Genomic DNA, 144,179 nt, shown 5'->3' on the forward strand with positions numbered 1-144,179 from the left:
GCCCCATAGCAATATTTTAAAGGGGCCCTCACCTCAATGCTTCAAAAGAGACACCTTTTTCCACATTAGTTGTTCATTTTATGCTCCATAAAATGTCCTAGTTACTTTTATGTCCTAGTTACTTTTATGTCCCATAGTAGTGCCCTAGTTCTCTTTTTCAGTTGTTAACAATCCAGTCTAAGGGGCATATTCACAGGGCCGGATTAAGGTATGTGGGGGCCCCTGGGCAACAAACATGTGGGGGCCCCTATTAAATGTGACAAACTGGGGGTATGCGCAATGGGGACCTTATGCAGAGCCCCCAGTAGTGTCAGTGTCCACAGTGGTAGTGCCCCGTATGCAGTGCACCCAGTAGTAGTGCCCCTTATGCAGTGCCCCTATGCAATACTCCCATTAGTAGTGCTCCCTGTAGTAATGCCCTCAGTATAAATGCCCCCAGTAGGGCCCTGTAGTTGTGCCCCAAATAGTAATGCCCCCCAGTAGTAATTGGGCATGTGCCCAATAGTAATGCCCTAGTAGTAATGCCCCCTGTATAAATCCCCCAGTAGAAATACCCATGCAGTTGTGCCCCAAATAGTAATACCCCCAGTAGTCATTCCCCCTGTAGTAGAGCCCTATGTAGAATTGTCCCCAGTAGTAATGCCCCTCTATTAGTGCCCCCAATACTAATGCTCCCTCTCTAGTAGAGCCCCCAATAAAAATGCCCCCTGATTAATGCCCCCAGCAGTAATGCTTCCCCCCCCCAGAGTAATGTTCCCAGTAGTAAATTCCCCCCCAGTAATGCCCCCAGTAGTAATGCCTCCCCCCTCCCCGAGTAATGCCCCAGTAGTAATGCTCCCCCCTGAATAATGCCCCCAGTAGTAATGCCTCCCCCCTCCCCGAGTAATGCCCCTGTAGTAATGCGCCCCCCTGAATAATGCCCCCCACCAGTAATGCCCCCAGTAGTAATGCCTCCCCCCTCCCCGAGTAATGCCCCAGGTGTAATGTGTAATGCTCCCCCCCAAGTAATGTCCCCTTTAGTAGTGCCCCCCGCCAGTAATGCCCCCAGTAGGCCGCTTGCACTAAAAAAAATAAAATAAAGCTCATACTTACCTTAACCTTAGCCCCGCGTCCGCTGCAGTCCGCTCGGCTGCTCCTTCACACTATGGCCTCTGCCATAGTGCTCTGCGTGAGCCGGAAGCTGGAGCTCATGTGAGCTCAAGCCTCCGACTCCGGCTGCCGCTGCGGGGAGGGAGCCGGGCGCCCGCTGTTTACAGCGTGCGCCTGGTAATAGGAGCCTCCCTGCGGCGCCGGGGTTAGGTTGGCCGGAGGAGGCGGAACCAGTTTAACCCCGATGGGTGTGGGGGCCCTTAACGTGTGGGGGCCCAGGGACGATCGCCCCTGTCGCCCCCCCGTTAATCCAGCCCTGCATATTCAATTAGCCGCGATAAGCCATTTTCGGCTAAAAAATTTTGCCGGTGATGTCATTTCGCCAGGCGAAAACTTATCCCCATAGTCAATTCCAAGGACTTTTCGCCGGTGCGGAAAGGCAATGCATTGGAATAGGCGAAAAAGATTTGTCTATGAAACTAGGCGGAAAAAAGTGCAGAATTGGGGTTTTGGGGTGCAAACTTGCGGAAACCACCCTGCATCCTTGGGACAGCCCCCCAAAGGTAAACTGTATAAAAAAAAATGTAAAAAAAACTTTAGAACACCCCAAAAAAGTACTTTCATTTTGTGGGAGAAAAACACTAAAGTTGGGGGACAAACTTAAAAACTAGCTAAATAGACTCCAGGGGGTTCCCCAAGTATGCCTCAGGTGTTTTAAAGTTTGCAGGTGGTTGTGGCAGGTGGATTTTTAATGTTCCCTTTAGCAACTTTAAAATATGCTAGCACCCATTTTCATGTACCCCAAATTTGCTGGGACTACTTATTTTCTGTCAAAAAAACTGCTAAATGCTATTCTTCACCACTTCTGCAAAGATGCTAATTACCAGCTATTGAGAACATTTAAGTACCACAAATACCTTCAGCAAGCCTATTCCGGGGTATCTATTGTGATCCCCAATGTCAGTGCATCTTTTGGGGGGTGTCAGGCTGATTTCCCCAAATCTGACAGGACTTTTCGCTGGTTTAAAATTTGCCGGGTCCCGTTTTAGCTGATTTGGAATTGAATACGGGGATAAGCGGGGACGAGCGCGATACTTTTCCGCATGGAAAACCAGCGATGTCGGTGAAAAGTCCGACATGCGAAAAGTACGGGACTTATCGCGACTAATTGAATATGTCCTTTAATGTATTATGTTGCTAGATTTTAAGTTCCAAGGTCCTTATTATTTTAATCACTGTTGGCAAATGGTTTGTTCATTATCTTTTTGTAAAAAAACCATAAACTAAAGACTAAAATAAAATAAAATTATAAATATGTACGCTGTTCCCATTTTGTCAGCTATAAATTATACAATGCACTCTGAACTTAGGGCCTGATTCAGAGCCGGACGCTATTTGCGCTCGCTCGTTCCGAAAAAGGGGCCGGCTATTTAAATTGAGCGCTCGCTCTTTGCGGTCTGTTGACGCCTCTATGTCTGAGCGAGCGAGCGAACGAAACATGCGCTCGCTATATTGTAAAGACGCCCCCTGGCCGCTCGCATCATACGTCATCTCCGCTATTTATTAGATTAATCGAGTACATCGAAAGGCGTCTGAACTGCTCGCAGTGCTTGTGGTTGGATTTTCCTACCGCAATCATGCAAACAGTTCAGGCTAAGAGACAACCAAGTGACGTGGCCGATGACGCTGCTTTGTTAATTATGCACACCCTTAAAACGCCCGTTTTGACCGTTTGGCATGCCTGCGTTCGGATCTCCACTCCCCGTTTTCAAGCACCTTCCCCTGTTACCACCCACAAACGACTCATCCTGTCACTCAAATTAGCAGGCACTCGCTATTTTGCGAACACACGATTTCCGACCGCACTGACTGGTTGGCGCATGCGCATTACGACCCATACGCATGCGCAGATGTGCAAACATTGCTCGGAGCGAACGAGCGGCCGCTTACGAGCGGCTCTGAATCAGGCCCTTACAGCATAGCACAAAAGTAAATAATTAGAGATACAAAAACAAAAATTATAGAATCGTTGGGCAAAATTTACTAGGCAGCGGGTTCTAAACCCCCACGGTTTGGTGGAGGTTTGACGGCGGGTTCTAAACCCTGAGGGTTTGGTGGCGGTTTATAAATGACAGCCCTGTTCTATTCTATTCTAAAACGTGCTTTGACGGTGGATTTGCAGCAGTTTTAGCCTTAGTAAATCCGCGGATAGCAAAACCGCCGCCAAACCGCCGGGGTTTAGAACCCGCCGCTTAGTAAATTTTACCCATTTTGTTTAATAAAATTTTATCAAAAATTTTGACTAATTAAAGTAGCCACCTTCTGCAGATGTAACCTCCGAACACACTTGTAGCATTTTTTCTACAATGGAAATCAAATATTGTTTGGGAAATTCTTCCCAACACTATAGCAGAAGTTCCTACAAATGTGTTGTACTTGTAAGTTTGTTTTGCTTTCACCCTTCTATCCAAATTATCCCAAACCAGGTCGATGGGGGTTAAGGGGTCGATTCAGATCCGGACGCTAAGCTGCGCTCTCTCGCTGCCAAAAGGGGCCGTGTATGCAAATTCCGCGATCGCACTGTCTGGTGTAGGGACGACCTCTATGTCTTAGAAAGCGTTGGCAGACTGAGTGCACGCCGGTATAAAGACGCCCACTTTTCTTTCTTAGCACAAGTCATCTTCAGGAAGTGCATGATTAATCAGAAGCATCGAGAGCCATCGGAGCTGCACGCAGCGCTTGAGGTAGACCCTACCCCACCACAAGCACTGCGATCACTGCAGGCTGAAATACAACCAAGTGACGATTACAATGACGCTTCCATGCTAATTATGCACACCCATAAAACCTATACACGCCTGCGTTTGCAGCACCACTCCCTCGTTCACAAGCACCTTCCCGTTACCACCCACAAACGGCGCTGTCACTCAAAGTAGCATCCAGCCTGTGTACTACGAGCGCACGATTCCCGATCGCAATGACTGGTTCGTGCACGCGCATTGATATGCATATGCATGCGCAGACAGGTGACAATCGCCCATAGCATGCGTCCGCGGCTTAGCGTCTGGGTCTGAATCGGGCCCTAAGTCTGGAGGCTGTGCTGGCCATTCCATGATTTGAACCTACTTAGTAGGTAATACGCACCGAGGTACCATCCCTTCACCTACGCGATTGCGTACAAAAAATAAAGATTTAAACTTTTGATTCATTGGACCATAAGAGTTTCTTCCAGTCTTCAGTAGTCCACTGGCAGTGCTTTATGATCCAGACAAGCCTCTTTTTCTTATATTGCCATTTTAGCAATAGCTTTCGTACTACTACCACCTATCAAAATAGGTTTTAAGTAATGTGGGTTCTCTTGCTTGGCATGGTCGCATCAGATGCAACTACACCAGGCTGGGCTTTCCCTGACATGGTCGCATCTGATGTGACCAGTCAGAAATGCCCAGTGGGCGGCTGCTGGAATATAATCTTTCAGCATCCGCCCACCTTACAGGGTGCTCCCGGTCCCTCTGCACCTCCGGATGTGCTGATCACTGATTGGCAGCCAAGTGACACTCCCCCACCCGGCGGCTGCAGACAGAAGCAGTCGCCGGTAAATCCAGTCTGTCTTCTCACTGTAACCAGCAGCTGCAGAGACAAGCAGCCGCTGGGTAAAAGTACTGACAATGGCGCCTCTCCACATCTAGACGGCCCCCTAGTGTGTATGCCCGGCGGCTTCAATGAATCAGACTTCGGGTAAAATCAGCCATCCCTCTAGTGTGTATACCCGGGGGCTACAATAAAGTAGCTGCCTGGGGAAATGAACCAACCCCCAAATGTGTGTACACCCAACGGTTCCAGTGGAGCATTCGCAGGGGAAATCAAGCTGGCCCCTATTGTTTATACCCAGCTACAATGGAGCAGCCGCAGGGGAGAATCAGCCAGCCCCCTAGAGTGTATATTTGGCAGCTACACTAGAGCTGCCGTCGAGGAAATGTGCTGAAGTATGTCCTGTGTATGCCCGGCGGCTACTCTTCTCTGCAGCTGCAGGGATAAGGGCAATGTACTGTGACAGGGGGCAGCCACCGGACTAGGTGGCCATTGTAGCAGTGATCGGCACACACTGCCATGAGTTCACAGGGGCTGCCTCCCAGTCGCCGTAGGTATGGCCATCAGTGGGTTAACCATCGATGGTTACCATCAGTAGTTAACATCGATGTGTGTAAGCATCAACCTGAAATCATCAATTGTTTTACCCATCTATGGTCAGCCCTACTCTATTAGTCAGTGGGTAGTGCTGGTGAAAAAATTACTCCTTTGATTATGGTGAACCCGTATCAAGAATATCGATACAGGACCGCCGATTCGTAATGGTTAGATAGTTGAAAGTTCAAGTTCGTACAAAGTATACCATAAAAATGGCTATTTTTATGGTATATGGTGTTTGAAAAAAAAAAGGTTTGTTTTTCATTTTTTTTTATAAAATTGTGTTGGATAAGTGTTTAAATAGATGTTCTTGACCTAATTCAATCATTTTAAAATTACAACTTCTGAGCGTTTTTTGAAAAAAATATTAGCCAGTTAAGTGGTTAAAGACATATTGATTAATACCCCTTTTCCACCTAAATTCCGGGTCTGACCCGGAGTTGGAATAAAGTTCCTATCCGGATCAGACCCGGAATTTTGCCGGCGCCGACTCGGGATATTCCCGAGTCAGCGCCGCTCACACCGCAGTCGGGTCTGCATAGACCCGGCTTTTGCGGAGTGAAAGTGGTCGCTTGGAGATGACATCATCTCCAAGTGTCACTGAAGCTGGACCAATCGGCCGGCTAGCAACGCACTCCGGGTCATCGTGACCCGGACTGCGCTGTTCTCACAGCAGGGTTTCACGGGCTGTGCCCGTGTTAAACCCTGCTAGTTACCTGGGTTGGATTGCCGTGTCACTCGACCCGGCGATCCAACTCTCTGCCCTTTTACACCAGGGAGCTGCCTGGGTTAACCCTTCAAAAACCCGGGTTTTAGCTCCGGTGTAAAGGGGTATAAGAGGATCAGATTTTGTGGTTTTCATGGGAGAATAAGCACACCTGGCAGGTGTAGAAATAGCCCTATGATTGGTGGAATCTGCCCTAAGGTGTAACTACCACAGTGAAAATAAATGTAGGGGTGGAGCCGACGGGTGCCCAATATCTTTAAAAACACAGTATCACAAGTTAAAAATCAGGCATAAGAATAAAACATAAAAGGAAAATGCAATTCTCACTTAAAACCGCAAAGCATTTCACAGCACCTGCCGCTTCCTCAGCCACTGCTGAATGAATCTATCATTCAACACTGTTTTTAGAGCTATATTACAATGTACTAATTTAGAAACTGTGCTCTGCATGCTAATGCCACTTTCACCAATACTTGTTCACAGGTTTCATTATGTTAATGGTTGGTATAAAGCTGCAGCCAACTAGTTGATTGGTTGGAATGAAAATCTGGTAAGGTATGGGAGTAACTGATGATCAGCAATTTGCTCCTAAATGCCAGAAAACAGATGAAAATGGGCGTCAGACAAGTTTGTTAAATGTTTGATCTAAACAATTTGTTCAAACAACAGTTTTGGTCCATTTTCCAGTGTTTGGGAGCAAATTGCTGATTGTCATTTACGTTCATACCTTACCAGATTTTCATTCCAACCAATCAACTAGTTGGCTGGTTGGACAGATAATCTTTAGATGTGTGGCCAGCTTAAGGCAAATAGTGATAATGAATATTAATCCTACAGTAAAGTTGTTTCTCTACTGCTTACTGACCACTTTGTCTAATGTTACTCCACTGGTTTCATGTGTGTCTCTACTATGTAATTAACAGCGCGCGAGGCAGCAGTAAAAATTGTCCTATATACAATTACTGGATCTCTCCAAACAGATGCAGGCAACAAGGCAAGCACAGACTTTACATGTTTAAAGAAAGAGATATTATGCTAGCTCTTGTGGCATTAAAGTACACATTATAATCAGTGCTTAAAGTGGTCCCAGAGAAGTGTTGGAACTCAACTCCCCGCCCGCTCCACCCCCGAAGCGTTTTTCGATAAAGGGACAGCGCGTGCCGTAGACCACGTAGGGGGAGTGGTCTCAAAAGAAAGGGGCATGGTCACACTAGTATTGTCCCTTATTCATGTTATGACACACAGTAGTGCCCCTTATACAATGCCCACAGCAGTAGTGTCCCTTATGCAATGCCCACTATAGTGGTGCCCCTTATGCAGTGCCCCAGTAGTGGTGCCCCTTATGCAGTGCCCCCAGTAGTGGTAGTGCACTTATGCAGTGCCCCCAGTAGTGGTAGTGTCCCTTATGCAGTACCCCCAGTAGTAGTGCCCCCTAGAGTAATGCTCCCTGTAGTAGGGCTCCCAATAGTAATGCTCCCTGTAGTAGTGCCCCAATAAAAAATCCCCCTGTAGTAATGCCCCCAATAGTAGTGCCCTCAATAGTAATGCCCACTGTAGTAGTGCTTCTTACACAAAAAAAACCCTTATCCTTACCTTAAGCCTCACTCCTGCGTCCACGGGCGTCCGACAGGCTGCTCCTCGGAACTATGGGAAAGACGTCATGATGTCTCTCCCATAGTGCACACTGCAGGAAAGCTCCAGCCTCCGGCTGCGGGAAAGGAGCCAGATGCCCACTGGTAACAAAATTTCAACGGGCGCCCAGCAAATGGAGCCTCCTAGCAGCGCCGGGCTGAGGTGGGCCGGAGGAGGTGGAACTGGTTCCGTCTTCAAATAGAAGCGACGGAATGCAGTTCCGCCCCGTTCCGGCCCACTGTAACCCCTGATTATAATAATGCATGAACACAGGTGGATATTTGTCAAAGCTTGGAAAGAGATAAAGTGGAGAGAGATAAAGTACTAACCAATCATCTTCTGTCACATTACAGGCTGTGTTTGAAAAATGACAGTAACAGATTGGTTGGTACTTTGTCTCTCTCAATTTTATCTCACAGATATATGTCACATGGGTCTATATATCAAATGCCTAAATACACTGATGTTTTCCCAGGATTTAGGACTTTTGCCTATTTATCAAAGCCCCCTGCTGGTGACTGCTATTTCTGACCATCACAAGCATTCTGTGATATGTCCCCATGCAAAACCATTTTTTTCTCCTTTTTAAAATTTTTTTATTTAATTTTATAAAATTTTCTATCCTTTAAATATTTTATTATTTGGAAAACCTTCTTCTTTTAATAATTTTGTTAAATATGGAATGGAGTCTGGGCCTCCAGTGCGTGTGGGTACCGATGAGCCAACTCATGCCCAGTACAGATGAAACAAGCAGGGCCCCCCTCTGACCTGGATTACAAGCATGCCATGAAGCCCCCCCCCCACACCACAGCATTAACATGCGCCACATACATAATAGGCCTCTCTACTTGACAAAAAATTGTGCTTAAGGGTCATCTTTTAGTTCAGTTATGTGGCATTGAACACTGTCTTTCCTCCGTTATTCCATGCTACTTTGGATCTGCAGCCATCAGCCATTGGAGGTAGAGTCAGTGACAGTTAGGAATGTGGGTGAGGGAAGCGGTCAGAGAAATATATGGAGAGGTGGTCACAAGAACACATCAGAGTATGTGTCAGAGGCACATATGGAGAGGGAGAGTCAGAGGCCCACTTGGGAGGGATGGTGGCAGAGGCACTTGGAGAGGAATGGGGCAGAGGCATACTTGAGGAGGGCAGAGGCATACTTAGGCAGGGAAGGAGGTGAGGCGCATACTTAGAGAAGGGAGGTCAGAGGCACACTTGGGGACAGATGGGGCAAATGCACACATTTGGAGAAGGGGAGTCAGAGACATGAGAGGTGACACACGACTGTCGTGCCCTATCAAACATGGGTATCCAATTAGCGGCGAACGGCGAAAAATGGGGATTTTTCTACGATTATCCACGTTTTTTACTGATATTTTTTTTCACCCTATCCTATTATTTCACCCGAAATAATAGGATATTTCGGGCGAAAACACATAAAATCCATGATAAGTTCACGGATCTATGTGTTTTCACCTTTGCGGGGCAAAAAAAATGCATTTTTCGTGGATATTTTTTCGTGACACATCAGGTCCAGAAAAAAAAACCACGACAAGTGTCGGCATCGGGTGGCACTTCGGGGCTAATCGGATAGCCCCGGGGGCTGTGGTTAGGGCTACAGTAAATTTAGCTGAAAACACTGACTGTTGACAACAGTGTGCATTAATACCGTAGAGTAAGGGGACAGGGAGAGACAAATAAGGCACATTAATCTGTCCCTCCACACACAAAATGCCAGGTAGCATCTGTCCCCAACAGAGGTTTGTTAATGTCTGTAGAGGACCCACACCCCTTCTGTGTAGCACCCTACTTTCTGCCATAGGTGCCATCTTTCCAGCTATTTATTTAGTAAAATGGCGCATGCACAGAAGATAGCAAAGGCTCTGGCACAGTGGCAGAGTCTTTGCTATTATCTGCACTGATTCCATCTTTCCAAATATATCACGCAGGTGATAGCATTGCAGACATACTGTATTACATGGGGTGACCTGCTGCAATGCACACAGTGTGGTCTATTCTGGGTGCAGGGTGGTTGGTTCCCCTTGACCCTGGGGAATTATTTGCACTGATTGCTGCAGTCAGATTGCAACAAGGGCTACTGAAGGTTGCAGATTGGCGAGTTTGGTTCTTGTCCACTGCGCTCTCCTCCTCAAGTTAGTTGTAAAAGCAAGCAAAAATATAATATTAAGTTTACTAATCTTATTAAGTGCTAGTTTGTCCATTTACTTTTTTGCTAAACTCCACAAATTATTATTATTATTATTTATAATTATCAAAACTCACCAAAACTGCATCATTTATTTTAAACAAAATCAGACTTAGATAGTTACAATTATTTTGTATACTCTGCACCTAATGAAACCAGGCCAGGAAACACTCTAAATAGTCCTAAATACGCGTTGTATCTGTAAACTCTATCCAAATGACAGCAAATTAAATGACCACATTACACAACCCTCTTGGACACAAAAGGTTAAAATCTGGGGCCGGCTTCCTCCATGCAGCGAGCAGCGTCGCCTGGGAGACCGGATAACAACAAGCCGCAGCATGGAGGGTGCCGGGGAGAGCGGGGAGCCCAGTAAGTCACATTACCATCTTCAATAGACGCCAGCACTGCAGCATGTAACACACAGCCAGGGATAGTTAGGGACATCACCCGGGGACAACACCCGGGGACATCCTGGCTGGTCAGTGAGTGGCACATGTAGGAGTATTAACTGGTGGTATTTGGAAATGAGCTATCTTGTTCCAATACCTGTCTGAATTCCTAACAGCTTTTATTTTCGTTTCAGTTGACAGTAATGCACTAAAATCTTTCAGTTGGATGTAAATTATCCAGACAGCAGATTTGTTTTAAATGAGTGCTAGAATAATTATATATGTTGGTTATTCTGTAAAAAATATCCTGCCCCAATTCAATTTATTTTACATTCCCAGTGCACAGTTTCCAATGTTTAAAATCATTTCCTGGGACATCACAACGGAACCCACTGTATTTGGAAACTATGGGCGTGATTCAGAAATGTACGCTGATGCCACCCCAGCTACAAATTTGTACGCAGTGGGTGTGCAAAAATATGCAAAGTGTCGCAGATTTGTATTGAGACACTCATTGGCGACTTTGCAAATCCACGTGAATGCGTACAAAGACCCAGCTTCGGTCGCAGACTCGCAGATCAGTGGATAATTTGCCTTCTGAATAACCCTATGTTCACACAGAATGGCTGCAGGAACTGAGGCGCAGGGGTCAATTTTACTGCATATGGGATTGCAGTCACAGTCACTGAGACGCCCTGAAAACGGTCACGACATGCCTTTGTTTGAGTCACCACCCACGTTGTCGCCCACAAACGTTCCCTGTCTGTCATTCACTTTGCAAATAAATCCTCACTGCAAGCTACAACGATAATGAAACTTGACGCATGCGCAGTGCGACTCAGACGCTTGCGTAGATCACCGATAATCGCTCAACTGCATAAACAACAGCATTGCATCCATCTCTGAATCAGGCCCTATGTCCTGAGCTGGCGGAACGCAGTAAGCCCATTAAGCACCAAAGGTTTGGGCAGGTGCTGTTCCGGCTTTCGGAAGAGGCGTGGGATGGGGGTGTAGTCGGCATCCCGGCGCTGTCGGTCGTAGCAGGTCTCACGCATGTGCACGAAGGAGCCGGCTCCCTCGTGCGCATGCGCACTGGACAAACATCGAGGCGGCCGTGCGGTCGTAGACCGTACGGCCGCCTCTGAATAAAGCCCTGTGTCTTGTGTATCGATACATAGTGATTATCGCCAGAGCAACTTTTTTTGTGTGTCATATCGCTAATTCCCAAACGAGCACAGAAGACCCTTTTTATCCACACAAAACAGCAGAAAACTTTTCTGACAGTGCAAACAGTGAGAATACCTACCCAACCTATATATGTTATCGACTGGATCAATCAGAAATGAAAACGGGGGTTGAAGGCTTAATAATTATATTCTCGATGTATCAATATTCTGTTGCCTTCCCTACTGCGCAGTGCCTTACCGGCCAGATACGGACTAAGGAGCATTGTCCCTGACTGTGTCCACGTATAGAACACATTTCATGCATTTCCAAGCATCGCAGCTATTACATTTTCATCACTACTAATTGGGGTGAATGTGTGACTGTTAATCTTCACTAGATTAGCTGCATATCCGAGCAGTTGTGTCGGCATGGCTGCAATGATAGTTTAGATAACTTCTTCACAAATCACAGCAAGTTTTTTTGAAAAGTTGCATAGCCTTATCATATTTTATTATAAATAGTACCCACAATACCCTCTCCAAAGTAATTTGTTTTTAGACCCTTTTTGTTTTTAAACAAATGGATTAAAAACAAAATAAATTTTTGTTTACTAATGTAGAGGTTCAGTTAATGATAACATAGCGGCAAGTATCATGTTTGGATCTAATTGATAACCTGCTTCAGAGGTGAATGCTGTGTCAATGTCGGTCGCAAATGGCCGATGTTTTCAGTCTGAGTCGAACTACTCATGCGTCCCGATGGTTACCGTCGACGGTCGAGGAACGAATTTGGACACAAAAAGAGTAATAGTGGTAGGTGTTCCTGGGAGTTAACAGGGTTGTAGCTGGCCAGGCGCAGGCATGTCTGTGGACTGTGGAGCTCATTCAGACCCCCTCGCTAAGGTGCATACTCTCGCTGCTGCCGATGGTATGCATTGTGCATGCATTGTGCGCATACCTTAGCAAAAGTTCACAATGCATTAGCTCGCTGCACATAGACAGCCCAGCAAAGTGAGTGACAGGGGAAGCCATTTGTATGTGGTAACAGGGGCTGGCCATTAAAAATGGGGGAGTGGAGGTGCAAATGCAGGCGTGCCTGATAATCTCAGCAGCGTTATAGAGGTGTGCATAATTATAAGACAGCATCATAGTACACGTCACCTGGCTTGTGTTTACACTGAAGTGCTTGCGGCAGGGTATGGTTAACCTCAATCGCTGCGATAGCATCCGATGTACCGATGGTTGCATACACTTCTTGGACATGACGTGCACAAGTGGGTGTCTTAAAATAGGCTGGTGGGTGGCTGCATACACTTTGTGATCGCTCTCTAAGAAATGCTGGTCGTGCTAATGCTTTGCTGTGCGACAGCACTGCCTACACAATTTGCATACACATCGTGCGAGCAATCGCATCTAGCGAGCAGCTCTGAATCAGGCCCTGTGTCCAAAGACGTAGTTGCAATTGCACAGGCAGCCATATTCCAAAGGACATTCTGAGCAACCACAGGGCTGCTCTAATGTATGATGGTGAGACCGATGTGTGTTCGTTGGTGCGACTTTTTATGCACAGCAGCAGATTAGAGAGGCAGTTGGTGCTTCTCAGTAGGAAGCCCATCGACTGTGGCATTATTATAAATTTGTTGTGCAGTACAAAGAAATGCAGTTGCGGCTGCAATATAGTCCACCTCTGAATCAGGCCGAGTCTACATTCATTAGTATGTGTCAGTTTTGGGTATGGGCCCACTCCCCCAATGTGCACTCTACAAGATTCTATTTAATGGGCCTGATTTAGAGTTGGATGCATCTCCTAGCACAGATGCAAATGGCAAGTTTCTGCATATGTGCAGAAGTAAATTTCAACATTGTAGCGTATGTCCGTCCTATTCTGAGTTGGACAAAACTTGACCGTATCTTTCTTTCTGTGAAATAAGGTGTTTTGAGGTGGGAACTGGGCAGTGGCACTGCGCTTGTACGCAACCACCCTGACTTGTGGGAGTGTCACTGGAGTTTCATGGGAGTGTCGTAGGTGTGTATCAGAACCTCTGTGATTCTGAGTCGTGGGTAGGGAAGCCTGTTCCAGATGGAACTCTTGCACCTAGCATGGGGCTTATGCAAGTGCAGATACTAATAATGACAGTTGGCAGCCGATGTTCACGTAGTTGAGCGATTTTATGCAACTGTCCATGAATGAAAATTTCTAAAGACTTGTACAGCGCATGCGATACACAGAGTATGAGAAATGTTGTGGAGAAGTGATGGGTGTACCTGGGTTGTGACTGGGATGCCTCCAGATAGAGTGCACACAAAGGGGGTAATTCAGACCCACTCGCGAGCGGCAGTATGCTCGCAAGTGGGTCGATGTTCCCCACTGCGCATGCGCACGACGGAGGGAGCTCCGTCGTGCGCATGCGTGAGACCCGGGGAGCGACGGGCTTTTGTTGATTGACAGCACGCCCCCTTTGGTGGGCGTGCCGGGGGCGTGCCTGCCAGACGGAGGCGTTCCCATGGGAACGCCTACCGTCTGAAGCCGGCCCCACTGACATCACTAGTGATGTCAGTGGGAGTGATTTTGGCTCTGATAGAGCCAAAATCACTCCAGGACTTGTGGCAGGGAGACCCTACCGCAGGGTCTCCGTCGCAAATCCGATGGTCGCGATGGTCAAGACCATCGCGACCATCTTTTTGGCCACTTGCATATGCTGTGGGTGGTCACCCACAGCTATACGAGCGGCCAGGAGGCCGCTCCATTTTCATGGAGGAGGGCCCTGATTCCGAGCGAGCGCTCTGGTCAGAGCGTCCGGCTCTGAATCAGGCCCAAAGTCTGATTTCTGGTTGAGGCGCACCAGAAATGCATGGTTGCAGAAATGTCTTGGGTGGTGACAGTCGTGGCTTAGCGGGCGCACGGAGATGGGCCATCTTATGGGTGTGTCGAGGGCGTGTCACTAAAAATGGTTGCGTACAGAGACCCTCAACCGCTCACATAGGAGATTATACGTGGATGGAGAAACTCGACCGGTGCAAGTTTCCATACCTATAGACGCAGCAATCAGTATTTCTCTGTCTGCGGATGCTGACAGTGGGCTTCTCAGTGCTTACACATTCGGTCATACAGATATACACCAGGGAAGGGCTTGTAGCAGCATTTGCATAAAGTCGCAGATGGGCGACCTCAAATAGACGCAGACACAGACTCAGAATCAGCCCATTGTGTCTAATCAAGTGGCTGGTATACAGTGTAGACCCCAATTTGCAGTTTGCTTTAGAATGATCCCAATCTGGTTCCGAGTATATGACGGGGTTTATTTATAAAGTGTTCGTGTTTATGTCCAATATTTAAAAGGGCAGTGCTTTTACTAGCAAGACACGGTTAGTAATGGCTCTGACATTTTAAACATCAGAAATAAACACGAACAGAAGTGTCGGGTTTTACAACGCAACACTTCCTACATAAACCCTAACAAGTCTAACCTTATGACTAGTGCACAAAGTGTTTATCCCACCCTCCTCTGTGTGCTGCCCACCCTCCTCTGTGTGCGTCCCACCCTCCTCTTTGTGCGTCCCACCCTCCTCTTTGTGCGTCCCACCCTCCTCTTTGTGCGTCCCACCCTCCTCTGTGTGCTGCCCACCCTCTGTGTGCGTCCTACCCTCCTCTGTGTGCTGCCCACCCTCCTCTGTGTGCATCCTACCCTCCTCTGTGTGCCTCCTACCCTCCTCTGTGTGCGTCCTACCCTCCTCTGTGTGCGTCCTACCCTCCTCTGTGTGCTGCCCACCCTCCTCTGTGTGCATCCTACCCTCCTTTGTGTGCGTCCTACCCTCCTCTGTGTGCGTCCTACCCTCCTCTGTGTGCGTCCTACCCTCCTCTGTGTGCGTCCCACCCTCCCCTGTGTGCGTCCTACCCTCCCCTGTGTGCGTCCTACCCTCCTCTGTGTGCTGCCCACCCTCCTCTGTGTGCATCCTACCCTCCTCTGTGTGCTGCCCACCCTCCTCTGTGTGCATCCTACCCTCCTCTGTGTGCGTCCTTCCTTCCTCTGTGTGCGTCTCACCCTCCTCTGTGTGCATCCCACCCTCCTCTGTGTGCTGCCCACCCTCCTCTGTGTGCATCCCACCCTCCTCTGTGTGCGTCCTACCCTCCTCTGTGTGCGTCCTACCCTCCTCTGTGTGCGTCCTACCCTCCTCTGTGTGCTGCCCTCCCTCCTCTGTGTGCATCCTACCCTCCTCTGTGTGCTGCCCACCCTCCTCTGTGTGCTGCCCACCCTTCTCGGTGTGCTGCCCACCCTCCTCTGTGTGCTGCCCACCCTTCTCTGTATGCATCCTACCCTCCTCTGTGTGCATCCGATCCTCCACTGTGTGCTGCCCACCCTTCTCTGTGTGCGTCCCACCCTCCTCTGTGTGCGTCCCACCCTCCTCTGTGTGCTGCCCACCCTTCTCTGTCTGCATCCTACCCTCCTCTGTGTGCATCCTATCCTCCACTGTGTGCTGCCCACCCTTCTCTGTGTGCGTCCTACCCTCCTCTGTGTGCGTCCTACCCTCCTCTGTGTGCATCCTACCCTCCTCTGTGTGCATCCCACCCTCCTCTGAGTGCTGCCTACCCTTCTCTGTGTGCTGCCCACCCTCCTCTGTGTGCTGCCCACCCTCCTCTGTGTGCGTCCTACCCTCCTCTGTGTGCTGCCCACCCTCCTCTGTGTGTGTCCTACCCTCCTCTGTGTGCTGCCCACCCTTCTCTGTGTGCTGCCCACCCTCCTCTGTGTGCGTCCCACCCTCCTCTGTGTGCTGCCCACCCTCCTCTGTGTGCTGCCCACCCTCCTCTGTGTGCGTCCTACCCTCCTCTGTGTGCTGCCCACCCTCCTCTGTGTGCTGCCCACCCTCCTCTGTGTGCGTCCCACCCTCCTCTGTGTGCGTCCCACCCTCCTCTGTGTGCGTCCTACCCTCCTCTGTGTGCGTCCTACCCTCCTCTGTGTGCTACCCACCCTCCTCTGTGTGCGTCCCACCCTCCTCTGTGTACGTCCCACCCTCCTCTGTGTGCGTCCTACCCTCCTCTGTGTGCGTCCTACCCTCCCCTGTGTGCGTCCTACCCTCCTCTGTGTGCTGCCCACCCTCCTCTGTGTGCTGCCCACCCTCCTCTGTGTGCATCCTACCCTCCTCTGTGTGCGTCCCACCCTCCTCTGTGTGCGTCCTACCCTCCTCTGTGTGCGTCCTACCCTCCTCTGTGTGCTACCCACCCTTCTCTGTGTGCGTCCTACCCTTCTCTGTGTGCGTCCTACCCTCCTCTGTGTGCTTCCCACCCTCCTCTGTGTGCGTCCCACCCTCCTCTGTGTGCGTCCTACCCTCCTCTGTGTGCGTCCTACCCTCCTCTGTGTGCGTCCTACCCTCCTCTGTGTGCTGCCCACCCTCCTCTGTGTGCTGCCCACCCTCCTCTGTGTGCGTCCTACCCTCCTCTGTGTGCGTCCTACCCTCCCCTGTGTGCGTCCTACCCTCCTCTGTGTGCTGCCCACCCTCCTCTGTGTGCTGCCCACCCTCCTCTGTGTGCATCCTACCCTCCTCTGTGTGTGTCCTACCCTCCCCTGTGTGCGTCCTACCCTCCTCTGTGTGCGTCCCACCCTCCTCTGAGTATATCCCTTCCTCGTTTGACAGAACATGAAGAGATATGTTCCCCTAATGGGAAGACCCTCATGGTAAAGACCACATTGAGGTCGCCACCATTGTGACTGCGGTAATTCTAGCTTTGAACTGTGGTAACCTTTAAATGTGTCTCGGGAATCTGCGGGTAAGGCAGGCTGAGGAATCCTGAATTTGTAATTAAAATTAAAAATGAATTTGCAGAAGCACGATTCATTCAACCCATTTGTGTTCAGTTAAGGTATCTTGAAGATCTGTGGATAGAGTCACTATTTATCAGTTTGTTACAGCTGCCGCGGCTTTGACATGCTTCTGAATAGTAAATCTAGCCCCTGGCGTCCATTATTTAGAACAATTGTCATAGTTGGAATATACTGTAAATATAAGCAAATAGAAAAGATCAGATTAATGTATCCAAACATATAACAAAAATGTATTATCATCATTAACATCTATGTAAATTTTCAGCTATGTTCTTAGCATATTCATATACTGTATTCATGCATAAATGTACAACCCCCATAGGTGTATAAAACTATGTGGAAATTATATAGCCAGGAAACATAATCCTAAAATTTGCATTGTTGTCGGCTGTAATGTGTTTCCTCCTTTAGGAGCAGCACTGTTCCCTAGAGTACTCAGGTCTGTAAGAAGAGAGAAAAGGTCCTCAGCCGCAGAACAGAAGACAAGTCATACTGAGTAAGAATAGTGCATTATTTACTATTGTCCTGCAACACTACTCTTTTCTCTGTGTACAATCTGCTTTAGCATATGTAATAACTTACTTACAGCTAGGGTTACAATTTTAAACCAGGCACATATGAAAGACTATAAGCTATTGCCCCTGCAGCTGCGATTCTGTACACAGCTGCTCTGCAAAAATATGAATTTCTCGCAGCCGCTGGGGATTGCACTGAGACATCCACTGGTGGCATCACAAATCCATGCAACTGCCTACAAATACGCAGTTCAAACACAGATTTTTACATTTTTGGACTCCTAAGTAGCCCAATGGTTGCGTGGAATGGCCGCGGGAAGGAAGATGGCAGTGCCAAATTTCTTGTGTACGAGATCGCAGACGCAGGATGTGAAACGGTCGAGACACGCCTGTGTTTTTAGCCAACTTTCCCTGTTACCTCCAAAAAACACTCCCTGACTGTTAGTCACAATGTGAATAAAGACTTGCAGCGTGCGACTATGGTAATGTACCTTGACGCTCGTGCAATGTGACTTAGATACATGCGCAGTGGGAAAAAATGGTTCCATTTGCGTAAACATCGGCTTAGCGTACATCTCTGAAATAGGCCCTCACTCTTTTATTGTATACTTAATGGCAGCTGTTATTACTAATGAGAGGAACATAGTGGTTTGTGTACATAGGCGCAACACTGATTTAATATCTGCATTGACGCTTACTGCAACACTATATAATAGTGCACAATTCACAAATCCAGGGCTCCTTTCTGAGCCCTAACTCAAACCCTGAACCTCTGCAAGGGTTTTCTCTCCTTCACCTGCAGCCTAGTATAGAGTCAATGTCAAATTTCGCAGGTACCCTATAGGTAACGCTTCGCTTGTTAAATTAAGCTAACACTGTAGTCCCGATAGCAAGCTATAGGGACGTGGTAAACTACGGAAATACACGGACAGTAAGAGAAATCATTGATTTCTTTGCCGTATCCCTGCTGCTAATTAGGAGGAAGCGATTATAATTTTTTTAGCAAAAAAGCAAAAGAAAGGGGGTTTGACTGCTTCATAACCAGACCTCCTGGTATTTTGCCATCCAGACTGTCAAACTTCTCAGCCTCTAAACTTTTTACAATGCTGATACATCCACCACAGCAATGGGCCTTGCAATTGGCAGTACTCTGCATACGTATATATATATATATATATATATATATATATATATACACACACACACTCAGTGAAGGTACTGTAGTTTAGAGTGGTGTTATAGGACTATTAACCGCAAAAATATATAGGTATCTTTTATAAAAGAAATACAAAAATTGTCACCATTATATAGGTGACTCCAAATATCCATGAATGTTGTGTAATTAACACTATATAAATATCCGGTTATGGACGGAAGACATTACAATCAGATACGAATCTCCATTTGGAGTGCATCAGGTCTAAGCTGAAAGATAATGCATCAATAACTAGAAACATTAAGAGCATACTAACGATACTGGATCAGAACCTCTATATACCCCTGCCTATACCGTCTAATATCCTACCTATAAACCTCTAAGGATGACGCTAATTTGCGTACGCAGTCATACAGTAAATAAAGACTTAAGACCTGGAATCTGTGGTTCCAAAGCACAAGTATTATTCAGGTAAAAGTACAGTCAGTTACACGCTATTGAGCCAGACACAATTCGGCGCAAAGGAATTATACAGACCCAAGTACAGTATACATACGCAGCGCTTCCGGACCAGATGTTAGGCATCAGCAAGAAACCCTCGTCTATCAGCATTCAGCACGAAGACTAACAACCCAGCGTTTGAGCACACATATATACCCCCCAGGAATAGACAAAACAATAGAGACATTTGTTGCTGATGTCATTGGTTCCCAAGGGGGATACATCTGTTACAGAGCATTTAACAGGCTGATTCAAATAGACACAACCCAGCCTCCAACAACTGAGGGTCCCTAGATTCCCGCCACATGCAACATCCTAACAGTTGTTCATATTATATACATTTTGTTGCTTGAAGTCTCTGCGGTCCATAAGTCGAGAATGCATGATGCGATCTCCACACCGATAATACCGGAATTCTGTTGAAAGAGTACGCATCAGTACAAAACCAAACACGGCTTACTTAGCATGTATAAAACCTTAGTTACCAAATAATCTTTATTTTACAGCATTTATACTTACTGAGCAAACTTAAATCTTATACCTTAAAGCTTATGGAACCTTATATGTGAATGTGTAATGTGTGAGTATACGGGGTTTGATATAAAGACGCTAGTTAACTGGGGACAGATGCGTGCGCATTTAGCTACTAAACAGCGTTTTCATATAGGATCTTATGCATTCGCTAATATACGATTAGTTACCAGCGCAATTGTGCGTATTAATGTGTGTATGAGAAATGGTGCACTTATATCTCACTTACTAAGTGAACACCTAGCAGTGTGAAATGCTGAGCCTTTCTAAAATGGAGTCTAGCTGTCATTCGCAAGATGGCGTCGTGCACGCTTCAATTTTAAACTGATGTTGTCTCAGCCAATTATCCAGCTTCGACAGTCCACCCTTTGATAGTGAACAACATGCTATCACAATCTGCTATTAGAATTTAATTTAGGCTTACATTTACATATTATTTAGTGTTATTATGGGATGGCACAAGGTGGTTCTTACTCCATCAATAATGTGTCTGAGTTGGGACATAAAACTACTATTATACGCACACCGCAGATCTTGGAAGATCATGTGAAAGGTGTGGGGATGCACCAGTCTTATAAAAGCAGTCTTGAAGGGGAATTTAGACTTTACATTATCTGAGGTGTTTTAAAAATAATATTTCAATAATACATTCTATGAATGTCTAAATATGATACATTAAAATGATGGTATTTCCTAGTTCAGGGTTGTAATGCAGTTCTATATTTACCTCGGTATTCAAATTGTCATTTCTGACCACCATCATAGTTTCATTCTTTCGTTTTACTCTATTTTTAAATTTTCCACACTTCAACACAATAGGAACACACCGGACACATATGCCAATTATTATGATGACAATTAGTATAAGGATCAAGAATTTGCCTATGCTAGCGATCACTTCCTGGACCCATTCCCCTAGACCTGAGAACCATTTTACTGGGTTCAGCCATGAAACCCATCCCTCTGTCTTTTCCCCTATTTCAGCCACTGAAGCGTTATGGTTCTTACGAAACTCCCATTTTAGCTGCAGAATTTCATCCATCTTCCGGTCTATCCCTTCCTTAGGATTGCTGGTATCATTGGTGACATAGGTGCAACATTTTACTCCAAACTGGGTGGCTAACGTTACGCAATACCCTCCAGTAACAGCAGTTAAATAATTCAACCCTAGCCTGTGTTGCACCAGTTCTTTCTTGTACGCTTGCAATTCTCTCCCTGTATACCTGAATGTGTCATCGTACATCTCGGTGATATTATCTATCAATTTAGCAAGATCCTAAATATATCTAAAATTTAGTGTTCCCCGAGCGATCCTGGTGGGATCCAGTGCTACTAAAACTTGAAAGCCAGTTGTCTCACTAATTAACTGAGTGGCTTTATGCACGTCACCAGGAATCATATTTCTTTTGCCTCTGTGTTCATATTGCGTGTGAAGATATGGTGATGGTGTGTTTTTATGTATACTAAGCATTTCAACATGTGTGAGGGTCATAACTTCTGGAAGTATTCTTCCCAAATAACATAACAATTACAATACTAAGATTGGTCAGACACTCCCCTGGTTTGGTATAGCACTCCTCCTCCTGACTCCACTCCATCAGCTCTGCCATCAGCTCACATTTCCTTTATCGGTCCCCCATCACAGAAACTGGGTATCCCCAAACAGTTCATCATGACAGAAACTTCTGGAAGAAAGAATTAGGATGACCACAGCAGACCACTCCATTGCTGGAAGCACTGATCTACACATTTCTTTAGCTCAGATATCTCACCGTCACCTTTTTAATCCTTCCGGCACAAGCTCGCAATTGACAGGTCCACGCCATCGGCCCTGTCTCCACCTTGTATCTCCACCGGCCGGTTAACCTCCCTACAGTGAGCGGAATGGACCCACGTATCTTCCTCGGCCACCCTTTGAGGATGCGGTATCGTCAACAACGTCAGATACGGACCTTTCCACCGATCAGTCAAACAACCTGAGCTAAAAAAAATTCGGATCATAACAAATTCCCCAGGTTCGACATAATGACAGTTTGCATCAGACATGTTGGAAAATAACATTTTCAATTTCAGTTGTTCTTACTCATCTTCGTGAGACACTGCACAGTAACCTCATTATCATATTTTCACATGAGGCTGCCTGTTTGAACAGTATCTCAAAGGGGGGCAAATAAAGGAAAAGACGGAATGGGTATGAAATACCGCCGGCCGTCAGCGGCAGGCCGACATCAGCAGAGTTCCGAGCAGCGGAAGCCCGACAGCGCTGGAAATCCCGATCGTGGATAGGTGAGTATCTACTAACCTAACCCCCCTAACCCTAACCCTCCTTAGGGGTGCCTAACCCTAACTTCCCCCCCAAGTGCCTAAGCCTAATCCCCCCTCTAAGTGCCTAACCCTAACCACCCCCTTCCCCGCTGCCTAAAGCTAAGTACCCCGTGGGAGTTGCCTAGCCCTAAGTCTCCCCTGGGGGTGCCTTACCCTCCCTCCCCCTAGCCTAACCCTAACCCTCCCGGGGGGTGCCTAACCCTAAGTCCCCCCCGGGAGCCCTAAACCTAACCCCCCCCCCCCCCGCGGCTGTCCGCTCGCGGCGCCCGGCATCCCTACGATCGGGATGCCGGGCGCCGGTCTCCCGGCGTCGGGGAAATGCGGGCTTCTACATCTAGACGCCCGGCATTTCACCCTTGACAGTCGGGAAGCCGGCTGCCGGTATTTAGGCAGTCGGCTTCCCGAATGCTTCCCGAAAAGACAGTCTGGGATAATCTTAGTGTTGTTACCCATCACCTTACACATGTTCTTGGAAACGTCACCTGGAAAATAAGTCCCCCTATCATTTTTAATAATTCTAGGGATATAGTATCTGCATACAGGTTCCTGCAATTAAATCTTATTATTAATAGCTACTGCTCTAAATAATGCCTGGGCCACTGGGTTGGATAGTATTCTGAGTATTCGACCTTAGCCTGGCATGGCTGCCATTTTATCCTTATCAACCTTGTGTCCTGTGAGTGAGAGTTAAAGCACAACAGTTTAATATCATCTAAGCATGACCTAAAATACAACAATAAATCGTCCACATTTTACATTAGAACAGATCCATTGATAGGTTGAAAAGATTGTAAACAGTCATATAAGGCCTGGGAGAAGATACTGGGGTTGCCTATGAACCCATGGGAAACCCGTATTCATGTGTGGTGTTCTTTACTTTGCAGTACTTACTTATGTGTCCCACTTGGTGACAGTTAAAACATAATTTTGAATGGGGTGGATAAAAGGATTGTTGTGGGAGTTGAGCAAGAAGAAAAGATGGTGGGTATGGGTAAGGATGTGAAGGATAAGGGTATTGTGGGAGGTATGAAGTTTGTGGGTAGTATGAGGCCTGTGGTTGTGTATGATATGTGGGGTAAGGATGTGTTTGCTGTGGTGTGGGATTGGTGAGGACGTGTAATTGTTCAGGTGCAGGTGTGTGTGTGGGTGCAGGTGTGTCAGTTGGCTGTGATGTTATTGTCATTCCTTCCAGAGCTTGGATACTGACAGCCATTAGTTTTTCGCTCTGGGTCTCTCTCTTCTTTGTGATATTTTCATCATGTTCTATGGCAGATTCTATGAGTGTATCTATTGTGACTCCCCTCCAGCCAGGTTGTGAGTCTGAACCCGAGTCTTTAAGTCGTTTTTCAGACCGTCCATGAGTACCATGACTATAATTCCCGTGTGGTGAGTGCTATCTTTAATATCTTCTAACCCAGTGTACTGGGTGATAGCCTGCAGAGCCCGGTCACAATAAACTTCTGCACATTCACTCTCCTTTTGCTTAATGGTGAAAATTTTGTTCCAGTTAACTACTACTGGAAAATATATACCCAATTGAGTTACAATGCTGGAAATGTTACCTTGGTTTACTTGGTCTGTTAAGGGAACGTCGCCATCCAATACACAATCCGTGATAAATTTTGTCACATCGGTATTGCGTGGCAGACAGGCCCTTAACACCACACGCCAATCTTTATTAGTGGGCTCATGTGAACTACCCAGATTTGTCAAAAATCTTTGACATTTGGCTAGTTCCTTTTTGGGATCGGGGAAATCATTTATGTTGGAATTTAGGGGGTCATTCAGACCCGCTCACGAGCGCAGGACGCTCGCAAGCGGGTCGATGTTCCCCCACTGCACATGCGCACGACGGAGGGAGCTCCGTCGTGCGCATGCGCGAGACCCGGCGAGCGACGGGCTCTCCATCGCTCCATGGGAACGCGTACCGTCTGAAGCCGGCCCCACCGACGGGCTCTCCATCGCTCCGGGTCTCGCACCAAAGGGGGTGTGCTGTCGATGTTGATTGACAGCACGCCCCCTTTGGTGGGCGTGCCGGGGGCGTGGCTGCCAGACGGAGGCGTTCCCATGGGAACGCCTACCGTCTGAAGCCGGCCCCACTGACATCAGTAGTGATGTCAGTGGGAGTGATTTTGGCTCTGATAGAGCCAAAATCACTCCAGGGCTTGCGGCAGCAAGACCCTACCGCAGGGTCTCCGTCGCAAGCCCGATGGTCGCGATGGTCAAGACCATCGCGACCATCATCATGGACGCTCGCATATGCTGTGGGTGGTCACCCACAGCTATGCGAGCGCCCAGGAGGCCGCTCTATTTTCATGGAGGAGGGCACTGATTCAGAGCGAGCGCTCTGGTCAGAGCGTTCGTTCTGCTCTTGTCCAAGGACAATGCATTACCACTTACCGTTTGCATCTGCATTTCCATTCAGAACGGTTATTGTCCGAATGGGATGCAGACCGGTAGCGCTGCTACCTTTGACCTGATTACCTGGCTGGGGGTTTAATCTTCTGCTGCTACATATGGTATGAACAACTTCCTCTACGGGTGCAGAGGGTGTTAACATTTCCCTTGCTGTTTCCGATGGAGATGGCGGCACCACTCGTGATTGTGGTGATGCAGCATCTATCATTTGCACAGCATGGGAAATGGCAGACATTACAATAGGCTCATCATCCACATCATAAAAATTTTCTTTATGGTTGCTTAAGAGAGGGTACAAATTGCTTGTTACATTTTTCTGAGTATTTTTGGTAACTGTACTTGCACCTCCATCCACATAAGGTGGGGGAGGTGAGCGTGAACTGCTGGCAATACTCTCCACAATGCTACCTTGCCGCACGTGAGTGCCATTTTGTGGCTCGCCCGTATTGCAATTTAGCGTCGCGGATGTATTCTCTGGCAATGTGCTCGCGACGCTAGTTTGTGTCGCTTGCACATTTTTAAGCCACGCATCCCCTTCATGCTGCCACAGTTTTAAACATTAATAATATTTAACCTATTCCTCTCGGGAGCGCATGAATCTGATGTGATCCCGGACATTATCTAATACATCTTTATCAAAACTACCAATTCTTGGAAACGGTCTAACACTCTTCATCGTCATTTTAAACCATACATCACAATACCTTATTGCATAAGTACCGTACTTAGTATGCATAATACGACGGGCCGATCCAATCGGAGCTTTCAATAGCAGCACATCATTGTCTAACATCTCTACTGTTTGCATGGCTCCCATTCTGAGACAAAATCCTACGCTTTTCAATAAAGATTTAAACTGGTGAAAGACAATCAAGATACTTTCACTTACCTGTGGACGATTTAAACGGCAGCGCCCACACACCTGGATAAGATTTGAAAAATGCAACTTCCACACCCGGATAAGATATAGTAAGGCAACTTCCACACCTATGGAAGTTTGTATGTCGGCTACTTCCAGGCACCTCTCTACAACAAAGACAACATGTACACCTGCTACTGTGTATAGAACGGTAAAGCTACTTACCGAGCAGCTAGACTAACCCTTGCACCTAGCCCTTAAGGATCATACGATACTCTTAACCTTGTCCAACAAATACTCACTGTTACACACTTTTTTCCTGCGCAGAAAAATACACGTTAACCCAGATATTGATAACAATTGAAAAATGTAAACCTCAACGGCTTTATTTAAACACATGGCAGCACGACCGGAAGTACGTATTCGCTATTGTGCGACCAGTCACATACACAATAATGCGACTACCACACAACCGTATGACAACGGTTGTGTGGTTGTTTGTGGAACTAATTTCACGCTCCATATTTCCTGGGACATGTTTTTCCGTAACCCTCGATGACGTCACTTCCGGTTTGACGACTCGAACTTCCGGTTTGACGCTATAAACAAGCGTTCATAGAAAATAAATAAAGGGAATCTTCGGAATAAACAAGAACATGTCTACATGCTGCTTTCAAGCTGGGAGGATATACAGAATGTTTTAGAGGGACTGCAATTAGAAACGGACTACCACTTCCGGTCCGCGATAACCGGAACCGGAAGTCATCATCAAAAGGGGTATTTAAGAGAGCCCAATCATCTACACCTCCAGGCCTTGATAAAGGTACACGGAGTACCGAAACGCGTTGGCAGGAGGGAGTTAGAACCACTGCAGCACCAGGATTGTGGAGAATCAATGGACCTGTGGATTTGAGGGACCCGGACTACCTCTCCGCAATTTTTTACACCTATGCCCATGACCTGCATAATTCTGGAAAAGCAGCCACCTTATATTATAAACACCGGGATTGGACTTATATGTATTATATATGTCATGCATCTGTGATTTCTTGGTGACATAGTTATTTACATCAGAGTTACCAAGCTGAAGTTTTTATGTGTCATATGTATTGTGTTTTATACTTATATGTTCCATGTCAATAAATAGTGTACACCCTATGATTGTTTTCAATGTACCAGACATAGTTACATAAGTAATTCTACCATCTTTATCATCATCTATCATGAACTTTTTTGGTTAAAGAGGTAGCGCTTGTGTCAGTTTTTCAATAAATTTTTTAGTTCAAAGTTTATTAGTCCTTGGGGGGACTGAGATCTGACTGTTAGCTGCTCACTTTCAGGTGTAGCGCTGTATAAGAATTCCCGTTTTTTTTGCTACTCTATATACCTCTGCCTATACCTTCTAATATCCTACCTATAAACCTCTAAGGATGATGCTAATTTGCGTACGCAGTCATACAGTAAATAAAGACTTAAGACCTGGAATCTGTGGTTCCAAAGCACAAGTATTATTCAGGTAAAAGTACAGTCAGTTACACACTATTGATCCAGACACAATTCGGCGCAAAGGAATTATACAGACCCAAGTACAGTATACATATGCAGCGCTTCCGGACCAGATGTTAGGCATCAGCAAGAAACCGCTCGTCTATCAGCATTCAGCACGAAGACTAACAACCCAGCGTTTGAGCACACATATTTATACCCCCCAGGAATAGACAAAACAATAGAGACGTTTGTTGCTGATGTCATTGGTTCCCAAGGGGGATACAACTGTTACAGAGCATTTAACAGGCTGATTCAAATAGACACAACCCAGCCTCCAACAACTGAGGGTCCCTAGAAGCCCGCCACATGCAACATCCTAACAGTTGTTCATATTATATACATTTTGTTGCTTGAAGTCTCTGCGGTCCATAAGTCGAGAATGCATGATGCGATCTCCACACCGATAATACCGGAATTCTGTTGAAAGAGTATGCATCAGTGCAAAACCAAACACGGCTTACTTAGCATGTATAAAACCTTAGTTACCAAATAATCTTTATTTCACAGCATTTATACTAACTGAGCAAACTTAAATCTTATACCTTAAAGCTTATGGACCCTTATATGTGAATGTGTAATGTGTGAGTATACGGGGTTTGATATAAAGACGCTAGTTAACTGGGGACAGATGCGTGCGCATTTAGCTACTAAACAGCGTTTTCATATAGGATCTTATGCATTCGCTAATATGCGATTAGTTACCAGCGCAATTGTGCGTATTAATGTGTGTATGAGAAATGGTGCACTTAAATCTCACTTACTAAGTGAACACCTAGCAGTGTGAAATGCTGAGCCTTATAGTTCCACACGCACCCCCTCTCTCAGCAGCCCCCACCTTTCCCAGGCTCAAATGAAAAGTCCTTTGTTCTTCCAGACTCTTGTGTGAATGCAAATGTGTTACCCCCAGCTGTGAAGCTGGGGCCATTCTGTCTGGGTGTGGGACTAAAACCTGTTTAGGATTCACACAAATTCAATTGTGTAGATCAATACCTGGGTTATATTACAATTGCAACAACTATACTTGTCTGCATACAGGGATTCCCAATTTGTATGTAAAACACTCCTTGTCTATTCTATTTACTTTTTCTCAGGAGGCTGTTCTTCCAGTTGCCCTTGGTAGATTATCAAAAACATTGCCATCTGTACTTAGCTTGTGAGTTGTAACTTAAAATGGCGCTGGTCGCAAAATGGCGTCTTGTAGATTCTTGTTTCTAAAATGGAGTCTAGCTGCCATTCGCAAGATGGCATTGTGCACGCTTCAATTTTAAACTGATCTTGTGTCGGCCAATTATCCAGCTTCGACAATATGCAAGTGATAATGTGAGTGAATTAGTAGCATTGTAAGATTTTCACTAGTTGGATGAACCTCACAATTTACTGCAAATAATAAATATATATTTCTTTGATACTAAATTATGTGCCTAAAGTATATGAAGTGTACTCTTGTTAGCAAATTCTTACATAAAGGGGTGATAATGAATGAATGACTGTAAGTACCCATGCAGTAATACAAATGACTGTTCGAGACCTCTGAATCACTCAGAACGTCTCCCTCCTTGAGGGTTCGATAGAAGGGAATAAACTAGGATTTGCTACCCAAAGACTAAAAAAGTGCATCAAATGGGTGAACTTGGATTCCATTAGTAATTACATATGTGCCCATATGATTGAGAGGGAATCCAACCTAATACGAGTACTCCTCAATAGTGCACTAGTTGTAAACTAACTATCATTTGTCAGCAATCCGTCCATTGATTAATGGACCTGATTCAGACCCACTCGCTAAGATGCGTTCGCTCATAGCTGCCGATGGTCGCATTGTGCGCATGCGTACGCATCGCAGTGCGCAAACCACTGCGAGAGATCGGGAAGCGTTCGCTCGCTGAGCATAGACTGCCCACCAGCGTGAGTGACAGGAGAAGCCATTTGTCGGTGGTGACGGGCTGGCCGCTAAAATCGGGGGAGTGGAGGTGCGAACATGGGCGTGCCTGAGTGTCTCAATGCCGTTTCAGAGGCGTGCATAGTTAAGAGGCAAAATCATAGTATATAACACATGGCTAGATTTTACACTGAAGTGCTCACAGTGCTTGCTGCAGAGTATGGTCAACCACAAGCGCATCGATCGCATCCGATGTTACCCGATGTACCGATGGTTGCATACACTTCCTGCAGATGACGTGCGCAAGTGGGCGTCTTAAGACAGGCTGGTGGGCGGTCTGCATACACAAAGTGATCGTACGCCAAGACATATTGGGCGTGCTAATGCCTTGCTGTGCGATTACCTGTCTTCCCAAATTTGCATATGCACTGTGCGAGCGAACGCATCTAGTGAGTGGCTCTGAATGAGGTCCCATGTACGATGTCATCAAGATATGATACCAGTAGTACACATATATATGTTCTGATCTTTACCACATTTCAAGTGGATCCAATCAGTGGACATAATATACTTCAAAACCCGTTTGAATCTCACCCGAATATAGTGCTAAAGTATAGAGTGCGCCATCTAAGACAACTCCTATCCATTTTTTTTTTTGAACATCCTTACTAGTTATCCAAAGGCTGCACTCCCAATACAATATCAACAATAAGACTACATGGTGATATACGAAGTACAGTTCTATTTGGGGTCTATTCTTAGAGATATGAAGACAAATATATAGCCCCCACCTTTCCCAGGCTCAAATGAAAAGTCCTTTGTTCTTCCAGACTCTTGTGTGAATGCAAATGTGTTACCCCCAGCTGTGAAGCTGGGGCCATTCTGTCTGGGTGTGGGACTAAAACCTGTTTAGGATTCACACAAATTCAATTGTGTAGATCAATACCTGGGTTATATTACAATTGCAACAACTATACTTGTCTGCATACAGGGATTCCCAATTTGTATGTAAAACACTCCTTGTCTATTCTATTTACTTTTTCTCAGGAGGCTGTTCTTCCAGTTGCCCTTGGTAGATTATCAAAAACATTGCCATCTGTACTTAGCTTGTGAGTTGTAACTTAAAATGGCGCTGGTCGCAAAATGGCGTCTTGTAGATTCTTGTTTCTAAAATGGAGTCTAGCTGCCATTCGCAAGATGGCATTGTGCACGCTTCAATTTTAAACTGATCTTGTGTCGGCCAATTATCCAGCTTCGACAATATGCAAGTGATAATGTGAGTGAATTAGTAGCATTGTAAGATTTTCACTAGTTGGATGAACCTCACAATTTACTGCAAATAATAAATATATATTTCTTTGATACTAAATTATGTGCCTAAAGTATATGAAGTGAATATTTTTGTATATTAACTAACCGCATCACACCACTGGTGTACTCTTGTTAGCAAATTCTTACATAAAGGGGTGATAATGAATGAATGACTGTAAGTACCCATGCAGTAATACAAATGACTGTTCGAGACCTCTGAATCACTCAGAACGTCTCCCTCCTTGAGGGTTCGATAGAAGGGAATAAACTAGGATTTGCTACCCAAAGACTAAAAAAGTGCATCAAATGGGTGAACTTGGATTCCATTAGTAATTACATATGTGCCCATATGATTGAGAGGGAATCCAACCTAATACGAGTACTCCTCAATAGTGCACTAGTTGTAAACTAACTATCATTTGTCAGCAATCCGTCCATTGATTAATGGACCTGATTCAGACCCACTCGCTAAGATGCGTTCGCTCATAGCTGCCGATGGTCGCATTGTGCGCATGCGTACGCATCGCAGTGCGCAAACCACTGCGAGAGATCGGGAAGCGTTCGCTCGCTGAGCATAGACTGCCCACCAGCGTGAGTGACAGGAGAAGCCGTTTGTCGGTGGTGACGGGCTGGCCGCTAAAATCGGGGGAGTGGAGGTGCGAACATGGGCGTGCCTGAGTGTCTCAATGCCGTTTCAGAGGCGTGCATAGTTAAGAGGCAAAATCATAGTATATAACACATGGCTAGATTTTACACTGAAGTGCTCACAGTGCTTGCTGCAGAGTATGGTCAACCACAAGCGCATCGATCGCATCCGATGTTACCCGATGTACCGATGGTTGCATACACTTCCTGCAGATGACGTGCGCAAGTGGGCGTCTTAAGACAGGCTGGTGGGCGGTCTGCATACACAAAGTGATCGTACGCCAAGACATATTGGGCGTGCTAATGCCTTGCTGTGCGATTGCCTGTCTTCCCAAATTTGCATATGCACTGTGCGAGCGAACGCATCTAGTGAGTGGCTCTGAATGAGGTCCCATGTACGATGTCATCAAGATATGATACCAGTAGTACACATATATATGTTCTGATCTTTACCACATTTCAAGTGGATCCAATCAGTGGACATAATATACTTCAAAACCCGTTTGAATCTCACCCGAATATAGTGCTAAAGTATAGAGTGCGCCATCTAAGACAACTCCTATCCATTTTTTTTTTTGAACATCCTTACTAGTTATCCAAAGGCTGCACTCCCAATACAATATCAACAATAAGACTACATGGTGATATACGAAGTACAGTTCTATTTGGGGTCTATTCTTAGAGATATGAAGACAAATATATGACCGGTGCAGTAGTCGTTCTTTTTCTTTGAGTATGTCCTTCTGTACTGTCATGTTACCAAGCAATAAAAAGATACAAAATAATGTAGCCAGGGCCGGATTATAGGCGGGGCGGTCGTCCAGGGGCCCCCACACATTGCCCCTACCCGGCCCACTCTGCCACCGCCCTTGTGTGTCCAGCCTCCGGACACAGTAGAGTGTACAACTGCAAAGTGGGGCAATCCCCCTCCTCACCTTCCAGTCCAGTATAACCCGGGTTGAAGAAGATGTGCTCCGCGGCGCTCTGTTCTCTTGCCTGGCTCCCCGCTCTATTAAACCAGGCTGCTGCTACTGCTCCCCTGAGAAAGCGGGGCCAGTGACAGCACGGTAGTGTGTAGATTCCCTCTCAGCACCTCCACCCTCTGGCAAAAGGAAGATGTCAGCCGAGGGCATGATACTCACCAATCGCAGCCGGTCCTGACAGGTATCACACCAGTGCCCGATCCTGGCATTCTCCGTGTGTGTGCACACGCTCTGCCCTCCCCTGCTCATTGCAGTGACAGTGGCTGTGATGAGAGGCTGCAGCCAGCAACCTGACAATGCTAAATGGCACCTGGCTGCCCAGAGAGCACCCTCCCTGGCGGCTCTACTGCCCCCAATGTTTCTTACAAATGCCACCTTTATGTGTCGGATTATCATGCAGGGACATAGGAGTGGCAGCCGGAGGTCAGTGTCAATTTGATTGGTTGGGGCCCCCACAATTTAGTTGCCCCGGGGGCCCTCGCAAGTCTTAATCCGGCCCTGAATGTAGTCATTTTATTTCCATTCTTGGTACTTGGTGCCATTCCTTAATAATTTTGCACTACAATATGTATTACGAATTCACCTACCTATTGCAGAGTGGATTAGCTGTTGCAAGGTGTGATCTTGTATACAGTTAGGTCCATATATATTTGAACACCTACACAATTTTGGCTCTGTACACCACCACAATGGATTTATAATTAAACAAGGGAGATGCAACTGAAGACTTTCAACTTTAGGGCATATTTATCAATATTAATACTATTCACATTATTTTAGTATCACTGAAATGTATCAAAGGGCTATTGGAGCAGTTTTTGTAAAAAAAACGACTCCAAGCCCTTAAATTTGCATTCTTTTAGTAAGCAGATTGCATTTCCCATACTTGTAATGATCACAGTCAAAATAAATAGTTAAAATAGAAAATACCTGCAGCCGGGGATTGGTGTTCGGTGTCTCCTGCTGTGTTGTGACCCGGTCAGCTGAGATGTCTGTCGGGACTATCAAATGATCTCAGTCGGCTGCTGCACAGATCAGCTGACTGGATCACACAGAAGGAGACGCCGATCACCAATCCTGCTGCAGGTACGTTTTATTTGATTTATTTTCTAATGGGAGCGAAGAGGGAGATCCGGTAAGGGGGGGTTGGGGTATTGCGGAGGGATAGATAACGGCTCATGCGCAGCACAGTCGCTGTACTTTTGTGCAAAACATTCCCTGAGAAGTGCTTGGACAGGATTCACAGGGATAGAGCTTTCTCGCAAGTTCTGTCCCTGCATGTGATATTTGAGACATCCCTGCGATGTATTCAAATATCGCTATGCGTATTTGGGTGAATTTATCACATCCCATCCGCATCTGAAATGCGGATTGTGATAAATATGCTTGTCACTACAAGGGGTTTAACAAAAAATATTGCATGAAACGTTTAGGATTGCAACCATTTTTATACATTCCCCTATTATTAGGGGCTCAAATGTATTTGAACAAATTAAAATAATCGGAAATAAATGTTCATTTTTAATACTTTGTCGAGGATCCTCTGCAGTCAATGACTGCTCGAAGTCTGGAACCCATGGACATCACCCAATGCTGGGTCTCCTCCTTTGTTAGGCTTTGTCAGACTTTTACTGCAGCGGTCTTCAGTTGTTTGTTGTGGGTCTTTCTGCCTTTAGTTTTGCCTTCACCAAGTAACATGTATACTCGATCTGGTGATTGATGCATCCATTGTAGATTATTCTACTTCTATGCCTTAAAAACTCCTAGATTGCTTTTGCAGTATGTTTTGGGCCATTGTCCATCTGTACTGTGAAGCGCCGTCCAATCCACTTTGCTGAATTTAGCTGAATTTGAGCAGAGAGTATATCCCTATACACTTCAGACTTCATCCGACTGCTTCTGTCTCCCTTCACATCATCAGTACACACTAGTGACCCAGTGCCATTGGAAGCCATGCATGCCCATGCCATTACACGGCCTCCACCGTGTTTACAGATGATGTGAGATGCTTCAGATCATGAGCCATTCTAAACCTTCTCCATACTTCTCCATTCTGGTACAAGTTGATCTTTGTTTCATCTATCAAAAGAATGATGTGCCAGAACTGGACTGGTATTTTTTAGATGTTATCTGACAAAGTCTAATCTGACCTTTCTATTTATGAGGTTGACGAATGGTTTGCACCTTGTAAGAATACTCTGTATTTGCTTTCTTGAAGTCTTCTATTTATGATAGACTTGGATAATGATGTACCTACCTCCTGGAGAGTGTTCTTCGCTTGGCTGGATGTTGTGAAGGGGGTTTGCTTTACCATGTAGAGGATCCTTTGTTCATCCACCACTGTTGTCCTCCATGGACGTCCAGGCCTTTTTGTGTTGCCGAACTCACTCGTGCATTCTTTTTTTCTCAGACTGTATCAAACTGCTGATAGTGTTCTTTTTATCTCAGACTCTACCAAACTCTACTCCAAATGTACCAAACTGTTGGTAGCAGGAACTCTCTGATGCATTTTTGTGTCTTTGCACACTAAGGATGGCCTGTGTCACTTGCATTGAGAGCTCCTTTGACTGCATGTTGTGGGTTCACAGCAACAGCTTCTAAATGCAAATGCCACAGTTGGAATCAACTTCAGACATTTTGGCTACTTTAGTTATAAAAAACAATAACGAAGGAATAGCCCACACCTGTCCATGAAACAGTTTTTGAGTCATTTATCAATTACTTTTTGTTCCCTTAAAAAAGAGGGGCTGTAATTCGTAAATCTTTCCTCCAATTTGGATGTGAATAACCTCAAATTAAAGCTGATAGTCTGCACTTTAAAACCATAATCATTATATAACTGTAACTTATATGTTTTGGTAAATAGCTCAAATAAAAAAAGTGTGTTAGTGTCCAATTTTAAAGGGACCTAACTGCATATCTTTACGTGGCAGGATAGAAGAACATAGGACACTACATTAGGGTAATACATGGCTACTATAACATACATTTTATAGTACAGTACAGAGAAATATACAGTATAATACAAATGTTTTTACTGTCTGGGATAAAATGAATCATGCTAACCTTTAATTTTATTGTGTACTAGTCATGTCTATATGAACTCATATCAGCACTGCAATCTGTATATTTCATGTGTGCATGATCTACATGGTAACTGTAGCTACAGGAATCTCTGTTTACAGTATGTATAATATAACAGCTGAAATATGCAACATAAGGTCTGCAGCTTGAGGAGACTGAGAGCCTATTCACACGTGTATAAACACTTTTTTTTAACTATGCACAGGCAAACATTCCCACATTATGGCAGATGAAGATAGAGATAGCTTTGGATGTACACATTAACCCACATTTACCATAACCTATCTGCCTAGAAATACCAGTCGCCAATCGATGCTTTTTGTTTGGTGGCTTACACTATAATAGTTCTGACTTATATTATCTACACACACTTTCACCATAAGATGCTGTTATGTATCAGGTGTCCCCCAGACTTCTTCGATTGTAAGCTCATATTGGCCATCTTTACCTTCCTTTTTATGTAATTGCATGTCACTTATATTATGTTTCCTACAATGTACAGTGCTGCATAATACATCAGCACTTTATATGTAGCATAATTAGGTACACTAATACAAATATTATCTAGTTACAATAATCATAGCCTTACTATAATACTGACTGCATCAGTAACAGAGATTCTGGCCATCTAGTAACCACTAGATTTCCCAGGTGCAGGCACTCAAATAGATATTGCTGTTTGGCTAACCAGAAAACAAATCATACACAAACACCATTAGTATCAGTATAAGTGTTTACAGCTAAAGAACATGAACATCTCTTTTATCTTCTAGGAAACATGCTACAGGGAACTTCAAGGTTAACGTAATGAGAGCTTGATTATATTTATGTGTACAGTCTATATATATGCAGATATTTTTCCACCTCATTGCTGCCTTCACTAATTGAGTGTTTCAATAAAGTGGAAAATGGAGATCTGTGTGCTCACTGTGACTGTTTTAAGAAGGCAACAAATTCTGATACCGTTAATGCAATTTGGAAAAATGCTGAACAAAAACACACAAGAAAACATTTTGTTAGAAAATAGAAAAATCCCACCCAAAACTCTAATTCACCGTTGTACTGCATCCCCTAGTTTCTGGGGACCGGAGAGAAAGGGTGGGGTCAAAGTGAAAAACCTTCAGTGAACAACAAGGACTTTGGGCCTGATTCAGAGCCGCTAGCTAGATGCGATCGATCGCACGATGTGTATGCAAATTGTGTAGGCAGCACTATCGCACAGCAATGCATTAGCACGCCCAGTATTTCTTAGAGAGCGATCACATAGTGTATGCAGACACCCACCAGCCTATTTTAAGACACCCACTTGTGCACGTCATGTCCAGGAAGTGTATGCAACCATTGGTACATCGGGTGCTATCGCAGCGCTAGAGGTTGACCATACCCTGCCGCAAGCACTGCGAGCACTTCAGTGTAAAAACAAGCCAGGTGACGTGTACTATGATGCTGTCTTTTAATTATGCACACCTCTATAACACGGTTGAGATGCTCAGGCACGCTTGCGTTTGCACCTCCACTCCCCCGTTTTTAATGGCCAGCCCCTGTTACCACCTACAAACGGCTTCTCCTGTCACTCACTCTGCTGGGCTGTCTATGCACAGCGAGCGAATGCATTGTGAACTTTCGCTAAGGTATGCGCACGCACACTGTGATGCATACACAATGCATACCATCGGCAGCAGCGAGAGTATGCATCTTAGCGAGCGGGTCTGAATGAGCTCCTTTGTCTTTCCGCAGCAAATTAGAGTAGAATCGGGAGTGGAATATCACTTCTATTTATACAGTAGGGATTTCTCACAGTATGAGGTCAGACAATGGGAAATCCCAACTGTAATACATAGAACTGATATGCAGCTTGGTATCTTATGCTATTAGTGTATCTTATGAAGATGTGCATTTGACTTGCTATGAACAAAATGCACATTTTTGGGGGATGGAAATTTGTTTTGTTTTTTGCTGTCTATTGCTTGTATCTTGTGCCATGCAAGACCTTGCTGCTGTACCATAAATACCCAGTATATTTATACTCTAAAATCATACAGGAGATACTGTAACTGGCTATGCATGGCTACTCAATGCCGTTTTTACTCAGCTTTATATTGTAGTAAGCTTTAGTACCCTTACATGTTCATATGTTTACATATTTACAAGACTACTGTGTACTTTTGCCTTGTTAGAGATGATCGATCCTTAGGAATTTCAGTTGCTCCGCAGACTGACGCAGGTTGGCTTCATGAGCATAGTTTCCAGAAATCTGGTGAGTTTTTTTCTTTTTTTATTTGTAATAAAAAACCCCATTAGTTTTTATGTTATTTTCAACTTTGTCTACCTTGTATGCCCTATTTTATATATGCTTTCCCATTGTCTGTGGAGCACGGTGGTGCCCAACATATCAACAACAATGCTGATAATTTAATTTACTTATGGACAGTAGTATGGGAATTGGCTGGAGTTATCAGTATTTAATAACCTGTATGTGGTAGTAACAACAAACTTGGCTTAACATATATCAGGTATGTTCCAAGCTCATATGTGGGAGACATACCTGCCAAATTATGACATTGGCCACACGGACCACCCTCTTTTATACGGAAGTGGTCAGCACCAGACGGAGTAATCCTCTGGGAGACTTGAATGCTCTTCCGGGCGGCCGGGAGCAGTACCCGAGATTGAGCATCTCGGGGCTGTTCAGGGAGAATAGGCAAGTATGGTGGTAAAGCATAGGCTGATCGGGAATTGGTAGGTGCAAATGTATCACCAGGTTATCTGTCAGAGACCATACTCTGACCGGGAATTGGTAGGTACAGATGTGTGGCCAGTTTATTTGTGGGGGATCATACCGTGACTGACCTGGAATTGGTAGGTGCAGATGTGTGGCCAATTTGTCTGTGGGAGATCATACGCTGACTGGGAATTGGTAGGTACAGATGTGTGGCCAGTTTATTTGTGGGAGATCATACACTGACCTGGAATTGGTAGGTGCAGATGTGTGGCCAGTTTATTTGTGGGAGATCATACACTGACTGGGAATTGGTAGGTGCTGATGTGTGGCCAGTTTATTTGTGGGAGATCATACGCTGACCTGGAATTGGTAGGTGCAGATGTGTGGCCAGTTTATTTGTGAGAGATCATACGCTGACTGGGAATTGGTAGGTGCAGATGTGTGGCCAGTTTATTTGTGAGAGATCATAACGCTGACTGGGAATTGGTAGGTACAGATGTGTGGCCAGTTTATTTGTGGGAGATCATAACGCTGACCGGGAATTGGTAGGTGCAGATGTGTGGCCAGTTTATTTGTGGGAGATCATACGCTGACTGGGAATTGGTAGGTACAGATGTGTGGCCAGTTTATTTGTGGGAGATCATACGCTGACTGGGAATTGGTAGGTACAGATGTGTGGCCAGTTTATTTGTGAGAGATCATAACGCTGACTGGGAATTGGTAGGTACACATGTGTGGCCAGTTTATTTGTGGGAGATCATAACGCTGACTGGGAATTGGTAGGTACAGATATGTGGCCAGTTTATTTGTGAGAGATCATAACGCTGACCGGGAATTGGTAGGTGCAGATGTGTGGCCAGTTTATTTGTGGGGGATCATACACTGACTGACTGGGAATTGGTAGGTGCAGATGTTTGGCCAGTTTATTTGTGGGAGATCATATGCTGACCTGGAATTGGTAGGTGCAGATGTGTGGTCAATTTATCTGTGGGAGATCATATGCTGACTGGGAATTGGTAGGTACAGATGTGTGGCCAGTTTATTTGTGGGAGATCATAACGCTGATTGGGAATTGGTAGGTACAGATGTGTGTCCAGTTTATTTGTGAGAGGTCATACGCTAACCGGGAATTGGTAGGTGGAGATTTGTGGCCAATTTATTTGTGAGAGGTCATAACGCTGACTGGGAATTGGTAGGTGCAGATGTGTGGCCAATTTATTTGTGAGAGATCATAATGCTGACCGGGAATTGGTAGGTGCAGATGTGTGGCCAGTTTATTTGTGAGAGATCATACGCTGACTGTGAATTGGTAGGTGGAGATTTGTGGCCAATTTATTTGTGAGAGATCATAACGCTGACTGGGAATTGGTAGGTGGAGATGTGTGGCCAGTTTATTTGTGAGAGATCATAACGCTGACTGGGAATTGGTAGGTACAGATGTGTGGCCAGTTTATTTGTGAGAGATCATAATGCTGACTGGGAATTGGTAGGTACAGATGTGTGGCCAGTTTATTTGTGGGAGCTCATACGCTGACCTGGAATTGGTAGGTACAGATGTCTGGCCAGTTTATTTGTGGGAGATCATACACTGACTGGGAATTGGTAGGTACAGATGTGTGGCCAGTTTATTTGTGAGAGGTCATACGCTGATTGGGAATTGGTAGGTACAGATGTGTGGCCAGTTTATTTGTGAGAGGTCATACGCTGACTGGGAATTGGTAGGTGCAGATGTGTGGCCAGTTTATTTGTGGGAGATCATACGCTGACCTGGAATTTGTAGGTACAGATGTGTGGCCAATTTATTTGTGAGAGATCATAACGCTGACTGGAAATTGGTAGGTACAGATGTGTGGCCAGTTTATTTGTGAGAGGTCATACGCTGACTGGGAATTGGTAGGTACAGATGTGTGGCCAGTTTATTTGTGAGAGATCATAATGCTGACTGGGAATTGGTAGGTACAGATGTGTGGCCAGTTTATTTGTGAGAGGTCATAAGCTGACCTGGAATTGGTAGGTGCAGATGTGTTGCCAGTTTATTTGTGGGAGATCATACGCTGACCTGGAATTGGTAGGTGCAGATGTGTGGCCAGTTTAATTGTGAGAGATCATAACGCTGACTGGGAATTGGTAGGTACAGATGTGTGGCCAGTTTATTAGTGAGAGATCATAATGCTGACTGGGAATTGGTAGGTACAGATGTGTGGCCAGTGTATTTGTGGGAGCTCATACGCTGACCTGGAATTGGTAGGTACAGATGTCTGGCCAGTTTATTTGTGGGAGCTCATACGCTGACCTGGAATTGGTAGGTACAGATGTCTGGCCAGTTTATTTGTGGGAGATCATACACTGACTGGGAATTGGTAGGTACAGATGTGTGGCCAGTTTATTTGGGGGAGATCATACACTGACTGGGAATTGGTAGGTACAGATGTGTGGCCAGTTTATTTGTGAGAGATCATACGCTGACCTGGAATTGGTAGGTACAGATGTGTGGCCAGTTTATTTGTGGGAGATCATACACTGACTGGGAATTGGTAGGTACAGATGTTTGGCCAGTTTATTTGTGGGAGATCATACACTGACTGGGAATTGGTAGGTACAGATGTGTGGCCAATTTATTTGTGAGAGATCATACGCTGACCTGGAATTGGTAGGTACAGATGTGTGGCCAGTTTATTTGTGGGAGATCATAACGCTGACTGGGAATTGGTAGGTACAGATATGTGGCCAGTTTATTTGTGAGAGATCATACGCTGTCCGGGAATTGGTAGGTGCAGATGTGTGGCCAGTTTATTTGTGGGAGATCAAACACTGACTGGGAATTGGTAGGTACAGATGTGTGGCCAGTTTATTTGTGAGAGGTCATACGCTGATTGGGAATTGGTAGGTACAGATGTGTGGCCAGTTTATTTGTGAGAGGTCATACGCTGACTGCGAATTGGTAGGTGCAGATGTGTGGCCAGTTTATTTGTGGGAGATCATACGCTGACCTGGAATTGGTAGGTGCAGATGTGTGGCCAGTTTATTTGTGGGAGATCATACGCTGACCTGGAATTGGTAGGTACAGATGTGTTGCCAATTTATTTGTGAGAGATCATAATGCTGACTGGGAATTGGTAGGTACAGATGTGTGGCCAGTTTATTTGTGAGAGATCATAACGCTGACTGGGAATTGGTAGGTGCAGATGTGTGGCCAGTTTATTTGTGGGAGATCATACGCTGACCTGGAATTGGTAGGTGCAGATGTGTGGCCAATTTATTTGTGGGGGATCATACGCTGACCTGGAATTGGTAGGTGCAGATGTGTGGCCAATTTATTTGTGGGGGATCATACGCTGACCGGGAATTGGTAGGTGCAGATGTGTGGCCAGTTTATTTGTGGGGGATCATACACTGACCTGGAATTGGTAGGTGCAGATGTGTGGCCAGTTTATTTGTGGGGGATCATACGCTGACCTGGAATTGGTAGGTGCAGATGTGTGGCCAATTTATTTGTGGGGGATCATACACTGACCTGGAATTGGTAGGTGCAGATGTGTGGCCAATTTATTTGTGGGGGATCATACGCTGACCGGGAATTGGTAGGTGCAGATGTGTGGCCAGTTTATTTGTTGGAGATCATACGCTGACCTGGAATTGGCAGGTACAGATGTGTGGCCAGTTTATTTGTGAGAGATCATACACTGCCAGGGAATTGGTAGGTACAGATGTGTGGCCAGTTTATTTGTGAGAGATCATACGTTGACCTGGAATTGGTAGGTACAGATGTGTGGCCAGTTTATTTGTGGGAGATCATACACTGACTGGGAATTGGTAGGTACAGATGTGTGGCCAGTTTATTTGTGGGAGATCATACACTGACTGGGAATTGGTAGGTACAGATATGTGGCCAATTTATTTGTGAGAGATCATACGCTGACCTGGAATTGGTAGGTACAGATGTGTGGCCAGTTTATTTGTTGGAGATCATAACGCTGACTGGGAATTGGTAGGTACAGATATGTGGCCAGTTTATTTGTGAGAGATCATACGCTGTCCGGGAATTGGTAGGTGCAGATGTGTGGCCAGTTTATTTGTGGGAGATCATACACTGACTGGGAATTGGTAGGTACAGATGTGTGGCCAGTTTATTTGTGAGAGGTCATACGCTGATTGGGAATTGGTAGGTACAGATGTGTGGCCAGTTTATTTGTGAGAGGTCATACGCTGACTGGGAATTGGTAGGTGCAGATGTGTGGCCAGTTTATTTGTGGGAGATCATACGCTGACCTGGAATTGGTAGGTGCAGATGTGTGGCCAGTTTATTTGTGGGAGATCATACGCTGACCTGGAATTGGTAGGTACAGATGTGTGGCCATTATATTTGTGAGAGATCATAATGCTGACTGGGAATTGGTAGGTACAGATGTGTGGCCAGTTTATTTGTGAGAGGTCATACGTTGACTGGGAATTGGTAGGTACAGATGTGTGGCCAGTTTATTTGTGAGAGATCATAACGCTGACTTGGAATTGGTAGGTGCAGATGTGTGGCCAGTTTATTTGTGGGAGATCATACGCTGACCTGGAATTGGTAGGTGCAGATGTGTGGCCAATTTATTTGTGGGGGATCATACGCTGACCTGGAATTGGTAGGTGCAGATGTGTGGCCAATTTATTTGTGGGGGATCATACGCTGACCGGGAATTGGTAGGTGCAGATGTGTGGCCAGTTTATTTGTGGGGGATCTTACGCTGACCTGGAATTAGTAGGTGCAGATGTGTGGCCAGTTTATTTGTGGGGGATCATACGCTGACCGGGAATTGGTAGGTGCAGATGTGTGGCCAATTTATTTGTGGGGGATCATACGCTGACCGGGAATTGGTAGGTACAGATGTGTGGCCAATTTATTTGTGGGAGATCATACGCTGACCTGGAATTGGTAGGTGCAGATGTGTGGCCAATTTATTTGTGGGGGATCATACGCTGACCGGGAATTGGTAGGTGCAGATGTGTGGCCAGTTTATTTGTTGGAGATCATACGCTGACCTGGCATTGGCAGGTACAGATGTTTGGCCAGTTTATTTGTGAGAGATCATAACGCTGACTGAGAATTGGTAGGTACAGATGTGTGGCCAGTTTATTTGTGAGAGATCATAATGCTGACTGGGAATTGGTAGGTACAGATGTGTGGCCAGTTTATTTGTGGGAGCTCATACGCTTACCTGGAATTGGTAGGTACAGATGTCTGGCCAGTTTATTTGTGGGAGATCATACGCTGACTGAGAATTGGTAGGTACAGATGTGTGGCCAGTTTATTTGTGGGAGATCATACACTGACTGGGAATTGGTAGGTACAGATGTGTGGCCAGTTTATTTGTGAGAGATCATACGCTGACCTGGAATTGGTAGGTACAGATGTGTGGCCAGTTTATTTGTGGGAGATCATACACTGACTGGGAATTGGTAGGTACAGATGTGTGGCCAGTTTATTTGTGGGAGATCATACACTGACTGGGAATTGGTAGGTACAGATGTGTGGCCAATTTATTTGTGAGAGATCATACGCTGACCTGGAATTGGTAGGTACAGATGTGTGGCCAGTTTATTTGTGGGAGATCATAACGCTGACTGGGAATTGGTAGGTACAGATATGTGGCCAGTTTATTTGTGAGAGATCATACGCTGACCTGGAATTGGTAGGTACAGATGTGTGGCCAGTTTATTTGTGGGAGATCATACACTGACTGGGAATTGGTAGGTACAGATGTGTGGCCAGTTTATTTGTGGGAGATCATACACTGACTGGGAATTGGTAGGTACAGATGTGTGGCCAATTTATTTGTGAGAGATCATACGCTGACCTGGAATTGGTAGGTACAGATGTGTGGCCAGTTTATTTGTGGGAGATCATAACGCTGACTGGGAATTGGTAGGTACAGATATGTGGCCAGTTTATTTGTGAGAGATCATACGCTGTCCGGGAATTGGTAGGTGCAGATGTGTGGCCAGTTTATTTGTGGGAGATCATACACTGACTGGGAATTGGTAGGTACAGATGTGTGGCCAGTTTTTTTGTGAGAGGTCATACGCTGATTGGGAATTGGTAGGTACAGATGTGTGGCCAGTTTATTTGTGAGTGGTCATACGCTGACTGGGAATTGGTAGGTGCAGATGTGTGGCCAGTTTATTTGTGGGAGATCATACGCTGACCTGGAATTGGTAGGTGCAGATGTGTGGCCAGTTTATTTGTGGGGGATCATACGCTGACCTGGAATTGGTTGGTACAGATGTGTGGCCAGTTTATTTGTGAGAGATCATAATGCTGACTGGGAATTGGTAGGTACAGATGTGTGGCCAGTTTATTTGTTGGAGATCATAACGCTGACTGGGAATTGGTAGGTACAGATATGTGGCCAGTTTATTTGTGAGAGATCATACGCTGTCCGGGAATTGGTAGGTGCAGATGTGTGGCCAGTTTATTTGTGGGAGATCATACACTGACTGGGAATTGGTAGGTACAGATGTGTGGCCAGTTTATTTGTGAGAGGTCATACGCTGATTGGGAATTGGTAGGTACAGATGTGTGGCCAGTTTATTTGTGAGAGGTCATACGCTGACTGGGAATTGGTAGGTGCAGATGTGTGGCCAGTTTATTTGTGGGAGATCATACGCTGACCTGGAATTGGTAGGTGCAGATGTGTGGCCAGTTTATTTATGGGAGATCATACGCTGACCTGGAATTGGTAGGTACAGATGTGTGGCCATTATATTTGTGAGAGATCATAATGCTGACTGGGAATTGGTAGGTACAGATGTGTGGCCAGTTTATTTGTGAGAGGTCATACGTTGACTGGGAATTGGTAGGTACAGATGTGTGGCCAGTTTATTTGTGAGAGATCATAACGCTGACTTGGAATTGGTAGGTGCAGATGTGTGGCCAGTTTATTTGTGGGAGATCATACGCTGACCTGGAATTGGTAGGTGCAGATGTGTGGCCAATTTATTTGTGGGGGATCATACGCTGACCTGGAATTGGTAGGTGCAGATGTGTGGCCAATTTATTTGTGGGGGATCATACGCTGACCGGGAATTGGTAGGTGCAGATGTGTGGCCAGTTTGTTTGTGGGGGATCTTACGCTGACCTGGAATTAGTAGGTGCAGATGTGTGGCCAGTTTATTTCTGGGGGATCATACGCTGACCGGGAATTGGTAGGTGCAGATGTGTGGCCAATTTATTTGTGGGGGATCATACGCTGACCGGGAATTGGTAGGTATAGATGTGTGGCCAATTTATTTGTGGGAGATCATACGCTGACCTGGAATTGGTAGGTGCAGATGTGTGGCCAATTTATTTGTGGGGGATCATACGCTGACCGGGAATTGGTAGGTGCAGATGTGTGGCCAGTTTATTTGTTGGAGATCATACGCTGACCTGGCATTGGCAGGTACAGATGTTTGGTAAGTTTATTTGTGAGAGATCATAACGCTGACTGAGAATTGGTAGGTACAGATGTGTGGCCAGTTTATTTGTGAGAGATCATAATGCTGACTGGGAATTGGTAGGTACAGATGTGTGGCCAGTTTATTTGTGGGAGCTCATACGCTTACCTGGAATTGGTAGGTACAGATGTCTGGCCAGTTTATTTGTGGGAGATCATACGCTGACTGAGAATTGGTAGGTACAGATGTGTGGCCAGTTTATTTGTGGGAGATCATACACTGACTGGGAATTGGTAGGTACAGATGTGTGGCCAGTTTATTTGTGAGAGATCATACGCTGACCTGGAATTGGTAGGTACAGATGTGTGGCCAGTTTATTTGTGGGAGATCATACACTGACTGGGAATTGGTAGGTACAGATGTGTGGCCAGTTTATTTGTGGGAGATCATACACTGACTGGGAATTGGTAGGTACAAATGTGTGGCCAATTTATTTGTGAGAGATCATACGCTGACCTGGAATTGGTAGGTACAGATGTGTGGCCAGTTTATTTGTGGGAGATCATAACGCTGACTGGGAATTGGTAGGTACAGATATGTGGCCAGTTTATTTGTGAGAGATCATACGCTGTCCGGGAATTGGTAGGTGCAGATGTGTGGCCAGTTTATTTGTGGGAGATCATACACTGACTGGGAATTGGTAGGTACAGATGTGTGGCCAGTTTATTTGTGAGAGGTCATACGCTGATTGGGAATTGGTAGGTACAGATGTGTGGCCAGTTTATTTGTGAGTGGTCATACGCTGACTGGGAATTGGTAGGTGCAGATGTGTGGCCAGTTTATTTGTGGGAGATCATACGCTGACCTGGAATTGGTAGGTGCAGATGTGTGGCCAGTTTATTTGTGGGGGATCATACGCTGACCTGGAATTGGTTGGTACAGATGTGTGGCCAGTTTATTTGTGAGAGATCATAATGCTGACTGGGAATTGGTAGGTACAGATGTGTGGTCAGTTTATTTCTGAGAGGTCATACGCTGACTGGGAATTGGTAGGTGCAGATGTGTGACCAGTTTATTTGTGGGAGATCATACGCTGACCTGAAATTGGTAGGTGCAGATGTGTGGCCAATTTATTTGTGGGGGATCATACGCTGACCTGGAATTGGTAGGTACAGATGTGTGGCCAATTTATTTGTGGGGGATCATACGCTGACCGGGAATTGGTAGGTGCAGATGTGTGGCCAGTTTATTTGTGGGGGATCATACGCTGACCTGGAATTGGTAGGTGCAGATGTGTGGCCAGTTTATTTGTGAGGGATCATACGCTGACCTGGAATTGGTAGGTGCAGATGTGTGGCCAATTTATTTGTGGGGGATCATACGCTGACCGGGAATTGGTAGGTGCAGATGTGTGGCCAGTTTATTTGTGGGGGATCATACGCTGACCTGGAATTGGTAGGTGCAGATGTGTGGCCAGTTTATTTGTGGGGGATCATACGCTGACCTGGAATTGGTAGGTGAAGATGTGTGGCCAATTTATTTGTGGGGGATCATACGCTGACCGGGAATTGGTAGGTACAGATGTGTGGCCAGTTTATTTGTGAGAGGTCATACGCTGATTGGGAATTGGTAGGTACAGATGTGTGGCCAGTTTATTTGTGAGATGTCATACGCTGACTGGGAATTGGTAGGTGCAGATGTGTGGCCAGTTTATTTGTGAGAGATCATAATGCTGACTGGGAATTGGTAGGTACAGATGTGTGGCCAGTTTATTTGTGGGAGCTCATACGCTTACCTGGAATTGGTAGGTACAGATGTCTGGCCAGTTTATTTGTGGGAGATCATACGCTGACTGAGAATTGGTAGGTACAGATGTGTGGCCAGTTTATTTGTGGGAGATCATACACTGACTGGGAATTGGTAGGTACAGATGTGTGGCCAGTTTATTTGTGAGAGATCATACGCTGACCTGGAATTGGTAGGTACAGATGTGTGGCCAGTTTATTTGTGGGAGATCATACACTGACTGGGAATTGGTAGGTACAGATGTGTGGCCAGTTTATTTGTGGGAGATCATACACTGACTGGGAATTGGTAGGTACAAATGTGTGGCCAATTTATTTGTGAGAGATCATACGCTGACCTGGAATTGGTAGGTACAGATGTGTGGCCAGTTTATTTGTGGGAGATCATAACGCTGACTGGGAATTGGTAGGTACAGATATGTGGCCAGTTTATTTGTGAGAGATCATACGCTGTCCGGGAATTGGTAGGTGCAGATGTGTGGCCAGTTTATTTGTGGGAGATCATACACTGACTGGGAATTGGTAGGTACAGATGTGTGGCCAGTTTATTTGTGAGAGGTCATACGCTGATTGGGAATTGGTAGGTACAGATGTGTGGCCAGTTTATTTGTGAGTGGTCATACGCTGACTGGGAATTGGTAGGTGCAGATGTGTGGCCAGTTTATTTGTGGGAGATCATACGCTGACCTGGAATTGGTAGGTGCTGATGTGTGGCCAGTTTATTTGTGGGGGATCATACGCTGACCTGGAATTGGTTGGTACAGATGTGTGGCCAGTTTATTTGTGAGAGATCATAATGCTGACTGGGAATTGGTAGGTACAGATGTGTGGCCAGTTTATTTGTGAGAGGTCATACGCTGACTGGGAATTGGTAGGTGCAGATGTGTGACCAGTTTATTTGTGGGAGATCATACGCTGACCTGAAATTGGTAGGTGCAGATGTGTGGCCAATTTATTTGTGGGGGATCATACGCTGACCTGGAATTGGTAGGTACAGATGTGTGGCCAATTTATTTGTGGGGGATCATACGCTGACCGGGAATTGGTAGGTGCAGATGTGTGGCCAGTTTATTTGTGGGGGATCATACGCTGACCTGGAATTGGTAGGTGCAGATGTGTGGCCAGTTTATTTGTGAGGGATCATACGCTGACCTGGAATTGGTAGGTGCAGATGTGTGGCCAATTTATTTGTGGGGGATCATACGCTGACCGGGAATTGGTAGGTGCAGATGTGTGGCCAGTTTATTTGTGGGGGATCATACGCTGACCTGGAATTGGTAGGTGCAGATGTGTGGCCAGTTTATTTGTGGGGGATCATACGCTGACCTGGAATTGGTAGGTGCAGATGTGTGGCCAATTTATTTGTGGGGGATCATACGCTGACCGGGAATTGGTAGGTACAGATGTGTGGCCAGTTTATTTGTGAGAGGTCATACGCTGATTGGGAATTGGTAGGTACAGATGTGTGGCCAGTTTATTTGTGGGAGATCATACGCTGACCTGGAATTGGTAGGTGCAGATGTGTGGCCTGTTTATTTGTGAGAGATCATAACGCTGACTGGGAATTGGTAGGTACAGATGTGTGGCCAGTTTATTTGTGGGAGCTCATACGCTTACCTGGAATTGGTAGGTACAGATGTCTGGCCAGTTTATTCGTGGGAGATCATACGCTGACCGGGAATTGGTAGGTGCAGATGTGTGGCCAATTTATTTGTGGGGGATCATACGCTGACCGGGAATTGGTAGGTGCAGATGTGTGGCCAGTTTATTTGTGGGGGATCATACGCTGACCTGGAATTAGTAAGTGCAGATGTGTGGCCAGTTTATTTGTGGGGGATCATACGCTGACCTGGAATTGGTAGGTGCAGATGTGTGGCCAATTTATTAGTGGGGGATCATACGCTGACCGGGAATTGGTAGGTACAGATGTGTGGCCAGTTTATTTGTGAGAGGTCATACGCTGATAGGGAATTGGTAGGTACAGATGTGTGGCCAGTTTATTTGTGAGTGGTCATACGCTGACTGGGAATTGGTAGGTGCAGATGTGTGGCCAGTTTATTTGTGGGAGATCATACGCTGACCTGGAATTGGTAGGTGCAGATGTGTGGCCAGTTTATTTGTGGGAGATCTTACGCTGACCTGGAATTGGTAGGTACAGATGTGTAGCCAATTTATTTGTGAGAGATCATAATGCTGACTGGGAATTGGTAGGTACAGATGTGTGTCCAGTTTATTTGTGAGAGGTCATACGCTGATCGGGAATTGGTAGGTACAGATGTGTGGCCAGTTTATTTGTGAGAGATCATAACGCTGACTGGGAATTGGTAGGTGCAGATGTGTGGCCAGTTTATTTGTGGGAGATCATACGCTGACCTGGAATTGGTAGGTGCAGATGTGTGGCCAGTTTGTTTGTGGGAGATCATACGCTGACCTGGAATTGGTAGGTGCAGATGTGTGGCCAGTTTATTTGTGGGGGATCATACGCTGACCTGGAATTGGTAGGTGCAGATGTGTGGCCAATTTATTTGTGGGGGATCATACGCTGACCGGGAATTGGTAGGTGCAGATGTGTGGCCAGTTTATTTGTGGGGGATCATACGCTGACCTGGAATTGGTAGGTGCAGATGTGTGGCCAGTTTATTTGTGGGGGATCATACGCTGACCTGGAATTGGTAGGTGCAGATGTGTGGCCAATTTATTTGTGGGGGATCATACGCTGACCGGGAATTGGTAGGTACATATGTGTGGCCAGTTTATTTGTGAGAGGTCATACGCCGATTGGGAATTGGTAGGTACAGATGTGTGGCCAGTTTATTTGTGAGAGGTCATATGCTGACTGGGAATTGGTAGGTGCAGATGTGTGGCCAGTTTATTTGTGGGAGATCATACGCTGACCTGGAATTGGTAGGTGCAGATGTGTGGCCAGTTTATTTGTGAGAGATCATAACGCTGACTGGGAATTGGTAGGTACAGATGTGTGGCCAGTTTATTTGTGGGAGCTCATACGCTTACCTGGAATTGGTAGGTACAGATGTCTGGCCAGTTTATTTGTGGGAGATCATACGCTGACCGGGAATTGGTAGGTGCAGATGTGTGGCCAGTTTATTTGTGGGGGATCATACGCTGACCTGGAATTGGTTGGTACAGATGTGTGGCCAGTTTATTTGTGAGAGATCATAATGCTGACTGGGAATTGGTAGGTACAGATGTGTGGCCAGTTTATTTGTGAGAGGTCATACGCTGACTGGGAATTGGTAGGTGCAGATGTGTGACCAGTTTATTTGTGGGAGATCATACGCTGACCTGAAATTGGTAGGTGCAGATGTGTGGCCAATTTATTTGTGGGGGATCATACGCTGACCTGGAATTGGTAGGTACAGATGTGTGGCCAATTTATTTGTGGGGGATCATACGCTGACCGGGAATTGGTAGGTGCAGATGTGTGGCCAGTTTATTTGTGGGGGATCATACGCTGACCTGGAATTGGTAGGTGCAGATGTGTGGCCAGTTTATTTGTGAGGGATCATACGCTGACCTGGAATTGGTAGGTGCAGATGTGTGGCCAATTTATTTGTGGGGGATCATACGCTGACCGGGAATTGGTAGGTGCAGATGTGTGGCCAGTTTATTTGTGGGGGATCATACGCTGACCTGGAATTGGTAGGTGCAGATGTGTGGCCAGTTTATTTGTGGGGGATCATACGCTGACCTGGAATTGGTAGGTGCAGATGTGTGGCCAATTTATTTGTGGGGGATCATACGCTGACCGGGAATTGGTAGGTACAGATGTGTGGCCAGTTTATTTGTGAGAGGTCATACGCTGATTGGGAATTGGTAGGTACAGATGTGTGGCCAGTTTATTTGTGAGATGTCATACGCTGACTGGGAATTGGTAGGTGCAGATGTGTGGCCAGTTTATTTGTGGGAGATCATACGCTGACCTGGAATTGGTAGGTGCAGATGTGTGGCCTGTTTATTTGTGAGAGATCATAACGCTGACTGGGAATTGGTAGGTACAGATGTGTGGCCAGTTTATTTGTGGGAGCTCATACGCTTACCTGGAATTGGTAGGTACAGATGTGTGGCCAGTTTATTCGTGGGAGATCATACGCTGACCGGGAATTGGTAGGTGCAGATGTGTGGCCAATTTATTTGTGGGGGATCATACGCTGACCGGGAATTGGTAGGTGCAGATGTGTGGCCAGTTTATTTGTGGGGGATCATACGCTGACCTGGAATTAGTAAGTGCAGATGTGTGGCCAGTTTATTTGTGGGGGATCATACGCTGACCTGGAATTGGTAGGTGCAGATGTGTGGCCAATTTATTAGTGGGGGATCATACGCTGACCGGAAATTGGTAGGTACAGATGTGTGGCCAGTTTATTTGTGAGAGGTCATACGCTGATTGGGAATTGGTAGGTACAGATGTGTGGCCAGTTTATTTGTGAGTGGTCATACGCTGACTGGGAACTGGTAGGTGCAGATGTGTGGCCAGTTTATTTGTGGGAGATCATACGCTGACCTGGAATTTTTAGGTGCAGATGTGTGGCCAGTTTATTTGTGGGAGATCTTACGCTGACCTGGAATTGGTAGGTACAGATGTGTAGCCAATTTATTTGTGAGAGATCATAATGCTGACTGGGAATTGGTAGGTACAGATGTGTGTCCAGTTTATTTGTGAGAGGTCATACGCTGACCGGGAATTGGTAGGTACAGATGTGTGGCCAGTTTATTTGTGAGAGATCATAACGCTGACTGGGAATTGGTAGGTGCAGATGTGTGGCCAGTTTATTTGTGGGAGATCATACGCTGACCTGGAATTGGTAGGTGCAGATGTGTGGCCAGTTTATTTGTGGGGGATCATACGCTGACCTGGAATTGGTAGGTGCAGATGTGTGGCCAGTTTATTTGTGGGGGATCATACGCTGACCTGGAATTGGTAGGTGCAGATGTGTGGCCAATTTATTTGTGGGGGATCATACGCTGACCAGGAATTGGTAGGTGCAGATGTGTGGCCAGTTTATTTGTGGGGGATCATACGCTGACCTGGAATTGGTAGGTGCAGATGTGTGGCCAATTTATTTGTGGGGGATCATACGCTGACCGGGAATTGGTAGGTACAGATGTGTGGCCAGTTTATTTGTGAGAGGTCATACGCCGATTGGGAATTGGTAGGTACAGATGTGTGGCCAGTTTATTTGTGAGAGGTCATATGCTGACTGGGAATTGGTAGGTGCAGATGTGTGGCCAGTTTATTTGTGGGAGATCATACGCTGACCTGGAATTGGTAGGTGCAGATGTGTGGCCAGTTTATTTGTGAGAGATCATAACGCTGACTGGGAAGTGGTAGGTACAGATGTGTGGCCAGTTTATTTGTGGGAGCTCATACGCTTACCTGGAATTGGTAGGTACAGATGTCTGGCTAGTTTATTTGTGGGAGATCATACGCTGACCGGGAATTGGTAGGTGCAGATGTGTGGCCAATTTATTTGTGGGGGATCATACGCTGACCGGGAATTGGTAGGTGCAGATGTATGGCCAGTTTATTTGTGGGGGATCATACGCTGACCTGGAATTGGTAGGTGCAGATGTGTGGCAAGTTTATTTGTGGGGGATCATACGCTGACCTGGAATTGGTAGGTGCAGATGTGTGGCCAATTTATTAGTGGGGGATCATACGCTGACCGGGAATTGGTAGGTACAGATGTGTGGCCAGTTTATTTGTGAGAGGTCATACGCTGATTGGGAATTGGTAGGTACAGATGTGTGGCCAGTTTATTTGTGAGAGGTCATACGCTGACTGGGAATTGGTAGGTGCAGATGTGTGGCCAGTTTATTTGTGGGAGATCATACGCTGACCTGGAATTGGTAGGTGCAGATGTGTGGCCAGTTTATTTGTGGGGGATCATACGCTGACCTGGAATTGGTAGGTGCAGATGTGTGGCCAATTTATTTGTGGGGGATCATACGCTGACCGGGAATTGGTGGGTACAGATGTGTGGCCAGTTTATTTGTGAGAGGTCATACGCTGATTGGGAATTGGTAGGTACAGATGTGTGGCCAGTTTATTTGTGAGAGGTCATACGCTGACTGGGAATTGGTAGGTGCAGATGTGTGGTCAGATTATTTGTGGGAGATCATACGCTGACCTGGAATTGGTAAGTGCAGATGTGTGGCCAGTTTATTTGTGAGAGATCATAACGCTGACTGGGAATTGGTAGGTACAGATGTGTGGCCAGTTTATTTGTGGGAGCTCATATGCTTACCTGGAATTGGTAGGTACAGATGTCTGGCCAGTTTATTTGTGGGAGATCATACGCTGACCGGGAATTGGTAGGTACAGATGTGTGGCCAGTTTATTTGTGGGAGATCATACACTGACTGGGAATTGGTAGGTGCAGATGTGTGGCCAATTTATTTGTGGGGGATCATACGCTGACCGGGAATTGGTAGGTGCAGATGTATGGCCAGTTTATTTGTGGGGGATCATACGCTGACCTGGAATTGGTAGGTGCAGATGTGTGGCAAGTTTATTTGTGGGGGATCATACGCTGACCTGGAATTGGTAGGTGCAGATGTGTGGCCAATTTATTAGTGGGGGATCATACGCTGACCGGGAATTGGTAGGTACAGATGTGTGGCCAGTTTATTTGTGAGAGGTCATACGCTGATTGGGAATTGGTAGGTACAGATGTGTGGCCAGTTTATTTGTGAGAGGTCATACGCTGACTGGGAATTGGTAGGTGCAGATGTGTGGCCAGTTTATTTGTGGGAGATCATACGCTGACCTGGAATTGGTAGGTGCAGATGTGTGGCCAGTTTATTTGTGGGGGATCATACGCTGACCTGGAATTGGTAGGTGCAGATGTGTGGCCAATTTATTTGTGGGGGATCATACGCTGACCGGGAATTGGTGGGTACAGATGTGTGGCCAGTTTATTTGTGAGAGGTCATACGCTGATTGGGAATTGGTAGGTACAGATGTGTGGCCAGTTTATTTGTGAGAGGTCATACGCTGACTGGGAATTGGTAGGTGCAGATGTGTGGTCAGATTATTTGTGGGAGATCATACGCTGACCTGGAATTGGTAAGTGCAGATGTGTGGCCAGTTTATTTGTGAGAGATCATAACGCTGACTGGGAATTGGTAGGTACAGATGTGTGGCCAGTTTATTTGTGGGAGCTCATATGCTTACCTGGAATTGGTAGGTACAGATGTCTGGCCAGTTTATTTGTGGGAGATCATACGCTGACCGGGAATTGGTAGGTACAGATGTGTGGCCAGTTTATTTGTGGGAGATCATACACTGACTGGGAATTGGTAGGTACAGATGTGTGGCCAGTTTATTTGTGAGAGATCATACGCTGACCTGGAATTGGTAGGTACAGATGTGTGTCCAGTTTATTTGTGGGAGATCATACACTGACTGGGAATTGGTAGGTACAGATGTGTGGCCAGTTTATTTGTGGGAGATCATACACTGACTGGGAATTGGTAGGTGCAGATGTGTGGCCAATTTATTTGTGGGGGATCATACGCTGACCGGGAATTGGTAGTTGCAGATGTGTGGCCAATTTATTTGTGGGGGATCATACGCTGACCAGGAATTGGTAGGTGCAGATGTGTGGCCAGTTTATTTGTTGGAGATCATACGTTGACCTGGAATTGGCAGGTACAGATGTATGGCCAGTTTATTTGTGAGAGATCATAACGCTGACTGAGAATTGGTAGGTACAGATGTGTGGCCAATTTATTTGTGAGAGATCATACGCTGACCTGGAATTGGTAGGTACAGATGTGTGGCCAGTTTATTTGTGGGAGATCATAGCGCTGACTGGGAATTGGTAGGTACAGATATGTGGCCAGTTTATTTGTGAGAGATCATACGCTGTCCGGGAATTGGTAGGTGCAGATGTGTGGCCAGTTTATTTGTGGGAGATCATACACTGACTGGGAATTGGTAGGTACAGATGTGTGGCCAGTTTATTTGTGAGAGGTCATACGCTGATTGGGAATTGGTAGGTACAGATGTGTGGCCAGTTTATTTGTGAGAGGTCATACGCTGACTGGGAATTGGTAGGTGCAGATGTGTGGCCAGTTTATTTGTGGGAGATCATACGCTGACCTGGAATTGGTAGGTGCAGATGTGTGGCCAGTTTATTTGTGGGAGATCATACGCTGACCTGGAATTGGTAGGTACAGATGTGTGGCCAATATATTTGTGAGAGATCATAATGCTGACTGGGAATTGGTAGGTACAGATGTGTGGCCAGTTTATTTGTGAGAGGTCATACGCTGACTGGGAATTGGTAGGTACAGATGTGTGGCCAGTTTATTTGTGAGAGATCATAACGCTGACTGGGAATTGGTAGGTGCAGATGTGTGGCCAGTTTATTTGTGGGAGATCATACGCTGACCTGGAATTGGTAGGTGCAGATGTGTGGCCAATTTATTTGTGGGGGATCATACGCTGACCTGGAATTGGTAGGTGCAGATGTGTGGCCAATTTATTTGTGGGGGATCATACGCTGACCGGGAATTGGTAGGTGCAGATGTGTCGCCAGTTTATTTTTGGGGGATCATACGCTGACCTGGAATTGGTAGGTGCAGATGTGTGGCCAGTTTATTTGTGGGGGATCATACGCTGACCTGGAATTGGTAGGTGCAGATGTGTGGCCTATTTATTTGTGGGGGATCATACGCTGACCGGGAATTGGTAGGTGCAGATGTGTGGCCAATTTATTTGTGGGGGATCATACACTGACCGGGAATTGGTAGGTACAGATGTGTGGCCAATTTATTTGTGGGAGATCATACGCTGACCTGGAATTGGTAGGTGCAGATGTGTGGCCAATTTATTTGTGGGGGATCATACGCTGACCGGGAATTGGTAGATGCAGATGTGTGGCCAGTTTATTTGTTGGAGATCATACGTTGACCTGGAATTGGCAGGTACAGATGTATGGCCAGTTTATTTGTGAGAGATCATAACGCTGACTGAGAATTGGTAGGTACAGATGTGTGGCCAGTTTATTTGTGAGATATCTTAAAGCTGACTGGGAATTGGTAGGTACAGATGTGTGGCCAGTTTATTTGTGAGAGATCATAACGCTGACTGGGAATTGGTAGGTACAGATGTGTGGCCAATTTATTTGTGGGAGATTATACGCTGACCGGGAATTGATAGGTGCAGATGTGTGGCCAGTTTATTTGTGGGGGATCATACGCTGACCGGTAATTGGTTGGTATAGATGTGTGGCCAATTTATTTGTGGGAGATCATACGCTGACCTGGAATTGGTAGGTGCAGATGTGTGGCCAATTTATTTGTGGGGGATCATACGCTGACCGGGAATTGGTAGGTGCAGATGTGTGGCCAGTTTATTTGTTGGAGATCATACGCTGACCTGGAATTGGCAGGTACAGATGTGTGGCCAGTTTATTTGTGAGAGATCATACGCTGACCTGGAATTGTTAGGTACAGATTTGTGGCCAGTTTATTTGTGGGAGATCATACACTGACTGGGAATTGGTAGGTGCAGATGTGTGGCCAGTTTATTTGTGGGAGATCATACACTGACTGGGAATTGGTAGGTATAGATGTGTGGCCAATTTATTTGTGAGAGATCATACGCTGACCTGGAATTGGTAGGTACAGATGTGTGGCCAGTTTATTTGTGGGAGATCATAACGCTGACTGGGAATTGGTAGGTACAGATATGTGGCCAGTTTACTTGTGAGAGATCATACGCTGTCCGGGAATTGGTAGGTGCAGATGTGTGGCCAGTTTATTTGTGGGAGATCATACACTGACTGGGAATTGGTAGGTACAGATGTGTGGCCAGTTTATTTGTGAGAGGTCATACGCTGATTGGGAATTGGTAGGTACAGATGTGTGGCCAGTTTATTTGTGAGAGGTCATACGCTGACTGGGAATTGGTAGGTGCAGATGTGTGGCCAGTTTATTTGTGGGAGATCATACGCTGACCTGGAATTGGTAGGTGCAGATGTGTGGCCAGTTTATTTGTGGGAGATCATACGCTGACCTTGAATTGGTAGGTACAGATGTGTGGCCAATATATTTGTGAGAGATCATAATGCTGACTGGGAATTGGTAGGTACAGATGTGTGGCCAGTTTATTTGTGAGAGATCATACGCTGACTGGGAATTGGTAGGTACAGATGTGTGGCCAGTTTATTTGTGAGAGATCATAACGCTGACTGGGAATTGGTAGGTGCAGATGTGTGGCCAGTTTATTTGTGGGAGATCATACGCTGACCTGGAATTGGTAGGTGCAGATGTGTGGCCAGTTTATTTGTGGGAGATCATACGCTGACCTTGAATTGGTAGGTACAGATGTGTGGCCAATATATTTGTGAGAGATCATAATGCTGACTGGGAATTGGTAGGTACAGATGTGTGGCCAGTTTATTTGTGAGAGATCATACGCTGACTGGGAATTGGTAGGTACAGATGTGTGGCCAGTTTATTTGTGAGAGATCATAACGCTGACTGGGAATTGGTAGGTGCAGATGTGTGGCCAGTTTATTTGTGGGAGATCATACGCTGACCTGGAATTGGTAGGTGCAGATGTGTGGCCAATTTATTTGTGGGGGATCATACGCTGACCTGGAATTGGTAGGTGCAGATGTGTGGCCAATTTATTTGTGGGGGATCATACGCTGACCGGGAATTGGTAGGTGCAGATGTGTCGCCAGTTTATTTGTGGGGGATCATACGCTGACCTGGAATTGGTAGGTGCAGATGTGTGGCCAGTTTATTTGTGGGGGATCATACGCTGACCTGGAATTGGTAGATGCAGATGTGTGGCCAATTTATTTGTGGGGGATCATACGCTGACCGGGAATTGGTAGGTGCAGATGTGTGGCCAATTTATTTGGGGGGGATCATACGCTGACCGGGAATTGGTAGGTGCAGATGTGTGGCCAATTTATTTGTGGGGGATCATACGCTGACCGGGAATTGGTAGGTGCAGATGTGTGGCCAGTTTATTTGTTGGAGATCATATGTTGACCTGGAATTGGCAGGTACAGATGTATGGCCAGTTTATTTGTGAGAGATCATAACGCTGACTGAGAATTGGTAGGTACAGATGTGTGGCCAATTTATTTGTGGGAGATCATACGCTGACCTGGAATTGGTAGGTACAGATGTGTGGCCAGTTTATTTGTGGGAGATCATAACGCTGACTGGGAATTGGTAGGTACAGATATGTGGCCAGTTTATTTGTGAGAGATCATACTCTGTCCGGGAATTGGTAGGTGCAGATGTGTGGCCAGTTTATTTGTGGGAGATCATACACTGACTGGGAATTGGTAGGTACAGATGTGTGGCCAGTTTATTTGTGAGAGGTCATACGCTGATTGGGAATTGGTAGGTACAGATGTGTGGCCAGTTTATTTGTGAGAGGTCATACGCTGACTGGGAATTGGTAGGTGCAAATGTGTGGCCAGTTTATTTGTGGGAGATCATACGCTTACCTGGAATTGGTAGGTGCAGATGTGTGGCCAATTTATTTGTGGGGGATCATACGCTGACCTGGAATTGGTAGGTGCAGATGTGTGGCCAATTTATTTGTGGGGGATCATACGCTGACCGGGAATTGGTAGGTGCAGATGTGTCGCCAGTTTATTTGTGGGGGATCATACGCTGACCTGGAATTGGTAGGTGCAGATGTGTGGCCAATTTATTTGTGGGGGATCATACGCTGACCTGGAATTGGTAGGTGCAGATGTGTGGCCTATTTATTTGTGGGGGATCATACGCTGACCGGGAATTGGTAGGTGCAGATGTGTGGCCAATTTATTTGTGGGGGATCATACACTGACCGGGAATTGGTAGGTACAGATGTGTGGCCAATTTATTTGTGGGAGATCATACGCTGACCTGGAATTGGTAGGTGCAGATGTGTGGCCAATTTATTTGTGGGGGATCATACGCTGACCGGGAATTGGTAGGTGCAGATGTGTGGCCAGTTTATTTGTTGGAGATCATACGTTGACCTGGAATTGGCAGGTACAGATGTATGGCCAGTTTATTTGTGAGAGATCATAACGCTGACTGAGAATTGGTAGGTACAGATGTGTGGCCAGTTTATTTGTGAGAGATCTTAAAGCTGACTGGGAATTGGTAGGTACAGATGTGTGGCCAGTTTATTTGTGAGAGATCATAACGCTGACTGGGAATTGGTAGGTACAGATGTGTGGCCAATTTATTTGTGGGAGATTATACGCTGACCGGGAATTGATAGGTGCAGATGTGTGGCCAGTTTAGTTGTGAGAGATCATACACTGACTGGGAATTGGTAGGTGCAGATGTGTGGCCAGTTTATTTGTGGGGGATCATAGGCTGACAGGGAATTGGTAGGTACAGATGTTGGGGCCACTTTGATTTTATAATTTGGTTGTCAGACCTGATTCTGACACATGTATGCCACTGTAATGGTTATATAAATGGTGACATTTGTTTGTAGAACGGTAATCACTCATTTTGCTTTCAGTGGCCCAGACACCAGAAAGTGTCAGTCCTCCCACTACAGACCTTCCTGCCATGACTATACAAGAGGAAGGTAAGGAAGCGATTAAAATAAATAATTAGTTCTACTGAAAAAAAGTATTACATTGTATGCATTCCTTTCATGCTTTGCTTACAGATTTGTGCTCCTCTTTATCAGAAGACCTGAGTGAGCTAAGCGTACTATGTGACATGGAGGTAAAGTGATGGCTCCTCCCTCTTTCCTATGTCACATGACTAGCTAAAACAATGTTTACCATGTTCTTATGGCTTTTTATAGTTCTCCTCTGATTACAAGACATATTTTGAGCAACATATAAAAACTCTTACAAGTGTTGGGCCGCCCACTATCCTGGCATACAAGAGAGAATCCTCTGAGGACGACCGGCTGCTGGCAATAATGCAGGTGCTGTATGAGAGATATCAGTAATTACTGCTTACGTTTGAAAATAACATACATTTAATTAAGCAATATATATAATTTGTGACTTATTGGACCTGATTCAGAGACAGACGCTTTTGCACAATATCTGCGTCTTGGGACACAGCTGCTGTGCACAAATATGCTAATACCACCAGAGGCGTCTGAAGGAAAAAGCACAACCTGCCGGCATTTCAGATCCGATGCATGTGTACGAAGAGTCAGGATCACATCAACATCACGACCAAAGGTCACATTGTTAGCATCGGCCATCGAAGTAGGCCTAAGCTTATTCAGAATGGCCACCTCCTGCATGCTTGCGAGGCCAGTAAATCAGTGTTGGAAGATGCAAACACTGGCCTCTGCACTAGGAGCAAATGAGGCAGATACGCCCCACTTTCAGGCAGTGCCGCCCCCAAACAAAAGGATACGACTTAGGGGGCAGGCGCTGTCCCCACGCCATCGGAGATGCACGTAAACCATTGGGTTTGCATACATCTCTGAATCACTTCATCATCATCTGTACCACTGTAATATATATCCAAATCCACATATTCTAGCAATTATAGAACAGTGATTTCATATTTTAATAACAAGTATAATATTCAAAAGATGTAATTGTCTGTATAGTGTGGGATTTACTTCTCTTCTGCATTAGATTCTCAGGGACCAGTCTGTGAAGACACTGTGTGAATACTGTGGAAAACCTTTGAAGCCATTTCCTTTAGAATATACCACAGAAAAGTCATTTTCTGAAGAGGTAATTGTATATAAAAATATTATGGAGCAATAAAAATTAAATGCATGGGTGGCAAAGTGTTACTGCAGGGGGATAAACGTGTGGAGTTTGTATGTGTGCTCTGGATTCCTCCCATGACCCGAAAACATAATGGTAGGTTATAATATCATTGGTATTTCTAAATGTAAGTTGTACATTCTACTTCAATTTATCATGGAATAAGAGAAATAAAATAGGGAACAATGGGCCTGAAACAGATATGTACATAGTGCCGATATTTATGCAGTTGAGCGATTATCGGATGACTGCATTTGTCACGGTTACACTTCTCTTGCGCCAAGGTACCTTGGTGATGCTGCTCGCAGTGAGGATTTCTTCTCAAAGTGATTGATAACAAGGGGGCGGTTTCGTGGAGTGGCAGTAAAAAGGCGCATCTCACCCGACAACTGCGATCCAATATGCAGAAAACACAGTGCCAGTATCTTGGTTCCCTCAGCCATTCTGCACGATCATAGGATTACTCAGATGGTCGATTATCAAAGGTTCTGCGACCACCGCTGCGTGTTTGTACGAACCTGCTTGGATCTGAGAAGCCTCCAGTGGGATTCTCAGTACATTTCCAGCCGGCTACAGCAGTAGCATATTTTCGCACAGCAGCTGCGTACGGGATCACAGTTGTGAATACATTACCGTCCACATCTCTGAATCAGGCCCAATATTAGAAAATGTATATTCCCTACAAGGGTAACACTTACCTGCAAAGATACAGGAGGTGATTTTATTTCCCTTCTTAACTCACAAAAAAAGATAAATCAGACTGGCCAAAGACGCCTATTAGCTCACTTGTGTGAAATAAATATAGGTGTAACGCTGTTGGTCTGCACATGTAGAAGTTACATTAGGTATATACAGGCCTGATTCAGAGATGTACGCTATTGCCACCGCAGCTGTGATCCCGTACAGTGTACACAGCTGCTATGTGATAATATGCAAATGTATCAGATGCCGGGAGATGTAATGAGACACCCACCGGCAATTCTTTGCAAATCCAAGCATCTGCATACAAAGACCCAGCATCGGTCGCAGATCATTCGATGTTAGCAGTCCTGAGTAACTGTATGGTCGAGCAGATTGCCTGCGGGAAACGAGAAGCTGGAGCCATGTTTACTGTGTATGGGTTCAAAGATGCAGGCAGAAGACGCAGAATCGATCTAAATCGATGTTATGTTTCTTGGGCTAAATCACACATTAACTAACAGACAATTTTTTTGTTAGTAAATATCTGATTTAGCCCAGGAAACACAACATCAATTTAGATCAATTTGAAATTGATTAAAATCGAGCATTGGTAAATTTACCCCCAACACTGCGTCAGCCCCAATGTATAGAGCTCAGAGAAAAAATAAATAAAAATACTTGGTTTAGTGTTACAGGTGTGTGGGAATGGGAACGTGGGAAGAGCACAGCATATGTACATCCACACAAGGAAAAGGAAGCACAGAGCAATGCCTAAAGCACTCACCCTCAGCTTGTTTAATAAATGAGTGTTATCATGTCTGCAAAACAGTCACCAACAGCAACAGGGAAAACATCTCAGAGATGTAGCTGTCGCCTTACAGTTGATCTGTCACCTGTGTTTAAGGTACAGATCCAGAATTTAACTATTTAATAAATTTAGCTGTCTTAGTAAAGGTGCAAACGTTTTCACAGCATATATTTAATTATGCTGTTTTCAGGGTCATGTTAGCATATACAGGGGGTAGAGCTGCACAACATTTCTTTTGCACCTTTGTGCTCCAGCCAATCAGTTCCTGTCTTCTGTTTGAAAAATGACAGTTGGGAGCTGATTGGCTGGAGCACCATTTATCATACTTAACGAGTTTTAACACTCATTGCGTAGGATAAAACTCATTGATAAATGAGGCCCTATAAACTTAGGTTCACACCAGCAATATTTTATTCCATGTTTTGTATTTGATTCTTGGTACTCATCACCACTGCAGAACTATATCAAAAGCTGTTTCGGGACCAGCCTAAAGGCCTGGGGATATAAGGGTATATACAGTACTTGCAGGATGATTCCCTCTGAAAACGATAATAACTACAAAGGAACCAGAGTAGAGTCATCGTCTGCTATATAACTGGTCTGTGTGCTTGATTTATGTGGTCCTTTACCAGCAGGGCAGACGTATGTTCCTGCCTGCTCCTGTATGATCTAAACAGTGTCTAATAAAACTTTGGTGGAATAAGAGTGAATGAGTGATGCAGCATGAAAATTCCACAAGCACTGAGTAGTTATTGCTGTGAATCCAATTTCATCCATTTATTTTTTTTTCTAATTCCCAATGCGGTGCTCGTTTGAACCTCATGTAGCTCTTATATAAATCAGAAATGTAAAAACACATTGGCATTAAAGTTATGAATAAAAAGTTGTCACAGCCACCGGTAAAGTTTAAGTTTGGCCTTTTTGATGCAGTTGAAAAGCTTTTTGTACCTCGAACAATGTTTCTCCAGCCCGTATGTGTGTGGCCAATTGTGAAAGATGTGGTCCAAGAGTTGGATTTGACATGACAGTTGTGGATTTGACATGTGGCCATCATTTGACATTTACCATTCAACCCAACCGACATTCAAAAGGCCCCAATCACATGTTTATTAGGAGTCATGCTCCATATAGACCAGTACACATTGTGATTAGTGGTCAGTGATGCCTACAATGTTACAATCACAGTATTTGTGGAGATCTTTAGTCTTGAAAATATAGAAGAACATAATCCAGGTAAACAAGTAATAAAACTCTCTTCTCTTTTAGCTATTTTGCTGCAGGCAGTTTAAGAACAAGTTCCAGTATCTTTTCAAAGAACAAAAGCAACTGTTAAAAAGAGATAAAATGGAGATGATATCAGTGGCCCCGCACCAGCCTTATGGGAGTGATGTTGAGAGACAAAAAGCAAAAGAGAAAACTGCACAAAGGTAATAGGTAATATTCTGTCTCCAGAGCGCCTCTCACTTTCCCACGGGTTATTTTGGGTGCCTCTGAAGCCCGAGCGAGGCATTGTGTATGAGGAAATACTGTCTTGTTAACACTTACCTGAAGTATATAAACAAAGCGTGGCCTGGAACATTTCTTGGTGACACTGTATTTGCAAAATGTTCATTTCCCAGCAAAACACAATTTGCTTTAACATTTTCAGCACATCACTTCAGTGCATTATCAATCAGCCAGCAGGTACAGTATACATCTACCTACTACATTGCTCTAACCAGCTCTGATCTTCATCACAGTAGACCTTAGTGTTAATGTGGGGGCTGACGGCAAGCCACAGTAATAAGGACACTGGGCCTGATTCAGAGTTGTACACTATTGCATTCGCAGCTGTGATCGCGCTCGCAATTTATGTGTGAAAATTTGCTAATGCCTGCCAACAGACTCCCCGCCTGAAATAGCGTATGACGACGGACTGAGCAAATGTTGCTACACCCATTTCCCCTATTAGCGTTGTGTGCAGATCTGCCGGGGGTTATGAACACACCAACTTCTCGAGATAGTCCTGGGCTACGCAGATTTCGGGTCAACCTCCTCTCTAAAAATGGCCTCTGAGACTGTGGTTCTGTGATTGGGAACACAGCCGGGATCGCAGATACACCCTTGGAACTCCCATAACACATCCAAGGTCCGGCCTCCAACTACAGCTGGCACATGTGTGTTTAGAATTTCCTACTTTACGCATGTGCAATAGCAAAGAAATCACTCAATATCAACATAGCATACAACTCATCAGGCCCATAGTTCAGTCATTTGGCCTAGTACTGGTATGATATTCAACATTACCACAATCCATTTCTTATCGTTATATATTCTGTCTTTCATATAACTGTGTAGCACTTCTATCATCTGTATGCAGGGGTATATTAACACCTAAGGCAGCATGTGTGTAGCGGGCCCCCGTCTCTAACCAGTAGGGCCCCCCAAGCCCCACATGTTACCTTGCTCCGGTAAGCGGGTCCCTCCTCCTCCGCGATGCCATCTTCAAATGGCACATGGGCACAACAGAGCTAAGGCTCTGGCACAGTGCCAGGGTCTTTGGTTTCACTGGGCGGTGCCATCTTCCCAAAGATGTCACAGGGAAGATGGCACCATGGGGGAGGAGGGACCCGCTTGCCAGCACAAAGTAAGTATACTCTTGGTGCAGGGTGTGCGGTGCGAGTTTCTTTGGACCGAGGATCCCGTATGCACTGAAACACCCTACACTCATTATAATACACCTTCGCCTGTATGCATATCACTTGCAATTCCAGCCATGGGTAATCAGGAGGATAATCACCAGTTTCTCTCTGTAGGGGGTTCCCACCTTTGTCAGTTGCATCATGGTCCTCAGTGCTGCAACACTAGACATGACAACAGTAGCTTAGCTTACATTCATGCTATGTAGAACAGATCAGAGTTTAATGGCTAATTTATCATTGTACACAGTGCCGGATTAAACCCTGTGGAAGCCCCCAGGCAGACGATATCCCGGGCCCCCCTCACAAATTATCTCCTAATGCTTTTTTAATTTTACCAGCCAACAATTGTAATAAATTGTACGTAGGTTGCACCAAAATATTTTTTTACAAACTGACAGCTGACAGAAGATTGTAGTCTTTAGGAGACAAACTGTAATGTGAATCTAATGTCTCTGGTTTATGTATTTTAAGTTGTTAATGGGTACATTACATTAATACAGTATTTTTTCTATAGAGTCTTTAAAGTTTTCGTTTCTTTGAGTTGATTTGTTTTTTCCTGAATAGCGGGGAAAAGAATTAAGATAGAGAAAAAATAATGTGTCGATGTTGTACAAAAGTATTCGGGTTAGGATATAAATGATTACAGGTTGAGTCTCCTATATCCAAATATTCGGAAATACAGAATATTCTGAAATACGAAATATTTTTAGCATGACTGAGAAAGTGAAACCTTTGCTTTCTGATGGTTCAATGTACACAAACTTGTTTAAAGCACAAATTATTAAAAATATTGAATAAAATAACCTTCAGGCCTATAACACCTATAAGGTGTATATGAAACATAAATGAATTTCATGTATGTACACAAACTTTTTTTGATGCACAAAATTATTAAAAATATAGTATAAAATGACCTTCAGGCTGTGTGTATAAGGTGTATATAAAACAAAAATGCATTCTGTGTTTAGATTTGGGTCCCATTCCCAAGATATTTAATTATTTTATGCAAATATTCCAAAATTCGGAATATTCCGATATCCAAAATACCCCTTGTCCCGAGCATTTTGGATATGGGAGACTCAACCTGTATAACCAAATGTTAACATACCTAAAGAAAGTATTATTTTTATAAAGGCTAAGAGAAAGGCACATGGCGAACGTCTTTCAAACAATGATCACGGAGCCAGTGACTGTCACGGAATGTAAGTGTTTAAGAATTTTGTTTTTTATTTTGTCATATAAATCTCACTGATCAGGTTCCTAATATACCACATGATGGAATAGAAACTGTGAGAAGGCACTAAAATGAAATAATAAGATAATAATGTTCAGATACTCTTCTGCCAAAAGTGATGTTTATTAACAAGTCATTGTGAAAATTGGGCAGCACAGACGGTGTAATTGTTAGCGTTACTGCCTCACAGCAATAAGGTCATTGGTTCGATTCCCACCACGACCCTACTTGTGCAGAGTTTGTATATTTTCCCTGTGCTTGCGTGGGTTTCCTCTGGGTACTCCGGTTTCCTCCCACACTCCAAAAATATACTGGTAGGTTAATTGGCTCCCAACAAAAATTAACCCTAGTGTGTGTGAGTATGTGATAGGAATATAGAGTGTAAGCTCCACTGGGGCAGGGACTGATGTGAATGGGCAAAATATTCTCTCTGTAATAAGTGTGCGATATATAAATAACTGGTAATAAATAAAATTGTACATTTATTTCCAGTAAATGGCAATTATGGTATAGAAAACATGGCTCATTGTTGCATGTTCTTCTATGAGGTGTGAGCAAAAATGAGCCATAAACATCAAGCTGCAACAGATTGTTCGAGGCTTCTACAGAACCTTGTGGTATCGGTCTTGTATGTGAATGTGAATTTTAGGTGTAGTGTATACTACAATAGCTGTCTTTTAATATCAAGTTCCATAATTTTATTGTTACTTATTTTTGAACTGATATTCTGTTCGCTAGCATTGTACAATAAAAGCAAAACAAACACAAAAAAACGGGATGTAGATATGAGAGCGCTGGTCTCAATCCCGACGCTGGAATCCCGACAAGGGACTTAAGATAGGCGTCGAAATATCAACGCCTATCTTAATCCCGATGCTGGAATCCAGGAAGACGCATGCCAGGACGAAAGTAAGCCAGGGCGCGCGTGTCTTAGCTACGTGGGGGTAAAGTGTTAGGTTTAGGTAAAAATAGCAGGGTTAGCGTTAGGTTTTGGGGGGGAGGTTAGGGTTAGGAAACCCTAGGGGGGAGGGTTAGGGTCAGGCACCACTGGGGGGAGGGTTAGGGTTAGGCAACCCTAGGAGGGAGGGTTAGTGTCAGGCACCACTGGGGGGAGGTTAGGCACTAAGGGGGGAGGGTTAGGCACGAAGGGGGGAGACTTAGGTTGGTATGCAGTCGGGAAGCCAGCGGACCTAATCCTGACAGCCGGCTTCCCGACTGCTTAATCCCAGCGAGGGTTAAATGACAGGCGTCTAAATCTAGATTGAAGGAACGCCGAGCGCGGATAGCCACAGGGCTTTAGGTTTAGGGTTCCCGGGGGGGACTTAGGGTTAGGCACCCTCCCGGGAGGTTAGGTTTAGGCTAGGGAAGGGGGGTTAGCGTTAGGCACCCCCGGGGGACTTAGGTTTAGGCGGTGGGGTAGGGGGGGTTAGGTTTAGGCACTTAGAGGGAGGATTAGGGTTAGACACTGGGGGGGAAGGTTAGGGTTAGGCACCCCTAAGGGAGGGTTAGGGTTAGGGGTTAGAAATAGGTTAGTGAATACTTATCTTTGACGATCGGGATTTCCTCCTCTGCCAGGATGCCGCTGTTGGGATTCCAACCGCTGGGCATGGGTCCGGCGGTAAATCATTCCGATTCCCTTAGGTTTAGGCACTAACAGGAAGGGTTAGGGTGGGGAGGGTGAGGGTTAGCCTACGAGAAGGGAGGGTTAGGGGGAGAAAGGGAGAGGGTAAGTATACTTATCCGACCCCTGTTGGGATACCAGCCATCGGAATGCCGCTGTCGGTATTGTGACAGGAGGCATCCCGACAGCCGGCATTACATACCCATTCCAAAAAAAACAATAGGTCATTTTATGTCTACTTAAAAGAATTTGCAATCGCAATCTTAAGATATGATACACGCAGGGTCGTATTTATTTTGGGTGCAGGGTGTGGGGTGCAGACCAGCCTCTTGGTCCGGGGGGTGCCTGCACTGCACACCCTGCACCCATACTTTTTTTTCTATGCTTACCTCTCAAATGTCCTACGGAGACATGCAGAGTATGCCTGGAAAATGGCGCCGGGGGCATTCTCCCGGCATCATGCACAGAAGGAAATCACCGGGAAAATGGCTGTCGCAGCATTTTCCCGGTGATCTCCGCATGCACAGTTGACTCTGGGCACACTCTAGTGCCCGGAGTCTATCGGTGCTGTCAGTTTGCTGACTGCAACCAGGGAGAGAGGAGGGGGCTCAGGACGGTGAGTGAACACGGGCCCCCTCCTCTCTTAATACACCCCTGACGATACCTTTATACTGTAGAGGGTATATTTACTAAAGTGCAGGTTTTTAGAAATGGAATTGTTGCATAGCAGCCAGTCAAATTCTACTTATCATTTATCTAGCACCCTCTAGAAGATAATAGTTAAAATCTGATTGGTTGCTATGGGCAACAACTCCACTTCTAAAATCCCACACTTTAGTTTATATACCCCAAGAAGTGTTTGCAAGGTTTTATTAAGAAATTGAGCTGGAGGAAGTGTGAGCATGCACAGTATAAGGAAACAGTTATACGATGAAGAGTAGAGTGGCAGAATAACAATTATAACAGATTAAATATATAGCATGATATAAAGGCAGTGATGTATTTATAAATGTTGTAGGATGTGTAATGCACATGTCCCAGGGGTCAATTGGGGGTCACCCCTGCACCAATATCTGTCCGTTGCCCCTCTAGTGTATTATACTGTACTTGCTCCAGCCATGTATTCCCAAAGAGGGTGCTGACCCAGCAGTTAGCAAAGTCTCTGACACTGGGCATAGACACACTTAACACCCACCCTCAGCACATATTTGGAAGGTCACCCCTGCACGGTGAATGAGCCTTTGAACACAGACCCCCTCAACCCTCACAATGCCTTTGCCTCCTTTTTCGTTACGGTTGTGCGGTGATGCGGAGAGCAGAGGCGTACTATGATGTGTCAGTCTTCATTGCAGCACTGCTAGATCTGCCCCTGACACTCTCCTTCACCCACTCACCCACTCTCTCTTGCTCTCTGTCCCTCTCTCTGGCCCATATGCAATAACGCGTATGTTGCAGGAACAGGTGTAAATCTGGCGATTTAACAAAATGACATGTGTTTCTCTCTCTCTCACCCATTCGCACTCTCTCTCTTTATTTTATGTACCATTTATGCAGTGATCAAGCCCTTACACTAGATTCAGTCCCGGTTGTTGTAACAAGCTTCACTGTAAAGGTGTAAAATGAGCAGTGTTCCCATCCATTACATGACTACAAGCAGTGTGTGCCCAGCTGCAGCCTTATTTACCCGCTGTTTCCATTTCAGACTATAAAAAAGCTTTATCCGCAGGTCTACTTTACTATTACAAGAATGATCTGTTTACATTTACATTTATAAGGTCATTTATATGATTTAGTATTTACTAAATTGTCTGTGTCTCAGCCTGGCTTGTTCTAATGAGTAAAATGTACATATGTACCGTTGTTATTGTGGTCACTTCTCGAGGTATAATTGTATTGTAGTCAGAATATACTAATTCCTTTTTGTTGTATGAGCACTAGGAAAAATAAGTATCACAGTCCTCAAACACAGCTCATTTTTCTATAAATATACACTAATCAGCGTGTGCAGTATATGATTTTTGCTGTATACATTTATTCTAATGTATGGAGATTGTCAGTTGCTGGTCACAGGCTGAACCCACTACATGTATTTGTTTTGTTATTTTATTTCATACTAGAACATAATATACGGGTACTATTATGAAAACTTGCAATGTCAAATGTGTTAGAAAATATTTATCTCAATTGAATGATAAATTAAAAAACTTATTCTTAATTTGTACTTATACTAAGTAATATACAGATGATTTTTTTTACGTGAATGTTTATGCAATTTGGTTGGTTTTTATTTCCAACATATAGCCTTTATTTAACCTTCATATGCTAGTAACATTTTTCCACCTGTCTTGTCATGGCTCCAGCAACGTGCACTGGTAGATCTGTCTTACAATGTATCTATCAGTGATAGTAATATACAGTCAGGTGCATAAATATTGGGACATTGACAAAATTTTCATATTTTGGCCTCTATTCACCACCACAATGGCTTTGAAATGAAACAAACAAGATGTGCTTTAACTGCAGACTTTCAGATTTAATTTGAGGGTAATTACATCCAAATCAGGTGAACGGTGTAGGAATTACAACGGTTTCTATATGCGCCTCCCACTTTTTAAGGGGCCAAAAGTAATGGGACAAACTAAACAATCCTAAATCTAACTTTCACTTTTTAATACTTTGTTGCAAATCCTTTGCAGGCAATTACAGCCTGAAGTCTGGAACGCATAGACATCACCAGATGCTGGGTTTCATCCCTGGTGATGCTCTGCCAGGCCTCTACTGCAAATGTCTTCAGTTCCTGCTTGTTCTTGGGGCATTTTGCCTTCAGTTTTGTCTTCATCAAGTGAAATGCATGCTCAATCGGATTCAGGTCAGGGGATTGACTTGGCCATTGCATAACATTCCATTTTTCAGCCTTAAAAAACTCTTTGGTTGCTTTTGCAGTATGCTTCGGGTCATTGTCCATCTGCACTGTGAAGCGCCGTCCAATGAGTTCTGAAGCATTTGACTGAATATGAGCATATAATATTGCCTGAAACACTTCAGAATTAATTCTGCTGCTTTTGTCAGCAGTCACATCATCAATAAATACAAGGGAACCAGTTCCATTGGCATGCCCACGCCATGACACTACCACCACCATGCTTCACTGATGAGGTGGTATGTTTTGGATCATGAGCAGTTCCTTTCCTTCTCCATACTCTTCTCTTCCCATCACTCTGGTACAAGTTGATCTTTGTCTCATCTGTCCATAGGATATTGTTCCAGAACTGTAATGGCTTTTTTAGATGTTGTTTGGCAAACTCTAATCTGATCTTCCTGTGTTTGAGGCTCACCAATGGTTTACATCTTGTGGTGAACCCTCTATATTCACTCTTGTGAAGTCTTCTCTTGATTGTTGTCTTTGACACATATACACCTACCTCCTGGAGAGTGTTCTTGATTTGGCCAACTGTTGTGAAGGGGTTTTTCTTCACCAGGGAAATAATTCTTCTGTCATCCACCACAGTTGTCGTACGGGTCTTTTGGTGTTGCTGAGCTCTCCGGTGTGTTCTTTCTTTTTAAGACTGTTCCAAACAGTTGCTTTGGCCAGGCCAGACTGTTCCAATGTTTTTGCTATCTCTCTGATGGGTTTGTTTTGATTTTTAAGACTAATGATGGCTTGCTTCACTGATAGTGACAGCTCTTTGGATCTCATACTGAGAGTCGACAGCAACTGATTCCAAATGCAAATGTCACACCTAGAATCAACTCCAGACCTTTTACCTGCTTAATTGATAATGAAATAACGAGGGAATAGCCCACACCTGTCCATGAAATAGCTTTTGAGTTGATAGTCCCATTACTTTTGGCCCCTTAAAAAGTGGGAGGCACATATAGAAACCGTTGTAATTCCTACACCGTTCACCTGATTTGGATGTAATTACCCTCCAATTAAATGTGAAAGTATGCAGTTAAAGCACATCTTGTTTGTTTCATTTCAGAGCCATTGTGGTGATGAATAGAGGCGAAAATATGAAAATTCTGTCAATGTCCCAATATTTATGCACCTGACTGTAATTGCATCATTTCTTAACAATGGGTACGGTAGGCCTTATGGGCTCCATATCCCTGTGTCCTAGGGCAGTGGTTCCCAAACTTTTTTGAATCACGGCGCCCTAGAGTATCAGAATTGATTTCATGGCACCCCTAAACCAAAAGTTTCTCATTGAGAAATTCACAATAAATAAATAAATTAAGTAAATTGTGCTTACTTGTCATCCTTAGGGTCAGTTATGTGGTAGTAGACAGGTTTGTCCTTCTGTTTATCCACATATTTACATTACATTGACTATAAATAATTTGATTTGGTGCCAGACCACCAACCTGAGGCACCCCTGCAAGTGTCCTGAGGCACCCCAGGGTGCCACGGCACACAGTTTGGGAACCACTGTCCTAGGGGGTTTTTGGCCCTAAGTAGGGGAGCTAGCAGAAGATTCTAAATCCTGGGTAAGAGCTGCTCTGCTATTTGGTGTCACCGATAAGCCAGAACGCGGAGAGAGGAAGGGGAGAGACTGTGGGCTGCCCCAGCAGCTGCAAGAGCGATGCGTAAGCCCACTGTGTGCTGAGAACAAGGGGCGGTAATGCTCCCAATATCGGCACACATAAGGGACGTGGCTTTGCGGACTGGTGCCATGCCCCATTCCGCTGAGCCAAACCCCCATTTCGCGCACGCCAATGGCATGCGGATGACCTCCAACCAGCCGAGCTATGGCACAGAGTATCACCCAGGTAAATGACGCCTCTGCATCCCTGCACTGATTGATCCACTTGGATCCTAGCCAGGTTTTAGGGGGTTAGGGTCCTGGTCCTGGTCGGACCTCCCATTGGTGTATGCTGGACAGAAATTTGACCCAGGGAGTCTATTCTGTGACGCTGAATGGATTTGGACAAAAACTTCACAGAGTGGTAACATTGGATCCCAGAAGACTTACTAGGGGCTGGAGGTCCTAGTCGGAACTCCCGTTGGTGTGCAGAACTTTGAGCCTGTTCTGGGCCTTCCACTGGATGGATTTGAATGAAAACTACACAGAGGGGTGCCAATTGGTCTGGTATGCCTAATGGAGTAGTTGGCGTCCTGGTTGGACCTCACGGCAGAGTGCACCGGGCAGAATGTTGTCTCAGGGAGCCTGTTCTGGGCCTTCCACTGGATGGATTTGGACGACATCACATAATAAACGTAATAACTTGAAGATGCACCCCTGCACTGATTGGGATGAAACCAACGTGAGGTGGTCCAGTTGGATCCTGGCCAGGTTTTAGGGGAGTTGGAGTCGTGATCGGACCTTCCATTGTTGTACAATGGGCAGAACTTGGACCCGGGGAGCCTGTTCTGGAACTTCCACTGGATGGAGTTGGACGAAAACTTCATAGAGTGGTAACATTGGATCCCAGAAGACATACTAGGGGGTTGAGGTCCTGGTCGGACCTCCCTTTGGTGTACACTGGGCAGAACATTGACTTGGGGAGCCTGTTCTGGGCCTTCCACTGGATAGATTTGGATGAACACTTCATAGAGGGGTGGCAATTGGTCTGAGATGCCTAATGGAGTGGTTGGTGTCCGGGTCGGACCTCACTATGGAGTGCGGCTGGCAGGACTTTGACCCAGGGAGCCTGCTCTGGGCCTCCCACTGGATGGATTTGGACGACATCACATAATAAAACTGTATAACTTTGAAGATTTAAACCTGGGCAACGCCGGGTACTTCAGCTAGTTATTTTTATATTTTTTTCCTCTCTGGACATGCTGGCACATATTGTTCCACAAGTGCTGGCATTCCGGGGCATTACACCATTAATCCCATACCCATTGCCACCAGGAATGCGGAGAATAGCTCCGAGCTTTCAACCCAGGCCTGGGGACCCAGAGCTTCCAAGGAATTCCAGGGCTGAGATGGTTTTCTGTATGGCAAGGGTCCCATGCTTTGTGTCCTTGCTTTAGAGTAAGCCCCCCTGGCTTGTTCAGCCCGGTGCTAGCGATTAAAAAATCAGGTTGGAGCCAATGCCGAAATTCTCCCCAAATTTCAGTACCAGACCAGGCTGAGAGGTCCAGGGCTGATTATGGCTTTGGGAGGGGAGACTACATGGATTTTTTTTTTTTTTTTACATTAACAATTTATTTAACAATTTCTTTACTGCTTTACACACCAAAGCCTGCACAGATCTTCCCGAATTGAAAAATCGTTGGGATATTGCAGAAATAATAATGTACAGGAGAAACCAGTAAGTTCATTTTGTTTGATACAATAACATTAATTAGGCAGACTAATAAATCCAGGACCCCTCACTATTGGCTAAAGGGAAGACCAGTTTGAGAGAACTTGCTGATAGTCACCACCTGTTTTGTAGCAGTGTCACAAACGGTATGCAGTCGGGAAGCCGGCGGACTTAATCCCGACGGCCGGCTTCCCGACTGCCTTGTCCCGGCGAGGGTTAAATGACAGGCGTCTAAATCTAGATGCCTGTCATTTTACCGACGCCAGGAGACTGGCGCCCGGCATCCCGATCAAAGTGATGTCAGGCGCCACTGCGGACAGCTGCGGGGGGGAGGGTTAGGTTTAGGGCTCCCGGGGGGGACTTAGGGTTACACATCCCCCCCCCCCCCCCCCCGGGAGGCTAGGGTTAGGCTAGGGGGAGGGAGGGTTAGGGTTAGGCACCCCTGGGGGACTTAGGTTTAGGCAGCAGGGAAGGGGGGGTTAGGTTTAGGCACTTAGAGGGGGGGGTTAGGGTTAGGCACTGGGGGGGAAGGTTAGGGTTAGGCACCCTAAAGGAGGGTTAGGGTTAGGGGGTTAGAAATAGGTTAGTGAATACTTACCTTTGACGATCGGGATTTCCTCCTCTGCCGGCCTCCTGGTGTCGGGATTCCAACCGCTGGGCAGGGGTCCGGCGGTAAATCATACCGATTCCGTCGCAAACATAGAGTCAATTGCTGTATACCATTTCAACTTGTGGGTCCCATGCCATTACGTTTTAGCGAGGTCTCTTGCAATGGTATTTATACAAGTTTACATACAGCAGTGGTTCTCAAACTTTATTAAAACATGGCACCCTAGAGTATCAACATTTTAAAGTAAGTAAATTGTGCTTTCGAGCTTAGGATAATTGTGGGGACACACTGAACGTTATATTGTTCGATTATGAAAGGCAGGTGTGTACAACTGATATGTCTGTGAACAATGTTGTACAGCACAGCCGATGAGGATATATTTAGCTTATATATAAATTCATCTGGATGACTGTACAGCCGACCTGCCAAATGTGCGATAAGTTGGCCACAGCAGTGGGACAACCCAAGTGCCCCCCAGCTTCATACTAACCCTGCAGCTTGGCTCGTCCCAAAATTGTGTACTTTTTACAGCCTGGTTCTGCTTTCCAGTGTATAAGGGCAGGAAGGACAGATAAGCAGTAGAGGGCCCAGTTGAGGCAGCTCACTCTTTGTGTGAGTGGAATTTGGCCCTATGGGATTGACACTGCAGTGGGCTATCTTACAAATGCATAGAGGGTCCCGGGCCACAGTGTTCGGCACCACCGCAGTTACTGTAGGTTTGTCAGGGCCAGAAGATATTACTTGGTATTCCCGTCACAGTTCTGTTATAAAGAAGGGTGAGACATAAAAGAACTTTCATATGGACTTGGCTATAACACCCAATGGTCCGTTTTGCATATATATATATATATATATATATATATATATATATTTGTTATCATTGTAATGTGTTTAATGTGAATTTTTTTGATTGTAATAAAAAATTATTGGATTATCTCTTTTACCCATGATTTTTTCCCCCAAATATTACAGGGGTTAGTTTTTGGGACATGAGATATTATAGATACATGTAACATCTGCAATAAGATTAAGCGCCAATCACATGGTTTATCTTCTTTTGATTTGTTTTCCACTGTAAGGGGGTGGTGTTATACCCTTTTCCTTCCTTGTGAGGCAGCTGATTTTTTGTTCATTGTACAATATGGAGTATCTTTTGTTTTTTATTCGTAATAGTGTGGTCTTTGCTAGATCCACAGGGTGGGGGCGGGGAACAACAGACTAACTTACTGCTCTGTAGCCAGCCCCTGCATTCAAACCACCCAATACCAGGGCTCAAGGGTGTCAACTAATCGTAGGAAAATTAGAGGTTTTAAAATGCCAAACTCAGGGATTTTTAAGAGATCGGAGTTGAGTGGAGTTCCTAGCCTGAGTGGCGGGACATAGGAAGAGCTGGGCACAGGAGTCGGGAGATCCTGCCAGCCTGCCGTTCACGGACCTTGCTCTACGAAGGTCCAGCGAAAGATATGCTGCCAACGCATATAGGCTCCCTCAGGAGCTGTCCCAGGTGTGCGGCTGGTGTGCTGGCTGGAGCCAGGTGACTGGTCGGCACAACCTACTCGTTGCGAGCAGAGGACTATCAGACAGCGGCAGGGATCAGCAAGACACGGACGGAGAAGCCATTTCCCTGTGAAGCATGGCGTCACACACCAGCCTATCTCAAACGTAGCTTTCCCCAGCCAAGGCGTGTTAGTGTGATGGAGTAACTGTTACCATATCTAATACTAAAGGCCCCCCTGTTTTAGGAACATGGTGGGGTCCTCAAAGTTTAGATAATACTACTGGCAGTTCTGTATATACTGTATATAGTTTGTAGTTGTTGTTTTTACATGACTATATGTGTGCTGTGTAAAATAAAGGTGACATTGTACCTTTGCTATTGTGTCATTCCTGTGCTGTCCAAAGGAACTCGTAAAGGATCATGGGTACTGTGCAAGGTGGTGAAGGGCGATAGGCAAAAATAACGCACGCATAATCCTGATATCCTCACAAGCAGCCATTGACATCACAAGTGGGCGGGCATATTGAAATGGCTCTGCTGGTCACACACATCAGGCGGATGATTGGTAAGTGTGTAAGCACTTACCAATCGTTAGATAGGTCGACTTTAGTTCTGTGGTGGTGCACATAGTTGTGCTTCTTTTGTCCACATATTTTATGATTGGCAGCTACCTGCACTGGTTTTGCCTATCACATTATATAAATAATATATAAATAATTTAATTTGTTCCTGGTCTACCAATATGTGACACCCCTGCAAAGTGCCCGACGGCACCCAGTTTGGGATCCACTGACATACAGTACAGAAATGTGAGAAGATACACCTACTGGTGTACTCTTGTGAGTTTTAGTGGAAACCACATTTAAAAGCTCAAAAACTTTTTTAAGGATGATAATTGCCACTGTTTCAAAATATTGTACATTTGAGATGTATTAGGTGATTAAAGCCAGAACACTTTGTCATGCTGGTAATATGTGAATTAATATAGCACAATATATTGCTTTTTGATGATTTCTTTTGCTCTATATGACAGATGGGAAGCCAATGAAAACCATTTCTTACCAGCTTTCTAGTGCCCCGCCAGTAGGAGACAACTGGACGATTGCTCCAGAACATCCAGATTCCATAGATGGTGCGGATACGCTGGACAATGAGCTGTCGTTCTATGACTTTACAAATGAAATGGTAATCTTTACAACCTAAAACAAGGTTCTAAAATATAGCTCTTAGCATGGAGAGTAGGACAGGCAAGATGCAGTGCATGCTAAACACTCATATCCTATAGATTGTAAGCTTGCGAGCAGGGCCTTCCTACCTATATATCTGTCTGTTATTACCCAGTTTTGTTCTATTAATGCTTACAATTGTAAAGCGCAACAGAATATGCTGCGCTATATAAGAAACTGTTAATAAATAAATATCAAACATATATCTGCTTACCTCTGTGCTCCACATCCATACATTTATATAATCAGATTGAGTTGTTTATGTTTTTTGCTTGCAATTACGTGACATCTCTGCCGTTGTCTCTGCATGGGCTACATGTGCTGTCACACTGCAATTAATAGCGCAGTGGGGAAAGTAGACAGAAAGTGTTTAGTACATGTTGCAGGAGAGCATATGAAGATCAGTAACATAAAGTCATGTGATGGGGATAAAACTCTTTTTAGAGTAAATGACAATTTATCACAATAAATATATTGACAAAGTAATTCTGTTTCTTGTAGTTTATTTTTAAAATAAAGAAAGTAATGCTTTATTGGAGAGATAAAGTTTTTTTTCCTTTTGTACTCCCCACTAATGCCATAGTGATCAGAGGGCAGAGGTGGTACTTGCTGCCCTTCCTAAATAGGTATTGCCAGACATGACGACTTCTGGCTATACTTTTAGATATCCACTGAGGGCGGTAGCCTATGTTGAACAGACGAAAAACCCTTTCTCTGCTGAAAATAGCCATACATAGGTCTCTGAGGGGCATACTGTATGTATTATAATTTGCATTTTAAATGCGATTGTGATATGATAATATTTACTAATATTGCATTGTGATATTCCATCATATCACAGGGATGTATAATATTAAAGGTGTCGGGACAGAGCTTGCGAGAAATCTCTGTGCCAGTGTTGTGTCCACACCAGTTTTTCGCAATAGTGAAAGCCTGCACTTGCCAGGGCACACTGTGCACATGCCCACCAAGGCAATGGAAAAGGAGCTTGAAGCCTGGGTGTGATAGGACACAGGTTGCATACAGGAAGAAAATAAATGTTATCACAAAAATTAAATAGAAAAAACTTACCTGCACCCAGGAATCTCTAATCGGTGATTGGCTCCTGTAACCCGATTGGCTGATCTGTGTGGTCAGCTGAGGTGCGTGCCGGCACTTTTACTGCACCTCAGATGATCACACGGCTTCAGCTGGCCGGGCTAAACAGCAGCTCACTGATCAGGGATCTCTGTGTGCAGGTAAGTTTTACTTTATTTATTATTATAACCATTTATTTTCTTTCCACATGCAGCCTGTGTCCTATCAGACACAGGCTGATCACAGAAGCCAGCTACGGGTTCAGCTCTGCCCGTCAGATGTCAGGAAGGGCAGAGCAGGAGTACGGGGAAACAGAACAAAGCCTCTAATAACATTATCTGATGATACCATCATTTTAGAAGTGTTTGATCCAAATAGATTTAACAACTGAAGTTTGTTATATCTGGGCTGATCGCATTTCCCATCAGGGGTATGGGAAATGCGATCACCATGATGTGAAATTTAGGGCATGGAGCTGGAGGAGATTTTTACCAAATCTCCTCCAAAAGCCCTCTGTTAAATTTATGTGAAACTAAAATAATGTAAAAAGAGTGTGAAAACCCCAGTTTTCACATTAAGAAGAAAAAGTATTCATAAATATGCCCCTATGGGAGAAATATAATGAAAATTTGTATTACATCAGACACACAGGTGGTGCGTTCATTGAATTGTTGGCTATGCATAGATGCCCGTACAGTGCGCATAATTATGCCGAGATATTTTCCACCTAGGATAAACGTTGTACAAGTGCACACTAATAATGATGAGGGCATGAAGTCAAGCGCAGTTGTGTCCTGAGGGGGGTGCTGGCCGCACCCAAGTGTCACACTCGGAGGAGGTGACACCAAAATTCCGGCTCCTCTGCAGTGACAGAAGCCAGGTGCTGCAGTGTGACATTCTCCTGCAGACCCCGGCTCCTGTCATAGAAGCGTGCTGACAGCCTTCGGTGCGCAGGGATAGTAATAGAGAGCGCCCCGGTGTCACCAGCCCTGGTAACGCCTCTTGTCAACCATACAGATAGGGGCGTCCAATTGCAGAAATCAATACGACCCTGCATACAGGTAAATATTTGCATTAGGGCCTCATTTATCAACAAGTGATATTCTTCTTGTCACTCGTTACTAATCTTAAATGGTGCTCCAACCAATCAGCTCCTAACTGTCGTTTTTCAAACACATGACAACGATGACAGTTAGGAGCTGATTGGTTGGAGCACCATTTAAGATTAGTAACGAGTGATAACAAATATATCACTTGTTGATAATCACTTTGTTCCATACATGCAATGCACAAGCAGTTACGGCAAATTTGTGATCAACCTTATGTTTGTAGGTTTAGGTAGCTGTAGTAATAATAATATCAATGCACAATAAGTTATAGTAATAAATAATAATATATTAATAAATAATATTTCAATTATTATTAATAATTATAATAAGTTAATAAATAAATAATATAAATGCATAATTAATAAAGATGAAAACGTTTACATCTTGTATCCTGATTATTTTTGTTGTAGATGTCACTTTTCTTGGCTAGTTCTCCTTTAATAAAAAGGCAGTAATATTTATTTAAAAGTACCATGCAGTAATAATACTACAAAACATTCATGCTTTATTTCAGATCATGCCAGAGAGATTTGTAGAAAAATACTACAGAACAGGAAGGAAATTCCTCACAATGTTTCCAGATGGATCTGCACAGATATTGTATCCTTTCCTATTGCTGCATTCCACACTATTAGTGATGACTTCTTAGCATGCACTGACATTCGTTTTTCTCGCCTATTCATAGTATGAAGAAAACTTTATGCAATTTTTAATTCATAGAAAGTTATTAGTATTTGAGGATAAACCGCACATTCATGTTGCAGCATCTTCAATGCTAAATTGAAGTCTCATTTGCTAAGCATTTGTTTTCATGTGAACAGAAAGTCTTATGTGTAAATGTATTAATTTACTTTACAAAGCTGACGCCTGTCTGCGTTTCTTCCGCAGGCTTGACAGGGCCAAATGTGAAACGCAAAGCCCAGAGTGTTTTGCATTTAATATTATTGCCCTTTTAAATCCAGACCCTCCGATGAGCAGTGGTTTTGAAAAGCCACCACTCAGTAAATACTCCCCAAAATATGAATCACCAGCTTAAATGGGATGCAGATAATGGCTAACTATGTCAGATGCTTTTATCTTCTGAACAATACTGAAATTCCAAAAACATGTCCTTGACATAAAATAGACCAAAGAACAGAAGTACTATGCCAGTTGGCGTGATATATTTTTTGTTTTCGCACTGCCTGTGCCCATAACGGGCATAGACACAATTTGGACATACTGACTTTTATAACAATATAGACAGAATGGGGTGTGATTAATTTATTATATGTTATTATTTTATTTGGACTATATCTCCGGGATGCAACCCACTTGACATATCTGTGACAATACACCACATGTGCATTCACTTTTTTTGGGTGCAAGTTACACCCATTTTACTAACAACTCTGCATGAGCCTTATTGTGTCTATTATTTTGTCACCAAGGCTGAAAATTAATTTAGTTGTCCCTTTTGCGAAGCAGCAGAGTTCCATACAAAAGGGATAACATAACATCCTATACCAGGGGTGGCCAAAACATTAATAGCCATCTACATGCAGACACTCGACCGGTAGATCGTGGTGACATCCATCAGCAGCCAATGAGAATCCGTCTGATTCTTACTAGTCTACTGCACTGAAGCCGCGGCTGTCTCTGTCGGCTGTTTTGTGTGACAACAATAGTCAATAAGAATCAGGCTCATCCTTAATGGCTAAGGCCAGGGCCATAAGGAGTGGTGCCCTGGGTGAGGCTCAACCGCAGACCCAGACCGCCATGCTCGCCCATTTTTGCAATCACTATTTATGGGCACCCGCCAGTTACACATGTGGTGCGCGCACCTCATCCTGTCCATATTCAGTGGCAAGTGCTACCTGCTCCTGGCCAGTGACAGCAGGGCACCTGAATCCCAGAAGTGTCATGTTCCAGAGCAGATGGCCTGCATGTGTGAGATGCAGGAGGAGACTGGTGGCCATCGAGGGGCTGAGGCACTTCCTGTGGTCCCTGCCCATGGCCCCCGGGGAACTGGTTCAATAAGCAAAGGCAGAGAGACAATGCAGCAACACCTGGTCCCTAGTATACAGCTGCACCCCTATCTCAGAGACGGTATGAAATCGGGAAGCCGGCGAACGTAAGCCCGACAGCTGGCTTCCCGACTGCTTTATCCCGGCGAGGGTTAAATGACAGGAGTCTAATTCTAGACGCCTGTCATTTTCCCGACGCCGGGAGACCGGCGCCCGGCATCCCTATCGAAGTGATGATGGGTGCCGCTGTGGACAGCCGCGGGGGGGGTGGGTTAGGTTTAGGGCTCCCGTGGGGTACTTAGGGTTAGGCATCCCCCCAGGAGGTTAAGGTTAGGCTAGGGGGAGGGAGGGTTAGGGTTAGGCACCCCCGGGGGGGACTTAGGGTTAGGCATCCCCCCGGGGGACTTAGGTTTAGGCGGCGGGGAAGGAGGGGTTAGGTTTAGGCACTTAGAGGGGGGATTAGGGTTAGGCACTAGGGGGAAGGTTAGGGTTAGGCACCCCTAAGGAGGGTTAGGGGGGTTAGGTTAGTTGATACTTACCTGGGGACGATCAGGATTTTCAGCCGTGTCGGCCTGCCGTTGTTGGGATTTGAACCTCCGGACTTGTGTCCGGCAGTAATTCGTATGTATTCCCTCAGAGACACCTGGTCCCTTATGTATAGGTGTACCTCTGTCTCAGAGACACCTGGCCTCTTTATATATTGTAGGTGCACCTTTCATCCCTGTCTCAGAGACACTTGGTGGGTCATTCAGACCCGGTCGTTAGCGCCGATGCGCTCGGACCGGGTCGATGGCCCCCCACAGAGCATGTGCACGACGGCGCCGGCGCCGTCGTGCGCATGCATGAGACCCGCTACGACCAACAGCGCCGGTCGTAGCGGGTCTCGATCCAAAGGGGGCGAGCTGTCGATGTTGATTGACAGCTCGCCCCATTTGGAAGGCGGGCCGGGGGCTGGCAGCCCAAACAGAGGCATTCCCATGGGAACCCCTACCATTTGGGGGCTGCCCCACTGACATCACTAGTGATGTCAGTGGAGAGCTTCCGGCTCTGACAGAGCCAGAAGCTCTCCGGGGCTTACGACAAGTGAGACCCTACCCTAGGGTCTCGTCGTAAGCCCCGATGGTCGCGATGGTCTCTGACCATCGCGACCATCACCGGAGCGGTCGTTAGAGCTGTGGGTGTTAGTGGCAGTGGCGGCCGGTCAGGATGCAAGTGGCCGCCCAGTTTCTGAGCGACCGCTTGCATCCTCCGACCGCCTCTGAATGAGGCCCTTGGTCCCTGGTATATACCTGATATCATAGTTTTACACTATTATAGCATTTTATATTTTAGAAATAAAACTTGTGGAACAGAATACCTTTCAGACCTTTATTTATTATGTGCAAAATCCACAGCGCTGCAGCCAGAAAAAAATATATACAGTGATTGTGTGAAAGGATATGATAATATTATCACAAATAACAGTAAAAAAATGTAATGTATTAAAACATTTTGAATGTAATGTATTTAGTTTAAGTATAGATTATTTAAACTGAAATATCTGAATGCTTAGCATGAGTCATTTCTAATAACGAGCAGCGTCCATGATAATTATACCAAACTTTCTTTGTGGCTTTCCCTCCTCATGCAAGTAACAGGAGCGAATGTGCCAGGAATACGATAGTAGGTGCAACTTCACTGATAGTACAACAGATGCTAAACAGTACACATCAATTGTAGCCTGTGAAATGCAAAACGAACAAGACACAAATATAAAACTTTAACTTGTTTAAAGTCCACTCTAAGAAACATATACAGTCAGGTGCATAAATATTGGGACATTGGCCCTCATTCAGAGCCGCTCGTTAACAGCAGTACGCTCGTTGCGTTCCGATGTTGACTAACATAATTTCTTCTATTTTAGTTTTTGATTATTTTCGACCCAAAAGACCTTTTGATTTGGACTCTTATATATTTGCTCTTGGTAAGTCCATTTTTTATCTTGTATTTGCGAACTAATTAGCGCATTTTTACTACTTACTCTTGTGACTTGTATTTGCGAACTAATTAGCGCATTTTTACTACTTACTCTTGTGACTTGTATTTGCGAACTAATTAGCGCATTTTTAATACTTACTCTTGTGACTTGTATTTGTGAACTAATTAGCGCATTTTTAATACTTACTCTTGTGACTTGTATTTGCGAACTAATTAGCGCATTTTAAAATGCTTAATAATCAATTTAACTTTTTTGAGGTTTCCCTTTCGCTTTTTGTGCAAACATTTCAACCCATTTTGATGTACTGTGTGAAATGTCGTTTTGCAGTTTTGCCAAATGTGTGTTTCGCATATTTTAAGTTTGGTCTAGCACAAAATTTAGAAACAAAAATGCACAGAGTGAAATGTGTCAAATAATTTTTGTGTTTAATTTCAGTTTGGACGTATCATGACAATACCCCGGCATGTAAGCAGCAATGGATGGTATCATCAAGCTGAGTTGTTTTAATTTACTTTTGGGGTGGGTCAATAGCCTTACATTGAAATCTTTGAATTTCAGGTAGATCTGGGGCGGATTGTTCTGGCTATGCTCCCGGAAGCCGACCAACCTCAATCTCGTCCCAGGCGTAGGCATCGTAGGCATGCAAGGCCCCAGATATTTCGAACACGTGTCACCCTTTTTGGAATGCCCGATGATGAGGTTTTAAGACACTACCGTCTACCTCCCAAAATCATCATAGACACTCTCTCATTAATAGAAAGTGATCTTGAGCGGCAAATTGACAGTCCAACAGCAATACCACCACTTACGCAATTTATGGCGGTGTTACATTTCTGTGCCTCAGGATCGTTTCAAACAACGGTGGGAATAGTGGCGGGCATCTCCCAATCCTCCTTTTCCCGGATCCTGAGGGCAGTGATGGAGGCACTTTTCAAGCACCTCCATCATTTTATTCAAATGCCTTTGGATATGGGTGCCCTTAGTGTGGCCAAGGCCAATTTTTACCAAATAGCTGGCTTCCCACACATCATAGGGGTTGTGGATGGTACTCACATACCACTTCAGCCTCCAGCACGGCTGGAGGCCATATTTCGAAACAGGAAACACTATCACTCCCTGAATGTAATGGTGGTATGTGATGCCTCCCTCCAGATCCTGTACCTGAATGCTAAATTACCCGGAAGTGCACATGACTCCTTCGTCATCCGGCAATCAGGGATATGGCACAAATTAAACAACCTACAAGCTGGTGATGCGTGGCTTCTGGGTAAGTGGAGACCTTTAGTACCTAACAATGTTAAGCTTGATACACAGTGTTCCTGATGTTGTCTATTCTTTTTCACAGGAGACAGTGGATATCCTTGCATGTCCTGGCTGCTCACTCCTTATTTGGCTCCCACACCAGGCCCACAAAGTGCGTATAATTCCGCACTTACAGCCACCAGGCAAGTGGTGGAGCGCTGTATCGGCCTTTTAAAAGGCCGATTCCGATGCCTCCACCGCTCTGGTGGCGAGCTCATGTATTTGCCGGATATGGTGTCGAAAATTGTGGTCCTGTGTGGGATCTTTCACAACATCGCCATAAGGAGTGGTGTCCCAATGCAGCCAGAGGATGCCTTACCTGAGGATGGCCCCCCCGAGGTTGGTCGGAGGTCAGTATGTGGGGGGGCCATACGCGATGATGTGGTGGCCAGATTTTTTAGGTAAGTTTTTACAAAACAACAGTGTTTATACCTAATGTGTTTGGGTTTGTTTGCGAACCTCTAATTTTTTGTTGTTTTTTTCACCATCTTCTGTTTTATCACATAATCTTTGGCACTCCAACGCTCACTACTTCCTGCTACCCTTACCAAACCTGGATCTGGACATTTTGGGAATATATTATGGAACCCATATCGCAACGCCATGTTTGTGGAATCATGTTGGCATCGTCCTTCGTCAACCAGTTCTTGATTTGTTGTTTTTGGTTTGTTTTTGTTTGGTATGTGTTGTATTTGAGATTATCACTGTGTGTTTTTTTTGTGAGTGACCACTTTGATTTATCAGTTATGTTGTGAATAAATGTTTTTAGAGTGAAATGTTCTTCCTTTTTTTGGACGTTACCAGCAAGTGTAATCAGGTTCACACACGGTACATTTGACTAAGGGGTAATCCAGTACTGTCGGCAGTAGAGCTAAAATGAAATCTGTTTTCATGTTCAAAACCCACACCAAAAGGAAGCCTGTACAATCATTTGGCTTTGTAAGATTGGCCTAAGCAGCTTGCACACCAACTAGGAACCTGTAAAATGTAGAAATATCTAATTGACACTACACCCAAAAAGGGAAATGACATTGTGACTGTTATGTGTTTCTTGTGGCTGTTTTACATACAAATACAAAACACAATCTTACTTTAAAAAAATGGAAATCCTTGCAGGAACAGTCTACTTATGTCAGGGTAAACAATCTTTGGGTTTCAAAAAACGAATTAGCCGGAATGTATGTTTGAAAAATACAATTTAATTGGAAAAAAAACAACCAAAAAAATAACTATTGGCAAAGGATGCCAGACAGACGGTCAAGGGCCACGAGCACCCCAATTATATGTTGGCGCATCTGGGCCACACAGTCTTGGACTTCTTGACGACGCCTCTGTTCCTCTGTGGGTGAGAAAAGTGTGTGGATTAATACAACAATAGGGAAACCACATTAGAAATTTTAAAATACAACGAAATCACTCCCAAAAAAAAACAAACCCAAAAGCAAAAAATTTGGGGGCTGCAAAAAAAACAAGGCCTATGTACAAATTCCCCCAGGTGTGATATGTATATGTTGAAATCAGCAGGAACAGGTAAAGGCAATCTGCTAAATCCACAAAAGGCGACCCAAAAACCCCAAATAAAGGAACGACACATGATTACATACACACAGTTTGTGCTTTAAAAAAAGGCGAAAGAAAAACATACCGGTTGACAAAACGGCAGCTCCGGAAGTCCCACCATCGTCCTCCTCGGAGGACCCTCCATTCCCCAAAGATCGGGGCGGGGTTATTACGGACTCCGGGGAGGGGGTAATTGGAAGAGGGGTGGTTGGAGGAGAGGGGGAAGTGGGACGGAGGGGAAGGAGGCCCGACATTTCCGGGCGAGGGTCTTGGAAGGCTGGGGAGGAGTGGGGAATCGGGGAATTATTGGGGGTGGAGTGTTGGCTGGGGGTTGGGGAGAGTGGGCGTGACCGCCGTCTGGCCGGACGGTGACGGCGTAGTCTTGGCTGTCCCCCCAGGGTCGGACTGGCCCACAGGGGTACAGGGGAAACCCCCGGTGGGCCCCAGTGCCTGAGGGCCCATCCCCTTCTTTAGGGATCAGGTTCCAGACTGTGCACTTGAATTATACTGGACAGGACTATTGTGTATTTTCTACAATGCACTGCTGCTTTTAATATTGTACATGATCATGCATTCACTAACAGTATTTACTATATACATGTATATATTTAAAGGGGCCCAGACCCCCTCTGTAGGCTGGCCACACCCCTAAGTATGGGCCCCTATCACTGCATTCCCCCGGTGGGCCCTTCATGCCCCAGTCCGACACTGTGTCTCCCTAAAAGATGTCAAACAAATTGTGGTTAGTTTCTGCACAAATCCTGGCCAAAAAACAATTTAAAATCACCCCCCACCAACAAAAAACATGCAAATATGAGTAGAATGAATAAATATGAAATAGAGGGAAAACATGGCCATGCAAATATGAGTAGAATGAATAATTATGAAATAGAGGGAAAACATGGCCATGCAAATATGAGTAGAATGAATAATTATGAAATAGAGGGAAAACATGGCCATGCAAATATGAGTAGAATGAATAATTATGAAATAGAGGGAAAACATGGCCATGCAAATATGAGTGGAATGAATAATTATGAAATAGAGGGAAAACATGGCCATGCAAATATGAGGAGAATGAATAATTATGAAATAGAGGGAAAACATGGCCATGCAAATATGAGGAGAATGAATAATTATGAAATAGAGGGAAAACATGGCCATGCAAATATGAGTAGAATGAATAATTATGAAATAGAGGGAAAACATGGCCATGCAAATATGAGTAGAATGAATAATTATGAAATAGAGGGAAACCATGGCCATGCAAATATGAGTAGAATGAATAATTATGAAATAGAGGGAAAACATGGCCATGCAAATATGAGTAGAATGAATAATTATGAAATAGAGGGAAAACATGGCCATGCAAATATGAGTAGAATGAATAATTATGAAATAGAGGGAAAACATGGCCATGCAAATATGAGTAGAATGAATAATTATGAAATAGAGGGAAAACATGGCCATGCAAATATGAGTAGAATGAATAATTATGAAATAGAGGGAAAACATGGCCATGCAAATATGAGGAGAATGAATAATTATGAAATAGAGGGAAAACATGGCCATGCAAATATGAGGAGAATGAATAAATAGGACAGACATGAAAACATGCACACGCAGTTTGGGCCACAAAGACAAACATGAAAAACAAAATACATAAAACTTACTTTCTGAAATCTGCATGCGAAAGCATGCCAGCAAGCGGGGCGTTCGCCGTTGCAGGTCCGACCACCTGCTCTCCAGCTGGCCGATGTTGCGGCGTGAGCCGAAGGAGCGCAGGCGGGCCCGTGCCTCCGCATATGCAGAACGCTTCTGCCGGTTGCTGATGGGTGGAGGCTGGCTGGTGATACGCCTATCTATCACCTCCGTTAGCACCAGCAGCTCGCGCTTGGTGAATGCGGAGGATCTCATGATGGCAATGGTGTTTTTCCTAAAATACATTTTTGATAAAGTGGCCAAAAAATTTCTGATTGGCTAATGTATTTGGGAAATTAACAGGAGCAATTCTATTGGTTAGTGTATGAGTCATGTGTTTGACAGGGCCAGAAATCTCTGGAGAGTTATGATAGGCTTGATGCAGTGACATGCGTAAGCAAATTTAAATAAAGAAATGAACCCCGGGAAATATGCGGGGATCCAAAGCAATAGAACAATTGTTTAATTGTGGGTAACATGTTTATTGAGCAATAAAAGCGAATGTTTAAGCCGTACGTATTCTGCGGGAAAACACAAACACGGACAAGAGTAAAGTTTCTTGCATTGTGTTGAAAAAAAACAAACAATTAAGCTAATTGATACATTGATTGGCATGATACGATTGATGGAGGTAGGCAGAATAAAGGAGCAGGTAATCGACATCTGACAAGGCCACTTCCGGTTTATACTTGTGCGTACGTTCCCTTCAAGCCATTTTGGGGATGTTCGCTCGCTATTTCGCACGCTCGTTAGTTTGAGGAGGGGTCGTCTGAGTTTGGGGAGGATTTTTAGATGTGTTCGAAAATACGAGCGAGCCCTTGAATTTAAATATTTTTGTACGTACGCCTAACGTACGTTCGCCCGCTTGCGAGTGGGTCTGAATCAGGCCCATTGACAGAATTTTCATATTTTGGCCTCTATTCACCACCACAATGGCTTTGAAATGAAACAAACAAGATGTGCTTTAACTGCAGACTTTAAGATTTAATTTGAGGGTAATTATATCCAAATCAGGTGAATGGTGTAGGAATTACAACGGTTTCTATATGCGCCTCCCACTTTTTAAGGGGCCAAAAGTAATGGGACAGACTAAACAATCCTAAATCTAACTTTCATTTTTTAATACTTTGTTGCAAATCCTTTGCAGGCAATTACAGCCTGAAGTCTGGAACGCATAGACATCACCAGACGCTGGGTTTCATCCCTGCTGATGCTCTGCCAGGCCTCTACTGCAAATGTCTTCAGTTCCTGCGTGTTCTTGGGGCATTTTCCCTTCAGTTTTGTCTTCATCAAGTGAAATGCATGCTCAATCGGATTCAGGTCAGGGGATTGACTTGGCCATTGCATAACATTCCACTTTTTAGCCTTAAAAAACTCTTTGGTTGCTTTTGCAGTATGCTTCGGGTCATTGTCCATCTGCACTGTGAAGCGCCGTCCAATGAGTTCTGAAGCATTTGACTGAATATGAGCATATAATATTGCCCGAAACACTTCAGAATTAATTCTGCTGCTTTTGTCAGCAGTCACATCATCAATAAATACAAGGGAACCAGTTCCATTGGCAGCCATACATGCCCACGCCATGACACTACCACCACCATGCTTCACTGATGAGGTGGTATGTTTTGGATCATGAGCAGTTCCTTTCCTTCTCCATACTCTTCTCTTCCCATCACTCTGGTACAAGTTGATCTTTGTCTCATCTGTCCATAGGATGTTGTTCCAGAACTGTAATGGCTTTTTTAGATGTTGTTTGGCAAACTCTAATCTGGTCTTCCTGTTTTTGAGGCTCACCAATGGTTTACATCTTGTGGTTAACCCTCTATATTCACTCTTGTGAAGTATTCTCTTGATTGTTGACTTTGACACATATACACCTACTTCCTGGAGTGTTTTTGATTTGGCCAACTGTTGTGAAGGGGTTTTTCTTCACCAGGGAAATAATTCTTCTGTCATCCACCATAGTTGTTTTACGTGGTTTTCCGGGTCTTTTGGTGTTGCTGAGCTCTCCAGTGCGTGCTTTCTTTTTAAGAATGTTCCAAACAGTTGATTTGGCCACACCTAATGTTTTTGCTATCTCTCTGATGGGTTTGTTTTGATTTTTAAGCCTAATGATGGCTTGCTTCACTGATAGTGACAGCTCTTTGGATCTCATATTGAGAGTCGACAGCAACTGATTCCAAATGCAAATGTCACACCTAGAATCAACTCCAGACCTTTTACTTGCTTAATTGATAATGAAATAATGAGGGAATAGCCCACACCTGTCCATGAAATAGCTTTTGAGTTGATAGTCCCATTACTTTTGGCCCCTTAAAAAGTGGGAGGCACATATAGAAACCGTTGTAATTCCTACACCGTTCACCTGATTTGAATGTAATTACCCTCAAATTAAATCTGAAAGTCTGCAGTTAAAGCACATCTTGTTTGTTTCATTTCAAATCCATTGTGGTGATGAATAGAAGCCAAAATATGAAAATTCTGTCAATGTCCCAATATTTATGGACCTGACTGTATATATATATATATTTATAATTATTGGGTACGTCTTAGACACATTGAACCCAGATGTTAATTGCAGCTGTCATCATCAACATCTCACAGCTTGTCTAAACAGATGCATTTGCACTTTTTGGCAGCCATGTTGCCCACAATTAGCAGCAACACACCCTAACTGTACTTTGGCCACACATACAGTACATACCCTCCCCAACCCCTATCTATTCACTAGAAAGCAATGACATCGCTGAAGCATGAACTACAAAGTGGATCTTCCCACAAAATGGCTGCCTCCACTGTGTATGCAGCACATACTATACATTTTAAAGGTTTGCATTTCCAAGATCTTTTGTTATATGCCTTATCTTGCAGCTATCCTTCTGGAAATCTGGCCATTATTGTCATTCCAAGTAAAGTAAAAGATTGTATCTACATTGTCCAAGAAGATACAGGACACAGTGCAGACATCCTGGCGGTATTTGCATCTTCTGGGAAGGCTACCTGCTATCACCCTAACAGGACTGTATGGTATAAGAATTTCATTTTATTTTTTCCAAACTTTTTTACTTTACATTTTACAGAAGGGGAAAACAATCATAGATAGGTCCAAGCTGAACATAGACATGAACAGAAACATATAACAGTAGAGCAGTAGGTTACATTTAGAACAAGGTATTTGTGTAATTTGAAATAACAGGCATCAGTGAGGACCTGGATAGAATATTTCTGGCTGTAATAGGAAGAGGAGGTGAGGGTATTTATAAATGAGTAGGGATGGCAATGGGGTAAGAGGTATGAAAATGGAGGTGGTTGGGGGCAGTATAGGCTAGGAGGGGGCAAGAGGGAGCCAAGTGGCTGACTGAAGGGCTTCCGGAGTATAGAAAGACAGTAAAAAAGTCGACAATGTCTAGATAGACACCAAATGTTAGACAGTCAATAGGTCGACAGGGACAATAGGTCGACACGCTAAAGGTCGACATGTAAGAAGTTCAACAGGTACATATGATCATCATGTTCAAAAGGTCGACATAAAAATGGTCGACACGTGATTCTTTATTTTGTGTGTGTTAGGCTTAGGGTTAGGCACTCAACGGCGAGTTAGGTTTAGGCACCCACCCAGATGGTAAGGGTTAGGCACTTACCCCGATGGTTAGGGTTAGGCACCAGGAGAGAGTGTTAGGATTAGGCACTTACCGGAAGGTTAAGCACTAGAATGGACGGTTAGGGTCAGGCACTTACGCCAACGGTTAGGGTTAGGCACCAGTAAGGAGGGTTAGGGTTAGGTACCAAGGGGAGGGTGAGGGTTAGGGTAAAGATTAGGGCTAGAAGGTAAAAAAAAATCATGTGTTAACCATTTTGTGTCGACCGTTTGACCATGTCAACCATTTGCACATGTCGACCTTTTTACATGTTGACATTTAGGTTGTCAACCTATTGTCCCTGGCGACCATTTGTCCCTGTCCACCTATTGACTTCTAACATGTGGTGTCTATCTAGACACTGTTGACCCTTTTTTCTGTCTGTCTGTTAATCCACACCCAACTGAAGGCAGGTAGACCCCGGAAGAGAGCCATATCATGCTGGGCCTGGTAAAGTGGCATTATATATTTATTATATTAAGAGTGCCTGGTGGTACCATATTTGTCTACTGTGTTGTTTTGGAGATTAGTGATGTACGAACAGTATCTTATTTATCACTTCTTAACAGGATGGCAGATGGGGCTTTTTCCAGCTGTAGGCTATCTGGTATTTTGCTGCACAGGTATCATGCAGGATCAGCATGTTTATAGATGTATTGATCTGCCCACCTGTGGCACAGAGAAGCATGTCAATAGGAGAGAGAGTGGTATGTAGGCCAGATACAGATGTTGTAATGGAAATATGCATGCCCCAGAATAGGAGTACATTTGGGAAAGTCCACCAAATGTGATATAAAGTGCCAATATGGCCATGCTATCTTGAGCAGGACGGGCGTGTTATGGTAAATTTTATAGTGTTACTATGGGACTAAAACAAAAGCGACACATCAGGCAGGAAAGAGGAACTGCACAGGTTGTCACAGGTACAGGGTGCTAGAATTAACACTATTTTAGTAATATTGACACCTACCTGTTCTTTAGGGATTGTGTTCTGCAAAATTCTATGTAAGGAGCTTAAAAAGATAATGTGGGAGGTGTAAAGGAAGGGGCACAGATTTGATTTTGTTAACCTTATAGACTGAAGCATCGTGAACTTTGGATACATCTCAGCACAGTATGGGAATGGATGTACCTGGTTTAGTAAGCGTAATGATGACATTTTTTGCAAAGGGAGATTTTATATTGGGATGTGTGTTACTGACACTAGAGATGTCCAGGTTAGATTTATAATCTAAAGGTTCTATGATTAAGGCAAAAATAAGGTGTAAGAGTCGGCATCTTTGCTTGTTGCCATTGGTTATGCCAAAGTGGTCACATTTTAGACCACCTGGGAGAATGACAGACGAGGGACTGTGATAAAGGACCTAGGCCCTCATTCAGACCCGCTCGCAAGTGCTATGCGCTCAAAAGCGGATCGATGGTGGGGCACTGCGGATGCGCCGCGTGCGCAAGCCCCGGAGCGAGAGAGAAATTCTCTCGCCCCGGAGCTCGCTACAAACGGGGCGGCTGTCGATGTTGATCGACAGTTCGCCCCGTATTGTAGGCGGGGACAGGGGGCGGCTGGCCAAACTGAGGCGTTCCCGAAGGAACGCCTGCCGTTTGGGGGCGGCCCTACTGACACGAGTGATGTCAGTAGTGAGCTTCCGGCTCTATTAGAGTCGATAGCTCACTGGTGCTTGCGGCAGACGTGATCCTACCACAAGGGTCTCGTCGCAAGCCCCCATCACCTGGCCGCTCGCTAAAACTGTGGGTGGTCACCCACAGCTTAGCGAGCGGCCAGGAGGCCGGCTTTAAAAAAAAAAGCGGCCTTCCTCATTTAGAGCGCGCGCTCTGAATAAGGGCCCTGGTGTGCAATTAATTGTAGTTTCATTTATATAGTGAATGGCATCAGTTGTGTGTCTGGAGTTGTAATGCAGCGTGCGTGTGGCATATGAGAAGTATGAGGATTTTTTTTATCAAATTAATACATTCATATTTGCCTCGTTAGCAAGCTGTTAATATTAAACGTCCTATCTGCATTCCCAAACCTAGGGGGCTGATTCAGCGCTGAACGCAGATTCACGATTATCGTGAATCTGCGCATGCACAGGACCCGTTCTGCAAATGTGATCACAGCCCCTGCTATGCCTCTGTTTGATTGACCTCGCTCACAGTGCTGGGATCGAAAATACAGCTGGGGGTGACACACACCTCCTGCTGCATTTTCATGCTAGCGTGCAGCTTTGCAGTTCCGTCCTAGGCTGAATCTCGCCCCTAATACCTAACTGGTTTCATGCAGCAGGTTCCTGGTGGTCACTATAGCATTTGACATTCCAAACAATGTACATATATGACATTTTAATTCATGCTAAAATTATACATTATTTTAGCTGCTGATGAAAACCAAATTACATATGTTTGATTTTAATTAAATTGTCTAAAAGCAAGTATGATTCTAACCAAGAAATGGTCTGTTGCTGTTCAACAACAGAGTAAATTGCTTTGCAGTGGCAGTAATAAGCACATAGACATAGCTAAATACGTTACTTAGATGAAGATTAATGTGCTTAGCAGTTGTGAGCCTTGTAAGATTATTACCAGAGACCTCTAAAATAAAAGTGCAGCAACTCAAACCAGCCACCCAGATGATAATGCAGTCATTAGGAAGCTCTATGTGAAATGTAAAAATCCACATCTACCAATAAATTAACCTTAAATGGATAGTGAAAGAGTATACAACTCTGCATTTTCCTTGCCCATAAGAACCAAAGACGCTGTACCAAGATGGTAAATCTATTATTCTTAGGTATGTTCTGAGTGCTATATGGTTATCTGCTACTCCGTCCCACCCCCTCCCATCCCTGTCCTCCCCATCTTGTTATACTTAACCCCTGTTCCTGGTCCTTTTCTCTGGGTGGTCTGTCCTGCCATTGCCTGTGGCTCCCACTGCGCACACTGTGTATGCGCACTCCGCAGCCGCGATGATGTAATTTCTATCAGCGGTCAATTTTATTATATAGAATGCTATCCTTTATACGGCACCGTCCTATTACACTGCACTATAGAGAGATTATCATTGCGCCCAGGCTTCAGTAAACCTGTAGGAAATGATTGAGGAAGTGATACAGATATTCTGTCAATCATGAGGTTGCTTACCAGCTATGTTACACACTGGCGAGCACTAGCATGGGAAGTAGGAGCTACTTGCTGACTCGTTAGACTAGTCTTAATGTAACATTGTCTGGTTTACAATAAATTGGTTCAGTAGAAACCAACTCTGCTTTTAAGCTCTTTTTACTGCACAATTGTATTCTTATATCTCTATAATATAAAAACAGTAATTCTTCTGTACTTTTAGAAAGGTAATCAGATTTTCTGTCACTCAACTGCCTCAGAACTATAACTCAATATACATCAAATAATGTATATCATCCATGGTGAGTCGGTTCTTTATGCATCACATAGAAGCACCGTTGTTCCTTCAGATCATACTCATTTAAATTCATCACACAGAAAGCATTGTATTGAAGAAATAAAGTCAACCTGCTTTATAACATTGTGGACTATTGTTAATTTTAACTTTATGTCCGGGGTTCTCAACATCAACCCTTAGGTTTTCCTAACAAGTCAGGTTTTGAGGATTTCTGTCTGTGGAAGCAGGTGGGATAATTACAGCCTGTTGCTTGGGAAGCGATATTTGCTAACATACTACAAATGATGTTACTAGAAAATATATGCTGTCCTAATTAAAATCACCTGGAGTAAGTGTAAGTAGCCATCTTAAGGTGGTCGCCTTTGCTCAGAGGTGCCAAGGGGGGGTGGGGAAGCAGGTACTACTTACCCAGGCCTGGGTTGCTGGAGGGGCCAGGATCAGTAGCACATTGGGCAGGGTGAGAGAGGAGACTGCTGCTGGTCAGCGACAGCGGTATCTATCTCCAGCCCAGCACACACTGCTGTGTACTGGGCTGGGGATAGAGGGTCCAGGAAGGCTGCTGGCACTGAGCAGCAGCAGTCTCCTCTCTCTCCCTGCAAGTGTTATGGGGGGGGGCTATCTGCCAAGTTCAAAACTGCTTCTGGAAGTAACGGCAGTACAAGAAAGTTTGTCAGTAGCTGTGTAAATTGGGTTTCCATGGATGAGCAGACGCACACAAGCCACAGATCACCATGCACAATGCCAAATGATGTCTAGAGCGGTGTAATGAACACCCCACTGTACCCTGTGGAAACGCATGCACTGGTCTGACGAAGCACGTTCACAATCCGGCAGTGTGATGGATGAATCTGGGTTTGGTGGATCCAATGAGAACCCTTTTAGGCCAAATGTTATATAATGTTACTGCTAAACTCTCACATTTTCTAAACTCTCACCCTATCACAGTACATTTGGCCCTTTGTATCTGAATGCATACTGCCAACTGTAATGTTTGGTGGGAAATAATGATCTGATACTGTTTTTCATAATTTGGCCTAGGCTCCTTATTTTCCACAAAAGGAAATAATAACAGTTTACTGTTTTAACATGACAATTCCCCAATACACAAAGTGAGGTGCTTAAAATAATGGATTGCTGAGTTTGGTGTGAAAGAATTTGGCCGGTCTCTGAAGTCCAGAATCTTGACTTCAACCCCATCAAACTCCTTTGGGATGAATTGGAACACCAATTGTGAGTCAAGTTCTTATCATCAGGGCCACTGAGACAGCCACAGGGCCCAGGTACTGAAGGGGGCATGGCCAGAGCGGGGAGATGTGGCCACGCCCCCTCCAGAACAAAATTCAAGGGAAAATACTGTGTGCAGCACCGGAAAGCAGTTTGAGCAATTGTTTGCCCTTATACAGTGCCGCTAGTAGTGGTCCCCCCATGCAGTGCCCCCAGTAGTAGTCCCACCTATGCAGTGCCCCCAGTAGTGGTCTCCCCTATGCAGTGCTCCCAGTAGTTGTCCTCCCTACACAGTGCCCCCAATAGTGGTCCCCCTTATACAGTGCCCCCAGTAGTGGCCCCCCTATGCAGTGCTCCCAGTAGTGGTTCCCCCTTTACAGTGCCCCCAATAGTAGTCCCCCCTGTGCAGTGCCCTCAGTACTAGTCCCCTCTATGCAGTGCCCACAGTAGTAGTCCCCCCAATGCAGTGCCCTCGGTAGTAGTCCCCCCTATGGAGTGCCCTCAGTAGTGCCCCTAGTATAGTGCCCCAATAGTAGTCCCCCCTATGCAGTGCCCTTATATAAAAATACACACACAAAAAAAAACCTCTTGAATCCCAGCTCCTGCCGTGCCCACCGCTGTCCAATCCTCATGACGTCTCTCCCATCACCCACTGCGGAAGCCGGAAGGCGGGGCTCATGAGTGAGCTCCTGCCGGACCGCGCATATCGCACTACTCTGACATGAAATCAATTTCCTGGACCTCGGCCGACAGCACTCCCCCACGCCGACGGTGCCCAGGGCACGTACCCTGCTCGACCGCCCCACGTTACCCCACTGCCTGTGCTGTCTCCTTACCTGGCTGCACGAAGACCCGACTGCCAAAGGCGGGGCCTCTTGCTATTGTGTTCTACTGCACATGGGCGGACATTACGCCCATCTTCAGCTATGTCCTAAGTAGAGAAAGGGTATGCTATACTGCTACATATATAAGCCAGTGTGTGCATACCCCACTGCCACCACTGTATGTGTACACACAGGTGTGTGCTCTTATTTTCTGCACACCACCTGTGCTCTCCTGTACATTCCTGGCTGGATCTGGTACATCCATTGTACATCCCCTTTGTGTACCTGTTGTACATACCTGCTGCATTAACCCAGCGTCATCCTGCAAACCTGTTTTGTCTGGTTAATAAACTGACCTCCATCACACACTGCTGGCACCTATATCAACACCTATAGGATCTGCCAATACATTTAACACAGGAAAACATTGTTCTGCTGGCTTCTGAAGACTCATAATACTCATAACTATATCTATCCCTTTACCTAAGTAAATCCTTGATCTTAAGTTATTTTGGTTGGTCGAAGGTAAAGTTGTGTAGTATGTGGGTAAAATGGCTAAACCAGGACATAAGCAGTTAAAGTAGCACAATGGATAGTATTGCTACCTGACAGGTCTGGGGTCATTAGTTAAATTCTTGACCAGAGCTCTAGCTGTGTGAAATTTGTATGCTGTTTGTATGGCATTTCTCCCTTGATTCGTTTCCTCTCAGACTACAAAAACATACTGGTGAGTTCATTGAGATCCTACAAAATTAACCCTAGTGTGAGTATCTGTGCCTGGTTGGATATTAGGAAATTTAGACTGTGAGCTCCAAGGCGCTATATAAATAAATGATAATAATATAAACATTTTTATTATCTCCACATGTTTTATTACTCATCAATATAGAAGAAATTAAAATACATATATAAAAAGCAAAGCATGTATGTACAGTGCTACATTTTAATTGTCTTCCACCATTTTGCATTCTTAACCTTTGCTGACTTAGAACAGCTATAATTGATATCTCTTATAAAGAAAAATATTTTATCGACTATTTATTAACAGTTATGTATGTAGTGCCTACATATTCTGTAGTGCTTTACAGAGAATATTTAGTCATTCTCATGAGTCCTTGCCCCAGTGAATCTTATAATTTATATTTCCTACCACATGTACACACAGACATATACACTAGGGTTATTTTTTGTTAGAAAGCCAATTAATTTACCAGTATGTTTTGGATTGTGGGAGGAAACTGGAGTGCTTGAAGGAAGCCCATGCAAACAGGTTGGGTATGGGATACCGACAGCGACATCTCTACACCTGACCCTTACCCCTAACCCTCCCTCCCCGATGCCTGAATTTAACCTCCCCCCTAGTGCCTAAACCTAACCTTCTCCTCCCGCACACTAAACCTAACCCGCTCCCCTTAGTGCCTAACCCTCCCCCTACTGAGGTAGGGATTCTGGTGTCGGTATTTAGACTGTCGGCATCCTGTCTGCTGGGATGCTGACCACATCCCCATGCAAACACAGGGCAAGCATACAAGCCACACAGATAGGGCCTTGGAAATTGAACGCAAGACATTGGTGCACTGAGGCAGTGATGCTAACCACTACACCATACGTGCTACCCTGCTGTGTCATAGATCTACTTTTATATCTAGTTTAGATTTCTCTGCATCACACAAATATGTGATCCTGTGTTTTTTAATGTTTTCCAAGAATGGTGGGAAGTTCTGTGTTAGGCTATGAGACTATACTGAAAACTCTTATCTTGCATGCTCATTACTTTAATAATAACTGTCCTCTGAACTGTTGCCATTGACATTTGTTGACATTTCCAACATCAGGTAAGATAAGTGCTTCATTCTATAATTTCTGTTTTAAACATCCAGGATAAATATAAATCCAGTGGGCGGACAGTGCTCAGATAGCACAGGCAGGAGAGTAAGGAGATGGAGATGGAAAAGCAGTGATTCTGGAGAGCCCTATGCAGAGTTCAAACCGATCTTTTTATCCTTGAATCTCCAAGTGGGTGTTAGAATATTTGCACAGGATCGGATGTATCTTACTTTTCTGGCAATGGGGAAACAGGCAAAATTCAGTGTTGGAAGAAGAGAGCTGACAAAATCAAAGGTAAATGTTTAGGCATATATTTAAATGTATCCCCTTATTTTGAAGGGACCCACGAAGTCTCTAGGGACACATCTGATCATATACCCCTTCATCCCTCTCTCCACACACCTTCCTAGATCAGCCGGCCACTTCCTCTTGATGGGGGGGAATTCAATTGTTTTCTGTGCTATGATAATTAATGGGCGCCCGCTGGAGCAATTCAGTTGCTCCATTCGGGCGTGAATGCCATGGGTGGATACATTTCTGCTCGCACACTCGCACCCTCCTGAGGTGGTAAACAGAAATGTGCAAAAAGTCCTGGTTTTGGGCACCTAAACTGCTTTTTGGGCGCTCTAACCAGGACTTTGTGTTTAGCCGCTTAAAACAGCTAAACTTTTAGTCTATTTGGGCGTGACATGCACAAAAAAAACTAACCAATTGAATATCGCCCCATCAGTTAAGACGGGGGATAAGGCGTGATCGGGTGCACAAAAAAATGAAATCCCCCCCATGTCTGCTTCACTGGAAGCTGCTGTACACTTTATACTCAGGGAAAGAGAACATCATCAAATAAATGTTGGAGCCCTTGGATCCCAGCTTGCACACACGCTTCACATGCTTTGTTTTGTCAGCAGCCACATGGCAGGGAGCTCATTAAGCTTCCTGCTGCTGCAGCCCTCATAATGCAGATGGCCGAGAGGGGGCAGGTGTCCAGAGTGGAATGGAAGACCGTTGCATGGGGCCATGTTGTTAAAGGGGACCCTCACCTGCCAGGCCCATTGCTTCTACCCCCTTCTATGCCCATAGTTTCCACCACAGGTCTTCAGAATTACCTCCTGTTAACTACAAGGTGCTTTTCCATAGTAATAGAGAGTTTAAAAAAGCACAAGAATCTTAGGAATCTAAAAGTTACAGTATTTAGTATTGTATTTGTATTCAAAGTAGTGTCTTAGTAACAGACTTTGATCAGATTATAAAGGCTCATCTACAATGCCGTATATGCTAATATCTTGGAAAATATATTTTGGGTGGATTCAATGTCATCAGTTGTATCCTCCTGCAGAGTGCTGTATGCTGCTACCCCAATTGTAGGCAACATTTGCCCGGAATGTACAGGCTGTCAGGAAAGGGGCTGGGTTAAAAAAAAAATAAAGTAATTAGGCAATTTTCCTCAACAGTAACAAAAGTAATATTATATCAGGTTAGCAACACATGCTCCTCTATATGAGATTTCATCCTGCTGTTTTTCCCTTTAGTGCCTCCACTCTGCTTCCCATCCCCATTACATGCATTCCTCATAGTGACTACAGAAAGAATTGTGCAGTGGTTGGTCTGAGTGACTAGACAATGTGCAGCACTGAAATATTTCCCATCTTTCTTCCATGAATTTGTAATGTCTACAATAAACAGCTCATAGCAACAAAGGAGATTTAACCCCCTCCCCAAATAACGTACACACATAGGACCTCATTCAGAGGCGGTCGCTCAGGAGCGATCAGTCGCACCCAAAGTGACCGAGAATATGCAAAACGAGCGCTCAGTCGCAAAGCACATCGTAAGCGTGGAACACCCACAACAATGAAAGCACACCTCCTATCTCTATGGCCTAATTCAGAGTCGGTCGCAGGCGGCAACCTACGTCAGCACGATTAAGACCTGTTACATTGTTAATTGCCTACAAACATCGTTTGAGGCAGTAACCATCGCCAGCACTCTAAATGCTTAAGGTAGACCCTGGGCTATCCTTAGCTCTGCGAGCAGTAGCGTCGTTATTGCAACGAGATGACTTGTGTGATGACTCGCTTAGTAATATATGCACGCCCTTAAAACGCCCTTTTTAAGGTCAACCATGCCTGCGTGCGCACCACCACACCCCCGTTCACAAGCACCTTCCCCTGTAACCACCCACAAACGGCATGAAATATCAATCACAGCTACGACCTCGTAGTGACTAGCGAGCAAGAGGATTGCGGTCGGGAAGACAGGCTTGTGCACGCGCACTGCCAGGTACATGCATGCGCAGTTCAAAAAACCATCACTCGCTACGTACAATCGCTCCGTGCGACCGCCTCTGAATGAGGTCCATACTCTATCTGGGACTGACAGTGTGGGTAGGACAGATGTCCTCTCCCTTCTCTGCCTCACTTTGGATGTGCAGGTGATTGTTTTCACCTGGTCTTTGTCACCCCTATAATTTGCCACCTGAGCCAATGACAGTGTATGATTATCTTCCTTACATTTTCTGAGATATTTTAATTAGCTATAAAAGTTTTTACTTTTCAACTTCAGTTTTTTCTCCTCATCTTTTAGAAACATAAAAATATAGAATTACATAAGGGCCCATTTATCAAAGTGTATTTGAGGTAAAATCCCCGAAAACACCCGTTTTCGGGGTTTACCTCAAATACTAAGTATCCATATGTATTAAGGAGGGACCAGAGCAGGTATCTCCGATACCTGCTGTGATCCCTCCATTACCGCAGGCAGCCGCCTCCCCCATAGGTTTCTATGGGGGATGCAATGCTGCCAAATTTATCAATTTCCGGAATGCAAAGCATTTCCGATGTTGGCCCCGGCAGCTAATGCCATCTGAACATGGCGTTAGCCGTTGTAGCCTATGGGCTACACCACGCTCTATTAGCCGGCAGAGGGATCCACCGGAACCCTCCCCGGCTATGGCAGATGTGCATGTGCAGTCCACAGGACTGCGCATGTGCACCACCCACTGCACTGGCCGACAGCTCTCTGGAGACATCGCAGGGATGGGTTTCTTTTGGAGCCCATCTCCCTGCATGTCCCGGATAATACATCCGGCCGATAGGATCGCTTTTTGCAATGCGATCAGGGGCGTTACTGGCATGCTCTGCTCACATTGCAAAAGTGATCCTTGATAAATGGGGCTCTTAGTATGGTCCATTTTTTTGTGTGTTTCTTTGGTGGGGTTAATTATGTTTCCTTATATTTCTATTTGGTTTTTCCATTATAAGTGTTAACAGCACATACTTTGCAGTCCCCACCCCTTCCTATTTCATGAAGCTGAAGCCAAAATTATGCAGAACCGGTTGTTTATACAGAGATATCTACATTAAGCTAAGTAACACAGAATGCTGCACTAACCATAGTTCTCAATGGGGCCTGCATTAGGATTCCATGCACAACTTGACCTCCCCTTTTCTATTTATTTTTGCAAAGTAAAGAGCCCCCTGCCCTGTCCATTCTAACAGCATTAAACATGTTGGCTTTCACCAAAATAATATATATCACACTTATCGATACCTTATAAAAAACCTCTGGACGATCCTGCCTATACCTTCTACACCTGTATACGATCCTGCCTATACCTTCTAAAATTATCGCTATTAGCGTATTGAGTCATACAGTAAATAAATGCCTTCAGACTTTGAATGTGTTTCCAACGCACAAAAGGTTATTATTCAACATAAAAACAGAAGGTTACACGCTGTGATCTAAAGACAATTAGCGCAAATATGTCATACAGACCCAAGGTACAGTTGTTATATACGCACGCGCTCTGGGACCAGATACCGGCATCAGCAAGAAACCTCCGTCAACAGCATCAGAAAGAAGACTCCCGATTGGGGTCAGAGAGCACACATATATACACTTACAGGGCTAGGCAATACAATAGGCAATTTTGTCATGATTCCATTGGTTCTCCGTCACAATGCTTCTGTTACAGGACAGTTAACAGGTCAATTCAAATGGACACAGGTCAGCCTCCGACAGCCTTTTGTCTCCTTTTTCCTGCTGCATGCAAATCTAAGCTGCTAATATTACATAGTACATTTTAATGTTTTAACTCTCTATAGTCCATAAGTTGCGGACGCATGTTGCGATCTTCTCACCGATGACACCGGGAAGCTGTTGAGACAGAGTAGATCAGTACAACACCAAACACGGTCTGCTTATCATGTATTAAACCTTAGATATCAAATAATCTTTATTTTACAACATTAGTAATAAATGAATAAACCTTGAATATTACACTCTTTAGCTATGGAACATTTTATGTAAGTGTGCAGTGTGTAAGTATTAGGGGTTTGGGAAAGGACGCTAGTTAGAGTTCACCATGGTATGTGTTTTGCAGGGTTGATCCCTTTGTATTTTAGTGACTGTCTGTATTTATATAGTGAGGACTTTTAACTTGGGGCAGTTGCGGACGCATGGAACTAATAAACAGCGTTCATACGCGGGGTATTATGCAGTCGCTAATGTGCGTATGGTGTTAACAGCGCAAGTGTGCGTATTTAATGTGTATATGGGGTATGGTGAGATATGCGGTCGCACAATGCTAATAATAGTATCGCCGTATGTACTTAAGTGTGAGTTTCGCTAAAATGGCGCTGGGCGGCCATACCCAAAATGGCGTCATGCAGATCTCATTTTAAACCGCTCTTGTCTCAGCCAATTATCCGGCTTCGACACACTACTGTATAGGTCCTATTTACTACAATCCGCATTTCAACTGTGGATTGTAGTGTGATAATTTCAAATAAATTCGCATTGCGCATTTAGGAAATAACCCGAGAATGTATCAGCAAAAAATACAGAGAGTACTCCTCCACACATGCACCACTGCTGGCTAACGCTACCCCCTAGGACACAAATCCCAACCTCAACTCCACCCCTCGCCCCAACACTTGCATTTACCTGCCTGGTGATTGGTGAGCTCTCTCTTCTGGTCTCTGGGCTCCTAGTCTGTGACCCCAGTCAGCTGTGCTGTAAACTGAGATGCCAGTTTACAGCACAGTTGACTGGGGTCACAGGACAGGAGCCACGGGAACCACCTGACCAGAGGAAAGAGCTCACCGATCAGCGGTTCACCCGGCTGCAGTTAAGTGTTTGATTTTTTTTTAAACTAATTGTATTTTTACGGTAATCATCTTGTGGTCTATTGAGACCACAAAGCTGATCACAGGGGGCCGGCTCTACTCTGCCTTTCAGAGTGGAGGCAGGAGTCAGGGAACCGGGAAGAACCCTGCTTAACGCTATCTCCAGATGTTATAGCAGGGTTCCCACCCGGTGTTTTTTCACAATTCCACCTTAGTAAATTTCAGGCAGATCACATTTCCCATTACAAGTATTGGAAATGCGATCTGCTTGCTAAAGAAATGTGCATTAAAGGGCTTGGAGTAGTTTTTAACAAAAACTGCTCCAAATACCATTTAATACATTTCTGTGAAACTAAAATAATGTGAAAAGGGTGTGAAAACACCCGTTTTCACATTATTTTAGTAAAAAAAAAAAAGATTGATAAATGGAGCCCCATGTTTTGGCTAAATGTAAACATACAAACACTATATTTATCGACTGATATTAGGTTGACTGCTGCTCAGATATGTATGTGGAAAAAGACTGATATAACGGAAGCGGCAAATGATTAGATATCCCAGAGAGTACGCAGTTATGGAAAACTTTCTCCTTATACCTTTTCCTTTATCTTTTGTGGAAAGGTGGCGGAAATAGAAGCAGATATGCAGCTCCAGAAAGTATCACCAGATGACATGATTCTGTTTGCTAACAAGATCAAGTTCCTAACACTACTAAATAAGTGTCACGGATGTCTGGACTTCTCATCTAAGAAGCAGTGGGACCGAGTCAGGCCACCATCATTTGTGGTAACTCAGGCCCAGAAACTGATCTACCTCTGCAGCGTATGTGACATTAGTATAGATGAATGCTCATCAATCAGAGATCTCCTAGCTGATCATGTGACCAGTGACATAGCTGATTAGAAATGTATGCAATATTCATATCATTTATTTTTATCACCATAAATTTAATAATATTTGATGTCATTTGTTGATAAATTTCTGTCTGTTGTACAAAAGGAATTCATTTTAAGTAATAATAAACATGACATCTGTAGATAAGTTGCAGTTAGACATTTCTAGTGTTATATGTGCATTACAATAGCAAGATAAAGAGTAGAATGTCAATATATATTGGAATACTCAGATTTCTGTGGACTTAGGGCCTGATTCAGACCCACTTGCGAGCAGCTGTCCGCTCACAAGTGGGTCGATGGTGTGCACTGCGCATGCGCACGACGGAGGGAGCTCCGTCGTGCGCATGCGTGAGACGCGACGAGCGAAGGACTTTCCTTCGCTCGTTGTGTCTGATCAAAGGGGGCGTGCTGTCGATGTTGATTGACAGCACGCCCCCTTTGGTGGGCGTGCCGGGGGCGTGCCTCCCAGACGGGGGCGTTCCAAAGGGAACGCCTACCGTCAGAAGCCGGCCCCACTGACATCACTAGTGATGTCAGTGGGAGTGATTTTGGCTCTGATAGAGCCAAAATCACTCTGGGCCTTGCGGTTGAGAAACTCAACCGCAGGCTTCGGCTCGCAGTGGCGATGGTCGCGATGGTCAAGACCATCGCGACCATCATCCTGCACGCTCGTATATGCTGTGGGTGGTGACCCACAGCTATACGAGCGTCCAGGAGGACGCTCCATAATTATGGAGGTGGGCCCTGACTCAGAGCGAGCGCTTTGGTCAAAGCGTCCGGCTCTGAATCAGAGCCTTAGTATGTTAATGGGAAAATAATAACAATACAGTATGTAAGCAGCATACCAGGTATAGAACTGGCAGCATGCTGGAATGATTCTGTTACTATTATTTACTAGTACATCCCCCCCCCCCAATCTAGCAGAACTATGAGGACACACAATTCAGGAGAACTTACTGCACTCCAGCACTCTAAAGCTCCTCTATCTGTGTTGACAACCAGGTAATGGGATGTTTCAAACATGTCTCTCTCACTGGTGTCAGACAGTTATGCTGACCCTGCATGGACCCACTACAATTCTACAAAGTGAGTGGGTATTACCTAAAAATGTGACTTTACTGCAATTTTCCTTTAAGGACATTTTAAGGACCAATAAATTATGTAAATGCAATTATAGCTGGATATATATCACGATAATGTAAATGTTGTTTAAGTAATAATAAAATATATTTAGCTAATACCGTTTTTCATGTTAATCCGATTCACTTTATTTACTTATGGAGTTTCAAAATATCATCACAAGAAATGGTGTATAGAGAACATTATTTCTCAGTGGGTTTGCATCCAGAACTGCCTTAACATATGGGCACACTGGGCAGCTGCCTAAGTCCCTACGATTTTAGGGGCCTTCGAACAGGGGCAGGCTGTTGCCTTCAAAACTTCTTGGGAGGCAGGTAAAGAATGCTGCCCAGCCATTCTGAATGTGTTTAATCCACAATCAGAGCGGCCGGGGAGCATCTTTCTCTGCCTGTCTCTCAGCGGGCAGCATTAAGCATTGAGTATGCAGCTGCTCGTTCCGTGCATAGGGCTGCCAACTGAGAGGCAGGCAGAGATAGATGCTCCCCGGCCGCTCTGATTGTGATTTACACACAATAAGAGCGACCAGGCAGCATTCTCTACCTGCCTCTCACCCTGCAGGCAGACAGTGAATGGGCTATAAGCATGCTGATTGGTGGATGGCTGGAGTTATCCACCAATCAGAGTGCTGACAGCCATTCACTGTATGGAAGCATGTGGAGAGATGACGCAGGACTGTGGAGGGTAATTTATATTTCCAAAATGTAGGGTCTGAGTTATTTTACATTATTGCGGGGGAGGGGGGGGTGTAATTGTCAGATCTGCGGTCTGTTTTTAATAATGGAAGGGAGAGGGCAATCTGAGAACTGATTTTATTAATTGGGGAGAGTGGGCAGTGAGTGTCTGCTCTGGGAATGATTTTATTAATGGAGGAGGGTCAGTGGATACATGTCACATTATCCACACACAGCAACAAGGTGAAGTGCTTTGCATTATAAATGTACACAGATCCTAGAAACATACAGGACCCTGACCAGAACAACTGGTGGGGGTTATTCCTAAAAAGTGGGAAAGATAGAGATTAAATAATAAAATTCAGACCTTCACTGAAATGAACCTGAATGGATGAAGTTAGTCTTGATGCCTATGGCCTTGTTTTCAAAGATAGTATGGTTAGTATTAATAGCGTAGGTAATCAAATTAACATAATTTACAATTGAAGGAGGAGCATGTGGTTAAATAGGTTGGGTTACACCATATGAGCATCACCATGCTGAGGGTACGAATTTTGCATTCCTTAAGTGCCCCACTACTCTTATCAGTATATTCCAACCGGTGATCACACAGTGATATATTAGAGGGCGGAATGCCTTACTCCTTGTACCGGATTGGGAGCTGATTGATGTCTTACCACCTCTGCTGGGACGCCAGCATTGGTTTGTGCACTACCTCACAGTGAGGTTGCAGTGAGTATTCTGACTACCAGTGGAAAGTGATAGATAAACAGACATAGAACAACAACATCAAGGATTGTGCCCTTATTTGGAAGGTATTTCCCTTAATTTATACAGATGTTCTATACCTTCTAACTGTTTCATTATATATTGTCAGTTTGAACACTCTATAATATGTAATATTTATAGGAGAAAGTGACATTCCATCTTCATGTGTGTTCTATCACGTACAGAATTACATATGTATGTATATATATATATATATATATATATATATAAATTTGAGATAGAAAGTGTGATTGATCTAAGTTCAGGAGCAGCAGCAATGGTACAAGTGCTTTTTAGGGGTCTATTCAGCATTGATTTTTTTTTTACATAAAAAATACGGAAACTATGATTTCCGTATTTTATTATGTAACTCTCCTATTCAGCAATGGGATAATGGAGAAGATAACGCAATTATCTTCTCCATTGATTCCCATCTCGCTGAATACCACATTCAGCAAAGCAAAAAGTGTTAAATCACTCGATAAATATTTCCTTTATATAACGTCATTTCAGAATGGCGTTATATGAAGAAAATACTTAAATATCCCAAACACTGCAGGGACAGAGGGAAATTTTTCCATAAGTCCCTGCAGCATCTTGTAAGCCCAGTCTCCGTCCTTGCTTCACGGTAATCGGCGGCAGGTAAGTCACTCTAGAGCCTTTTATACCTCCCAAAATTGATTGATATGTGTATACAGGCTTTATACTAGCCTGTATACATGTATATTTATGTGCTTTTATATTTAACATTTATATATAAAGCTGGAGCTATAGTTACCTCGTCGGCAGTCACAGCAAGCAGGGACGGAGACTGTTCCCAAGCGCATGACTGAGCATGTGCAGAAGAACAAACAGAAGGGATTGTTTTTGGAATCCCGATAACAATACCTTCTATAACATCGCAGGGACCGCGTGTTACCGCAACCGCTGTCCCTGCACAAAATTTTGCTGCATGGCTTACATATTTTATCATAATTGATAAAATCTTGTGACAATGTTGCTTGATAATATTCTGGGCAACATCATCACTGTTGCTGAACAGACCCCTTAAGGTGCATACACACGTAACGATTTTTGAACGATTTGTCATTAACAATGTCATTATCGTTCAATCATTCAAAAAATCGGTCAGTTTCTGAGTTATAACGATGGACGATAATCGTTCAAGCGCGCTCCCATTTGTAGTTTGTAGTTCATCGTCCATTTCAGACTGTCCAACATAACGATTTTCATTAAGGAAAGGAACATTTTTCGTTCATCGTTGTAAAAATCGTTCATACACTGCAAAAAATCGTTCACTTTTTCAAGGGAAAATCTGACAGATAATTTGACAGAAAATCGTTGGTTACAAAATCGTTACGTGTGTATGCACCTAAGTTTATATCCGACTGGGTTTTTTATACAATGTTATTCATAAGCAAATAGTAAAGTTATATTTTAACAGTACTTTTGAGCCTCAGTGTTTCACATAATAAGTACCTCTACTGAGAGCAGTGACTCCTTGTTGTTTTTCGTTGTTACTTATTTGTAAGCTTTTGGCGCTTGCTTCCATTCTCTAGTGGCTCAATAGACTATACATTCACATATGTTTTTATATACAGAGCACCAGGAGTTCCTAGTATCGATTTTATTTCACCTACTTTTTGTCTTGCCTTAAGTGTAGATGTACAGCAACTCTAGGCAACCATTTGTTTTTCATTGGGTAATGTACATTACATGATAAAAGCAAATGTTTCAAGTTGCTATGGGTTACTGCATATTGGCTCTTGTAATTAAACAAGTCAATGACTGTGTTGAGAGTTGTAATGGTATTTGTTACTTGTCTACTGTATTGTATTTTGCCCTGTACTGTCTTATTGTTTTTCCCTCTGTATGGGGGCTGTGGATCACTTGTAGCACCCTATAAATAAAGTTTAATAATAATGATGATGATGATGATGATTGATAATAATAATAATAATAATACATGCTTTATAGTCTTATTCAATATGTGTTTTCTTATGTTTTAAACTGCAATGATTTATAGCTACACATGTATTGCAAAAAAGCCCTAAGGCCCCTAAATAAAAAAGTTGTTTATGTGTCAGATGTAAATTGTCTCTTTAGGCAAAAATAAATTAATATATAAAATGACAAATCAAAATAAAATAACTTGCATTTAGACATTTATTTACACAATTAGTTATACAAAACACATAGTGGTTTTGAAAATATAAATTGTATGTTGCAAAGAGAACATCAATGCAATAGTTCTTATTATTAAATATTATGCCTTCAAGGTTTAGTCAAGAAATTTGCAACCCTCTCCTATACTGTACTGTATGCAAAATCACAATGAATTGTCAGCTGTATGAGAAGGCTAGGAAATATACACAGTAAAATATCTATTGCAGGATCACAGTAGCATTGTATAATAGCAATCATTGTGAAGTCTGGTTGATATAAATATAAAATAATATTATTTTGTATCCTGAGATTAATGTGATACTTGCTGGCATTAACTCCTAATGCAAAAAAAACTGCTTTACAGTGAATAGCAAACAACCCGACACAGAGCTGCTGTACAATGACCCTGCATTATATGGAGACCCACTTTATATTATAGCAAACCCCTGAAGACAACGAGAGTCTCTAGCACCTGTGCAATAAAACGACTGCAGAGGTAGACAGCCTGTGTTGGTCCAGCTGTGTGCAACTGCAGATTCTTTGCTTGGTAGGTAATGCTGGGACTTGTAGTTCCACAACGGGTAGAAAACTCTACTGTAATAGTTGCTTATCTCAATGTAGCAAATTAAGGTAGTGCAGCAATAGGTGTTACCCTGACAGTGGTTCTGTTATATAAAATCACATCAACAGCTTTTACTGTAGTCACTGGAGCCGAAGAAAACGGAAACGTTATTGTCATCAGAGGTATGAACCGCAGTGGACTCTTCAGGTAAGGCTGGTCTTCTGATATCGGAGAACTGCACCAACGCTAGACCCTGAGGCTTCACCTTCCTCCGCCTGCAGACGATGTATTTGTACAAATAGCTTCTTATGTCTTTGCAATAAAAGGTATAAATAATAGGGTTCAGGAGTGAGTTTGCTTCCCCCAAGACAAATAAAACATCTTTGAGCAGGTCCACAAGTTTGCAGGATGTGCAGGTGGCCTGGATGATCCCAGTGATGTAGTAAGGACTCCAGGACAGAGTGAAGCAGATGATGACTATGAGAACTGTTCTTGCTGCCTTAAAGTTGGATGAATGTGATGGGTGGTTGCTGGGGAGCCCACTAATAGCCCGGGTCCTCTGGATTTGCCTATGGTGGAAATAAGCAATCCTTCCCACTGCGGTATGCAGGCACACTATAGTAACCAATGCAGGCAGGAAAATAACGAAGCACAAGATGTACAGGTAGTCGCTCTTTGCTGCATAGAAGAGGCCACAGATCCCTGTATAGTTAGTATGCTGCAGTGAGGTGGTGATCAGCGGCATGTGCCCCACCAAGAAGGAGACCACCCACAGAACTGTGAGGGAAATGCCAATGCACCTATTATTCATTATTTTGATGTAGTACAGAGGCATCCTCACAGCTAGGTATCTGTCCAGAGAAATTAAGAGCAATGTTAGCATGGATCCGATACAGGGGGTGATGGTGAAACATAACCTCAGCAGGCAGAAGAACAAATTTCTATCAAAGTCTCCATCAAATACATCATCCAGGGCTTCCAGGATGCACATGAGCCCCACCAGGAGGTCGGCGGCGGCCAGGTTGAGGATGAAGATGTAACTCTTGCAATGTTTCTTCCGTAACAACTGTGACAAGATGACCATGACCAGGATGTTGGCAATGGGAATGAGGACACTGAGCAGGATGTGGAGAGCAGCATAGATGGCACTGGTCATCTTCTGAGACGTTTCATGAGAACCAGTCTAATTGGGAATCCCTACAACCTCTTCTGCTCCTCCCGACGCCCGGGGATCCATTTTAGGCGTCTTTGTTCGGGGTGCATTGGTACATATCCCTGTGAGCTGCATAAGTGTCCTCTTTCCCGTTACTCCATAATAGCCGTGCTAAAGAAGAGCTGGGTTTAGTGAGTGCAGAGGAGTGGCCTCAGGCTGAGGGGGAGCTCCGCTCCAAGTCTCCTGTCCCGACTCAGCCAAAGAGAGAGAGAGATATAAACACACACTAATCTCCCACTGGAAGAGAAGTGACAGCAGACTATACACACGGCGATAGGATCACTCACTGGGTGGAAAAAATATCTGATTCAGACACCTCTATGCTGAACTAACCAGCATTCCCCTCATCTTCACATCTGCCCAGCACTGGATGGTTTCAGCACCGCGGACAGCGGCGCCCATTTACTTCATATGCCTCGAATAACTGGGACTAGAAATCGGAATTTCCTCTGTCCAGCACAGGGTATGACAGGAAGTTGAACAGTGCTAATAATAATAATAATAATAATAATAATAATAATAATAATAATAATAATAATAATAGTAAATCTAGACCAGACATGGGCAAACTAAAGAGATTATTTAGAAGTGGAGATGTTGCCCATAGCAACCAATCAGATTCTATTTAACATTTAACTAACACTTTCTAGAAGATAATAGCTAAAATATGATTGGTTGCTATGGGAACATCTCCACTTCTAAAAACTCTCACTTTAGTAAATGTACCCCAAAGTGTCCGCATGCCCTGTTTTTAAAAGTGTGCACACTATCGAGATAAGACTTCACAATATCAGCTCAGTGTGATAACACATTTCATAATCAATCTAATTCAGGCTAAGGAGTGCAAGAAGATTTGTATCCTTCTCACCTAGCAGTATATTACAGTATAAACTTGGAATATGTAAACACTAGTCTAGGGAGCTGGAAAGCAGGCATTTGAATATTCATCCTTGATCTATTCTGCTCCTTCACTGTGCATTGATTACTATTGATCACGTGTTTGAACTTTTAATAGAGTTTAAAAAAAAATAGCAGTATGTGTTCACATAAATACAGTGTCAATCCTAACATTTAAACATATTTACAAGTGACCATGCACATACTCTTATATGGTGCTTATTATCCTATCTTTTCATTCATTACATTTATTTAAAAATGTGCGCACACGCACACACATTGGGCGGAATTCAATTGTTTTCGCAGCCAGGATCTCCCGGCTAAAGTGACGGAAGATCGCAGGGCTGCTATTCGATTGTTCCAGCTTTTCGCGCTGATCGTGCTCAAAGTGGTAGGGTTTAGCCACGTAAATCTGCTAATCCCGACCAAAGTGCTGGGCGTGATCGCGAAAAGTGCTGTTTGGGCCCCCAAACAGGTCACTTTTCGATGATTTCAGCTCGCACCCCTCTGGGGCTGCGATCTGTAATGGAGCGTTGGCAGCTGATCGCGCCCAACAGGAGCTACAATTGAATAGCTCCGTCGGGCGCGATGGGGGCTGGAGACAATTGAATTCCGCCCACTATTTTTATCCTTTATTTATATGGCGCCACAAGGGTTCTGCATCACCTAACAAAGGGGGTCATTCAGACCCACTCGCGAGCAAAGGACACTCGCAAGCGGGTCAATGTTGCCCCACTGCGCATGCGCACGATGGAGGGAGCTCTGGTGACTGACAGCACGCCCCCTTTGGTGGGCGTGCCGGGGGCGTGGCTGCCAGACGGAGGCGTTCCCATGGGAACGCCTACCGTCTGAAGCCGGCCCCACTGACATCACTAGTGATGTCAGTCGGAGTGATTTTGGCTCTGATAGAGCCAAAATCACTCCTTGGCTTGCAGCAGCGAGACCCTACCACAGGGTTTCGTCGCAAGCCCGTTGGTCGCGATGGTCGAAGACCATCGCGACCATCTTTTTGGTCACTCGCATATGCTGTGAGTGGTCACCACAGCTATGCGAGTGGCCAGGAGGCCGCTCCATTTTCAGGTAGGAGGGCACTGATTCAGAGCGAGCGCTCTGGTCAGAGCGTTCAGCTCTGAATCAGGCCCAAAGTACATAGAAAAATGAGCAGAACAAGAAAGCAGTGAGATACAGTAACAAAAAAAATGTGCAAAAAACATGAGATACAGTAACAAATAATGCAGGACATTATTTATTATTAAATAAGTGCATTGTTTATAAACATTGTTGCATCAGTACTCATAGCACAAATAAGCAGCAGGATGGCAAAAATCAATGGTTAGATGCAATGGTAGAGTATTATCATTATTATCCTTTATTTATATGGCGCCACAAGTGTTCCGCAACGCCTTACATAGTGCATAGGACTAATAGGTGAACAGGAAACAAGTAACTTACAGTACATTACAGTGCAGGACAAAGACACGATTTACATACATTGCTGCAATAGCGATTAAAGAACTCACAATAAGCAGCCGGGAGTTGGCAGTCACGTGTTAGGTGCCCTTATGGGGAGTAAAGAGTAGAAGAAAATGTAAAGAGAAGCACATGAGGTAAGAGGTCCCTGCTTGTGAGAGCTTACATTCTAAAGGGGAGGGGCAGACAGACAAGCGTGACACAGAAGGGGAAGATAGGGAGTAAAGAGCATGAGGTAGGTTAGGATGAGTGCTGGAAGGCCTTGATGAAATAGTGGGTCTTGAGAGCTCATTTGAAGATTTGTAGAGAGGTGGAGAGTCTGATGGGGAGAGGAAGAGCATTCCAGGGGTAGGCAGCAGCACGGGCAAAATCTTGGATGCTGGAGTGGGAGGAAGTAAACAGTTGGTAAGAGAGGCAGCATGCATTTGTTGAGGCGGTATGCAGTAGATGATCGTATAAATAAGGGAAGGAAAAGCAAATTGAGGAAGAGGGCCCTGCATGTGAGAGCTAACATCCGATAGAGCAGGGGCAGGCAGGGGTGACACAGATGGGGTAGATTGTGAGCATGTGACAGAGGGTTAGGATGAGAGATGGATGGCTTTGATAAAGTGTGTTTTGAGAGCACATCTGAAGTTTTGTAGGGAGGTGCAGAGTCTGATAGGAAGAGGTAGAGAATAACAGAGGTAAGGAGTTGCACATGCAAAATCTTGGAGGTGGGTGTGGGAGGAAGTAATTTATGGAGCATAAAGGGTGGGCGGGAGTGTGAAGGGAGATCAGGAGAGAGATGTAAATGGGAGAGGAATGGGTGAGGGCTTTGTAAGTGAGTGTGAGAAGCTTGAATTGGGTTCTAAAGAGGGAGGGGAACCATTGTAGGGCTTGTAGGAAAGGAGAGGTAGATGTAGTATGTTTGGAGCTGAAAAAATGCCAGACAGCAGTACTGAGAACAGATTGGAGTGGAGACAGGTAGGAGACAGGGAGGCAAGATAGGAGAAGGTTACAGTAGTCAAAGCTGGAGATGACCAGTGAGTGGAGGAGGGTCTTAGTAGCATCCAGGGTGAGATCGATCCTGGAAATATTTTTGAGATGGAAACAACAGGACTACAAGTGGTACTGAATGTGTTGTTTGAAGGAGAGGGAGGAGTCAAGGATAACTCCAAGACAGCACACTTGGGGGCTAGAGGAGATGATTGTGCTGTCAATAGATAATAAAATTATGGGAGATGAGGTTATGTGGGACTGTGGGATAATGATTATCAGTCTTAGACATCCAGGAAGAGATATCAGAGAGACAGGTGGAGAGATGAGTGAGGAGAGAGGGGGAGAGGTCAGGGGAGGAAAGGTAGATCTGAGTATCATCGGCATAGGGATGATATTGGAAGTCAAAAGAGCTAATGAGCTTACCTAAAAAGGATGTATAGAAGGAGAATAGGAGAGGTCCAAGAGCAGAACCTTGAGGGACACCTATTGTTAGTGGAAGTGGGGGACAAAGAAGAAACAGTCAAAGAGGTAGGAGGACAGCCAGCAGAGGACAGTATCACCAAGAGACCAAGAGAGAGAAGGATTTGCAGGAGGAGAGGGTTGTCCACAGTGTCAAAGCAGTATAGAGGTCAAGAAGAATGAGCATAGAGTAGTGGCCCTGGGATTTAGCAGCAAAATTGCTGACTTTTATGAGGGCAGTTTCAGTGGAGTGGAGAGGATGGAACCATAGTGAAATGGGTGAAGAGGGAGTGAGAGGAAAGAAAGGTTGTAAGGTGGTTGTAAACAATACGCTCAAGAAGATTGGTGGCAGAAAGGAGGAGAGAGATTGGTCAATAGTTGGAGAGAGTGTCATTATCAAGGGTAGGTTTTTTCAAGAATTGGGAGACAAGGGCAGGTTGAATGCATAGGGGACAGTGCCTAATAAGAGGCAGAGATTGACGAAGTGGGCAAGATGGGGACAGGCAGGAGTGCGGTAGCGGAGGAGATGGGAAGGGATAGGGTCAAGGGGGAGGTAGAGGGGAGGACCGGATGAGAGCCATGACATCATCTCCAGATATAGGGGAGAAGGATGTCAGAGCTGGTAAGATGGATGGGGAGGGGTGGTCCAGAAAAGGAGGGGGAGTGCTGATGGTCTGGTGGGATATGATGTCCTGACATATGGAGTCAATTTTAAAAGTGAAGTAGGTGGCAAAGTCAAGGCAGAAAGTTAGGAGGGGAGGCGAGGAGGGGATGAGCAGAGAAGGGAGTTGAAAGTGGTGAAGAGAAGCCAGGAGTTTGAGGACTTAGAGGGGATGAGGGTTTTGAAATATGACTGTATAGAGATGGAAAGGGCAGCACTGTAGGATGAGAGCATACATTTGAAATGGAGGAAGTCTGCCTTAGAGCGTGATTTTCTCCACTGTTGCTCTGCAGTTTGTAAACAATTTTGTTGGTATCTGGTGTATTTGGAAACCCAGGGTTGAGGGGTGGATCTGCAAGGGTGAGTAGTGATCACTGGAACTACAGAGTCAAGAGCAGAAGTAAGGGAGGCATTGTATGAGAGAGAGAGAGAGAGAGAGAGAGAGAGAGAGAGAGAGAAAATGAATGAATAGGGGAAAGAAGTGAGCTGAGTAAGGGAGAGTAAGGAAATAGCTTCAATGTTACGATTAGTGATAGTAGCCTTATGAGGCAGTAGTGGAGAAGGAGAGAGGGATAAGTTAAAAGAGAGAAGGTGATGGTCAGAGAGGGGGAATTGGTGTAATCAGAAATATCACGGTCAGTGTAGACCACTCACATGGGAAGGTGAGAAGGTCCATTAGGATAGACCAAATGATGATGTGAGAGTAAAGAGCTCAGAGGCAGAGGATTATATATATATATATATATATATATATATATGGTGAAAAATGGTGAAGAAATCAGTGTCTTTACTGTAAAATATTTGATAAGTTATTTGAAAACATTTAGCAGATAAAGAGCGTTCCAGTGTATTCTGTGGGGTCCAGGACGTCCCTATAAGCAGTTTTAGGGAATCTTCATATATCGCTATTCCCTTGAAGAAGTCCCCAGAAAACAGACGGACGAAACGCATTGGGTCAGTCTCCTGTGGTAACCTCTAAACTACATCACAAATAAGCTGACTGTTTGTACGAGTCTTTTTTGTTCTTTTACTTGAAGTGTGTGATTGTTTGTTATACCACACGAGTGGAGGTTTTTTTCTTATATCTCCATCCATATATGAGCATCTACCAAATTATGAGACCAAGTTATGAGACCATCTCCAGAAAGCAAAGTATAATGCATTGTCCCCACAAAAGGAAAAATAATACATTGTCCCCACAAAATGAAAAATAATACATTGTCCCCACATAAAACAAACAAACATTGCATTGCCCCCACAGAAGGCAAAAAAATACATTGTCCCCACATTAAAAAACACAACCACACTGGCCTCTACAGGAAATAAAATATTTTATATTGGCCCTACCTGTCCGTGGCAGAGAAAAGTTCTCCCTGTCTCACTGCTCAGCATTATGGTGTCACCGCAAATACTTGTAAAAATTACATCCATAAAGACACCAGTTTATCATCCTCAAACATATGAATTGGTGGATTCATTTAATTACATATGTTGAGATGATATATGGAGACTGACACATTGGGATGCCCTTCCCTACTGGCTGTTTGCTGTCTGAGAGATACCTGATGCTTGTAAGGTGTTTAAACACTTTGAGCATTTTTATGGGCGTAAATTTCGATAAGTCCTGTGAGAATCTAGGAAGGAACAGCCAGTAGAAGGACAGACTGTCCTATGGTATTATATGGACATGCAAAATCCTTTAGATTTGTTTTAGATAGCAAATTGCTAGCAAAATGGCAGGGTCCTTTTGTAAATTATGAAATTTCCCAAGCAGATACCCAAAGGGGAAAACAGATTTATCATGTGAATCTATTGAAAGTTTGGAAAGTACAGGAGATGATGTTTGCTCATCTTAAGAGTGGAAGTGATCTAGGCCCACAAGTATCCGTAAATGTATTGCCAAGGGCTCAAGTTTTGGGTGACTATTTACTTTACAACAGAAATGCTCTTTAAAGCCCCTAGTAGAGGACTTTCCAGATGTAGTATTGGATACCCCGGGGACAACAAATTTGATACAATGTAACATGTGATCCTAGGGTATTGATTCAATAAAGGCCATATAGGTGGCCAGTTAGCCAGCATGAACAAGTTTTTGACAAATGTTAAATTTAGGGGTAATAGAAAAATCCAATAATGACGTAGTCCATTGTGTTAGTCCTTAAAGCTGATATTTGTTTTTGAGTGGATTTTAGAAAGGTGAATGCAATCTCCAATTTTGATGCATATCACATACCCAGAGTGGATGAACGCCTTGTTTGGTTACGTTTAGCCAAGTATATTTCAACCTTTGTTCTCACAAAAGGCCATTGGTAGATTGAGCTGATCGCAGAGTCTAGGGAAAAAGACAGTTTTTCTACTCCCTTCGCTGTGTTCCAATGGGTTACTATGTCTTTTAGGCTTCATGGGGCCACTGCTTCCTTTCAGCAACTTCTGCATAGGTTCTTCAGGCTCATAAAAATGATGCTGCTGCCTATTTGGATGATGTAGTTATTTGCAGTTTTCATGGGAGGGCACATTTAAAATGTACTTGGGCTGTACTCCAGTTATTACAGAGAACAGGCATAAAGAATATTGTAGTGCTCAGTGGAGCAGAAAGGGGGGTGGCAAGCAGGGCTGGCTCTTGGGGCATTCAACCAGTGAGGTCGAACAAGGGCACCACCCCATAGAGGCCGCACCCCTCCCAAAAATCCAGATTTCAGTGGGACAGTCACATTTTTCTGGCACTGTCTCGCTGTTCCACCCATGGGACAAAGTGTACCATGGGCCGTCAGGAGGTTGAGGACCCCCATCGCTACAGCTCTGCTTTGCTATGTAGAGTTCAGCAAAGCCAGTGAAGCTGAATGGATGTCCCACACAGGGGGGGGGGGGTAAGGGCCCCGGCCCTAGTGGCAAATTCTGATTACCAGGGCCAGCTATGCGGAGAAGCTGAAGTCAATATACCAGGTAAACAAACAAGAATCCTTGATATATTAACAAAAAAAAACAAACCCAGAACTTGCTTGGTGGCTATATGCTGCTAATGCTGCATTCAGGTGAGTTCTCTTAACCTGAGTACACACTTTAATAAATATTATCCAATATATCTTTCTGATGTGGATCGGAAAAATATGTTGTACTCATCTTATAGTGTGCACACCCAATACATCGTTCCCGGGGGTCATTCATCGCATCATCCCATCTGCGATGACCTATGTAGGGTGTACGCATGACCACACATAATATTGGTCAAATCTTGTCTGTGAAGATGTCACCTGCGCTGACTTCCATTTCAGCCCAGACTCCTTGGCTTCTCCCCACCACATATAGTAGCTTGTAAACTAGTCATGGGCAGAGTCTTCAATTGTAGCAGTTTTCGGTGCACGTCAGTGATTCGGTTTCAATCCAGAACACCCTCAATACTTGGCATGTTATTTTCCCTATAAAATGGACTAACAATTGTGGGTAATGTCAGGATGTGAGTTATTTTGGAGGCATCTGGACACTGCTTTTGATCTCCCTACACCCCATATTATTTATTGCATTAATGTTTTTTTTTTGCTGAATTGACAATCATATTTAATCTACTGAATGTTGCCATCTCTGTGGCATTTCCAAGTTGGTGGGTATAATCTTACAAAAACTGGTGAAAGCTCTAATTAAATTTAATCCTGAGAATAACACTGATATCTGTACATAATAATTAATGCTGCTTTGTGCAATACAGTTTAGACTTTCTGTGTAGAGTATACTATAATTATAGGTGACAAAAAATGCTTTTTAATTGTACATGTTGCAATACCTTATTTTAAACTGGCTGGCAATTAGGGATGAGCGGGTTCGGATTTCTGAAATCCGAACCCCCACCGATCCGAGTCATATCCAAGTCAGGCTCGACTTTTTCCGCCTGACGGATCTGAAATCGAGGCAAAGCGTCATCATCCCGCCTTCCGGATCTCGCGGGTTTTGTATTCTATAAAAGGTCCCCGGGTCGGCGCCATTTATTACTCCGGCTGTAGACAGTGAAGAGGGAGGGTGGGAGCTAGGGCTGGCTGGGCTGTGTTGTGCTGCTGTTGTCCATAGGGGCTGTGACCACTCTGTCCATAGGGGCTGACTGGGCTGTGTTGTGCTGCTGTTGTCCATAGGGGCTGGTTGGGCTGTGTTGTGCTGCTGTCATAGGGGCTGGCTGGGCTGTGTTGTGCAGTCAGTTGTCCATAGGGGCTGTGTCCACTCCAAAGTCTATAGGGGATGGCTGGACTGCGTTGTGCAGTGGACCTCATTCAGAGCCGGACGCTATCAGTCGTTCGCTCGTACGTATTCGATTGTTTTAAACCATGCATGCATCCGGTTCTCATTGCGCATGTGCGGCCGGATCATTGCGGTCATTTTTCGTTCGCTCATATACACAGCGAACAGGAAGTGACCTATGTCATTTGATTGACAGAATGTTCCGTTTATGGGTGGTAACGGGGGTGGAGATGTGAAAACGCAGGCGTGGCAAGGCGTTTTTTGGGCGTACATGTATTATCTTGTGTGAACGTCCAATGTGGATGCTATTTAGTACACGTCACTGTGTGATCCAATTTCCATTAAGACTGCTCGCTCAGCTTGTGGTCTGGTATAGTCTACCGCAATGACGATGGTCTCCTTGTACTTCCCCGGACTCATCGATGGTGTTGCGATTAATCAAGTGATGAAAAAAAAACAATTAACTTTTAATTGCTAAACAGCTTCTAAGGTGTTTCGCAAATAGACCTTTTTTAGTAGCTAAAAACCGAACGCAGGTGAACTACTCAGCTGCTAATTTCTGGGGCATACAATCAATTAGCTAACAGATGTTTGGGTTTTTTGAGTGCTTTTTACATATTTGTAAGTGTTTATTTTGTAGACAAACAATATTGTACGCATGTTTGTTTGTTTGTTTTGGACCAAGAAACCAATCGTCCTTTTTTTTTTGATAATTGTTAATTAAAACTCATAAATTGATTTTAACCCTTATTTTTTAGGCAAAATATGAAATGTTTCTATTTCCGTTGTACTGTTTGTAAGTTTGTTAGAGGGATTACCTTTTAACCAGTTTGTGAATAAATCAAGAATAGATTTTTGCAATTTTGTTTCCAAAGTGTAATAATTTTTTTGTTATTTTTGTTTAAAGTTTTTTTTAAAGTAAACATATTTTTTTTCATGGGACAAAATCTAGAAATCATTTTGCCCACACACCCACAAAATAAGTGACATTTGAACAGAAATAAAACAAATAAAAACAATTCACAAGAAAGGAGAGGGAGGTTTTTGCCATGCAGGAATATGGGGCAAACACAGAGACGGATTGTGGGGAAATTAGCCAGTGCTGTCATCGCCTTTTAGGCCGTTTGGCCGGGGTTTGGAGGGAGCCTGAATGGGTCCGGGAAGTCCTTCGGCTGGCCTGGCCAGAGGCAGATGTTGTGGCCTCTGGACTAGGCATAGGGCTAGGCACATTTGGAGGGATGGCTGTTGTTGTGCCAGAGGTGGAGGATCCTGATGTTCCGGCAGGAAGGGAGGCCGGCTCCAACATGTGCTGGCGAACGAGCTGCTCCAGGGCATTTGCTATTCGCACGTTGGTCCCAGTATTTTCCACAAGGGCCTTAGCAATGGTCACGTTGGCCGCAGCACTTTGCTCCAGGGCGTCCGCCACCCATAGCAGATTGGCGTCCATCCTCAGCAGAATTTCTGCTGATCCATTTTACCATTGAGATCAGTGAGGAGGGCCACAGCCTGCGAGGGGGAATGCCCTGGACTGTCTTCCACAGGGTCCCCAGCCGGACCTACTGCTTCCTCCCCTGCAGAGCCAGAAGAAATTCTGCGGCCAAAGCTCACCTCTGGAGCAGACTCATCCGCCTGTGTCTCTGTGAGAAAAAAGAGTAAAATTATAATCTAGATATTGTCAAAAACACATTTCTGAGTTGGTAACATTACAACATTTACCTGGGGCAACATGAGGAGCCGCAAAGTCTGACATGTCGGTATCCATGTTCGACACGTCAAACACCTCCTCATCCTGCACACACCCCTGGGCCAGCTCCTCCAAATCTGTGAGCTCAAGTGACACAGGGGTGGGACCCCCACCTGTCCCCCCTGCATGCCTAGCCCTATCAGCCAGTTTTTGTTTAAGCTGATATTTGAAGTCACTCCATCTGTTGGTTTAAAATTTGGCATTATTCCTGCAGTATTTTGACCTGTAAACACTTTTTAATAAAATGTAGCTTTTACGTCCGGCGTTTGACCTCCCGGGTTGAACGTTCAAACTCACCCACACCATTGACACCACTGGCTATGTCGTCCCACAGTTTCCATCTCTGGGTTGCACCCATATTCCTTGGTGCCTGTGCCAGATTGTCATTGCACATTTGCACCAAAACCTCCATCTCCTTCCTTGTGAATTGTGGCTGCCTTTTTTTTTTGGCCCTAGTGTGCCTACTAGGGCCAGCAGCCTCTTCCATGGCATCCTCCACACCTTTTTTTTAAAATGTTAAAAAAGATTTTTATTAAAATGTTTTAAAATGTAATGTTAAACATACGCATTTTCCCATTAAAAAAAAACCACTTACATGGTGCCTGTTGGCTAGTACTTTGCTGCTCTGTACTCATTTTTTTTTGGCAATGTAGCAGACCGATTTTGGCATTCAGTGACGTTTTTATACATGCGTCAGCATTATTCAGCCGCATCATTCCTTGTGCGCTCCTACTGTCCGTCCTTAATTTGAGCGGGAAAATAAAGCCTATTTATGGCTTGGTGTGACTCGAGTCGAGGTGGCATGTTATGATTGTTGGAGGTTTTGTGTTGGAGTGGATTGTTGGTGATTGTTGAGTAGAAGGAGGACTTGTTTTTTTGGATCTTTTGGGTTTTTTTCTTACTTATTTCTTTTCCGTTAGCATTTTTTTTTATTGTTTGGCTATTTTTATTTGAATTTTTGAGTAAGTATTTTAAAAAACCACCGTAAAAAATAATAATAAATAGTTTACAAATTTTTTTAATATTTTTTTTTTTTTACATTTATTTTGGCAGTGACCCAGTGACGTTTTTGAACTTTGGGATATTTGTCTGTTTTTGGTAAGTGTTTTTGGTTTCATGAATTTACAAATTCGATGTGTTGGTCTTAGCATGTTTCACTAAGTAATGTTGTTTTTTTACTGTGAACAATCATGTCTTACCACTAAATGTAGCGTACTATTTAGCGAACTAATGTGTCCTTATTTAAATGTAAAAGTAGCGTACTATTTAACAAACTAATGTGCCCTTATTTAACTGTAAAAGTAGCGTACTATTTAGCGAATTAATGTGCCCTTATTTAACTGTAAAAGTAGCGTACTATTTAGCGAACTAATGTTTTAGTGGTTTTAACTGTTAAAGTAGCGTACTATTTAGCGAACTAATGTTTTTTTTATTTTAAATGTAAAATTAACGTACTATTTTGCGTACTAATGTGTTTTCAATTTTTCTGTGTATAATCATGTCTTACCACTAAATGTAGTGTACTATTTTGAGAACTAATGTGTGCTCCCTTCTCTATTTTTTAGAATACAAAATTTGTTTGCAATCATAGTTTTTTAAATTAATATCTTCAAAATGTTCTAATTTTGAAATGTAGGTTGATTTGCACATGACACGTCCCAGGCCTGTAAGCATCTTTGGTTTTCTTGGAAAAGATAAGTATATTTTTCCTAACACATTTGTCTAAACCAATAACTACCTTGCTTAACATGTCAGGTTGATGTTGGTCGTATTATATTGGCCATGGTTCCAGAACCCGACCAACCTCAACTTCGTCCCAGACGTAGGCCTCATAGGCATGCAAGGCCCCAGATATATAGAACACGTGTCACCCTTTTTGGAATGCCAGATGATGAGGTGTTAAGGCGCTACCGTCTTCCGCCACAACTCATCATAGACACTCTCTCATTAATAGAGAGTGATCTTGAACGGCAAATTGACAGTCCTACAGCAATACCACCACTTACGCAATTAATGTCAGTGTTACATTTTTGTGCCTCAGGATCCTTTCAAACCACTGTGGGAATAGTCGCTGGAATATCCCAATCCTCCTTTTCAAGGATCCTGAGGGCAGTGATGGAGGCCCTTTTTAAACACCTCCATCATTTTATTAAAATGTCATTGGATATGGATTCACTTAATGTGGCGAAGGCTAATTTTTACCAAATAGCTGGCTTCCCACACATCATAGGGGTTGTAGATGGCACTCACATACCACTTCAGCCTCCAGCAAGGCTGGAGGCTATATTTAGGAACCGAAAGCACTTTCACTCGATGAATGTAATGGTGGTATGTGATGCCTCCCTCCAGATCCTGTCCCTGAATGCCAAATTCCCCGGCAGTGCACATGATTCCTTCATCATCCGGCAATCAGGGATTTGGCACAAATTAAACAACCTACAAGCTGGTGATGCGTGGCTTCTGGGTAAGTTGACACCTTCTGTTGAAACCAATGCAAAGCTTGTTACACAATGGTCCTGATGTTTTTTTATATTTTTTCAGAGGAGACCCGCACTTACAGCCACCAGGCAGGTGGTGGAGCACTGTATCGACCTTTTAAAAGGCCGATTCAGATGCCTCCACCGCTCTGGTGGCGACCTCATGTATTTGCCAGCTATGGTTTAGAAAATTGTGGTCCTGTGTGGGATATTTCACAACATCGCCATAAGGAATGGTGTCCCAATGCAGCCAGGGGATGCCTTGCCTGAGGACGGCCCCCCCCCGAGGTTGGTCGGAGGTCAGTATGTGGGGGGGCCATATGCAATGAAGTTGTGGCCAGATTTTTTAGGTAATTATTTCCTCATAATGTTTAAAAATGCCACAATGTAGATATATTTTAAAGTACACTTTTAACTGGTTTTTTTTTGTTTTGTTTTTAATCCCTAAAATGACCATAAAAATCCATGCCTACTACCTGATCAACACAAATGACTTTATGTGGACACATTGGATATAACTTCGGGAACAATGATTTCTTCTCATTTGTGGATTCATGTTGGCATGCTACTTCTTCAAACAGTTCCTGATTGTGTTTTTTGGTTTTTTTTTACTTGTGTGTGTGTTTTGAATTTATTGTGTGTATTCACTTGGTGTTTATTATTTGTGTGCATTAAAATTACATTTTACGTTCACCAACCATTTCCATCGTAAATTACAACCAAGTGTACAACCTGTTTCTAAAAATGCAAAGTTGCTTAATGCCTAATACTGTAATTTCTTATTTGGAAAAGTTTAGTACCCTGCTTTGTTGCTAAAAACAAACACCAAAAGTATTATGGTGAATCAGTATGTTTGCAGTTGTAGGCCTAAGCAGGTAGCTTTAAATTTAACATTACCCACACCAAACAATAATCACATTTTGAGGTTACTTCTCCAAACCTATTGGTATTGTTATGTGTTTAATGTGCAAGCTTACATACTTACTTGAGCTTTCGACAAACAAATTTACATTTCTTTAATCAGGGACAAATAGTAGACTTATGCAAGGTTCAACAATCTAAGATTTACACACAAGGAATGAGACTTAAATAAATCAAAATAAATTTTATTTTTTACAAAATTTTTTAAGAGAAAAATAAAAAAATGAGTGGCGCAGGCGCGCCAAAATCTGATCCAAGGCCACAAGCATGGCAACGACATGGCCCCTCAAGATCTGCAAGCCAGCATAAATTTCTGCGTTACGCCTCTGGTCCTCTGTGGGTGAAAAAAATGTGCGGATTACTAAAATGACACCATAATTTATATTTTACAAAACAACTAAAAAATCAGACTATACAAAAAAAGGTGAAAAAAACCATCTCCAAAACAAAAGGAATGCCAAACAAAAAGATTGTTGAAAAAAAAAGACAAAAAATATTTTGCAAAAATAACACAAAAGAGAGTTACAACTACACAAAAATACAACATTTGTTGGTACCGTAAACAAGAAAGACACAAGTATGAGTGTTTGGACATGTGTCATATGTGTAAGGGGAAAACATCCTAGACATTGTTTCACAAAGATATATATCAAAAACATTAGAAATACTTTACAATTTTGAACTGCACAGGCAAAAGGACAACATCAACCAAAAACAAAATAATGAAAAAACAACCATAGTTTAAAAGGGAAACATACCAGTCATAATGCTGTCTAGGCCTGGAGCCCCAAAATCGTCCTCATTAGAGGTGGGCCAGTGCAGCACGGATGGAGGAGGGGTTATTTGGGAGGAAGTTGAGGGTGAGGAAAAGAGAGGGGGGGGGTGGAGTGGAGTGTGAAGTTGGAGGGATGGGAATGTGAGAGGGAGGGGCCTCACGGTCGGCCAGATCTGGTTTGGAGGGGGAATTTGGGGAAGAGTGGGCAGAGGATGTTTGGGTGGGAGTGGGGGATAGGGGACGAACCCGACGTCGCTGGCATTGGAGTCTGCGCTCAGCCCCTAAATGATGTCGAAAAATTAATATTATTACATATTTCATTTTTTGGGAAAAAAATTCACACACCAAAAAAAAAACAAAAAAAACCCCAGGGCTATATGGTAAACATGCACATGCAGGTATGTCCAAAATAAAGAAACAGGGCTATACGGTAAACATGCACATGCAGGTATGTCCAATATAAAGAAACAGGGTTATACGGTAAACATGCAGACGCAGGTATGTCCAAAATAAAGAAACAGGGCTATACGGTAAACATGCACATGCAGGTATGTCCAAAATAAAGAAACAGGGCTATACGGTAAACATGCGCACGCAGGTATGTCCAAAATAAAGAAACAGGGCTATATGGTAAACATGCACACGCAGGTATGTCCAAAATAAAGAAACAGGGCTATACGGTAAACATGCACACGCAGGTATGTCCAAAATAAAGAAACAGGGCTATACGGTAAACATGCACACGCAAGTATGCTTACATTTTAAATAAAATTTAAAAAAACACTTACTTTCATGGATCTGCTGTCGCAAATTGGCCAACAGGCGTGGGGATCTGCGCCTCAGATCCGACCACCTGCGTTCCAGTTGGCCAATATTTCGGCGATAGCCGATGGAACGCAGGCGGCGGCGCACCTCCGTGTAGGCCAGACGCTTTTGGAGGTTGGTGATGGGGGGCGGATGCTCTGTGATTCTCCAGTCCATCACATCAGTGAGGACCAGGAGCTCACGCCTACAAAAAGCTGCGGCTCTCATGATGGCAATGATTTTTTTTACACAAAACAGTTTTAATAAAGGTCCTAGAAAAAATTTGATTGGCTAATGTACTTTGTAAATTAACAGAAACCATTCTATTGGTTATTGTATGAGTCATGTGACCTACACCCTCACAAATATAATGTGAGTTATGATAGGCTTGATGCAGTGACATGCGTAAGCTAATTTAAATATTAAAAAAAAAGTAGAAAAATCGGCCTATAAAAAAAACGCAAAACAATAGTAGCATTCAAACCAACTTTTAATTTTGAAGAACCATCCCCTTGGTACAACCGTACGTATTCTGTGGAAGCAATAACACACACTAACAATAATAAAGTTTTTTGACATTATAAAAAAAAAAAGGATTGCAAACATGTGAATAACAATTAAGCTAATTAATATAGTGATTGCCATTAATCGATTCAAGTATGTTTGCTGAATGAAATAGCAGGCAATCGAAAACTGACAGGGCCACTTCCGGAATTGACTTGTGCGAGCGTTCCCTGCAACCAAAGAGGAGACGGACGGTCGCTATTTAGAACGTTCGCTAGCTAGAGGAGGGGTTGGGAGACTATGGGGCGGAAAATTAGCTGTGAACGAACATATGAGCGAGGGTTTGAATTTTATTATTTCCGCTCGTACAGCGGACGAGCGAACGGCCACTTGCGTCCGGCTCTGAATCAGGCCCAGTGTCCCATAAAGGCTGTAGTCCTAGAGGGGTGCTGTAGTGTTGTCCAAGGGGTGATCTGTGCATCAGGGGTGCTCCACCAAAGTGCACTCCAAAAAAAATTATTATTTTTTTCTGTGTTTGTGAATTGTGTGCGCAGAAGCCGCACGTGCATCAACAAAGTAACGCCAAGCGTGCTCCTGTGCCATAAGTAAAGGGCCAGCTGGCTTGACTGTTACAGGGTGCTGTAACCCCCAAGGTGCACTCCAAACAAAATAAAACATTATTTTCTGTGTTTGTGAATTGTGTGCACTGTGGCTGCACGTGCATCAACAAAGGAGCAGTGCCAAGCGTGCGCCTGTGTCCCATAAGTAAAGGGCCGGTTGGTTTGTCCATTAAAGGGTGCTGTAACCCCCAAAGTGCACTCCAAACAAAATAAAAAATAATTTTCTGTGTTTGTGAATTGTGTGCACTGTGGCCGCACGTGCATCAACAAAGTAGCGCCGAGCGTGCACCTGTGTCATAAGTAAAGGGCCGGATGGCTTGTCTGTTAAAGGGTGGTGTAACGCCCAAATTGCACTCCAAACAAAATAAAAAAATATTTTCTGTGTTTGTGAATTGTGTGCACTATGGCTGCACCTGCATCAACAAGCGTGCGCCTGTGTCCCATAAGTCTGTTAAAGGGTGGTGTAACCCCCAAAGTGCACTCCACAAAAAATAAACAATTCTTTTTTTCTGTGTTTGTGTGCGAAATGTATGCGCAGTAGCCGCACGTGCATCAACACAGCAGCAGCGCCAAGCATGCGCCTGTGTCATAAGTCAAGGGCCGGTTTGGACATCTGGTCCGGACTGAAGGACGTGCCAACAATTTCTGACATGTCTACTGTCACTGCATATGATACTGTCACCACTGACAGAATGGTGGAGGAATTATTTTCTGCTTTTGTGAATTGTGTGCACTGTGGCTGCACGTGCATCAACAAAGGAGCAGTGCCAAGCATGCGACTGTGTCATAAGTAAAGGGCCGGCTGGATTGTCCATTAAAGGGTGCTGTAACCCCCAAAGTGCACTCCAAAAAAAATAAAAAATTCTTTTTTTTCTGTCTTTCTGAATTGTGTGGGCTGTAGCTGCACCTGCATCCTCAAAGCAGCAGCGACAAGCATGCGTCTGTCTGATAAAGGGTGGTGTAACCCCCAAAGTGCGCCCCACAAAAAATTCTTATTTTTTTTTTCTTTGTGAATTGTGTGGGCTGTAGCCGCACCTGCATCCTCAAAGCAGCAGCGACAAGCATGCATCTGTCTGTTAAAGGGTGGTGTAACCCCCAAAGTGTGCTCCAACCAAAATAAAATAATCTTAATTTTTTTCGGTGCTTGTGTGTGAAATGTATACACAGTAGCCGCACCTGCATCCTCAAAGCAGCAGCGACAAGCGTGCACCTGTCTATTAAAGGATGCTGTAACCCCCAAAGTGCACTCCAAAAAAAATAAAAAATTCTTATTTTTTTTCTGTCTTTGTGAATTGTGTGGGCTGTAGCCGCACCTGCATCCTCAAAGCAGCAGCGCCAAGCGTGCGTCTGTCTGTTAAAGGGTGGTGTAACCCCCAAAGTGCACTCCAACCGAAATAAAATAATCTTTTTTTCTGTCTGTGTGCGAAATGTATGCGCAGTAACCGCACGTGGAACGACACAGCAGCAGCGCCAAGCGTGCGCCTGTGTCATAAGTCAAGGGCCGGTTTGGACATCTGGTCCGGACTGAAGGGCGTGCCAACAATTTCTGACATGTCTACTGTCACTGCATATGATACTGTCACCGCTGACAGAATAGTGGAGGAATTATTTTCTGTGTTTGTGAATTGTGTGCACTGTGGCTGCATGTGCATCAACAAAGGAGCACTGCCAAGCGTGCGCCTGTGTCATAAGTAAAGGGCCAGCTGGCTTGTCCATTAAAGGGTGCTGTAACCCCCAAAGTGCGCTCCATAAAAAATAAAAAATTCTTTTTTTTCTGTCTTTGTGAATTGTGTGGGCTGTAGCCGCACCTGCTTCCTCAAAGCAGCAGCGACAAGCGTGCGTCTGTCTATTAAAGGGTGGTGTAACCCCCAAAGTGCGCTCCACAAAAAATAAAAAATTCTTCTTTTTTTTCTGTCTTTGTGAATTGTGTGGGCTGTAGCCGCATGTGCATCCTCAAACCAGTAGAGACAATCATGCGTCTGTCTGTTAAAGGGTGGTGTAACCCCCAAAGTGCGCTCCAACCAAAATAAAATAATCTTTTTTTCTGTGTTTGTGTGTGAAATGTATACGCAGTAGCCGCACCTGCATCCTCAAAGCAACAGTGACAAACGTGCGTCTGTTTGTTAAAGTGTGGTGTAACCCCCAAAGTGCACTCCAAACAAAAATAAAACATTTTCTTCTGTGTTTGTGAATTGTGTGCACTGTACATGCATCAACAAAGGAGCAGCGCCAAGCGTGTCCCTGTGTCCCATAAGTCTGTTAAAGGGTGGTGTAACCCCCAAAGTGCATTCCACAAAAAATAAACAATTCTTTTTTCTGTGTTTGTGTGCGAAATGTATGCGCAGTAGCCGCACGTGCATCAACACAGCAGCAGCACCAAGCGTGCGCCTGTGTCATAAGTCAAGGGCCGGTTTGGACATCTGGTCCGGACTGAAGGATGTGCCAACAATTTCTGACAAGTCTACTGTCACTGCATATGATACTGTCACCATTGACAGAATGGTGGAGGATTACATCGGTGACAGCATCCAAGTAGGCATGTCAGGCGTCCGTACCTGAACTGGCAGGAAAAAGAGGCAATTTGGAGGCCCCTGTACAAACTGGCTCTATTTTACCTGAGTTGCCCCCCCTCCAGTGTGTACTCCGAAAGTGTTTAGTGCAGCCGGGAACCTTATCAGCGAAAGGCGTAGGAGGTTGCTTCCACAAAATGTGGAGAAGATGATGTTCATAAAAATTAATTATCAACTCTTCCAGGGAGACCAGCCTCCAAAATGTACAGAGGGACCTGTGGTGGTGGATTCCAGCGGGGACGAATTAATACTCTGTGAGGATGAGGATGTACACAACACTGAAGAGGGTGAGGAATCGGTGGATGAGGAGGATTAGGAAGACATCTTGCCTCCGTAGAGCCAGTTTGTGCAGGGACAGATTAATTGCCTGCTTGTTTTGTGGGGGCCCAAACGAACCAATCATTTCAGCCACAGTCGTGTGGCAGAACCTGGCGCTGAAATTATTGGTTTGTTAAAGTGTGCATGTCCTGTTTATACAACATAAGGGTGGGTGGGAGGGCCCAAGGACAATTCCATCTTGCACCTCTTTTTTTTCTTTGCATTATGTACTGTTTGGGGCCTAGTTTTTCAAACTGCCATCCTGTCTGCCACTGCAGTGTCACTCCTAGATGGGCCACGTGTTTGTGCCGCCCACTCGTGTCGCTTAGCATAGTCTTCCAGCTACCTTGGTGCAACCTTTTGGACATAAAAACACTATTGTGAGGTGTGAGGTGTTCAGAATAGACTGGAAATGAGTGGAAATTAAGGTTATTGAGGTTAATAATAGCATAGGAGCAGAAAAACCCACAAATTCTGTGATTTTAGCTATTTTTATGCCTTATTCAAAAAAATACAGATCCAAAACACAAAACCCAGAAACATGGAAGGGTGGTTTTGGCAAAACCAATCCAGATCCAAAACACGAAGAAAGATCCAGATCCAAAACCAAAACACGAAAAGTGGCCGGTGCACGCCCCTACTGGCAATATGTTGCAGCTATCTTAATATATTATATGAAATAAAACAATAAAAAACCACAGCTAATACAACATATACAATTTTAATTTTACATTATATACAGACACAAAACATGCAAAACTATAACGTATTAATGCAACTTTACCTAATGGCATGGGCATCATTCTGGCATAGAATATGTTCTGATGGTTGTGTTGTATTAAGATGGGTAATATGGGTAGCTATTATGTCCTTGGAAATAGTGAGTTTGTGAAGGAGTTCCTTGACGTGTATAAGCAGAATGAATGTTTGGGGCGGGTACATTCAAAGGAATATTCCAATAAACGGAAAAGAGACGCAGCTACAGAAGACCTGGTTGCCATCAGCAAACCCTTCAACAGTTCGGTCAATGCAGACTGGGTCAAGAAGAAGATCCAAAATTTCTGGACCATCTTCATGAAGGAGCCAAGACTATGATACTGTGATTGTTGACTTTTAGACTGTACCAAGAGGCACAGAGGTCATAGGTCATCTTTAAACTCACTAGATGTCGGATTGGGAGAAGATCAGGATATTGATCAGGAGGAAGACAGCAGCATCATTGATATGGTAAGGAAAAATCACCACCCACACTATGCATAAACTAAAACCCTAGTTAGTTATAGAAACAATATAATAACTAAATGATTATTAAACATAGAGATCTTGCCATGACAATGCCCCACACCATTAAAATAGGTTTAGTATTGCTCCCAGGACTGCTTTGCACGTGCAGAGGCTGTTTTCAGAAAACTTGACTCCAGTGGTGTCCATCTCTCCAACTTCATGCTCCAGCTGAGCTGACCTAACAGAAGAAGTAGGCCTTTGGCTTGGGCTTTTACAGAGTAGGAAGTTGTGCAAAATACAACTTGCCATTATTTTGTCGGTACGCAGATTGCAGTAGAACCCTGTCTGCTGAAAGGAGCCACAGTCGGAAGCTCTTCCATTCTTCCCTATGTCCACAAAAATTAATTCATAATTAGCATTGACCACAGCCATCAGTACAATGCTAAAGACGCATTTATAATTGTAGTAGAATGATCTGCTGTTGGCAGGTGGTGTTATATGCCTGGGCTTCTTATCAATAGCTCCGCCACAATTTAGAGTCCCAGCTGTCCTTAATTTCTTGAGCAATACATTTCCACTCCTCCACAGTTGTAGGGAACTAGAAAACAAGGAAAAAAATAAATTTCTTTTTAAACATCACGTCAACATATCAATTATACTTTACAAAATATATTAATGTGATATTTAACTTTTTTATTTCATCCAATTTTTAATGCAACACCTGAACCACCTATCTCTGGAAGCTAGTGTGTCCAGGCAGTAGGCGGATTGTGAAAGTCCAGCAGCAGAGATGCCAGTGCCACCAACAAAGACACCAAAGAGCCAATGTCAGTATACAGGTGCAAATTATGTACTCACATGCCAAGTCCTAACCACCACTCATGATGTATTGCACAGGGCCCCCGGATGACTAGGATAAGTTTGGTGCCAACATCGCTTTTAAAATACGGCGTATGAGTAAGCAGAGGGTGACAATAAGCGCATTGTGAATGACACAATGGCATAGGTGGGCGCCTTGTAGAATCAATCAAGAGATGTTACAAATGTATATGAGGCCTGAGCCGCATACAATTAGGCCTAACACCAACAACAGCTGCATACCCAACACCAACAACAGCTGCATACCCAACACCAACAACAGCTGCATACCCCTCCCTCCTGACACCAACAACAGCTGCATACCCAATACAGCTGTGGTAGCCAGTCTACACATTTTATAAATAAGGGCTCAACACCCATTCACAGTGCCATCTACAGTGGCATGATGCATTATACATCAAAACAGTTACCTGAAATAGCTCCAGATTCCCAATACCACCAATTAAATTAATATTTGCAATTTATTTTCTGTTTATATTGTTCTGCATTTTTCATATGTGTTTTTACAATTGCTGTTCATGTAAGTTTATATTTAGATGTTGCAGTTTATATGTTGCACTGTTATAGTGTCCTACCAATTCCAGTAGCATTTGCAGCACAGAGGGTATAATAGTTAGCATTACTGCCTCACAACACTGCGGTCATGGGTTCAATTCCAACTATGGCCCTAACTGTGTGGAGTTTGTATATTCTCCCTGTGCTTGTGTGGGTTTCCTCCAGTTGCTCCGATTTCCTCTCACATTCCAAAACTATACCGGTAGGTTAATTGGCTCCCAACAAAAATTAACCCTAGTGTGTAAGTATGTGCGTGTGCACGTTATAGGGAATATAGGCCCTCATTCAGAGCCGTACGCTCTGAGCAGAGCGCACGCTCTGAATGAGGGCCGGGCTCCATTTTCATGGAGCGTCCTCCTGGACGCTCGTATAGCTGTGGGTCACCACCCACAGGCTATACGAGCGTGCATTGTGATGGCCGCGATGGTCGAGACCATCGCAATTGCGAGCCGGAGCCTGCGGTTGAGGTTTTCAACCGCAAGCTCCGGAGTGATTTTGGCTCTATCAGAGCCAAAATCACTCCCACTGACATCACTAGTGATGTCAGTGGGCCGGCTTTTGACGGGAGGCGTTCCCGTGGGAACGCCCCCGTCAGGGAGGCACGCCCCCGACACACCCACCAAAGGGGGCGTGCTGTCAATCAACATTGACAGCACGCCCCCTTTGATCGGACACAACGAGCGAAGGACTTTCCTTCGCTCGTCGCGTCTGGCGCATGACGGAGCTCCCTCCGTCGTGCGCATGCTCAGTCCATAACATCGACCCACTTGCGAGCGGACAGCCGCTCGCGAGTGGGTCTGAATCAGGCCCATAGAGTGTAAGCTTCACTGGGGCAGGGACTGACGTGAATGGCCAAATATTCTCTGTAAAGAGCTGCGAAATATGTGTGTGCTATATAAATAACTGGTAATAAATAATTAAATGGTTCTTCATTGTCATGTATGTGCTTTAAATAGTTGTTAATTTAATTTAATTTTTGAACTGTCCTATAATGCACTTTATCTGTTTGTAATTAAAAATAAAACATTTTGCAATGACAAAAGAGACTCTTTCTTTTTACTTACCTTTAAGTATTGCTGTTTAAGCCCAATGGCTTTACAAATCTCTATAATAATTTGTCCCGAAGCTTGTGGTGACATTAGAGCGACAAATATCAGATCAGCTAATTACTTTCCTATAGCCAGGGAGCGTAGAGTTGCCACCAGTCTCTCCTCAGCAGGAATGGGTCTCCTTAAATAAGTATTTTGCCTCTCAATATATGGACCAAAAGACGCAACTCCTGGAATCCATGCATAGAAAATTCCTGTATTCATCAGGATTGTTATCATGAATCTCCTGGAGCAAAGGCACATGTGATAATGAATCTCTCTGCAGCAGCCACTACTTAGTCCAGCTGGTCCTCATATAAGTCCTCCTCTTTGGAGCCTTCAGGCTAGCAAGGAGCCACACCATACTGACAGAGTATGAAGCCACAACTTGAAAGCAATAAGCATCCATAGTGATTAGATCACTTTGTAAGCAAAGCAGTAAGCAATGTAGAGCATACAGCAGGTACGAGTAGCAATATTGCAAAGAAAACAAATGGCATTTTCACTATTTCCCCTTCCTGTGTACTAAGCAGAGCCGCCATCAGGGGGGGACTGGAGTCTTGGGCCCAGACAGGGAGGGGGGCCCGGGTGGCAGCGGTGAGGATTGGGGCCGCCGACTGTCATACAACCAAGGAGAAACAGCAGCCTGCCACGAGCCAATTGGAGCTCACGGACTGGCAGCCAATCAGGAGTGACCACAGAGACAGCTCCTGATTGTCTGGTGGTCCGCGAGCTCTGGTTGGTTCGCGGCAGGCACCAAATTGAAATGGCACTGGCACTGCTGCTTCTCCATGACTGTCTCCCGGTCCGCCAGCTGCAGGCGGCAGTGGCCCGGTGCCAATTCACTTCTACTCTCTCCCATAAGTTCCATTTAACTGCTTGCCATGCATTCTGTACTGACGGAGACCGCAGAGCACATGACAAGAGGAGGCGTGACCAGCAGCCAAAGAGGTAAGTGACCAGTCACCAGATGTCCACAGTTGCTCCAAGCCCAGCCTGGCCACACATGGTCCCAACTGACCTGACCCATTCCTCTCGAGGATGTATAAAAGGGAAGGAGAGTGGGGGAGGGGGAGAGGGGAATACCACTGCACAGTAAAAATACTACTGTGATAAATATAGAAATTAATTGTAAATGCTATCTCCACATAGTTCCCGTTTATTAGATAATATTCAATGTGTAAAGGGATTGTGGTGGTGCTACTCAGAGTACATTTACAATGACTAAGGAAAGAAGGTCTAGATGACCTAAAATACTCTATTAGGGAGCACAATTCTAGCAGAATAAGTTTTATATAAAATATAACTTTAATTGACAGTATGAAACAAACTATAAAAGAGATAAATATGATGATGATGTGCCGGCAAATACCGATAGGCGGATCGTGGACGCACCAGGCTGTTACTGCGGAGGAGGCGGCCCAGGACACTAGGTGACGGTGCGGCCCGGGGGGCACATGGCACCCTGCCCCGGGCCCAGGCCTCCCCTGTATCTGTTACCTGTTTGAATTAGGGATGTATGCCGATCCCCGTGTTTTGGTTTTGGATCTCCCCTGGTTTTGGATCTGGTTTGGTTTTGCCAAAACCTCACCTCCGTGTTTTGTTTTCAGGTTTTGGTTTTGGATCTGGATTTTTTCTTAAAAAAAAACAAAACAGCTGAAATCACATAAAATGGGCCTTTTTTTGTTCCTACAGTATTAATAACCTCAATAACGTTTATTTCCAGTCATTTCCAATCAATTTTGACCACCTCACAATATTATTTTTTTCATCTAGTTAAGGCCAAAAGGTTGCATCCAGCTAGCTGGCTGACTAAGATGTGACACAGTGGGCGGCACTAACATGTGGCAGTTCAGCTTCCAATTTCCAACACAGATACAGTGTGTTACACAGTGTGGGTTGGATACACCAATAGTGCACTTACTGTGACAGCAGTGTCGGCAGAGCGGGGTTGCTGACGGTGTCCTCAATACATGAAATGGCAGTGCTGCGGTGCTGGCAGTGTCCTCAGTGAAGGGTACCGGTGATGTCAGCAGAGCGGGGGTGCCAGCGGTGTCTTCAGTGCAGGTTTGCTGGCTGTGTCGGCAGTGCAGGGGTTGCTGACGGTGTCCTCAGTACATGGAATGGCAGTGCTGACTGTGTCATCAGTGCAAGGGTGTTCTCAATGCAGGGTTCCGGCGGTGTTGGCAGAGTGGGGGTGCCAGCAGTGTTCTCAGTGCAGGTTTTCTGACTGTGTCGGCAGTGCAAGGGTGTTCTCAATGCAGGGTGCAGGTTGTGTCAGTAGAGCAGGGGTGCCAGCGGTGTCCTCAGTGCATGTGTGCTGACAGTGTCAGCAGTGCAGGGGTGCTGGTGGTGTCCTCAGTGTGGGAGTGCCGGCAGTGTGTGGTTCGCTGACGGTGTCCTCAGCACGAGGGGCAGCAGTGCAGGGGTGCCGGCAGCGGGGGATGCTGCCAGTGGGGATGCCGGTGGTGTCGGCAGCGGGGGGTGCCGACGGTGTCAGGCAGCAGGGGATGGCGGGCGCCATCTTCTTTTGCTTCCTAGCTGTGTGCATAATGGGCTTAACGCTGATTGGCTGAGAGCCGTGACAGACGGCTCTCTCAGCCAATCAGCGTTGAGCCCACTCAATACAAAACCTTGCAACCCGACAGTGGGATCGCAAGGTTTTGCCTCGGGTGAGGGATCCAGGGCAGGAAGGGAGATCCGAGCTTAGCTTCAATCACCCCGGATCCCCGAAATTCGGGTGGGTTTGGTTCTCTGAGAACTGAAGTCGCTCATCCATAGTTAGAATTAGGTCTAAGTGTATGTTCAGTACCCATTAAAGCTTTGCTTGCTTTGTCTAGTATTATAGAAGCATGACAGATAAAGGAGACATGTCTGTTCTCTCATCTATCACATATCACAACAACTATGCCTGTTCTCTCATGAATCATATGTTAGAATAAGGGGCCTGATTCAGGGACGGGTGCAATGGGAAGTAATGAGGGAGTGGTGGCTGTAATGCAGCCATTTCGCAATCATTTTTGGTGCTGGTTACAGACTGCGATTCCATGTGCAGACGGCTCTGGCGTCTCAGTTCCACGTCCATTCTGGGTAACTATAGGGTTACTCAGACCTTCCATACTCGGCTGATCTGTGGGCCTAATTCAGCAAGCAACGCAAAGCAGAGAACGCACGCACTTCGCCAATGTTTTTGTACTGCGAATGCGTGTGCATCGCACTGCGCATTGCACGAACTAGCCAGTGCGATTGGGTAAGCGTAAGACTACATGCAGCGTGCACGCAGACCCCTTCTGACATTGATTAACAGGAAGTGTCATTTGTGGGTGGTGACGGGGGGGTGGTTGGGCGAACACAGGCATGCCTGTGCATTGGGACGCCGTTTTAGGGGTGTCCATAATTAAGCCAGTGCGGCGACGGACGCAGTGATGAGACTCCATTCACACAGGAAGTTGCCAAGATCCTGCGCGAGGTCTGGTCAACCACTATTATGCATGGTTGATGCTTCTCGATGTTACCGATGTTTACGCTACCTTGCGTACGATCAGGCTTTGAGTAATGGGAGATGGGTGGCTTAATATAGGGCTGGGCGTCTGCATCTTGTGCTGCTGTCTCCGTGTGTATGTATTGATTAGCATATCCTCACAGCGGACAGGTGCGTGAGTTCTCTCCTTTGCATTCCTTGCTGAATCAGGCCCTGTGTACAATGCTGCATCTTTGTACATAGGCCCTCATTCAGAGCCGCTCGTAAGCGGCTGTACGCTCGTAGTGAACCGATGTTGTGCAACCACGCATGCGCCGGTGTAACAATGCGCATGTGCGTACGGCTGATTGCGATCATTTTTTCCGTCATTCGACGACTAACGAACAGGAAGTGACATGTCAAATGTGATTGACAGAACAGCCCGTTTTGGGGCGTTGACGGGGGTGGAGATGGGAAAACGCAGGCGTGTCGTGGCGTTTTTTGGGCGTACATAAATCTCATGCGAACGGACTATGTGAACGGAACAAGTGATACGTCACTGTCTGATCCACTTTCCATTCAAACTGCTCGTTCAGCTTGTGGTCTGGTAGTCTCTACCGCAATGACGATGGTCTCTTCCTCCTTCCTGTGCTTCTTCGATGTTTTTCCGATTTATCAATTGTTGCCAGAAAAACAATCAACTTAGAATTGAAAACAAGCTTGTAATGTGTTTCTCAAATAGTATTTTTTTTATAGCACAAAACCGTACGCAGATGAACTACTCAGCTGATAATTTCAGGATTAGACAATCAATAAGTGTACCAATTTTTGTGAAAAATATGTTTTTTTGCATTTTGTATTGGGAGTTATTTTATTGCAACAATATTGTCATTATGTTTGTGTTTTTCTTCATTTTTAAGGGGTCAAGAAAAAACTCATCCTTTTTTTTTGGCAAAGTGTTCATTAAAACTCCTAAATGGTTTTTAACCCTTTTGTTTCGGAATCCAAAATAATGTGTAGATTTCTGTTCATTTTTTTTGTGTGTTTTTTTGCGGGATTACCTATGAACCATTTCTGGAATAATTTCACAATACAATTGAGCAGATTTTACAGATGTTTTATTTTTTCAACATATTTTTTTTTTATGTGTAATTGTCAGAAATCACATCTGGATAATGTAAATAAATTTTATACAAAAAAAACAAAAACACAAATAGTGGCAGTTGCCCAACACAAAATAACACAATTTAAAAACAATTCACAAGAAAGGAGAGGGAAGTTTTGGCCCTTAAGGAATATGGGGCAAGCACAGAAGGAATGTGGGAAAATTAGCCAGTGCTGTCATCGCCTTTTGGCCCGTTTGGCCGGGGTAGGGTGGGAGCCTGACCGGGTCCGGGAGGTCCTTCGGCTGGCCTGTCCAGAGGCAGATGTTGGGGCCTCTGGACTAGGCATAGGGCTAGGCACATTTGGAGGGATGGCTGTTGTTGTGCCAGAGGTGGAGGGTCCTGATGTTCCGGCAGGAAGGGAGGCCGGCTCCACCATGTGCTGGCGAACGAGCTGTTCCAGGGCATTTGCAATCCTGATGTTGGCCCCAGTAATTGCGGCCAGGGCCTGAGCAATGGTCACGTTGGCCGCAGCATTTTGCTCCATGGCCTCCGCCACCCGTAGCAGACTGGCGTCCATCCTCAGCAGAATCTCCGTGTGGTGATCCGATTTAAAATTGATATCCGTGAGGAGGGCCACTGCCTGCGAGGGGGATTGCCCTGGACTGGCTTCTGCAGGGTCCCCAGCCGGATCTACTGCTACCTCCCCTGCAGAGCCAGCAGAAATTCTGCAGGCAAGGCTCCCCTCTGGAGCAGACTCATCCGCCTGTGTCTCTGTGAGAAAAATGAGAAAAGAGGAACATTACAATCTACATATTGTCACAAACACATTTCAGAGTTGGTAACATAACATTTACCTGGGACAACATGAGGAGCCGCAAAGTCTGGCATGTCCGTATCCATGTTGGACACGCCAAACACCTCCTCATCCTGCACACACCCCTGGGCCAGCTCTTCCAAGTCATTAAGCTCCAATGACACAGGGGTGGGACCCCCACCTGTCCCCCTTGCATGCCTAGCCCAATCCGCCAGTTTTTGCTTCAGCCGATATTTGAAATCGCTCCATCCGTGGGTGAAAAAGTTGGCATTATTCCTGCAGTATTTGGCCCTGTAACCACTTTTTTTTAAAATGTAGTTTTTACGTACCGGCGTTTGACATCCCGGGTTGCACGGTCAAACTCACCCACCCTATTGACAGCACTGGCTATGTCATCCCACATTTTCCACTTCTGGCTAGCACCCATATTCCTTTCTGCCTGTGGCAGGTTGTCATGGCACATTTGGACCAAAACCTCCTTCTCCTTTCTTGTGAATTGTGGCTGCCTTTTTTTTTTAGTTTGTTTCTTAGGCCGACTAGGCCCAGCAGCCTCTGACATGGCATCCTCCACTCCTTTTGTAAAAAACATTTTTTAAATTTTTATGTCAAACGTTCCCAAAATTATTGGTCTAAATAATCCTTTAATACAAAAGAGACAAATACTTACCGGGCGCCTCTTGCACAGTGTTTTGCTGCTCTGTAGCCATTTTAGAAAGTCAAGTTTCACTACAGCAGACCGTTTGTGAATTTCAGTGACGTATTTATACATGCGTCAGCATTATTCGTCCGCATCATTGATTGTGCGATCCTATTATCCGTCCTTAATTTGAGCGGGAAAGTAAAGACTATTTATGGCTTGGTGCGACTCGAGTCGAGGTGGCGGGTGATGAATGTTGGAGGTTTAGCTTGGAGGAGTGGATTGTTGGCGTGGTTTGTGGTTTGAGGCGGTTTTTTGGAGTTTGTTATTGGTTTTTGTTTTCTGACTTTTTTAGTTTCCGTTCGCTTTTTTGGAATTCTTTATTTTCTTTTTTGGTTCTTTTTTGAGTAAGTCTTTTTAAAAACCTCCTTCAACAAATAATGGATCCAATAACCAAATGTTAGTACTTATTTTATATTTTTTTAGTTATTTAGGCATTGCCCCATTGACATTTTTGGACTGTGACTTATTTGTCGGATTTTGGTAAGTTTTTTTTGGTTCATGAAGTTACAATTTCGATGTGTTGGTCTTCGCATATGTTTTGCAGAGTAATTTTTTGTTTGGAATTTAAACAATCATGTCTTAACAAGAAATATAACGTACTCTTTAGCGAAATATAGTTAGAGTTGTATTTATTTAAAAATGCGAACTATTTAGCGAACTAATGTTTCCTTATGAACCAGTAAAAAATGCGAACTATTTAGCGCACTAATGTTTCCTTATGAACCAGTAAAAAATGTGAACTATTTAGCGCACTCATGTTTCCTTATGAACCAGTAAAAAATGCAAACTATTTAGCGCAATAATGTTTCCTTATGAACCAGTAAAAAATGCAAACTATTTAGCGCACTAATGTTTCCTTATGAACCAGTAAAAAATGCGAACTATTTAGCGCACTAATGTTTCCTTATGAACCAGTAAAAAATGCGAACTATTTAGCGCAATAATGTTTCCTTATGAACCAGTAAAAAATGCAAACTATTTAGCGCACTAATGTTTCCTTATGAACCAGTAAAAAATGCGAACTATTTAGCACACTAATGTTTCCTTATGAACCCGTAAAAAATGCGAACTATTTAGCGCACTAATGTTTCCTTATGAACCAGTAAAAAATGCAAACTATTTAGCGCACTAATGTTTCCTTATGAACCAGTAAAAAATGTGAACTATTTAGCGCACTAATGTTTCCTTATGAACCAGTAAAAAAGGTGAACTATTTAGCGCACTAATGTTTCCTTATGAACCAGTAAAAAAATGCGAACTATTTAGCGCAATAATGTTTCCTTATGAACCAGTGAAAAATGCAAACTATTTAGCGCACTAATGTTTCCTTATGAACCAGTAAAAAATGCAAACTATTTCGCGAACTAATGTTTCCTTATGAACCAGTAAAAAATGCGAACTATTTAGCGCAATAATGTTTCCTTATGAACCAGTAAAAAATGCTAACTATTTAGCACACTAATGTTTCCTTATGAACCAGTAAAAAATGCGAACTATTTAGCGCAATAATGTTTCCTTATGAACCAGTAAAAAATGCAAACTATTTAGCGCACTAATGTTTCCTTATGAACCAGTAAAAAATGCAAACTATTTAGCGCACTAATGTTTCCTTATGAACCAGTAAAAAATGCGAACTATTTAGCGCACTAATGTTTCCTTATGAACCAGTAAAAAAATGCGAACTATTTAGCGCAATAATGTTTCCTTATGAACCAGTGAAAAATGCAAACTATTTAGCGCACTAATGTTTCCTTATGAACCAGTAAAAAGTGCGAACTATTTAGCGCAATAATGTTTCCTTATGAACCAGTAAAAAATGCGAACTATTTAGCGCACTAATGTTTCCTTATTAACCAGTAAAAAATGCAAACTATTTAGCGCAATAATGTTTCCTTATGAACCAGTAAAAAATGCGAACTATTTAGCGCAATAATGTTTTTTTGGTGTTAAAAATGTAAAGTCATGTTTTACCACTAATTGTAGCGTGCATTTTCTAACTAATGTGTGCTCCATTCTATATTTTTAGAGCAAAAAAAATGTGTTTATAATACAAGTTTTTGTGCTAAAAAAACTATAATTATTTTTAAATTTGGAAATGTAGGTTTTTGAACTCATGACAATACCCCGGCCTGTAAGCATCTTTGGATTTATTGGAAAAGATAAGTAGTTTTTTTGGTTCACATTTGTCTCAAACAATAACTACCTGGCTTACCATTTCAGGTTGATGTTGGTCGTATTATCTTGGCCATGTTTCCAGAGCCCGACCAACCTCAACTTCGTCCCAGGCGTAGGCCTCGTAGGCGTGCAAGGCCCCAGATATATAGAACACGTGTCACCCTTTTTGGAATGCCAGATGATGAGGTCTTAAGACGATACCGTCTTCCTCCACAAATCATCCTAGACACTCTCTCATTAATAGAGAGTGATCTTGAACGGCAAATTGTCAGTCCTACAGCAATACCACCACTTACGCAATTAATGTCAGTGTTACATTTCTGTGCTTCAGGATCCTTTCAAACCACGGTGGCAATAGTTGCCGGAATCTCCCAATCCTCCTTTTCAAGGATCCTGAGGGCAGTGATGGCGGCCATTTTTAAACACCTCCATCATTTTATGCAAATGCCAGTGGATATGGGTTCCCTTAGTGTGGCGAAGGCCAATTTTTACCAAATAGCTGGCTTCCCACACATCATAGGGGTTGTGGATGGCACTCACATACCACTTCAGCCTCCAGCAAGGCTGGAGGCTATTTTTAGGAACCACAAACACTTTCAATCCCTGAATGTAATGGTGGTATGTGATGCCTCCCTCCAGATCCTGTCCCTGAATGCCAAATTTCCTGGGAGTGCACATGATTCCTTCATCATCCGGCAATCAGGGATTTGGCACAAATTAGACAACCTACAAGCTGGTGATGCGTGGCTTCTGGGTAAGTTGACACCTTCCTTGGCAACCAATGCAAAGCTTGTTACACAATGGTCCTGATGTTTGTTTTTGTTTTTTCACAGGAGACAGTGGTTACCCTTGCACGCCCTGGCTGCTCACTCCTTATTTGGCTCCCACACCAGGGCCACAAAATGAGTATAATTCCGCACTTACAGCCACCAGGCAGGTGGTGGAGCGCTGTATCGGCCTTTTAAAAGGCCAATTCAGATGCCTCCACCGCTCTGGTGGCGAGCTCATGTATTTGCCGGATATGGTTTCGAAAATTGTGGTCCTGTGTGGGATATTTCACAACATCGCCATAAGGAGTGGTGTCCCAATGCAGCCAGAGGATGTCTTGCCTGAGGATGGCCCTCCTGAGGTTGGTCGGAGGTCAGTATGTGGGGGGGCCATACGCGATGATGTGGTGGCCAGATATTTTAGGTAATTATTGTCAAACATTTGGTTAATTGACACAATGTAGACATGTTAGATTTTAATGGCCAATTTTAATACTTTTT

At 44.3% G+C, this 144,179-nt stretch overlaps 2 protein-coding genes across 2 annotated transcripts; one reads left to right on the plus strand and one right to left on the minus strand.

Moving 5' to 3' along the window:
• Window positions 1–10,161: 10,161 nt before the first annotated feature.
• On the plus strand, window positions 10,162–105,362 carry ERICH6 (glutamate rich 6). Its single transcript, XM_088447708.1, has 14 exons — window positions 10,162–10,217; window positions 17,634–17,718; window positions 37,155–37,234; window positions 59,444–59,512; window positions 59,597–59,655; window positions 59,738–59,863; window positions 60,537–60,638; window positions 63,430–63,590; window positions 65,979–66,046; window positions 77,096–77,247; window positions 79,989–80,074; window positions 90,893–91,048; window positions 99,000–99,240; window positions 104,694–105,362. Exons 1-14 carry the CDS (start codon window positions 10,187–10,189, stop codon window positions 104,973–104,975), a joined length of 1,698 nt encoding a protein of 565 aa, XP_088303834.1. The 5' UTR covers window positions 10,162–10,186; the 3' UTR covers window positions 104,976–105,362.
• A 5,034-nt stretch (window positions 105,363–110,396) lies between these two features.
• GPR119 (G protein-coupled receptor 119) lies at window positions 110,397–111,431 on the minus strand. The gene has a single exon (XM_088447666.1). The coding sequence runs from the start codon at window positions 111,429–111,431 to the stop codon at window positions 110,397–110,399; it is 1,035 nt and encodes a 344-aa protein (XP_088303792.1).
• Window positions 111,432–144,179: the final 32,748 nt, after the last annotated feature.

The sequence above is a fragment of the Taudactylus pleione genome, unplaced genomic scaffold (genome assembly GCF_031769625.1).
Source record: "Taudactylus pleione unplaced genomic scaffold, aTauple2 ptg000436l, whole genome shotgun sequence".
NCBI lineage: Eukaryota > Metazoa > Chordata > Amphibia > Anura > Myobatrachidae > Taudactylus > Taudactylus pleione.

Bases quoted from the DNA above. Each gene is read 5' to 3' on its own strand.
- GPR119 (XM_088447666.1), bottom strand. From the start codon at position 111,431: ATGACCAGTGCCATCTATGCTGCTCTCCACATCCTGCTCAGTGTCCTC.
- ERICH6 (XM_088447708.1), top strand. From the start codon at position 10,187: ATGGAGGGTGCCGGGGAGAGCGGGGAGCCCA. The intron at 59,656-59,737 runs GTAAAGTGATGG...GGCTTTTTATAG, and splicing joins GCGTACTATGTGACATGGAG to TTCTCCTCTGATTACAAGAC. The intron at 91,049-98,999 runs GTATAAGAATTT...TTAAACATCCAG, and splicing joins CACCCTAACAGGACTGTATG to GATAAATATAAATCCAGTGG.